We start from the raw sequence: 144,179 nt of genomic DNA, 5'->3' as shown, positions 1-144,179 counted from the left end.
TGGGAGGAAGAGAGATCCCCTAAAAGATTTTCCAATGCTAACCAAGGGGATCTTTCTTTGAAAAAAAACATAGTCATTGATGTATATTCCCCAATTAATTTTTAGCCAATATCTTGTGGTTTGGATGGAGATAAAACTATCAATACTTGGATAGGCCCCCCGCAGGAATCCTCTCAAAATAAATTTGAAGACCCATCATGAACATCCCAAGATAAATAATCAACCACTAAAGGTTTTCATTTGATTATGAAGTTACATATCCTTGATCCTTTAAGCGGATTAATAACTCTCATGAAATTTCTTGAATTCCCATAAGCAATGTATTTTGCATACATAAGTTTTACCCATCTTTTTGTTGGGTCTTTGACCATCTTCCACACTAGGTTTGTTCATAAGGCTTGATTTTGAAGTTGTTGATTACGAATTCCCAAGCCACCCAAGGACTTCGGTTTGAAAATTTTATCCCAAGCTATTAGGGAAATTTTATGTCTCTCCTCAGAGCTTTGCGAAAAAAAATTCTTAATTAGAAAAGCGTCCATCCCTACTGTAAGTGCAAGGTAAGAGAGGAGATAGATGGGAAAGGTTGAAATCACCACCTATAGCATAATCAATCTGCTCGCCCATGAGAGCCATTTTACTTTCCAAGAATTAATGCTATGCTCTATTTTCATCTTCAACGGATCCCAAATTTTTGAATTTCGTAAACCTCCATCAATTCGGATTTGAAGATAGACACAAGGAAGGCTTCCTTTCTTACAGCTGAAGATCTTCAAAATTCTAGTTTCTATAGATGATTCCCTTCTCTTGGATTAGTGTTTTGAAGATGATTTACTTCTCTTGGATTGGCTTCACCCATCAACAAATTGTTGATGAGTAGCTGAAAAGTCTCTAGCTATTTTGATACCTCTTATTAAACTTCTTCTACGCATGTCTTTAACTCGTCTACCCAAAGCCTCTACCAAATGATGAAAAGAAATGAAGAAAGGGGATCCCCTTGTCTAATGCCTTTGGAGGATGGAAAGTAACCTTCTGGATTCCCATTTATAAGAATAGAGAACCTTGGTGCTGAAATGCATTCAAAAGTCCGGTCGATCAATTTATTGTTGAAGCCAAAACCCTGCATAACTTTGCAAAGGAAGTGCCCATCAACATTGTCATAAGCCTTTGAAATGTCCAACTTTATAATCATTCCAGTGTTGTTGATGTTTTGAAGAGTGTGGATTTCTTCTTGGGCAATGAGTGCTCCATCAAGAATTCATCTACCTGGCACGAATCTTGTCTACTCCTTTGAGATTATGTTATTCATAAGAGGTTCGAGCCTGTTAGTGACCACCTTCGATAGAATTTTATATATATTGTGTTGCAAAGGGATATTGATCTGAAATATCCCAAACTAACAGTTTTCTCTCTCTTTGAGATAAGAGCAATGAATGTATTGTTGATTTCCTTGAGAATGTGGCCTGATTTCCTTGAAGATTCAAGTGCCTCTATTAATTCCAACCCTATGATTTACTAGCATTTTTTGAAGAAACTAGTAGGGAAGCCATTCGAACTAGAGGCTTTGTTAGATGGGAGTTGGCTTAAGGCTATTGACACTTCCTCTAAAGATATTCTTTAATTAAGCCTCTAATTTTGCTCATTTGAAATGACTTTTGAGATAATCGAAAGAAATTTGATTTGTTCCCTAACATCAGATCCTTCTTCCTTATTAAGCAAGATGGAATCAAACTGAGTAATTTTTGACCCAATGATCTTAGGCTCCTCTATTGTCTAGTTTCCTTGAGTTTATATTCTATCAATTTTGTTAATATACCTTCTATGCTTTGTGACATTATGAAAGAATTTTGTATTCTTGTCCCTAGCTTGTAGCCAACTTTCCCTTGATTTTTGCTTCCAAAATAATTCTTCTTTGGATAAGATATCTTCATATTCTGCTAACAACTCTTTCTCTCTAAGAAATTCTTCTTGAGACATGTCATTTTGAATAAATTTTTCTTTCAACTCTACCAATTGAGATTCTATGTTCCTCTTCGATACAAAAATGTTTTTAAAGTTCTCATTATTCCATTCTAAGAGTTTTCTTTTAACATACTTCAATTTTAGAAATAAAATAGTATAATTTAGAGCCCTCAAAGGTACCTTATTTCCACCATTGATTAATTAGGGACAAAAAATTAGGTTCCTTCATCCATATATTCTTAAATCTAAAAGGGGGTTTAAGAAAAGAAGATGAGCCCTGAAAACTTAGAAGTAGTGGGAAGTGATCTATTCCTAAACATGGGAGGATTTTTCACTCAAGAGAGTAAGGGAAGGAAGAAAAATCTCCCAACCAAAAAAATTTATCAATCTTTTTTGCAGTATTGTTGAACCCTAGCTTTCTATTATTCTAGATGAAGATGCTATCTCTGGACTCCACTTCAAGAAGTCCATTCCTGTCAACCCAATAATTAAACTCTAGTTGATATTTACCAAGTCTAAGTATACCGCCCCTCTTGTCTAACAAAATTCAAATTGCATTTAAGTCCCCTACAATAAACAAAATCTCATTTTGAAATTGGGAAATAATTCCATCCAAGTCGGACCAGAAAACCCATTTCAATGAAGAAGACACAGGATCGTAGGCATTAATCAAGAAGAAGGAGAAGTTGGAGGATAAGATTTTAATATCTTCCAGTAGCCAATGTTTGTCTGAAGTGATCCTCTCAATTTGAAGAATTGTTGGCTTCCATATTAAAAGAAGACCTACTAATTCCATTTTACAATCTCTATACTAATTGCCGAGATAATGACCAAAGAGCTCTACCTGTTGGGAATTAAACTTGGTTTCTTGAAGCATGATGATATCTGCATTAATCAAGATGAGCCTCCTTTTGATTAAGCATTTCTTGTTAGGAGCATTGAGGTCTCTAACATTCCAGGATAAGATTTTCATTTTTGTGCGGGAAGGGTAGAAACGTTCCTTACTTTCAAGATATCAGTGATTTTTATTTGACCATCATCCTCTCCAAATATCTATGCTCACTATGTGATTTTATTCCTCTCTTAGGGGAAGCAATGCCAGATTCAAGTTTAATATTACCATCAATAAGCTTCTCGATACCCAATTTTAATTTTTCTTTTACCTCGAAATACAAGGCAACTAGAGGAGTTTCCATGACTGTCTTAGAAACTTTTTCCTCCTCCATGTGGTTTCCCAATAGGATTTGAATATTTGAAGTAATTCCCAAATCCAGAGAAGCAAAGGGAATAATAAGAGATTTCTCCATAGAATCAGGGGCCTCCAAGGAAATATTTAGGCGATTTGGGTTGAGAGAGACAAATCTAGGTGAGGGACTGAAGGGCAGGGGGGAAGATGAGGAGGGGGTGGAGAGCTCTTGGAAGCCTCAATCACCCCACGCAAATGCAAGGTCTTTGGATATTGAGTGTGGATCTCAACTTATGGAGCCCTGGCCTCCTTGAACCCATTCATTTCTTGAATAATATCTTCCTTTAAAATTTATGTTTCTAAAAGGAGATCCAAGAGAGCTTGAGCTCTAGATTCCTTTTGAAGTATGATGCTTCCTAATGCTCCACCTTTGGCTTTCTCAGATAATTTCCTTTTTCTGGTGGGTTTTTAATATTTAGATAGGAAATCCTTACTAAATCCTCTTTTAAAGGATGTCTTCTTATAGATTTTTACTTTTTTATGATTAGCCAATGAAGACTTAGGAGGCAGGGGAGTTTTAGGATTAAGCTCATGAGTATATGCATTTAGCCCTTCTTCGGAAGGGGTGGAAATATCCTTTTCCATAAAAATATCTAATCCCTTTCCTTGCTGCAAACTTGCCTCCTCAACTTGAAATGACTTTGGGATGAGCCTATAGGGTTTTTGAAAGAGTGGGCCTAAAGTACCATCCATAGAAGTTCCTGAAATTATCTGATTTGTTTGCAACCATTTTCCTGGATACCTACATATTAATATTTTAAGTTTATGTTTCCATCTTCCAATTTTAGACACTATCTCAAGCTCACCCTAGAATCCTAAGTCTAAATCTATATCTACATAAATATTTCAACATCCACTTGGCTCCCATTGAGGAAGTCCTCTTCTATACTGATAAGAGAGACCAAAGCATTTCCAATTTTTAGGAGAGCTTCCATACACTTGAGCTCTGAAAGAAGACCAACCAAGCTGAGCTAGATTGGTGTCCTCCTAATACTTAATGGGTGAGGATCAAAACTAGGTTTCGAATCTATGAAATGAAAGGTGGATTCTAGATTAAAAAAATGGGGCTTCCATGAGCAATGCTTCTTTTCATACTAGAGTCTATGCATTTGAGTAGAAGGAAATCATTTTAAATTGAGCAGTTAGAGACCATACCAGGAAATGATTATTTCCACCATGCAATGATTTCTTTGATGTTGTTTCCAATACAACACCATTTAGAAAACAAATCTTTCTCTTTAAGAAGACCAGTGCAAGGATTGATAGCTTCAGATGGCATAACAAAAATTTTGCTTCCCAGGCCCTTCCTACTCCATTCTTTCGCTAAATGCTTTTGGGGAGGAGCTCTTCTATCCAACTCCTTGGTCTGCTTGGAATCCTTCGATAAGAAAATTCCTTCAATCTGTAGATATGGGCGACGTCGTCTAGTTGAGGATGGATCCATTTTTCCCTGCCAAGACTTTTGTCTCGAGAAGCCTTGCCCTTTGGAATTCATTTTGGCTTTTCTAGATCCTACCATGCCTATGGGAAGAAATTTTGTATTGGGGAATAAACCATTTTCCTTTTGAGCTTGAACAAATTGCTTGAAGTTCCCAAGAGGAATATGGTTTTCACCTGTCACCACCTTAAGCCTAGTCTGGGCTAAGGATTTGTCTACAAAGGGGACTTCAATAGCTCAACCACACTGTGAAGAGACATAGAAGGCTCACCCACCATGGGGAACATTATTTTCCTTTTGAGGGCTGTTAGTTTGTTAGTTTGTTAGTTTGTTAGCTTGGACAGTTGTTTGTCCATTTGCTAAATAATTAGTAAATAATTGTTTGCTAACAAATGCAGTTAGAGTTCAAACAATTCTTATTAATTATTTGACTCTTTTTAGAAACTTCTAGCAACCAATTTGGTTAGGATTGTTTAGTTGTTTTAATCTCAGCTGTTGATTGAGAATTAATCTCGGTCATTGGTTTTCCAACAAGAGTAGTATATAAGGGGGTCAGGGGCATTTGGAAAACAATGAATGAATGAATAGTGTGAAGAACTTGCAGTGTTAGCAAGGGCGCAGTGATAATGTTGGGATAGTAGTGGGGTGGAATCTCAGTAGGAGAAATTGGGAGGTCGTCAAAGCTCTGCCAGTAACAGGCAAGCAGTATTTGTATCTCTTGATTTGTTGTAGTTAATATATATTCCTCATCTGCAGTACTAGTTTTCCCTTCGGGGTTTTTCCAGGGACAATTGTCCAGAAATATTGTGTTCATTGTGTTGCGCATTCATATGAGTTTGTGAAATTACAGTTGTGTTATTTTCCAGTATTTGTTGCTCAAATAATCTATCAAAGATAGGAGGATAATAATCAGTAATTGTAATAGATTTTTCACATGGTATCAGAGCTAAGTTAAGGGTAGAAGAGATTTACCCTAGGCAAAGGAAACTGAGGGTTTATAAAACCTAGTTTAACCTCTTTAGAATTTTTATTTGCTTTAACCTTTGAGATAGCCTCAAGTTGTTTAAGAGATCAGGACAGATTGGATGGAGCCTCTAATTTTGGTGTCTGGAAAGCCAAAATTTCTTTATTGCTAGAAGAGAATGGTATCAATGAATATGTTACCACTGTTGTGACTGTACCTATAGATGCAACATAGCTTGCTGCATACAAGAAGGATGATTCCAAGGTGAGGAGGCTAATCCTTGATGGTGTCAAGGACCATATAGTTCCACATATTACAGAGTTAGATACTGCAAAGAAGATGTGGGACGCCATTCTGAATCTGTACCAGAATTCTACCACTAATCAGAAGTTGATTCTTAGAGAAAAGTTGAGGACTACCCGAATGAATAAGGGAGAAGACGTGATGAGTTACCTCACTAGACTCAGACTTGTCAAGGATGAGTTAGCGGCTATTGGAGATAAACCAAGTGATGATGAGCTAGTACGGATAGCCCTAAATGGATTTTCTAAGCAGTGGGATATCTTTGTTCAAGTTGTGAATGGACGAGACACCTTACCAAGTTGGAATCGAATTTGGAGTGACTTCACTCAGGAGGAGCTTAGACTAAGCCTTGTCAATGGAGCCAACAATAAGAGTCAAAAAAGTGAGGCAGAACAGGAGAACGTTGCCCTAGCAGGTAAAGGAAAAGCAAAGAAGGGGTCCAGCAAAGGATCAAATCCACAATGTGAGAAGAAGAAGAAAGACTTGTTGAAGATCAAGTGCTACGGCTGTCATGAGTTTGGCCACTATGTCAGCGATTGCCCAGAAAGGAAGAACAATGACAAGAAAGGCAAGAAGCAAGTTGCAGCTTCAACAAGTGCAGATGAGCTCTCAAATAGAATGGAAGATGAGTTTGCACTCATAGCATGTATGGTTAGCTCAACCTCACAGAGTGTTTGGTACATAGATAGTGGAGCGTCATTTCATATGATAGGAGTTAGAGAATACTTCTCCAGTTATAAGGAGGAGAGTACCAGAATCTAGATCTCTATGGGAAACATGTCCAAACTCAACTCAGTTGGGAAAGGGACTGTTCAGTTTCAGAGGGAGAATGGTAAGATGATTCCTCTTCATGATGTGTTGCATGTTCCAGGCTTAGGGATGAATTTGATTTATGTATCTGTCCTTCAGGACAAAGGGTACAATGTACTGTTTAGAGGGGCAAATGTATTGATTAAGCATAAGGATTGGAAATCACCCATAGCTATTGGAGTTAGGAGTGGTCAACTTTATAGGTTGCAGTTTGATACTCCTAAGGTACTCATGAGCAGTAGTAATCCTAGAGATCTTGGAGAGCTATGGCATAGGAGGATGGGCCATATACATCATGGAGCACTTAAATTGCTTCATGAGACTGTGGTAGGTGTTCCAGAGGTGAGCACAGAGCATGATGATGTATGTAAGGGATGTGTGTTGGGGAAGTTTGTGAAAGCAACTTTTCCAAGGAGTGACACTAGTTCCAAGGGTGTTCTTGATCTAGTACATCCAGATGTATGTGGACCAATGTCAACAAAATCTCTCAGAGGGTATGAGTACTTTAGTACTTTTATTAATAATTTCTCCAGGAAGACCTGGATATACTTCTTGAAGACCAAGGATGAGGTTTTCAATCGCTTCCAAGAGTTCAAGGCTCTTGTGGAGAACTCGACAGGAAGGAAGATAAAGGTTCTTCGGTCAGACAATGGAGGCGAGTACAAAGGGAATAAATTCCAAGATTTTTGTACCAGGGAAGGAATCAAGAGAGAGTGGACAATTCCTTACAACCCGCAATAGAATGGGGTTCCTGAGAGGAAGAATCGGTCCATATCGAAGGTAGCAAGGGCTATGCTACATGATCAGGACCTGCCCTGTTACTTATAGGCAAAAGCATGTAGTACGGCAGTATACATATAGAACAGAGTTCCACATAAGGTTCTAGCGAAGATGACACCAGAGGAAGAATTCACTGGGAAGAAGCCAGATGTTAGTCACTTCAGGATCTTTGGGAGTTTGGCATATTGTCACATTCCAAAGGATACACGTACCAAGTTAGATCAGACTACAGAAAGAGGGTACTTTGTGGGGTACAGTGAAACCTCAAAGGCATATAGGATATTCATTCCAGGGACCAGGCGGATTATTGTTCGACGTGATGTCAAGTTCATGGAAGACAAGGCATTTAGAAGGTCCAGAGATTTGCCAACAGATGATCAAAGTGAGCAGCCAACACAAGCTCCAAGGGTCACTCAACTGAATCAAGGTCAGCAAAGCTCTAGTATAGTTACTAGTACAAGCATAGGCTCAAGAGGTGAGAGTTCTCAGAGTATGGAGCAACAAGTGCAAGAAGAGATGTATCAAGAAGACATGGAGGTTGATATTTCATCTTCTACAATTGGCAGCAACAACTGTAAGGTTCAGCAAACACAAAGAAATACTCAGGAGTTAGTGGGTACTCCTAGGAGGAGTAGTAGACAACAGAAACAACCAGTCAAGTTTGATGACTATGTTGCATTAGTTAGTCAGTTGGTAAATAGTGAACCTGCTAGCTATCAGGAGGCTACACAACATCAAGTGTGGCAAGATGCTATGGTTGATGAGTATACTTCAATTATGTAGAATGATGTTTGGGATGTAGTGCCTTGACCAACAGAAAGGGCTGTGGTTGGATCACGTTGGATCTATAAGATCAAGCACGGTGCAGATGGTAGCATCAAGAAATACAAGGCAAGGTTTGTGGCAAAAGGGTTCTCTCAGAAGGAGGGAATAGACTATGAGGAGACATTTGCTCCAATTGCCAGGTATACTTCTATACGAGCTGTAATCTCAATTTCAGCACAAATGGGATGGCAAATCCATCAAATGGATGTCAAGACAACATTCCTCAATGGTGAGTTGAAAGAGGAGGTATACATAGAACAACTAGAAGGCTTTGTAGCACACAACAAAGAGACCCATGTGTGTAGATTAAAGAGAGCTTTGTAAGGACTCAAGCAGGCTCCCAAAGCGTGGTATGAACACATTGATAGTTACTTGCAGGAAATGGGATTTGTGAAGAGTAAGGCGGATGCTAATCTCTACTACTTGGTGGTTGGGGGTGAGATTCTCATTCTTGTTCTATATGTGGATGACTTGTTTCTAACAGGTTCACTAGGGCTCATAGAAGAGTGCAAGAGGGACCTTGCAGCAGAGTTCGAGATGAAGGATTTGGGACTTATGCACTACTTTCTAGGCATGGAGGTATGGCAAGAGAGATTTTCCTTGGACAAGGGAAATATTGCATTGAAATCTTGAAAAGGTTTAGGATGGAAGATTGCAAAGCCATGTCTACACCTATGATCATGAATTGGAGGAAGGTAGACACATCCAGGGAGAAGGATGTAGATCCCACCTTATACAGGCAATTGATTGGTTATCTCATGTATTTGGTCAACACCAGGCCAGATATAGCTTTTGTAGTTAACTCTCTTAGTCAGTTCATGGTTGAACCAAAGGGAGTGCATTGGACAACGGCAAAGCATGTGCTACGTTATTTGTGAGGTACAATCAAGTATGGGATTAGATATGCTTGAGGTGTAGGAATCAGGTTGATGGGCTATACTGACGCAGATTGGGCAGGCAGTACAATAGACAAGAGGAGCACTTCAGGGTGTTGTTTCAATCTGAGATCAGGAGTTGTGTCTTGGTTCAGTAGGAAGCAGAAGTCTGTGGCTCTGAGTTCTACAGAGTCAGAATACATAGCAGCTAGCATGGTGACATGTGAAGTTATATGGCTTCAGAAGTTGCTAGTAGCCTTGTTTGGTCAGAAGGTGGAGACTACAGTGATACACTACGACAATCAGAGTTGCATTAAGTTGACTAAGAATCTGGTGTTTCATGATAGGTCGAAACATATAGACATCAGGTATCACTTCATCAGAGATTGTGTACAGTGTGGAGTTGTTCAGCTACAGTTTATACCTACAGATCAGCAGGTAGCAGACATTCTGACAAAGGCATTGGGGAAGGCAAAATTCATCTTCTTCAAAGAGAAGTTGGGTGTCATGCAGAATAGCTTCCTCACTAAGAGGGAGTGTTAGTTTGTTATCTTGGATAGTTGTTTGTCCATTTGCTAAATAATTAGTAAATAATTGTTTGCTAACAAATGCAGTTAGAGTTCAAACAATTCTTATTAATTATTTGACTCTTTTTAGAAACTTCTAGCAACCAATTTGGTTAGGGTTGTTTAGTTGTTTTAATCTCAGCCGTTGATTGAGAATTAATCTCGACCGTTGGTTTTCCAACGAGAGTAGTATATAAGGGGGTCAGGGGGCATTTGGAAAACAATGAATGAATGAATGGTGTGAAGAACTTGCAGTGTTAGCAAGGGCGCAGTGATAGTGTTGGGATAGTAACAGGGTGGAATCTCAACAGGAGAAATTGGGAGGTCGTTGAAGCTCTGCCAGTAACAGGCAAGCAATATTTGTATCTCTTGATTTGTTGTAGTTAATATATATTCCTCATCTGCAGTACTAGTTTTCCCTTCGGGGTTTTTCTAGGGACAATTGTCCAGAAATATTGTGTTCATTGTGTTGCGTATTCATATGAGTTTGTGAAATTACAGTTGTGTTATTTTCCAACATTTGTTGCTCAAATAATCTATCAAAGATAGGAGGATAATAATCAATAATTGTAATAGATTTTTCACAAGGGCTTCTGAACCAAGTTCCATGAGGTCCTTTCCAAGAAAGGCTATTATGATTCCTTATTTTGAGACTATGCTTAATGTTTGCAAAAATCCTTTTGGAAAAACTCCATGAAGAAGGTTGAGAAAAACTTGAAGCCAACTTAGAGCTAGCAGAGTTTCGAAATGGTGGGTGCAAATGGGCAGAGTTGTCAAATGATGGGTGAAGGACACGAAAGGAGCCGAATCGATCATTCCTAAGAGAAAGTGTTTACCCAACCCACTGGTGAGACGATCGCCCATAGGTTGTAGAAGTTGCCACCATTTTTTTTTGGTAGGTAGACTTCACCTTTTTCACAATAATGTTATAATAGAATTCTCTTTGATACATTAGTTTAAAAAATATGTTATTTTACTATAAGACTATTTTATATCAAGAGTAATTTATTTTTCCATATAAAAATATATTAAATTAAGAGTTACAATATTTTACTTTAAATAAAAATTTAAGAAAAGATACAGATATATTAATTAAATTTTAAATAATAAAAACAAAAGAATCCAAGAGACTGACAAGACACCATATCCTAATAAATAAATATAAATTAGAATGATCAAACCAAATCATTGTGAAGGAGCTGAAAAAATTATAAAGATTGAACAAAGATACCAACTCTCAACTATTAAAATTAGAGACCCGTTTGACTAAACAATCCCAAACATAATTCCATTATCTAAAAATATAAATAAAAAATGTAAAATCCATTATCCTGAAATATAAATTAAAAATATAAAATCAAATTATAACAAAAGCAAAGAATCTACTTTTAAAAAATATAAACTTCAAACAAAAATCATAAAACTTTCCATTATTAAATACCAAAACCATAAAACTATTTCATTGATTTTAAAATTATTATTTTTTATATTTAAAAAATAAATATAAACTTTAAATAATCTATCTTCCTGACTTTTTTTCACGCAATACATCTTCCCTACTACATTCTTTCACCTAAAACTTCTCTCCTTTACTTTTAAAATTATGCTTCATATTCCCACCCGGGAAGTAAATAATGGATTCCATGTTATTATGCTAGCGACGTCTGCTGCCCCTGGTTTTTCACTGGATTTACTTCAGAAGACTCCGAAGTGGTGAACACTTTTTTTCTTTTTCATTGGATTAACATGGAGAATAGTTGCTGCACGACATTATTGCTTTGTAGACATGGATCTGATCTCAGATAAGACGCTGGGACCATCATGTCCTCCACTAACATTTAAACAATTATGCAAGTGTAGTCCCAATCAGTAGTTCCACTTACTACAACAAACACCACAATCAATCCATGAAAAATAGATATATATATATACGTAGGCTCCACACTAGGATAACGTCCTTCTTTAATCAGACTTCTTTGTCCACTGGCGTCACAGTGTGAAGAGTCCCTTGTATTTCCACTGGATTATGCATTATATAAACTCATAATCTAACCTAGCCCATAAGAGAGCCTGTGAAAAGTAGTGTAAGAGGAAGCTTCAATGATGAGAAATATTAATTCTCCTTCTAGTCCAGGCATGACCCATTCACTATGGAGGTCACCTGTTCCTTATCTGATGGGTGGGATTGGTACCATGCTTGTTCTCATATTCTTTGCTTTGTTTCTGTTGGTGTGCTCTGACTGCAGCAGAAAACAAGAAAATGAGCATCATGGGGGTGAGAAGGATGAGATGGATAAGGAGGAGAGACATGGTTGTGGGGAGATGGAGGAGAGAGTGATTGTGATAATGGCGGGGCATGAGAACCCCAGCTTTATTGCTAAACCATCGTCTCTTGAAGCTCCTGCACATTAGACAGCGATTGATTATGCTGCACATTTTGAGAGCTAATTGTTATGGTGTTCATAAAGAAAGGATAGAACAGCTACAATACACCAGCTGTTTTGTAGTAAATTGTACACACCCAGATGCTGATTGCAGATTAGTAACATTAGATGGGAGGTTTGTCCCATTCTACAACGAAGAGGAGACATTATCAGGGTTTGCATTGTTCTTGACCTGTACAGTCCTTATGTACTGAGCCCAATAATGGGTTGGCTAATAGTTGTCTGTTATCCCCATGACTAAATTAAAGCATGTGTGTATGCGTCTATCTGTTGAGGTAGTTTTGTTGCCAAGATAATTTAACGAAGGTAGAGAATGGCTTATCTGATAGATATTTTTTCCATCTCTGTTTTCATGTCTTTTATAGCTCGGTTCAATCAACATTTCCTTCTTTATGCTGACCCTATCTCTCTTCAGGGTACATATATATGAAAAACATTTAAAGGCATCATGATACATAGGATAATAAAGTTAAAGAATAAGAGTGTTTCGTTTGATATAAGGTATTTAGTTTGATGGTATTTAGTTAAAGAATAAAGTGAAGAAGATTTCGATAGGAATGTCTATGCTCAAACATGATGTCTAATTGTCTGCATTGGATCTATGTTTTGTTTGAGGACATGTTTATTGATCTAAGGATGAAGTCATAGTTTTGGGCCTATATTGTGAAGTCAGACATATTCAAAAATTAATGATATTTTTATCCTACAATTTTGTTTGATGAATAGATATCTACCCTCCTAAATATTTAGGGATTTGGTGTAAAGGTTATTGATTGATTGCAAACAAACAAGTTCTTTTAGATTAACTCTTAGAAAATGAGCAAGATCAAAAATAATAGTCAAGCATTCTATACATATACAAATTTGTTGTTTTTTTTATTGTACCAAATCAAAATGTGTTACTATTTATTGCTCTAATATTCTAAAATGAAATGATTTTGAATGATTCTTTGGTTATTAAATACAATAAATGTCTTTGAATTCTAACACATAACATCAAGTTATGACAAACATATATGTTTAATTGGTTCAAAGTTATATGGGCTCATAGCCAATTTTAAATTTTAAATTTTAAAATAAAAAAGGGAGAAATCAATGACTACACGGCCACCTTGCAACTATAGAATTATGATTCAACTAAACACCTTTGCGCACACAAGTTAGCACTAACAAAAGTCTAATGAACTAATTGTGTGTGTGTAAACTAAAAATGAAGATACTAGATCCATGATTTCTTAGAAAACATAGAAAAATAGATAAGAAAATAAAAATACATTCTAATTCACTTCTCTTAACAAAAATAAAAAATAAGAACTATTTACAAGAAATCTCAATGAAATTGTTCACCTCCTTTCACAACCCCTTCATATAAGCCAAAAATAGATCCCTAATTTCTTATAAAAGGAAGAAAGTTATGCCCGTCTTCACTAATTACACTACTAACACCACTAACTAACAACAAGTTGAAAGTGGTAACAACAAAATAGGAAAAAAAATATCTTGTAGGAATCTGATGGGGTGGTGGGAAAATGTCCCTTTAGTTGTGGGAATCATCCATTACATTATCTTCCCCATATATTTGAGCTATTCTAAACCTCCTACTTTCAAAGGAACCTAATCTAGAAAACTTCAAGAGATCTATTTCAGTGGCCCAAGAGCTATTGGAATTGGTTAAACTAGCCCATTTAAGCAAATGCATTTTACAATTATGGGAACTTGTAGAAACTACTTTAGTGTCCACTATTATCTCAATTTGTTCTCCTTCCCTTTGGGCTAAATGATAGTTTTAATCTCCTAGCACATTATCATCACAAACTTGTTCACTACCAGAATGTTGGGGGTAGAGATTTTCCATATTCAAAATCCAAATGACATCAAGACATTTAGGAAAATCTAACAAATAGGAAGTTTCATTATATTCTTATGTATTTTGCATGGTTGTAATTTCTTTCATTTTAAATTGTTGTACATGCTCTAAAGAAATATTCTTGTATGCAAATACTCCATAACATGACCAACTTCCTTATAAAATTTCCCTCTCTAATGCAAATAAACATTTATTTTATATTTCTCATTGGTTAGTTGTAGCTAATACCTCACTTGTTGTTGCACTTCTTGAATATGTCTTTTAAAGTCTCCTGCATATTGGCTCACTGACCTCCCATCGGGAAGATCTATAAGGTCAAGAATTCCCTTAGCATTGCTTCGTAAAATAACTTGGAAGGGAGACTTTCTGTTGGATCTATTAATGTTATAAATAAAATAAAATAAAATGTGTGCCAAAACTAGATTTCATTTTCTAGGATTCTCCCCAACTAAGTATAGAAGAAAATTGCCCAAATTTCTATTTACCAACTCTATTTGGCCATCTATCTGAGGTTGGTAAGTTGAACTGTATTTTAGTTTACTATCAATTTTTATCCATGAATTCCTCCAAAAGTAACTCAAAAACTTTGTATCCTAGTCACAAATAATAGACTTGGGTACTCCATGTGCAAGTGAACAATTTTTAAAGAAAAATTCAGCAACATTACTTACGTCTATAGTTTGTTTGCATGGAGTAAAGTGGACATTTTAGATAATTGGTCCACAAAGAAAGAAAGATGTATTCATTTCCTCACTAAGTATAAGGCAATCCCAACATAAAATCCATGGAGATTTCAATCTCAAGTCCCTCAATAAGTGGTAAGGGTTTGTACAAGCACATTTTGTATTGTCCTCTTTAGAAACTTGACAAACTCTACATGTAGTAGCAAAATTATTCACATGTTTCCTTATTTGAGACCAAAAATAATTCACTTATAATCATGTTGTATGTTTTTTTCCTTCTAAAGTGCCCCCCCACCCTCCCTCCAATCCATTTGAATACACTTAACAAATCAACTTTTACCTCTTAGATCCTTTGGGTATACAAAGTTGGATCCCTCTTAACAAAAACCTACTTGTCAATAAGTATTCTTTAGAGTGTTCACTTTTTGTAATAGTAGGAATATTGGAACAATAGAAACCTAAAAATGTCCTCAATTAATTAAATAAATATCTATTATTTATTTAATTATTATAATCCCACCTTTTTCAACTAATAATTAAGTAAATACTTTTATTTAATTAATTTTTGTTGTTTGTCTATGGTTTCAAGTTTTTACTGTCTATACACTTTATTTGTGCATCTAAAACCTTTGTCTATGCATCTAACACACAGAGTGGAGCATTTGCATTATGTTTCTATGCATCTAAGAGATATACCTACATTTTTCTTTTACACATTTGATCTAGAGTGTTTCTTTTTCATATTTTGATTTATTTTATATCTAAGCTTGTCTTGCTAACCAAGTGATGGATCTTTTCTTTTGTTTCTCCAAGGATAGATCATAAGACTACTAGCATTTTTTGGTTGTATCTTTCACTCATAAAATATTTTCTAATGTGTCTTTGATTTCTATATTAGCTAACATTTGGTTTTCTAAGGTTAATGAACTTTTTTGTCATGATTGTTGTACTTACACATTTTGTTTACCCAAGTTGTTGTGTGTGTATCCTCTACCCTTGTGTTCCTATGAAAACTTGGATGCAAGAGAAACACACAACAATCCCTTACTCTTTTTAGTAGGAGGCCTTCCTAGGGATTTCATCAACCTAGGGTTCAATCTTAACCATATTTATCGGTGTGATATATAAAGGGGGGAGAGTGAAAGATGTACCATTAAGGAATGGCTAGTAGCATTCAAAACCAAACTGCAAGACCCTCAATCCACTGAGATTTGTTTGGTCATGAGTAGGACGAAACCTCTTCAATCTCAGTCTATTATAGATGGGCTCTCTATTCATGGTTGTCTCCCACTAAGAACATTTTTTGTATAAGCCTAGAAGCCTTTGATATTTCTTAGTGTGGTGTAGGAGAGACAGATTGTAGCCTAAAATTACTCACAATGTATTTCCTTGAGTTGAGATAGAAAATCTTAGGATTTGGATTTCATTCGCTCCCAAGGAGAGAAGAAAGATGAGCCCTTGTGGGCACTAGACCTCTAGGTATTTTCTTTTGAAAGAAAAGATGTCTCACATCTATCTTGGAGTATTAGAACCTTTATTGCAGGCCTACACTAACTATACACTCCCATGTGAATAATTAGGTTGTCCTTTCTTATGAGTGTCTTCTATCTGTTCTATACCAGTGAAGCCATTGGTCTTTTTGGGGCCTTATTCTTATTACCCTTCAAGTAAAAAGTCAAAATAGTCATTGTGTCTTCAAGTGTTTGATGTGTCTTAAATTTCCAAACTAAAACAAATCACACTTAGGCATTTTCATGCAAAATAATAAGATTTTAGACCAAAAAATGAGCTAGAAACTTGGGTTTTAGCTTTTCTATACATCTAATTTTTAGTCTTGCACACTTGAACTCTATTTCTACATATTTGGTCTTTGTTCCTGAGCAATTGATTCATATTTCTATGTAATCGATCTATATTTCTACACAATTGATCCATCTTTTTGTGGACTTGGTGTTGACAATTGATTCATAGAACTACACAATTGATCTATCTTTCTACATAGTTGAGCTTTGTTCATGTGCATTTGATCTTCACATTTGATTCACAAAACTATGCATTAATAGATCTAGCATAGTATAGGTTGACTGGATTGTTTCTCATCAACAATATGGTTGTAATTGATTTGTTGAACAACTTTTAGGTAATCATTGCATCATATTTATAAAAGGTTCCAAACAATTTCAAAACATGGTCTTTTAATTGTTAATTTTTTTTTATTGGTCAACTCTTTTTAGGATAACATTTTGATGCAAAACGGCCTTATGACACTATTAAAACCTACTTACCAATTAATAGAATGGGATCTTGATACGATGATGTGTAATGATAATCTCAATGCTCTTCCATTCCAATCTACAACCACATAACCTTATTTTCCTTTGTCATATTGCAAGATCGTGATGTAAAATGATATTGGTCATCTAACAATCACTCCTAGTTGACTCCTTCAAAATAACACATTGATTTTTTTCTTTATCCTTGACTCACTCTAACTAGTTTCTCTCCATTTTGTCAATGTCTTTTCTCTGGTCATCTTAAATGGTTAGTGCAAGCGAAGGTGGGAGTAGGAGTGGAGGCAACATAGAGTTAGCAAACTTTAAGAGAAGTGAGAGTGAGGAAGGAACATATGAAGGGTAAGGAGAAGTTAACTTTATTAGTGGTGCAACCTAGAGGACGATGTTTCACTCAAAACACTATTGTTGGAGGCACAACATAATATCCTACAAAAGCATTCAACATTTGTGATGCATGATTTATTTAGTTCTCTCGATTGTTGGGAAAATGGTGTTGTACAACTTGCATAAATAATGTTATATTGTTGTATTATTTTATTATTGTGTGAGGTGGACATGGAATTATATTGTAATATCATATTGTATTGTTGCACCTAGGAGCACCTAGATGGACATGCAACATGTAGAGATTCCCTTGGAATATTCTTGTAACCACTTGATGAGTTGTATTGACACATTGGTATTATTGTATTGTATTTATTTAATATCAGGGAATGTAATTGTGATGAACTACCCAATATTAAATGTGGATCAAGGGTAGGTAGGAAAATATTATATTTTATTGTCACATGGTTTTGGGCACATGGTTTTGATGTAATGCCACTTGGTGGTTTTGTGGCTACTTGTCTCTATAAAAGCACCACAAGGATAGTTGTTTGGGTTAGCCAGGTTAGCATTTGTGAAGGAGGAATCATGGCATGGGATGTGTGGATTCATGCTTGGTCGCATGGAGTTCTTGGTTATGACTGGGTTTTCGAAGGCTTTCCATAGTTGTATTGTAATCGACACATTGTTGATAATACATGGTGGATGATGTTTTTGGAGGCTGGGTTTTTCCCTCATGAGGGTTTTCCTAGGATATATCTTGTGTCACATTTTCAAGGGTATGTTGTCTATTCTTTATATATGGCTTCTATGTGTTGATTTGATTGAAATCTTAAATGGGTTATGTGGAAATTGTCATAAGATGGTTGCAAGTTTCCTTGCAAGTGGTATCAGAGCTATTGGTTTAATGGTGTTTATAACCCTAGTTGGAATCCATGAATGCATGAAAGAATGAAAAGACAAGGCAAGATATATGGTTTTGTATGTTGTTTTTGCAGATCTATGTTATTTGGGTTTGTTGTTATGATGGGTTATTTGCAGATTTGGGGTTTCACGAAGTTGGTCAATCTAGGGAATCATTGAAAAATGTTGTGAATGAGAGTTTTGGGGGTGAGCTTTTAGATTTGGCCCCATGGCACAAAACGGACCTCATGGATGGATTTACGTTGGCTAGGAAACAAAAATTGATATAAAACTTGCCCTATTTTAGTCAATGTTGAAAAATTTCCCAACGACCATCAAATTCATGACAGTCTGCAGAAAATTAAAAATAAATAAATAAATAATTCCCGTCGGAATTCAAAAAGTTGAACCTGCAGAATAATTAAAAACAAAATTTTGTCGAGGGCATGTTTGAAAAAGTGATTTGAAAAAATATATATATTTGGGAGTCAGGGGGGATCATACCCCTGTATCTGACCTGCGTCAGTACTGCAGGTGGTACCGGCAAACAGTACCACTGCAGCAGCTGCAAGTGGTATCGGCTGTCAGGACACCCACAACCCATCATCGGTGAACGGGGCTCCCACCAACGGTGGGTACCAGCCATGTCAAACCACCACCGGTGGCCCACAAGCTCCGCCCTTTGAGCGTCAAAACAAAAAACCACCATGATAAATTAAAATGCCAATAAAAAATTTAAAATGTCAATGCCTATAAAATGTTTTTAAATGTTTTTTTGTGGCATGACAAAAATATTAAATTAATTGCTATAGCTGAGTTGGAGGATGTGTGGGGTCCGACCAGTGGGCCCCACTCAGGAAATATATATTTCAAAAATAGATTTTATTTGTCCAATCGGAAAATGTTTTTGGACTTTGCAAAATTGGCAAAAAATTTAAGTCCATGTGTTTCTATATAGCGAAATCGGACGTTTTCTTCCAACTGGCATAACTTTCACCCGAGGAGTTTGTTTTTCGACTTATTATACTCGTTGGAGAGGTGATTCTGAGTACTACTGTTTGGCATAGGTTTGGTTTAGTGAATTTTTTTTTCACATGTTTCAGGAGCCTATAATCTTGATATTTTCCTTGATACAGTTGTGGTCATATCTTTTGCATACGGAATCGGTTTTTCTATTTCGAATAGGCATTGGAGAGGGTGTTTAGTTTACTTAAGTTTGGTGTTGTTATAGTATTAATTTGATGAGTATGGAGAGGTTTAAAAGTGTGTTTCAAAGTTGGACTTTGATGGCTACAGGTGCACAATCTGTTCTTGGTTTGAGGACATGATTGGACTCGGTTTGAGACTTGGAGTTTTATGCACGGGTGACAGTTGGATGCAGGTAATGTTTATGGTGTCATGGGATTGCAGGTACATGTTTTGCATTGACACGACATAGTCATGATTGCGGTGATTTAGTTTGATATTAGGAGGTTCTTATCTCCTTGATGCTTATTTCATTCCTTTGACTATGGTACTAGTTTGTGGACACATTTGGCAAATCAGATCGGATGGTGATTTGGTGTTTGAGTCATGGTTGTCTACATGGACTATTCTCTTTGATATCTCATTTTATAGTTTACTAATGTGATGATGAGTTTGCATGTTCAATGATTGGACCAATGAGTTATGCAGGTTGTGGATTAGCTACCCATTGACTTGTAGTGGGATGACTTGGATGTGGACTGTCTATATACACCAAGTTTGATTCATTTTGGTGCATACTCCTTAGTTGACCTTGTATGTGGTCATTTGTGCATTGGTATGATTGTTTTGAGATGAGATGATGGATGATGTTTTTGGTACCTGGCTTATTGGATTTGGGACTTGTAGCATGTATTTGATCATGATATCATGATATCTTGGTTATTTATTTGATTACACTTTTAGTGGGAGCTTTTGACATTGATGAATTGGCAGTGTAGGATTTATTTCTGATTGGTGGTTTGTTGGTGGTGGTTGTATCTTCTTGATATGGAATTCATGGTTTACTTGTTATTATTGATATTTTAGTTGATGTGTGTAGACCTAGATGTGCTTCATTTAGGAGATGGTTTATCATGATTCTATGGAGAGCTTGGTATCACAGTTGAGTGGGAGCTTGTAGCAGTGATGTGTATTCACCATGTTGGTCGGTGGATGATCTTCTTTGTGTGTAGATGTTGAAGGATGCCTTAGATCCTATTGTTGCGGGAGGGTTTTCTTCCATTTGCGGGTACACTATTAAGAGATTGTTATCTTCGTGTTATTTAAGGATGTTTGCATATTGAGGACTCACAGAATTCTTGGTATAGATGTGGTTTTATGCTTTCATTTGACATGTTTATCCTTGTTGTTTGGATAGATTATATTATGTCATGGTACACTCTTGATGCGCATTTAGAGTTTTGGCATGATATCGTTTATTTGATATGTTCATATGAGGCATGTTATCTCTTTGAGATGGATTAGATCACGTTGTCATGTTTATGTTCCCGATTCGGCCATTGGAGCTTTGATATTGATCTTGGTAGTTCTTTTTATATTGGATACATGATCATTTGCTTGATACTTCATGACATTGTTGTGGTTGCATTTGGAGTTTGGCATGGATTGATCAATTATAGGTATTCATGGATACATGGAGATGTTGGTGATGCTAGCATTCTCTTGTGATCAGAGATATGTATTGGGATGGTTGGTTGTTTCAATAGAAAGTCTAAGGAAAATTCACCTGGTATGGACTTGAGATGAGATTGTTCTTAGTGTGAGTCATGATGACTTGGATAGCTTTATGATAATTCCCATTCCCCACTCTTGGTCTACTCGGTTGTTTACTACTTGAGAGTTATTGCCCATTTTTTCCTTTCAGGTGCATTATGTTTATGCTTATCTTTCATTGATATGGATCTTGAGCTATGGAGTTGGTTAGCTCTAGAGGATTCCATTTGAGAGATGTATGGCATTGGTTATCTCCTTATACATTTGAGTTATTATTATGATGGTGGTAGTCAATGATATTAGTTTGGGAGATGGTTTATTGGGTGTATTCTCTAGGCTTGGGAATGGATATTTAGTTTGATCTTCTTGGTTATGAGAGGCTTACATCCATTTTGATTACATGTTATATATGTTGGTTTATTCCAAGGGACTAAACAGTGTTTGGGTGTTGTTATGCTTTTCATGTGGGGTTTTATGAAGGAGATCATACTTGACATAGTTAGCATTTAGAGGTGTGTGTAGAAGGACATACTACAGAATTTGATTTACAGTATTTCTCTCTTTGTTTCAGTTATCTTCTTGGATGTTCGTATTCACATTACATTAGTTGGAGATTGTTTGGAGTTATGTATTCACTAGTTTTGTGTTCATGAGTTTTCATGTGGAAGATGACATAGAGGTTCCTTTATCTTTCTTTTTTTTTGGTGTGGAGAACATGGGAGAATGTTGGAGACATGGTGTGAGAGTGGTACTTACAGGTTATCAATTTACATGATGTTCATATTGATGTGGATGTTCTTGATACTACATGGTTACACTTCTATGATATGTTGTAAGTGGATTTATTTTTAATATTGACATTACCTATGTAGTGGGAGTTCCTTGGTATACATATGTGGCAAGTATTGCACTTGGGGCTTATGGTCCCATGTTGCAGGTTCCATATTGATAGGGAGAATGCTAGAGAAGTACTCCACAAGGTGAATTAGGTCTAATGGTTCAATTGGTTTACAAGAGTCTTGTTTGTGACTGCCATGTATGTTTTTAAAATCATCTTGAGGTTTTAATGCTAAGTACCTCATGCATAGCTTCTCCAACATCCATCCTTTAATGAAGGCTTATACCCTTACTCAACTCACTCCTCCTTGATTGTATACTCTTCTAACTTCAATACTCTTCTTCCTAGGAATTCATACCTACTGCACCAAGACTAGGAAAACTCCTCCAAAGGTTCTATGAAGCAAGCCAAAGGTCTTGTCTTTGATCATGTATTTTCTTATAGCTCTTAGGCAATTTTTGCTCTTCTACTCAACCCCCTTTGCTAGGTTGCAAACCCCAAAAGTTTTTTCCTTTGTCAAGAAGGTGGAGGGGTCTTTCTTAATGCTCCTGGACAGTTTACCAAAGGACTCACAAGCTCCAACAACCCCAAACCAATCGGGTCCTTAAAATTGCAGTTTTGAAGTCCAAAAAGGCTAGTAGCCCATGGAGGGCTAATTGGCACTTTTTTTGTTCACCGAGCACAACGATGGGAAATTACTCCAACAAAATTGTCTTGAATGATGTTTAGGAGGTCTATGCTCAAGGATTTTTTAGGTCCTAGGCTCCATGAAGAGGGTTTAGTGATTGTCCTCAATTTTGGGCATAAATGTAGGGTTTAGTGAGGGTTTTGAGCTTGCAATGTTAGATTTCACAACTCCTTCTCAAACCAAGGCCCTAGACTGATTGTTGGGCCCTTCCATGCCTTGGAAAACATTAACCAATAGTTACCACTTGTCATTTTGACAAACACTTATCACACTAGCTGTAGAAGATGACAAAAACAATCATTTTCACTGTTTCCACTGTCTTTCATTGTCTTTACTGCACAATAGAGGGTTAGAAATTCTAAAATTCCTGCACCATAGCATATATAAACCTTTTAACAACAAGTTAACTCTACATTGAACAAGTATGGTGCAGTCTTCATGCATGGAAGGTATCAAAGACAATCTTGATGCCAAAAACCAATATATATCCCAAAACAGGGAGTTCGTTGCCCTTCACAAACAGTGATACTTTATAATACAAAATGGATAAAGTTTGGTGCTCCAACTTGCTTCAAATCACTCATAGGGAAGGTGGAGACCTTTTTCCAATGTTGTTAGCTCAAATAGACTTTGAGAACAACATTTTGCTCATAATTTCAATCTACTAGCCAAGTTACCCACTCAACTTGCCTAGTAGGATCTCACACAAACTCCTTATGCATAACCCTGGCCAAACAAGAAGATATTTAAACTGTGCAATCTCTCATCAACTTGACCAAGTTCCTCTATGGGAGCCCAATGAGGTTTTCAGTCAAGTTGATCCATTATGGAGTACAAACCCTTGACGGGGTAGTGAAGTAACAAAACTGAAACAATTAACCACAACTCTCTTTTCAATGCAAAACAAAGAACCAATTACATTAAGTTCTTGGAATGAACATCAAAAACACTTCTCAACAAGTACAGTACAGACAAAAATAGTTTAGTACGGACTGTTGCATCCAAACAAGTTCAAATTGCCATAAAACCCAGAATTTTGCACTTCTTTTATTGAGAATGACTTTGTTTCCACATTTTCCAGCCCTAAAAAATTTTGAGGGTGGTCTATTTAAATATTTTGAGTTAGTTATGATTTCTTGTTCAGACATATAGCTGTAGGATTGTTTTTTCACATTTTTTACTTCAAAAATGACAACTTTTCAACAAGGTGAGCAACTTTTGTTGCATAGAATGGCATTTTTGACAACCAAACCTCATCAACTCATCTAAAAACCTAATACATGCTTAAAAAAACTTAGTAAACATGTTTCAATGCTTTGGAAATCATTTTGAGACCTTTTAGGCAATTTTACACATTTTTGCCAAAATTGTCAACTCAAGTCCTGAAAGGCAAAACTTGACCTCTTGAGCACAAAATGAGATCAAAACCACTAGAAAAGACACACAAAAACCTAAAACAACATCATAAACCTAACACAAGACATTACAAACATGAAAGCATGAAATACTCAAAAAGGAGAGTTTGTACTCAACTAGGTGCTCCTGCACCACATATGTTGATGAGATGTTATTCTCTTGGTTTGTATTTCTTGGAGGCATATATATTTGATGTATTAGAACTTGTTGTGGGTATTATTTCAGCTATTTAAACAACTACCTTTGCATTGGATACTTTTGGATTAGTGTTTGTGTTTGGATATCAGTTGGTGCAGGACTTATCATTTGTTGCGACAGAGTGTGTGGCTTTCTCCTTGTATGGCCTTTGCATGTCGAGTGGCAATGGAATGATGGAGGGTGGGAGAATTCATGTATGAGATGGTGATCACTTTATTTCTTGTTCCAGGTATCTTGATAGAGCACATAGATCACTTGGATTCCATGATGGTATATGTGTATGGAGAGATTATTCTCTTATTCGTGTGATGGATTACTTCTTGGCCCTTATACAATGTATGCAACAAGTGGGAGAATGTTGGGAAAATGGTGTTGTACACCTTTCATAATAATGTTTTATTTTATTATTTTATTATTGTGTGAGGTGGACATGGAATTATATTGTAATATCATATTGTATTGTTGCACCTAGGAGCACCTAGATGGGCGTGCAACATGTAGAGATTCCTTTGGAATATTCTTGTAACCACCTAATGAGTTGTATTAACACATTGGTATTATTATATTGTATTTATTTAATATATTGGAGAATGTAATTGTGATGAAGTACCCAATACTAAATGTGGGTTAAGGGTAGGTAGGAAAATTATTATATTTTATCATCACAAGGTTTTGATGTGATACCACTTGGTGGTTTTGTGGCTGATTGTCTATATAAAAGCACCACAAGGATAGTTTTTTGGGTTATCCAGGTTAGCATTTGTGAAGGAGGAAGCATGGCATGGGATGTGTGGATTCATGCTTGGTCACATGGAGTGCTTGGTTATGGTTGGGTTTTCAAAGGCTTTCCATAGTTGTATTGTAATGGACGAATTGTTGATAGTACATGGTGGATGATGCTTTTGGAGGCTGGGTTTTTCCCTCGTGAGGGTTTTCCCAAGATATATATTGTGTCACATTTCCATGGGTATGTTATCTATTCTTTGCATATGGCTTTTATGTGTTGATTTTATTGAAATCTTAAATAGGTTATGTGGAAATTGTCATAAGATGGCTGCAAGTTTCTTTACATTGATGAAGATGGTTCCCTCATGTCCTTATGGATAGAAGTGTAGAGGAATATTTCACAAGCACGCATGTATTTTGCAAAGCCACCTTTATCTATGTCTAGATAAAGTGATCTAGGGAATACTCTTAGGAGATTTTTCTTCTACCCTCTCCTAGGTACCCTATGGATCAATTCGAGTTGTCTTCCACTATTATTTTTTATTAAAATAGTAGCAAGAACAAGGGTGTTGATCCTTAATACAACAAACCTCGGGCTAAAGAGATACAACAAACAATGGAGAAATCCCCATACAAAATGAGGTCGGATAGGTGAAAAGGAAAAAAGCTTGTCAAACAGGAAACCACCCAAACCCACCTCAAAGAAGGGGAGAAACACCCGAACCTTGACAAAGGAGGGGTTTTGGGGGGAGGGGGGGAGGACTTCCCCTTCCACTTGCATCAAACTATAGTCCAAGTGATACTATCATTAGGAGCATCAAGAGAAAGGTCTAGCGGGGATGACTCTTTAGGGTTACAATCACTAGCGCCAGAAGAGTGCTACTACAGACCAACAACATATTGCTATAGAACCGCAATAGATTGTTGTAGAGGAACAACATTAGGAGAAAAAACAACAACAACATTAGTAGGAGAAGAATGAGGCAACAAAACTGGAGCAACAAGATTTGAATCCACAGGGACAGAAGAGGACACAACAATAACATCAACATCTCAACATCAATAGTAATAAGAGGCACATCATCATCATCTTGAGGGGAGACAATCGAGTCAAAATCAGAAGAAAAGATAGTCAAGTGATCAATTGTAGCATCCTTCCACCAAGTAGAAGCACCCTCGTGACGTTGAATAGTACAATCTAAAGCCAAATAACTCATAGAGAAGCACTTTTAGTAGTGGAAGGGGAGGCCCTCAAAATGCAACAGTTGAATTCAAGGCCTATCCTCAACCATAAGTGCCACATCCCTCGAGAGAGACAAAGGTTTCCACTATTGTTTCCCCTAGTAGGTCTCCTCAATTTTTTGAGGAATGTGGTTCTTTGTTGTGAGATGCTATTACTTTAAAGGATGTAGGTGGTCCGTGTTTGCATGTTGATTACTCCTCTGACATGGTTATTGAGAATAATTGCTAAGAGAAATGCCCTAGGATTTTCTATCTTGTTGATGGGCGTGATCATGTTGCTTCAATTGAGAATGTTGGAATTATTGTCATTGATGTCAATCAGTATTACAGGCATGTCAACAAGTTGTAGAGAAGCGGGCAGCAAGTAATGTGCATAACATGCAGGTTATGCTATACAACTACATAAATATTGTATATTTCAGACAAACATGGGTTACAGAGTACAAGTCAGCGTTGGTGTTGATCTATATATGTCACATTGTGCACTGGACCAATCGGGTTTGATTCATGGGGACTGTATATTCAAATATGTTGATTCATGGCAATTCGACCAGTATGGCGGTTCAACTCAATGACCTATGTCGCTCTTCAAACTATTGCATTTGACTAGTATGTTTGAGCTATATTCGAGTGGTCCCCATCCATCTAGGTGTACGCATATGTACATGTGTTGGTGTATCAGTGGCTTTCTCATGCTGAGAGTGTGTTTTGTGGGTCCCATGGTGTGTTCATGAGCAGGAGAGTGACTATGCAGGATAACTTCTATGTAAAGGAAATGGTATTTTTCCTTATCCCACAACATGTTGTTTGAGCATTGAAAGTTGCACGGAACAAGAGTTTTATGTCCCACTATCCTGCAGTGTAATGAACAAGGGATTATGGCCTTGCGGGATAACGATAGTCAAAGGAGGTTAAAGCAGAGATATTTTCTCTCTTATCCAGTGATGTCAAGAGTGACTAACAAAAGTTACGCGAGATAATGAACTTAAGGGAAGATTGTTATTTCCCTTATCCCGCATAGGCTAAGATGAACACAAATTGTTGTGCAATCTAACAAGCGAAGCATGCCACAAAAAAAACCTTATCCCGCAAGAGTTCAAAACAGTAATAAAATGGTTGTGAGATAATAGTATAAGGGAAAAATAAAGGCTTCCTTATCCCACGTGTCTTCATGGGGATAAGGAAAGAACCGCAGGATAACAAATTACTTGTTGAGGTGAAAGACAGTTTATCTCATGAGGTGAAAGCTAACAGGGAAATATGGTGCGGGATAAGAACAATCAAAGACAAAAGGGAGAAGTATTATCCTGTGTGTGTTGAGAGACCATGCAAATGAGGTGTGGGCTAACAAATAAGGAGGAAGGCTTCTTGATGCTTATCCCATGAGGCGTATAACACGAATATCTACCATAATATGAAGAGCTCTATTATACATGTGGTGGTCAACCAAGTGTGACCAGAAATGTTGCACAACAAATTTGATACCATGGATGCATGCTAATAGATGCAGAGGCTTATGTGGAAACTGACCGACATTGACCAAGTGATGTGGATGCAGATAATGAAGACAAGTGACCCCCAAGTGGTCAATAATGAAATCCGATATGCAAAAGCTGATGATGATAGAAGTTAGTGTCGATCTTCTTAGAGTAGGTCAATAGAGGACGAAGGACGCATTAATGGCAAACCTGTTTCAGTCTGTTGATAGGCTCGAGATGATCAACAATGGTTGGATCAGATCTGCTGGGTAGATCAAGTTTGCTAAAAATAGAAATCTAGTGTAGAATCTAAACAGTATAAAGAACAAAAAGAAGAAAACAGAGCAGGGTGATTCAATGCATGTGGTCGATTCAAGGAAGTAAATCCAATCTACTGCAGACCGTATCCTTGAAGAGAAGATTGAGATTACTAATTTTAGTTATCTATGTACTGATCGACCTGAAGATAGATGAAACACATTTAATGTATTCATCTAGTCTCAAATCATTTTGTAGACAAAGAATAAGATCTTGTTGAAAAAAGAGAGGTGACAGTAGGCAGAGAAATCTGATAATGATTCGATGGGAGTAGATGAGAAATAGATATTAGTGAAACTAAAGACTTTTCTTTTGTGGGTGTTAGAGAAGTTATGTGCTGAAGAAAAGTGCACTGTTGAATATCATAGACAGAGAGTTAGATTGCAGTTGTTGAAACAGAGGTGAGAAGGACAAAATGTGTGGCTGCCAAGAGTAGAGTGAGTATTGATAGAGAGAGAGTGTGTGTGTTTGTGTGTTGTTTCCAAGAGAAAATAGAGAAAGAACAGAGCATTCTGGAGAGTAATGTTGTAGTAGAGAGAAGAAGTTAACTAGACAGAGGAAGAAGGAGAAACAAAGGAAAACCTTCAGCAGGAAGAGAAAGTCATTTTCATGATATGAGAAACTTTTAAGTGTTACAAAACTCATTTGTAACAAGGCTTTTCCATTGTATTGTAAACTTGATCAATCATTGTAAATCTCTGAGTGGGTGCTCAGAGCAGGGGTAGATGCTCCTTTGAGTAGGTTCTCATAAAATCAAGGGTTGGTGCTCCTTGGGTTGGTGCCCTAAAGTTTCAGGGGTCGGTGCTCCTTGGGTTGGTGCCCTAAACATTGTAATTTGTTATTCATTGTGAGGTTGGATTGGAGCAATAGACTCCAACAGCTATTCTCACCAAGGTTTCTCCCAAATTGGGTTTTCCTCATACATTTGATGTTATGTGATGTCCTCTTGTGTGTGTGTGTGTTGTCAATTAATTTGTAGCAGTAGTATTAGCAAATACAATTAAAAATTTATTGAAATACACTAATTCACCCCCCCCTCTCAGTGTCCATTTGTGTTCTTCAATTGGTATTAGAGCCCTAGGTTCCCTCATAGTAAAATCTTTCTCTAGCTTAGGTAGATCTTGCTTAGTGAACACAATGGCTAGGAATGAATCCTCATCTTCTAAAGCACCTATTTTTGATGGCACCAACTATGCCTTCTGGAGTAGAAGAATGGAAACTTACTTGTCTTCCCTAAGATTTGATGTCTGGATGTAAGTAAAAAATGGATATATTGTCCCTCAAGTTCCTCCAACCAACCCTGATGCAAAAAGGGAATATGAGAACAATGTCAAAGCTAAGAACATAATATTAAGTGGTATGTCTGATACAAAGTCCGTCAAAGTCATGCATTGCACATCAACAAAATAAACTTGGGACAAACTACAAAATATGTATGAATGAGATACAAATGTGAAAGAAGTCAAACTGCAAAATCTAAGAATTCAATTTGAACGCCTAAAAATAAAAGAAGAAGAGAAGATAGTTGATTATCTACAAAGAGCGGATGAGACCGTAAGTGCTATAAGAGGACTCGAAGAAGAAGTTGAAGATGAAGTTACTGTCAAAAAGGTTTTGATATCATTAACCCCAAAGTATGATACAAAAGTCTTAGCTATTGAGGAAGCTAAAGACTTAAATATTTTCTTTATGGATGAATTGTTTGGCTCTCTGTCTGCCTATGAGATGAGAACAATAAGTGTTGAACCTTCAAAGAGAGAAGTTGCCTTCAATACGACACAAAAAGGAAAAGAACATGATACCAATGAGGATGAAAATGATTATGATGTTCTTGTAGCAAATTTTGTTAGGAAAATCAAAAGAGGCTCTAGAAAGTACAAAGGTGGGCTTCCTTTCAAATGTTTCAACTATGGCGAAATTGGACATTTTGCATCTAAATGCCCTTATGGAGAAAAGAATGAAGATGGAAAGAAAACCATGAAGTCTTTTGGCAAAGAAAAGATGAATAACTCTTATAAACCAAGGAGAAGAAGTTTTAAGAATATAGGAGAAGTCTTTACAATTTTGAAGATGATGCCTCTGATGAAGAAAGTTTCTCTGAAGATTTTTTGCAATGAAGGTGAAAGAGAAGTTAATCTCTTTATGGCACAAGAAGAGTTATCTGATGAATATATTATTTATGATGAAGAAGAGGAAATAAAAGTTGAAGTAGACCTTGAAGGTGAACTTATGAGTACACTAGAAGAAATTAGAAAAAGTAAGAAAAGAATATAAAAAATACAAGAATGGTGTTGCTGAAGAACAAGAGCTATTAAACAAATCTCTTGAAGAATCAAAGAAAACAATTTACTTTTGAATATTTTGTTGAAATAAGCAAAGAGGATGTATGAAGTGACGAAGTCGAATTTAGAAAGAAAGGATGAAGAGTATCAATAGTTAGAAGAAGAGATTGTGAGTCTTAGAAAAGAAATTGAAAAGAAGAAAGATGAACTAAACATGAGGATTAAATATGATGGCAGCATCGAAGCATTAGAAAAAATGTCAAGTAGAAGCACAACAATGACATCAATGGAGTTGGATTTGAAAATGGACAATGTTCTAATAGTAAAGATTCATCAAACAAGGAGATACTCTTCACCTCTTCAAGTGAAAGTGAAGTCAAATAAACCTTCACAATCAGCAACCCCAATGAAAAGAAGACATATATTGCTGCTACATAGAATTAGTCAAGGAACCAACATGTTGATCCTAAAAGACAAGCCAATGTTCATAATGGAGGCTTCACAAAGGTCGAGGATACACGAAGGGTGAGCTCAATAAGACCAAACTATGTTTCTCAAAGGAGACAAATGAGAAACAACTTCAATAATGATTGATATGTACCTCAATCCCATGGCTACTGCTATAAATGTAATACTTATGGTCATAGAATTGCAGAATGTAGGCTTATGCATAGGTCTCCTCCTAGTTTTGAAAGTAGAAATCAATTTGTTTCTCTTAGGGATATGAATTTTGTTTGTTATCAATGTAATGAGTATGGTCATAGGAGTTATAAATGTAAGAGAACTGTATCTTAGTCCTACAATAGATTTTCAAACTCATCATTCAATATAAATGTAAAATGCTATCATTATCAAAACTTGGGTCACATTGAAAAACATTGTAAGCTTAGGGTAACTGAGAAAAAGAAGATAGTGTCAATAGTGAACCTAATGCAAAATCAAAATAGAATGAGAAAGTAGAAAAGAAGAAAGAAACCAAACAAGTCTGGGCAGAAAAGGATAAAGATAAGGCTGAGTCAAGTTTGATTGTTCAAACTTCCCTACATGCTGAAGGAAAAATTTATGGGTAGTTGACAATGGGTGCCCCAACCACATAACTAGTGATAAGAATAAATTCATCAAATTAGAATATTGGAATGGTGGTTCAATGAGGTTTGGAGACAACTCATCAATAAAAATAAAAGGCAAAGGTACTCTAAACATTGATGGCAAACTGAAGGCTCATGATGTATATTATGTAGAACGTCTGAAACACAATCTACTCAGTGTGATTCAAATATGTGACAAAGGATATATGTTTACATTTGATTCAAAAGGATGTCAAATCAGGAAAGAAAGAAATGAATAGCTTGTTGCTAAATGAAAAAGGACAGATGGCAATGTATATAATCTTAAGGAATTCTTTGAGTCTCAATGTATGATGGAACAAGTTGATGAGTGTTGGCTATGGCATAGAAGACTAGGTCACATTAATTTTGATAATCTTGTTAAAGTAAGAAAGAGAGGGTATGTTAGGCACATACCTCATATTATCAAACCAGCAAATAATTTATGTGATGAGTGTCAAAGAGGAAATGTAACTAAAGTAAGCTTCAAGACTAAAGAATACTCAACTACAAGGCCACTAGATCTTGTGCATACTAATTTGTGTGGGCCTACAAGAACAAGATCCCTAAATGGAGAAAGATACTTTATGCTACTCATAGATGATTTCTCTAGGATGGCATGGGTCACCTTCTTGCAAGACAAGTCTCAAGCCTATAAAAGATTCAAAATCTTTAGGAAGATGGTTGAGAAGGAAATTGGATACAAGCTGAAATGTCTAAGATCAGACCATGGAGGTGAGTTCACATCAAATGAGTTTGAATATTACTATGACAGACATGGAATCAGAAGACAATATTTTGCCCCTGGGACACCACAACAAAATGGTGTTGTGGAAAGGAAGAATAGAATAGTCAAGGAGATGGCAAAGACAATGTTGAATGAAGCTAATTTGCCTGATGTATACTGGAAAGAAGCAGTCCATACTACTGTATACACATTAAATAGAGTTCAACTGAGAGTGAATAGAAAAATGACACCTTATGAGTTATGGTATGATAGGAAACCATCAGTCAAGTATTTCAAGGTGTTTGGTAGCAAGTGCTTCATCAAAAGAGATGAAGATGGATTAGAAAGTTTTGATTCAAGAAGTGATGAAGGAATATTTTTGGGCTACTCTACTCACAGCAAAGCCTACAAGTGTTTCAAAAAAAGACTAAAGAAGGTAATTGAGAGTGTACATGTGAAAGTAGATGAAGATATACATAAAGGAAATAAAAACTCAATTACACAGACTAAAGAACCATATGTTGAAGATGAAGATCAATCTAAGAGTGAACATGAAGAAGAAACACCTAACAAAGCCCTAAACAGATATGTGCAAAAGAATCATCCTAAGGATCAGATTGCTGGCAATAAGAATGATGGTGTACAAACTAGAAGGGGAGCTAGGAACACTGAGAAAGTAAATTTATGCCTTATGAAAGAGATGGAACCTAGGACATTTGATGAAGCTAGCAAGATTGAAGATTGGATGAAGGCAATGGAAGAAGAGTTGCATCAGATAGAAAAGAACAAAACATGGGAATTGGTTCCTAGGCCAGCAGACAAAAAATGCCATTGGAACTAAATGGGTTTATAGGAACAAGATGAATGAAGAAGGCAAGGTAATAAGGAAAAAGACAAGGCTGGTATGTAAGGGATATGCTCAAGTAGAGGGCATAGATTTTAAAGAAACCTTTGCACCAATTGTAAGACTTGAATCAATTAGAATGTTCTTGGCATTTTCAGCACATAAAGGATACAAAGTATATCAAATGGATATCAAATCTACATTCTTAAATTGTAATCTAGAAGAAGAGGTATACATAGAACAACCTGAAGGCTTTCAGCTACATGAAGATGAAAAATTTGTTTGGAAATTGAAAAAGGCATTATATGGTCTAAAGCAGGCACCTAGAGAATGATATTCTAGGTTGGATAAGTATCTCCATCAACAAGGTTTCAAAAAAGGAAATGCAGACAATAATTTATATATCAAAGTAGATGGAGACTACATGATAATAGTCATGGTTTATGTAGATGATATCATCTTTGAAGGTAACAAAGAAGTTTTATGCAAAGAATTTGTTGATCAGATGCAGTCAGAGTTTGAAATGTCCATGCATGGAGAGTTATCTTATTTTCTTGGTTTGCAAATATCACAACAGAATAAGGGCATATTAATTTATCAAACCAAGTATGCTAAGGACATACTAAATAAATTTCATATGGATGACATCAAACCATATAGTACCCCCATGGTGATAGGATGCAAGTTTAGAAAAGATGATGAGTCACCTAGTGTTGATCAGACCTTGTATAGATCCATGATTGGGAGCCTATTGTATCTCATAGCTTCCAGGCCTGATAGTGTTCAATTTGTGTGAATGGTTGCAAGATTATAAGCTACTCTAAAGCAATCACATGTAAATTATGTTAGAATAATTTTCAAGTATCTGCAGGGAACACTTACTTATGGCTTATGGTATCCAAAGAAAGGACATTTCACTTTGCAAGCCTATGTTCATGCTGATTGGGAAAGATGTGTAGATGATAGGAAGAGCACCAGTGGTGGAGATTTCTTCCTTGGATATAGATTGGTGTCATGGCACTGTAAGAAGCAAGAGTCCATTTCACTATCAACTGCTGAAGCTTAGTATATTGCAGTTGCCACATGTTGTTCTTAAGTTTTGTGGATGAAGCAAACTCTCAAGGATATTCAGGTAGAATTTTTTGATCCTATTCCCATCATGTGTGACCACTCAAGTTCAATCAATATATCAAAGAGCCTTGTCATGTATTCGAGGACAAAGCACATTGCAATCAAATATCATTTTCTTAGAGAAAAGGTTGCAGAGAAAGAACTGAAAGTTGAATATGTTTGTACTAGTGAGAAAATTGTTGATATCTTTACTAAGCCATTGCCTAAGGATATCTTTGAGTACTTGAGACAAAAATTGGGTGTTGTCTCTATTAGAATCAATGACAGTCCCAAAGACACTGAGAGGGGGGGTGAATCAGTGTCTAACTAGTTAGCAGAATATTTAAACTTATTAAGAACTTTGTATCCAAAAATAGTGTACCGGTAAATAAGAATTAATGCAGCAAATAAGAATAACAGAGACAACATAGAGAACACACCATAACACAAGATATTAATGAGGTAACCCGGTGTGAGAAAAATCTCGGTGGGATTTGTGACCCACAATATTCACTCACTAGCCAATGAATAAATATTACTTACAATGAGGGGCTTGCACATGCAGGAAGGCTAGCAGCCTAGAGCTCACTATTCAACTACAAAATAGAATTCTCACTGACTTACAAAATGGATTATCAAAATCCAATACAATGTACTGCTTTAGATCAGTATCAACTATACCAAGTTCAGTACCGGTTTAAGCTCAGTCTATAACCAAAACCTTCGTTGTCAACTATATCACCTTATACAAAATATTATCTATATTCTCTCTCTCACATCATCATATCCTCTCATGTCCAAATGATCTATAAGATCTCATACATATATATATGAATCTTTTACAATATTCCATGTTGACTTCTACAAGAGATAATTACATTATAAAACAATAAACAAAAGTTTATTCCATGTCGGCTTGAGTGTCGATATGCATTATTGTCGATGTCGATGAAGTGCCTGCCGGTGTATGTAGAAGTCTATTTTTGGTGCTGGTAACTGTCGATGGGTTGCCAAGTGATAGCCAGTTAGTTGCCATCAATGACAACATCAACTATTCTCATAAGAGTGTAGAATGCCAACAATCTCCCCCTTTGGCATTGATGGCAACACTCATGAGAAAAATCCAAAAACTATTCCAAAAACTGAAGTCCAAAAAGTTTCCAAAAAGATGTGCTCCCCCTGAGCAAATGATCTCCTCTGAATAAGCAATTTTTCTCTCCACTACTCCCCCTTTGACATCAATGACAAAGGTTGTCAAAATTAGTCAAATGAGTGCAAAAATTTCACCTCAAAGTTTGTAACCGGTTGGTTACAATCTAAAAGATATTTGCCAAAACTAGATTTAGACTCTACATAAACCTTTTATTGTCATTCAAGGTTGCCTCGGTCTGTTGGATCGTGTCGGTGAGATAATGCATGTGATCTTTCGGTGATCGCTCTCCTTGAAGTAATGCCTTAGATATTTCTATTCTCTAAGAAATAAGATTGTCCAACTTGGGACCAAGTTTATTTTTAAGTTCTCGGGCATTAGACCTTATCCTTGCCTTTTCTTTCTCAAGTTTCTCTATTTTTTCTTCAAAACCTGTCATTTCCTGCTCAAAAACTAATATGTGTCCAGATGAACCAATTATGTTATCAGCTATGTCATCAATTTCCTTTTGTGTTTTACTGATCTCTTTATCTATGTCTGCTGTCAGGAGGTGAGGTTTGCATGTTTCCCTGTATAGCTGATAACATAATTGTTTCCCTGTAATAATGTATTCAGGTGTTCTGTACACTTCTTTATGGTTTCATCAAAGAATTTGTCCTTCTCTTTTTCAACTCTCACCTTTATTGTATCATCATTCACTTTATTTATGGTTATTACATTGTCAGCAATAAATTTGGACAATGTCTCCAATTTACCTAAAGAATCCTTAATATGATATATGTTACAATTTGGTGCAATCAATTTAAGAATAGGTACAGTGTTATCAATTTCCTTGTAGGCCAATGCATTGCAATTCGTTATCTTTTTTATTGAATCCAAAAGTACCTCTGTAACATTGGTAGGTCTGAATTCACTTGCTGATGTGCCGGATGTCTGACCAATTGCTTTTATTACCTCTATGCTTCCATTAGTTGTAACCATTTTACTTGTGTTTTCCTCTAGTGGATCAGTCTGGGTTTGCATCTCAACTTGCAAGGGTTTCTCAGACTGTTTTGATATCTCAGTGATTGTTGGTTTCTCTGTTTCAGTGTGTACCTCTGGCTCAGATTATTTTTGTGAAAGTTCAATTGTTGGTATCACAATCTCTGGTGGCCCTGTGCCAGCATCTATACCTTTAGTAGTTTTTCCAGTATCTGACGATTTCTTTGTTTGGGTTGGGATCTCAACCTCAAGAGTTTCTACCAGTTTCTCTACCATGTTGCCACTGTCAACATTGTCATCCTTAGCCTTCCTGAGTATCCACATTCATGGTAAAAAGTATCTCAGATTCAGGACTTGTGTCATCATGTGTAACATCTTTAGTGTCAATAAACGGTGGATCATTTGTGTGTACCAGTGTAGTATCCAAAGGTGGCGGTAGATTGTCAGTGATCTTGATGTTTGGAATACCACCAATTTTTCCTTTTCCTTGTCCTTGTCCTTTTGATGCACTTTAAATGTCTTTTTCAGTCGGTTCATTTCCTCTTGTTTTTCCTTCTCCACAAAAAATATATCCTAATTATCAGCAGTCTCATCTGCAATCTCTTTTACTCTTCCTGCCATTAAACTTACTTGTCGGTGCCCACTAGCAAAACAGATCGGTTAGCCTCAAAAATTAATTCATCAATTTCCTCTTTTGAATTTACAGGATGTACAGCTAGAAGTTTTTTGACTTTCAATTTCTTATCTAATTCCATCACTGCTAGCCTTTTTTGCTTCCAATCTCCTATATATTTCATTAGGTAAGACATCCACAAATTCAATTAAAACCTTTTTATATATGTCCAAATGTAAAATTATACTATTCTCAATGCTTTCCCTGGCAGAATCATTAAATGTGTTATATAGTTTGTGTACATTAGCCAAATTTCCATCATCAGTTATCTCATTCAATAAATCTTTCAAAGAAGGAGTAACAGGTTGTTGTTTCTTCTTTGGAGTGAGTTTCTTGGGTGGTCTCCTTACTGCCTGTTGTTTCTTTCTCGGAGTCCTTGCTCTCTTACGTGAAGGAGAGGGTACCGGTGAAGGTTTTCTCTTCCTCCTTTCAACTCTTTTAAACTTTGTTGGCTTCTCACTGTCAATTCCAAAAGATGTGTCAACCGGTGAAATATGTGCCTCTGGTTGAAGTCCTTCAAGTTCACTAGCCGATATGCCACTAATATTCATTACATTTTCCTTGATTTCCTTAACTTGCTTACTAGCATCTCTAATGAAATTTTTCTCTTTTCTTCCTTTTCTTCAACAAATTTACATCTCCTTCAATAGTCTCAGCACTACCAAAGACTTTATCTTATGGTTCTCTAGGTGCTTCCAGTAAAGCTTTAGCTTCAACAAAATGGTAAGATCTACTTCATATCCCATTTCAGTCACCCAAATAGTCCTAGGGAGTACAACCTCCATCCATGTCTCATCTCTTTTGATAACAAAACAGATTTATTGGTTATATTTGTCCACTACACTCTATGGTAGCCTTTCTCTAGTTCTCATTTTAGCTTAGTTTTGAAGTATTCAAATATGTTGTTGTCTCTAGAAGTTCCCATGCCGGTAAAAGCTTCTTGTAGTTTCTTTCCTATCTGTATATCATAACCAAAGTCTTTAGGTCTAGTACCAGGGATCTCCTTAGTGAAATACAGCATCAAGCATACCAAAAGATTTCCAAAGCGGAATGTCCCTTTCTTATCTCCTTTGATATTTTTCAAATTGTCAATGAGTTCATCTTTTAGCCATTCACACACATCTATCATTGCATTGTTGTTAACCATCTCATAAGCATTGTTTATACAAAGACTAGAAACTGAATTTAGCATGTTAGCATGTGTAGTCTTGTACCCTAACACCATACTTACAAATCTCACATTGATGTCTTTGATATCATTCACTCTCAGTGATCTATTGTCATGTGTTGCTCTGGTTAGGCTCATCACTTTGTTGTTAGGAATCTTCTTAGTCTTATCAAGTTTGTTGCCGGTTGAGCGTAAACCAGTTACTACCCTAATTGCTTGTCGGGCTATTTTGCAGATAGAATCCAACCATAAGAATTCTCCATGTGCTCTACTCAATACAATTCTTACTGCTTCCTTTGGAAATTGGGGAATGTTCAGTATCTCCACAAAACCTAGAGTTTCTATAATTTTATGTTCGGGTTTAATAGCACCATTTTCATCACAAATTACCTTAGTAAACATTTTCATCAATTCTTCAGAACCTAGTTCTTCTATATTGCAATGAATATAAATCCTAGGGTCTTCTGTGAATGCTACACCTTTAGGAATTTTCAAAAATTCCCCTACAGAGTCATCTTGCTTAGAAATTTTGTGAATTATCTTAAACACGGGCCTAGGGTGTTTCACATTTTCTACAATGGTAGGGTTCGGAATAAACTCGGGAGCAGAAGAAGAAGCCATTGAAAAATACCTTTTACTTGCTTGAAAATATTCTAAATGCCTGAAGAAATCACTCTGCACCTTCGCCTTGAATACCTTCGCTCAGTTTTTGCGCTCTTTGCTAATTTGAATGCTCAGCGAGTCAAAAATGAGGGAAATCGGCTGATTTATAATAACATTTCTTCTAGCAACCGCATTAAATGCTTGTCGGTTAAGTGAAAACTTAACACATCTGTTGGTAAGGAAGAAATATATCTTCTCACCATCAACCAAGGGTAATCTGCATGATTTTCAACTTACTACAATACTCCCCAAAGGGTTACTTTTCAGTTGGATGAAGAATCTCCTGCCGGTGGAGGATTACTCTATTCTACCGGTATAGAGATAGTTTCATCAACTATCTGATCTCTCTTCCTAATCCATTGTTTTGAAAATTCTTGCTTTACCTCATCTACCTTTTCTTTGCCTTTCAAACTGGATCCTTTATTATTTGTCAGTGAAGTCTTGCTTCTACAAAATTTAGCAATATGTCCAATTTTGCTACAAGCATAACAAGTCACATTATTCCTCTGAATAGCCTTTCCATATCCTACGTCGGTTTGTGTTCTGCATTGATTAGATAAATGTCTATACCTTCCACAAACATAGCATTTCACATTCATTCTTATATAATTTTCTAAATTATGACCAACTTTGTTGCATTTAGAACATTGACCAGTGGGTGCATTAATATTCTGATTATTTCTGAATCTACACTAATTTTCTCTATGACCATATTTATTACAATTGAAACATTTTTCATTAAACTTATAAGCATTAGGCATTGGAGATTTAGGAGTATTATGACTAGATGTAAAAGATTGGTTATGATCATCTCAGATTTAGCATCAAATTTCAGATAATATAAAAAAGATAAGAACTAAAGAATAGAGAATGGAAATATAGATTAGTAAGTAGAGAAGAGAGAGTTCATGAGATAGAATAGAATAGAGGGAAAAAGCATTGGAATTTGGACGTATTGCAGACAGTTTTGGGAGAAGTTATCAGTGATCATAAAAAACTTGGATCGTATTTCAGAGGTAGGCTCTATTCTAGCATGTTTTGTTGTAGAGATCTAAAAGATAAAAGAATGTTCTATTTTGTTTAGATTTATACAATAATCGAATGAAGGAATTAGAATCACGATATTCGATTTCCTGATATGAAACCATTTTAAATTGCTTTAAAAATACGTTCATGTAAATAAAGATGAAATAATAAAATATTTTCTTAAGGTTTGTTGATAAACATAGTGTATTTCATAGATATTAGATCACAAAATCCTCTAGAAATAGAGAAAGGGAATAGAGAGATTTTGTGCTTTATAAACTTTGAATTTGAACCACAAAGATGGAATATTAGGATAATGAATTATTAGATATTGAAGCTTATTTTGATTTTGTGAAGAAAAGAGTTACACTCCCTAATTTGATCCTTGAATTAAAAGTTAAGATGATTATTGGGTATCTCATTTGAAAATCCATATAGATATGTGCATTATGAATTTAGATCCAGCAAAGGTCAAAGCAATCATGGACATGCCACCTCCTAAGAACATCAGTTAGTTAAGGACACTACAAGGGCGGCTACAATCCATCGGAAGATTCATTGCAGAACTAGCAGATTAGTGTCATCCCTTTACACACCTACTACACAAAAAAATCCGCTTTCAATGGGATGCCAGATGCCAGCAAGCATTCTAGATGATTAAGGACTATCTCATGAATACACCATTGCTGATCTCACCAGATCCAAGTAGACCTCTATTGCTCTATATTTCAGCTACCAATACAACATTGGGAGTACTGTTGACACAACACAATGCAGAAGGGAAAGAGTGTGTTGTATTTCGGTTCTCATTAATATTTTGGTTCTTCGTATGGTTTGTGTCTCATAAGCTCAGTTTTATCATGTTGCATGTGAATCAGATCTGTCTTCAGCATATGATTTTCATGACTAAGTCTTAGATTTTCATTTCTAGCACCATTGAGTCTCCTAGTCAAGTCTTCATTATTTTTCCTGTCTTCAATATCTTTACATAACCTCATAGTCATATCTTGCATTTCATTCTTCATATTACTATTGTCTTGTCTTAACTTGTTTGCAAGTTCTCTAAGAGTTTCCTTTTCATCATCATCTTTCTGCATCTTCTCAAGAAGTTCTTTTCTTTTATTTTGTGCTATAGCAAAATTCTCCTGAAGTCCTTTAATGAATTCTTGTGCAGTCCTTAGATCATCTTCAAGTTTGATATTCTTCAATTTCTCTACATCATAATCTACAAGAGCTCCTTCCAATTGTTTTCTTAAGTTCTCCATCTGTACAGGTGTCAGAATCTTCCTCTAGCTATTAGGCTTTTGAAAATAGAGGACCAAGCTCTGATACCAATTTTTAGAATCAATGACAGTTCCAAAGACACTGAGAGGGGGGGTGAATCAATGTCTATCTGGTTAGCAGAATATTTAAACTTATTAAGAACTTTGTATCCAAAAATAGTGTACCGGTAAATAAGAATTAATGCAGCAAATAAGAATAACAGAGATAGCATAGAGAACACACTATAAAACAAGAGATTAATGAGGAAACCTGGTGTGGGAAAAACCTCAATGGGATTTGTGACCCACAATATTCACTCACTGGCTAATGAATAAATATTACTTACAATGAGGGGCCTGCACATGCAGGAAGGCTAGCAGCCTAGAGCTCACTGCTCAACTACAAAACAGAAGTCTCACTGACTTACAAAATGGATTATCAAAATCCAATACAATGTACTGCTTCTAATCAACATCAACTATGCCAAGTTCAGTATCGGTTTAAGCTCAGTCTATAACCAAAACCTTCGTTGTCAACTATATCACCTTATACAAAATATTATCTATATTCTCCCTCTCACATCATCATATCCTATCATGTCCAAATGACATAAGATCTAATACATATATATGAATCTTTTACAATATGCCATGTCGGCTTATACAAGAGATAATTACATTATAAAACAATAAACAAAAGTTTATTCCATGTCGGCTTGATTGTCGGTATGCATTATTGCCACTTTCAGTGAAGTGCATGTCAATGTATGTAGAAGTCCATTGTCAGTGTCGGTAACTGCTGGTGGGTTACCAGGTGATTTCCAGTTGGTTGCCATCAATGACAACATCAACTATTCTCATAAGAGTGTAGAATGCCAATAGTCTCACCCTCCTTCTACACTTAAAGCATTGATCTGAGATATATGGTTCAAGGGGAGCATATTATTTCTATACTTACCACCTTGAACCTCATGTATAGTCTCGGGGGGAGATCTGAATTTTTGTAAGCAGTATTGGCACTACTTTTTATATTGTAGTAATGGTTCATCTAGCTTACAGGAAGAAGAGGTCAAGAAGTTGTAAAGGAAATTTCTAATGTGTTGCAAATGTGTCATGATCGAAATTGGAAATTCCATTCATTGCTATAGAAAATCAAAAGGGGTGTTCATGTACAATTGACAATCAGTTGCAAGTCCCTTTGCCATTGTTGTCAAAGGGGGAGAAAGAGATGCCTGTGTGTGTTGACATCAATGCCAAAGGGGGAGATTGTTGGCATTTTTGTTATTGATGTCAATCAGTATTACAGGGATGTCAAGAGGTTGTAGAGAAGCAGGAAGCAAGTAATATGCATAACACGCAGGTTATGCTATACAAAAAGAGATGCCTGTGTGTGTTGACATCAATACCAAAGGGGGAGATTGTTGGCATTATTGTCATTGATGTCAATCAGTGTTACACGGATGTCAAGAGGTTGTAGAGAAGCAGGCAGCAAGTAATGTGTATAACACATAGGTTATTCTATACAACTACATGAATATTGTACATTGTAGACAAACATGGGTTGCAGACTACAAGTCAGCATTGGTGCCTATCTATATATGCCACATTGTGTGCTAGACCAATCAGATTTAATTCATGGGGACTAGAGGTTCAAATATGTTGATTCATGGCAATTCGACCAGTATGGTGGTTCGACTCGATGACCTATGTCGCTCTTCAAACTATTTCATTTGACTAGTATGGCCGAGCTAGAATTGAGTGGTCCCCATCCGTCTAAGTGTACACTTATGTACACGTGTTGGAATTTAGTGGCTTTCTCATGCTAAGAGTGTGTTTTTGTGGGTCTCATGGTGTGTTCATGAGGAGGGGAGTGACCGTGTGGGATAAATCCTATGTAAAGGAAATGGTGTTTTTCCTTATTTTGCAACATGTTGGTTGAGCTTCAAAAATCGCACGGGACAAGAGTTTCATGGAGGTCGAAGACCCCCCGCTATCTCATGGCGTAGTGAACAAGGACTTATGGCCTTGCGGGATAATGACAGTCAAAGGAGGTCAAAGCAGAGAGATGCTCTCTCTTATCCCGCGATGTCAAGAGTGACTAACAAAAGTCACGCGGGATAAGGAACTTAAAGGAAGATTGTTGTTTCCCTTATCCTACATGGGCTAACAAGCAAAGCATGTCACGAAGAAAACCTTATCCCACTATCTCGCGGAGCTAAGTAGGACAAGAAAAAGCATAGAATACTAAGAAAACCCTTATCTCGAGAGGGTTCACAACAGTAAGAAAATGGTTGCGGGATAAGAGTATAAGGGAAAAAGAAAGGATTCCTTATCTCGAATGTCTCCACGAGGATAATGAAAGAGCCCAGGGATAACGAATTGCTTGTCTAGGTGAAAGACAAAGCTTATCCCACGAGGTGAAAGCTAACAAAGAAATATGGTACGAGATAAGAACAAGAAAAGACAAAAGGAAGAAGTGTTATCTTGTGTGTGTTAAGAGACCATGCAAATGAGTTGTGCCCTAACAAAGAAGGAGGAAGGCTTCTTGAAGCTTATCCTGCGGGGTGTATAACACAAAGATTAACCACAGTATGAAGAGCTCGATTATCCATGTGGGAGTCAACCAAGTGTGACCAGAAATATTGAACGACAAATTTGATGCCACAGATGCATGTTGATAGATGCAGAGGCTTATGTGGCAACTGATCGACGTTGACCAAGTGATGTGGATGCAGAAAATGAAGACAAGTGACCCCCAAGTGGTTGATAATAAAATCCGATATGCAGAAGTCAGTGATGATAGAAGTTGGTGTGGATATTTTTAGAGTAGGTCAATAGTAGACGAAGGATGCATTAATGGCGAACCTATTGCAGTCTGTTGATAGGCTCGAGATGATCAACAATGGTTGGGTCAAATCTTCTAAGCAGATCAAGTTTGATAAAACTAGAAACCTAGTACAGAAGATGAACAGTACATAGACCAAAAAGAAGAAAATAGAACAGGGTGATTCAATGCATGTGGTCAATTCAAGGAAGGAAATCCAATCTACAGCAGACTCTATCCTTGAAGAGAATATTGAGATTACTAAGTTTAGTAATCTATGTACTGGTCGACCTTAAGATAGATGAAACACATTTAATGTATGCAGCCAGTCTCAAATCATTTTGTAGACAGAGAATAAGATTTTGTTGAAAAAAGAGAGTTGATGGTAGGAAAAGCAATCTGATAACAATTCGATGGGACTAGATGAGAAATAGATATTAGTAAAACTAAAGACTTTTCTTTTGTGGGTGTTAGAGAAGCTATGTGTTGAAGAAAAGTGCACTGTTGAATAACATAGACAGAGAGAGTTAGATAGATTGCAATTGTTGAAACAGAGGTGAGAAGGACATAATGTGTGGCTTCCAAGAGTAGAATGAGTATTGATAGAGAGAAAGTGTGTGTGTGTTGCTACCAAGAGAAAACAGAGCAAGAATAGAGAATTCTGGAGAGTAATGTTGTAGTAGAGAGAAGAAGTTAACTAGACATTGGAAGAAGGAGAAATAGAGGAAAACCTTTAGTAGGCAGAGAAATTCATTCTCATGATATGAGAAACTTGCAAGTGTTACAAAAATCATTTGTAACAAGGCTTTGCCATTGTATTGTAAACTTGATCAATCATTGTAAATCACTAAGTGGGTGCTCAGAGCAGGGGTAGGTGCTCCTTTGAGTACGTGTTCATAAAATCAGGGGGTTGTGCTCTAAACAATGTAATCTGATATTCATTGTGCAGCTGGATTGGAGCAGTAGACTCTCACAACTATTCTCACCGAGGTTTTTCCCATGTTGGGTTTTCCTCGTACATCCGATGTTGTGTGTGTGTGTGTGTGTGTGTGTGTGTGTGTGTGTGTGTGTGTGTGTGTGTGTGTGTGTGTGTGTGTGTGTGTGTGTGTGTGTGTGTGTGTGTGTGTGTTCTCAATTAATTTGCAGTAGTAGTATTAGCACATACAGTTAAAAAGTTTTTGAAATACACTAATTCCCCCCCCCCCCCCTCAGTGTCCATTTGTGTTCTTCAGAGAAGGTTTCACACTCTTCCACTTCAAGGAAGCAGATTCTCATTGAAGTGGTTTTTAATGTTGTTATTCTTGTCTAGGATGAGGTGGAGGGTAAGATGCTTTCTATTCCTGACTCATTTATTGGTAAGTCAGTTGTTTTTTTCAAGAACTCACTTGTTGGGAAATTTTGTGATAATCCCCTCAACATGGGTAACTCAAAAATGGAAAATAAAAAGTTGGGTTGAGGTATTGTATATGCTAAATAATTTATTAAATTTCATTTCTCCAAGTTATCTGATTTATCAAGGACTCTTCAAAAAGTTCCTCAATTTATAGAGTTAAATGGTATTTGTCTTAAAAATTGGTATCTAGAATTTAACCTTATGAATGATGAAATCATCGTTTTTGTTTGGGTTTTCTTATCAAGGATTCCATTAGAATATTGATATGATGAGGTTGTTATTCTTATCTCCAATCACTTTGGGAAAAAATTAGTTGTAGATACTATCACAAAATTCTGGAAGAAATTTTTGTTTACTAGATTTTGTGTTCTTGTGGAGAAAAAAATGGTGCTCCAAACTAGGATTACCTTTGTAGACACCTAAAATTGTCCTAGCCTCACTTCTCCTACTTATTAAATAGATCTTTATTTATTTAATTCATTCATTATCTTTTTCCCTCCATGACACTTGTCATTCATCTCTTAATTTACTTTTAACCACCTCTCTAATATTTTCCCATTTTCTATACGTACCCCCTAATTTGAGCTGACCATTTGTCCCTCCACCTCTTAATCCTCGCCCTTCATTTTCTAAGGTACTCTCTATATAAGAGGATCCTTTCATCCCTAAGATCCCTAATCCTAACCTAATCACTCAATCAATCAATGTTTTTGCGACCTTTCATATCGATCACTCAAGCATTTACACAACCACAATTTGTTCTTTGTTGAGCTCTTGTGCACAATACACAATCTGAGAGCAACCATATCAAAGCAAGATCAATGGAGATAGGAAACAATGGAGATCAATACCTAATGAGCATGTGAATGGTATAATCTTTCATATTTTATGTTTTGCATGTTTTAGGTTCTTCATCTGTATTTCGTGGATTTCGTTGTAGAACTAGGGTTTCATGTGGTTGGATATTTGTTTGGTTTTACAATATTTAATTCTCAATTTCACTATATACAATGTTATCTTCCAAAATTAGTGTTTGGGTGTAGTAATTTAAATTCAAAGATTCTTCAAGAATTTTCTATTGTTGTTGTAAAGAGGGCCATGTTACTGTTGGTTTCCCTAACAATATACATTACCATTTTATTTAGAGGAAAAAGTAACAAAAACCTATTTTTATTGAGGAGTGCATGACCAACATTGAGGTGAATATGCAAAAGGAAGAAAGTAGGGGAAACGTCCCAATGGACTATACTAAGATGGATTCCTCTTTCAAGGATTTGAAGTTGAATGATAGATTAGATTATGAGAATTATTCTCCTTGTGCCATGAAAAGAAGTTTAGAACAAAAAGACTTGTGCACTATGAAGCAAAATTGTTGGAGTGATTTGGTTTCCAACCACCCTTACTTTGGGTTGGTAGATTGTGTAGAAACCTATAAATGACTAATGCGTTTTCATCTTATCATGTAATCATCTTCCCATTATTTCTTCTATACAAATTAATTAAATATTTTTTAATTATTTAATTAAGATAACATTTCCTCTATTAATTAAATATTATTTATTTAATTAATTTATCACTTTTCCCTCTCTCATAGATTAAATAATTTTATATTTTAATTAATTCAATATTTTTTCTCAAATAAAAATTTAAATGATTTTAATATTTAATTGACTTTCATATAAATAAATAATTTTTGCACTTCTTGCAAAAATTAAATCCCATAATAAATAAATAAATTAATATTTTATTTATTCCCTCTAACTTAAAATTAGGTCATAATCTACTTTATATTTTCTCATCTAGTGATCTTTCTAATTAATTTGATCAGATATCAAGCGAAGCATATAAATAAAACCCTTCACTCTTTCATTTCCCCTAGCTCCATCATCGACGAGCATTAATCTAGCACAATCATTATCCAAAGCTAACTATTATCAAATATCTTATCATTCATAAAGTATCAAGTATTAAGCTACCGTTGTATCATTGTATATTTATCATGGGTATGCTACTTTGAAGATCAACCCACATATCAAGAATTCAAGAAAATATCAAAGAAACACTGGAGCAATCTAAGGTCTTTCCAGTGCTATTATTGTTTATCATTTGATTTTATGCATAGATTTTAGACTTTATTGAGTTAACGTGAGCATGAATTTGGATCTTACATTGCATTATTTCATTTTATTTTGAGTCACATTTTCATCATTCATTGATTGTTAGCAGTTGTATCTATTTGTTGTTCTTTCATTGATTCTCTCAGTTGTCCTTTGTTTTTCAGTTATGCTTGATGCTTAATATTTCTTGTGTACAAGGGTTTGGGCCCTTGCATATCCCTACTTAATAAAAAATTTATTTGCTCTCAATCGATGAAGAGGAATAACATATGATGTTTGATTCCACATTATTTGGTTTGGTCTAATGCCCACATTAAGAATTGAAACTTACCATTTACTCATTTCCAAAATTTGAAACATTTTATGTGAAAACATCACATCAATCTCTTGTATTAATTTTAGTACAATCACACTCCATAATCAACCATAAAGATATAAACAACTTAAAAAACGTGATAATTATGATGATACCCCACTCAAACTATTATCCAAATAATTTAGTTAACCTCTTCTAAGCCACACCTATGAAACTCGGCCATGAGTGTAAGCTACTTTGTTCTTGAACATAGTCTTAGAAGATTTTAAGTGTGATGCTTTAGATTAGTTAAAAGAGAAAGATGGTATTAAAAAGGACAACAAAAGATTATTTAGACTTTTCAAAACTTAAGGATCCAAATTAAATAAGTTCGAAAAAAGATGAGTAAATTTAGTGAAGGAATCTAAAAGTTGTATTAAGAAATAAATTTGAAAGATTTTGTTAACCCCACTGTCAAGAAGTTCCCTGTGTGAAATTTTTGGTGGCATTGCATAGTGGAATATTAGAAAGGATTAGATTTTAAGACATTCAATTGAAATATCCCAGAAGTGCATAAACTCTAATAAAAGTGTACCATCATTTACACATTTTATATCATATAATATTTAATGTCATTTAAACAATATATCTATATTAGTTATAATTCATTATAATAGTTAAATGCATAAACAATTCAAATCTAATTATTACATCAATATGAAATTTTCAAAATAAGAAATAATATTATTTTAAATTTTAAAAATTTATACAAATATTTTTCTTATCAAAATTTGTTAGAGTTATCATGTATTAGCTAATAATTATTTATTTAATTATTAGCCTATTATCCTCTACGCTTAAGCTAAACTTAGGCATTTAATAATATGGTAGGTATTTAATAATTATTAAATACACTTTATCCCTTTAAGGTTGCACAACTTTAGGGTTGCATATTATCCTTTTATAAGGATTGTATTATACTTTTTCATTATTCCTCTCTGAATGATAATCTTCTTCTTCAGAGCCATTATTGCTTTTGTCCTTCATTCTTCTCTTGTGACAGGTATTTTGCTTGCAGGTGTTCTTAGGATCTCTAAAGTTGTATTTCTCAACTTCTTCATGGTATCAGAGCCTACATCTGTTGCTACTTGTTCTTGATTTTTCAGAAGAATTTTTTGGAGGCTAGGGTTTCAAGTTTTTCAAAGCTTTTTTTTTTTATCTAGGGTGCTTTTTGTTTCTAGGCATTTTGGGCTCACATGATCCTCACCATTGAACTCAAAACACCCAAAAACCCTCATTTTCATATAAGATTTGTCCAATTTGGACAAATTTGGCTGTGGGAATTTTTTTTGGTTTTATGCCCTTTTGGGTGCGGATTTCGAGGAATTTTTTAATGGCATGCTTTTCGAGGCATGAAAAAATTCATACGACCGTACTTGACTAGCACCAAAAATTTTTTGTCAAAAAAACAAATTAAGGGATTTTGATTTTTGACTGCTAACGTCAGCAGTACGGAAGCCTTTGCATGGCCCCTGAGACCCTCTTTGTGCCCTAAAAGAGGAGATTTTTTCTTTTGGCCATCACTTGGGCATACGATATCGTTTTTTGGCAAACGAGATATCGTCGGAAAGTTGGTTTCGTCTACTTTCCAGATTTGTGGGTTTCATTGCCTGGTTTTTTTGTTGGTAAATTCTACAGCCATTTGAAGTCAGAGGTACTATTTTCAGTCCCGAGCTTGTATCTTTTCACCTATTTCTCCGTTTTTCATGATTCCAGTAACGTTGGGATAGTGTTTCAGATCTCTTCACAAACATCCATGCACTTTTCCCAGATTTTCCTCCAAGTATATTTTATTCAGTTTTTTGTATTTTCACACTCAAATGAATTACTTGGACATTTGAGCTCCTGGAAACTTCTTGTTTGAGTAGAATGACTTGTTGTTGGCTGTTCTTCATGTATTTCCAGCCTTTTGTCTTTTTTGAGCATTGTATACATCATTTTGTAAGCATTTAATTTTTTGCAAATGTACTGAGATAAAGTGCCAATATGCCTTGCATGTTTGAGATTTTGCATGTCTTGTGCCTTATTGTACTCGCACTCCATTATAAAGTGTCATGGGGGGGTTTGATGTTTGCCTTGTTTTTCATCTACCTTTGTCACGTGAGTGTTCCTTCCACAACATTAGCCTCATGATGTGTGTCAAGTGAGTGTTCCTTCCACGACACTAGTCTTTATATGTGTTTGTACTTTCTACTACACTCTCGATGTTCTTGGTTCTTCATCATGCAATTCTTTTTGGCATTCAGTTTCAGTGTACCTGTCACCTCTCCCTTGTCAGCATTATGGGGGATTGTACTGTTGGTGCTAATGCTTCCTTAGTTCGTTGGAGTGAGCTATGTATTCAGTATGTGTTCCTATGTACTAAGTGGATGTAGTGGCTTGTTACTATGCATTTCGTGAGATGGATCATTTACCATATGGACACTCTTTCATTCCTATTTTTGAAGGCAACCTTCTGTCTTCGATTGATTTAGCTCTTCAGACTTTGGTGTTTTTTGCCATCTGTATCTTCGAGTTCAGTTGTTTGTCTTTGTTTGCCATCTGATTCGAGTAGTGTTATTTGAGGGCACTCGTGCAGATAGCAGTCTTCTCTACCTGATCATCTTCTATTTCAGTGGAGGTTTTTCAGATCGATAGTTATTCTTCGACGGTGTTTGCAAGTTCTTCATGCTTCAGTGATTCTTCTGCTCTTCTTTTGTTCCTATCTTTTGGAACATTCTAGTTTTGAGGCTTCTCCAATCCTTCACTAGCCTTCATCTCTTTTTGGAGTAAAGTTTTTTCCCATGAAGTTTTCTCTATTTCTCCACTTTACAAAGATCCTTTGTACTTAGATACCTCATCAGGCTTTGTTATCGAGACCCAAATTTGCTTTCATCATTTAGTTGCATTTTTTGTTTTATGCATTTAGTTTTTTTAGCTACTCCCTAAGTTCATCTTAAGGGGGAGTTACAGTTATCATGTATTAGCTAATAATTATTTATTTAATTATTAATCTATTATCCTCTACGCTTAAGCTAAACTTAAGCATTTAATAATATGGTAGGTATTTAATAGATTTTATCCCTTTAAGGTTTCTTTAGGGTTGTACAACTTTAGGGTTGCATATTATCCTTTTATAAGAATTGTATTATATTTTTTTATTATTACCTCTTTAAATGATAATCTTCTTCTTCAGAGCCATTATTACTTTTTGTCTCCATTCTTCTCTTATGATGAGTATTTTGCTTGCAGATCTCTGAAGTTGTATTTCTCAACTTCATCAAAATTAATAATATTTTTTAATAATTCTTAAAATATCCAAACTCATTCATATACTTTATTTAATTAAATTATTTATTATACTATAGAATTATTTCATTTTATTATATTATTCATTTTATTTTTATTTTAAAAATTTTTGAAATATGTAAAATAAAATTATTTTATATGCTAAAAAAAAGTAGTTTTATTTTAATTTCAAATTATTTTAAATTATTTACTTGAAAAAATATTTTTGTTTACATAAAAACTGTTTTATGTACTTTAAAGTTATTTTATTTATTTAAAAGTCATTTTACTCTAATTTAATATTACCTAAAAATTATTAAATTTATATTTTCATTTTTTACTCTTCTTTCTTTGGTTCTCAATTCATTCATTTATTTTTATTTGAAAAGTTATCAATTCATTTATGTCATATACGTGTTTCAATTATTAATGTTAAATTTATCAACTATATTTTTATATAATGTTTTGTCGTTATTATTTGAATATATCTCAAAAAACTTTCTTTCTCAATTGATTTTGTTAACTAGTCCACAAATTACGCTCCACCTTGCTAACACTATGGTTAATACACTTAGTAACATAAATATGTTTCATACTAGGTGTTTTCATTATTGTGTTGACAAGCCTTAATTCAAAAATTGAATTATTGCCAAAGAATAACAGAACCAAATTCAAAAATAATGAAAAATGTATCTGACAAATCGAGAAAAACTCTTAAAAATACAGAATTTGTTAAAATGCAAATAATAAAAAAGTTCCAAAATAATCTAAAATCGTAAAACCAAGAGAGAAAAATGCAAATGGAATAGAACAAAAACCAGACGAAGTTCGAATGCAAATTTTGCTATTGCCTCTGAAAAAAATAAAGACCAATATGGCCCCAGCACCTTCATTCCCTAAGGATACATAGCACAATGTCACCACCATTTATTTAAATCACTGGCTTATTCTAAATCTCACTGACAAATATCTAAAATGTACAGTGAGTAAATAATTTAATCAAAATTTACTTGGTGTAGATTAGAGTTCTAAATATATACAATTGGATGTCAAATTATTTCCTGCTGTAATTGCAGTGAAATACTAGATATGTAGATCAATACATGGAATCTTTCTCCTTCACATAGTATATTGTTTCTCCAACATATAATCCCTTTCCAAACAAGCACCCCTTTCCATGCTTGGTTTTGAATTCTAAAAAGTGTGCCATTGCAAACAACCTTGCAATTATACATGGACATTCCTTTTCCAAATGTCAAAGAACTAATCCGCCTCCATGTCTTCAGCAGTCTTCTTGTATTCAGGTTTTAGTTCATAAGTTCCTTGATTGGCACCCCTTTTGTTGTAATTGCCAAGATCCATTAGTATCTCCTTTATAAATTGCTGTAACAAACATCAAAACATTCATAACAGAAATCAACAACCAAAAAATTTTAAACAGCACACACTGTGTATAACCAGAGATTCGTACATTTTCCTTGGAGGATCATAAATAAATTTAGAATTCACTGAACTTCACACACCAATGACAAGGATCTCTGTTATCTATGATTTTGATTTAAGTTTTCAGTAATGAGGAGAAATAGTGACAAGCAGCTTACGCCATAGTAACATTTTTGTATTTACACAAAACCAGGCCATTAACGGATACCTCATAACTATGAACTAAACCTACAAACTTGGATACAGCCAAAAGTTTGTAATCACTATCCTCTTGGAAAAAGCATGCAAGTAGATGATCACCTGAGGCTGATCTGTCTCTGTTACAAGTTGTTTCAATGTCCAGTTAGATTGCCGCTCAAAAAGCTTGAATAGAATGTTCTCTAGCTCATTTCTATCCATTCTAGTTCTCTTCATTTCTTGGGTTTTAAGTGGTGCAGCAGCACCCTTTCTGTCCTGAACTCACATGACAGAACAACAGCACAAGTAAGTTTCCTGAGCTCTGGACACATAATGCCATTAAGCTTGCATTGACCTCTTTGGTTACTTTGCAAGTTCTAGCCAACTGGCATGAAATACAGGCCAAATTTCTTAAGTTTATACCTTCGAATTAAATGATGAAAAATCCATCATCCCTTGCATTGGATTGTAACCTCCTCCACGGTCACTGTCTATCATCTGAAATAGAAAGAGAACGGCAGAAAAGATGGATTTCAATAGCCCAATCACATAGCAAAATACTTATTTGGCAATTAACTTGCTAACTGTAATAAATTAACCATTTTGCAGATTTGTTTCAGTCAAGAATAAACAAGAAAATTAAACTCCGCACCTGAATTTGTCTTGTCTTGAAATTAGATTTGTTTGTTCTCTCACGACATAACTTGCGATAGTCTTCAATATTTTGATTGTGGGGCTTCATGTCGAACTTGTGTTCAACTTTCCCATCAATAGCTACCTTGCCTGTACGTGCATAAAATGATTTGTGGTATCAGTGCTTGCTTACACATTCTGAAGGAAATATACCTAACATTCAATTCAATTCCAGCTGTGAAAACAATTTAGCTTTACGACAGAAACTAATTTTACAAGGGAACATAACTTCCGGAACTTGTTTTACTTTAAAAGAGATTGTTTCAAAAATTACTTTGGTCTACAATAATTTTTACATATTTAAGACAAAAAATCCAACAATCTGACTCATTGAATACTCTGCTGCCGAATTGCCCCCAGATTTAGAATTTAAACCAAGGTTGCACTGAGATGGGGGTACTTGGAAGCTCAGGAAACTGGTACTGGTACCCGTACAGCTTTTTTTCAAAATAGGAGATGCGAGTACTTGGAGAAGCCAATTTTTTTTATATAATTTAATAATTTATAAAAAATCTGAAAATATAATGACAGAACTTTCAAAACAAGAATAGTGATAAAGTTTACTAAACATTAACTTTGAAGCTCAAGTACACAAACAAATGTCATACAATCATTGTGTCAATGTTTCAAATTGATTACATATTGAAATTAGCTTGATAAGCACCAAGCTGATACGCAAACAAAAATCAGAAATCTTAGATCTATAATCTGCACTTGTATGCCATGATCATCCATATAAAGGTCCTCGGGTATGATGCTTTCCAAATAGTCATCACTCTCAAACTCCCTCTGTTGGTAGAATAACAAGGGGTAAATCAGTAAGACCATCTGTTTCAACCACTTCATCCACACTGGCCGTAACTTCTCCATAAGGTGAAATTTGATCCCATTTTTCTTAAGGATGCTCATTGTTTCCAGGATCTACACAAGAGAGAAGATGAAGTGAGTTATGAATGTGCACTAGGTTCTCTGCTTTAATTGACCTTAATCGGTTCCTCTTTAATGAAAGAATGAAACCATAAGTACTCCAATTTCTCTCACAAGATGAAGAGATGGCTACCGGTGAAAGCAATCTTATTGCAAATGATTGCAATTTAGGGGTTTCACCTCCATAGTTCCACCACAACTTTATAAGTTCTTTTTTACTTCATATCATATAAAGCTTCCACAGAAGCAAAATCACCTAGCCCATGCGAAAATTTATTCCATTGACTCCTCAAAATTGAAGCATCCTCACCTCGGCCATAAATCTTTTTTATTGCAACCCAAAATCCCTTCATTACCTATCTATCTTGATGTGGAGCCCTCTTATTAGTCACTTGTATATCATATATAATCCGTGAATGGCTTACGCATGTTTGTTGGCTGGGGCAACCAAATCGAGTGGTAGGTTAAAAAAACAATTCCTTAAAATTATTGTTTAGGATTAAGAGCATAGGCCACACAATGAAGAGGTGTGTTACATTTGTTCCATCTTCCATTTAACTTTTCCTCTATCGAAGGATATAGAGAAAGATCATTTGCATCTATTATCTTCTTCACTCTTTCATACATAGAATCTATTGCTTCATAAACTTCTCCCAAACATGCCTTGTTTGTATCTACAAATTTGATCACCTCATATATGGGTTTAATAAAACCACACCAAATTTAACATCAACCCAAAAAGGTCATCAAGGACCATACCCCTCACCTCACTTCAGTATTTGATGTAGATTGCCTCCAAGCTGCCCATGCATCACTAAAAACCATGGAACACAAAGCTTCTTTGACTTCACAAAGGCGGTCAAAAAAAAGTAAGAAGCAAAATGTATATCAACAGGTTTGAGAAGTTCCACCTTGGCAAATTTACGATAAATGGCTTGTGTGTGGTGATGGTTACATATGAACATTTGTGTTTTTTTGGCCTTCTCTATGAGATCTGAAATCCATTGGAACTTGCCAATATCTTTGAGTTCATTATTCAACGAATGCACATGACATGGTGTCCAAAATATATGCTTGTACCATTTTTGCACACTATTTTACAAACACGGGCAACATCAATAACAACTTGGACATGTAATGCCCCCACCTCCTCAATGTCGTCACATAGTTGGTTATGAAGAAATTCTGCATTTTTTTCTTGCCCTAATCAATATATTGCCTTCAAAAAATAAGGCTCTACGTTGCATGTTACCATGATATTAAGTAGTGGACAATTTCTAACATCTATCAACCCATCCATCACAATGTTGCATCCTTCTATAGCTCACACTCTTTTCATTGATGCAATTTGTTCCTCTAATCGAGTTTTTTCTGTATTGATTAGTGAGAAACTTTTCATACCCAAGTGGTTCATAGTGATATAGCTTGTTGGTGCATCACTAATAGCTTGGACCATCTCTCCATAGAAAGGTGAGCGAGCAAGGTGTATTCCATTTGCATAAAAGAATCATGCAATCCCTACATTAACTGCTTCTCAACCTTGCACATCAAACAATCTTCCAATTGGGTTTGAACTGCCAATGTGTGGTCTCTTGAGAGCATATCCTGCTGCTAAATCTCTAGATAACACATCCACCTCTAATGCTCTATTTTGACTTAGAGCTACAATAGTTGCCCCTATTGTTGAAGCTTGAGAGCTCCAATTTGTAACTTTCCAATCATCCCTTTCTTGATCTTGTTGAACACATCCAAATGCTAAGAGGGGGGGGGCTGAATCAACATAAAAAAAAATTTTAACCATTCATTAACTTTAAAACCTTTAAATCAAAGCTGCAGAATAAAACATAACATGCACAACACAAGAACATCAAGATTTTTATGTGGAAAACCCAAGGAGGGAAAACCATGAAGAGGATCAACTCACAATATATGAAACAAGTTGTTACAAAGTTTGTTTTAAGCTCATTGCCAAGGAAGTTCATTGCACGCTGAATGGACTTGCAGGCTAAGGCAGACTGCCATAGGGCAAGATACAATACTTGCATTCTAAAGATTGCTTCTCCAGAGCAAGATACATTGAGATTACAAAAACATACATAATGTGAACTGATGTAGAAGAAGTATCTGACAAATGGTGGTAGTGCAGTCCTCTATGTAGCCCGAAATATGTTGTCATACAGATTCAGTACACTTCACACTTATTTGAGATATCACTGATATATTTCGCACATTATATGACTTCACATCAACTTCCACATCTCCACAAATGATTTGTTCTTCCTTATAAATATCCTTCGCGTTATCCACAAACATCACTTAGATTGGCTCAATTAGGACCTAGCAAATGAAACATGTGACCCAAAATACATCGGCTTCAAACATATACATCAACCACAAAAATTATGTTGTGGGTCAACCTAGCACATAATTGAACCTTAACCATATCATAACACAACCTTCAACACCAATGAAATAGGTCTAGATCAACTACAATTGAACGAACATACCCAGTTTGCAAAATATCAACACCACTGTCAAGATTGCTAGTTGTTAACCATTTTACCATTAGGGGGAGATTCAAAACATCATGCGGACCAAGATCAAGGCACTGGAGATCATCTACAACCTTTCTACAACATCTCCTGAATAGATCAAACATCTAAGTGATGGTGCAAAAGAACATCACCAGTGAACTGGCAAACAATGTCCAGACCAAGCCAACTACATGAAGTCATCATCAAGAATACCATACACCGAAGCACCAATAACCCTGAAACCCATGTCACTGATCCAAAATATTGTCCTCAACATCTTCCCAAAACCGTATAGCCAAAGCAATCATTGTGGCAGAATGGAAAGCATTCTAGTGAGCCAACTAAAACACCATATACTGACAAACTATGGTCCAGAGTTCCAACACTTTGTAACTTTTCTTGTACAAATGGTTGCATCTTGAAAATTGGTATAATGGTGCCCGACACACTTCATAGCATGAATCCAGAACCGCACATGCAAAACATGCAAGGCAGAAGAATGCGGAGAAAAATACTAATTGTTGTAGGAACATAGATTGTTCTATACTCAGATAAAATTCCTCAAGCAACCAAACATAAAACTGAACTCAAACACCATAGTACTAACTTCCTAGACATGTAGACCTCGACCAAGATGACTACAACGTATAATCAAATCAAGAATCAAGTAAACTAATACATACCATCTGTTCTAGACCAATATAATATCATCAAATGAATCTTTGAATTGTCTTCTAAGTCTCTAATCGATGGCATAGCTGCTCTCAAAACATCTTCAACACATACACATCATCAAATGTATCAATGCCCTCAACACATTCTCCAATTATCTCCTTAATGACAATACATATTGTCAAACATTGGGTTGACATCAATGACAAAACATGCTCTCCCTCATTTGGACAAGGATCAACACCTCTTCCAAGTATGTGAAGGAAATGAGCCTTCACCCTCATGTAAGTCCTTTGCCATGCCATTGGACAAAGCTTACATTTGGTTGTGGTTATTCCGCATGTACCTTTTTACCTTGAAACACAATCAATGTCACATCCAATTTGATTAGCCTGGTTTGATTATTGAATTATTATGTATTAACTGATAAGCAAATGGTTAGGAAAGATGATTAGAGTATGTTAAGTGAACTAATGGCACTATCTTAAGTTGACGAGAGAGAGCATCATCAACGAAAAGGTTTTAGCTGATGGAGGCAACTTGCCATGATAAAACCATGCACGCACACACACTTAGACTCATATGGCTAGTTGCATAATATTAGAATATTTTGTGTAAACCTAGAGAGCTTGTGTCGGTATTTGGGTATTGTTGATGTGTTTTTTATGCACATGTGAACACAGAATAAAATACCAAGGTATCTTATCCTCTCTTGAACAAAGTTATTCAAATGCTAAAGATTTGCCTAAGGATCAATCGAAATAACTCCAAGGTTCTTATATGTAGGTTCTCTATGTGTGGATAAGCTCAATTTAGTCTGATGTGATTATGCTGGAATCACAAGGGGACTTAGGTTTGATTGCCTAAGCGTTTAATCTGCTGGAACTTGAGTCCTATCTAATCACCGGGAAGAATAAAGAAATAGCAAAAGGTGAAAGGCTCAGAAAGTCTACTCTAAGACCTAGAATGCGAGAAGATAGATGAACGACTAGGTGGAGTCCTACTGGGCTAGGTCTCACCATCAAACTGAACAATTCAACACCAGCTCAGTGTGATCTTCTAGGGTAGTTCTGAAGATGTTCAAGTCATTACACCATCAGACACTGATCCCCATTCAAGTTAATGCATGAACAATAGATGCGTAACGACTCGAAATTAAGCTCATTTTATCCCAGTTGACCACGCAGGGCGCACTTACAGTCAGTAAGAGGCTAGTGGTTTGGACTAGGCGGATTCCACACAAGTGCATTCAGTAACTTCTTTCATTCAATCTAATTGTTTACCATCTAAAACGAAGATTCGACAAAAAACCATGCATATTGCAAAGAAACAACACACTTCACCATAACTTCAATGAAAATGGAGTTCATTTACAATCAAGGCAACAATTTCTTGCCTTCTCTTCCTAATCTACTCTAACTTCTATTCTATTTACTATTAATCATTAGCTATTCTAGCCTCTATGAACTAACTATTCACTATTAACCCTTACAAATGAAGAGCCAAAGCTTTAAATAGAGAGCTCTTTACATTTCAATGGCTCAAATTGATTTACAATCAATGGCTAGGATTACAAGATGAAAACCCTAATTAGGGTTTGTTACAACAAACTCCTTTAGCCAATGAGAAAATTACATTTCATGAGTGTGGACCAATAGATGTCAGGGGTAGGTGCCTCGAATTGTGTCATCACTGGTGAGTCGGGTACATTGAATCTGGACATGCTGATGTGGACCTATCTGACTGGAGGAACAATGATTGGGATGCCACCTTGTCTTGCGTTTGTGCTTGGTTAATCAAGGAAAGTTGTATTTTTTGATATTCAATGTGATGATGATGAGAAGCTAACTTTGATTAACTCTTCTAAAACTAACTGCTTCTTCAACGTACCCTTTCACTGACCTTGATTGATCCTCCTTTGTCTTTGATGTACTCGATGAATGATATATCTCCTTGACTCTCATGTGCTTGATGAAGCCTCCTTGATTTTGCATTATGGTGATAGGAAGTCATGGTCAAGTCACCTTCTCTAGTAGCTCATTTCGCCTTGAAGTGTTTATAAAATCCTTCTTCTGATATCCTATGGTTTCTCCATGTGGTAGAATGAGATCTTTGAGGATGGTTAGCTTTACTGTTTGCAACTCCTTGAACACTTGAAGCCTCCAACTTAGAAGCACCTTGAGTCGTCCTCCATGCATTTGAGGTGTCTTTAATGATGATGGAACTTGAATAGGTCCTCCATGCCCTTGCCTGTTCTTCCTTCTAGCCCGATTTGATTGACCTGCAAAACAAACAAAAGATGATTAAGAATACATGATATGTATATTCTAACATAGCATTTCTTACCTTAAATCATCAACAAGAAGGCATTAGGATTAATTTTGCTCTGGATCCTCTCCAAGGACAAACCCTATAATGAAATTTGCTCTGGATCCTTTCCAAGGACAAACCCTATAATGAAATTTGCTCTGGATCCTTTCCAAGGACAGGCCCTATAATGAAATTCGCTCTAGACCCTTTGGAAGGGTCAAGAGTGAAAATTGACAAAGTTGCTCAATTCTTCATATTTTCATCATTTCTTTGCCTTGAACTTAACCTTTCAAACGTCCTTCCATCATGATTATGCAACTAGCCTCCATCCTAGCTCGAAACAAGGTGAAATAGAGAGTCCTAAGGATTTCGCTTTGGACCCTTTGGAAGGATCAGGAGCGAAATTTGTGATTTAGTCTCAATTCTATCATTTCCTTTGCTCCAAATTACTTTTAAGGCAAGTATATATCAACCCTCTCTCAACCATGTCACAAGAACAAAGATCTTGGTCTTCAAACAAGGAATAAATAGAGGTTTAAAAAATTTCGCTCTGGACCCTTTGGAAGGGTCAGGAGTGAAATTGATGTTTAGGCTCAAATTTTCCATCATTGACTCAATTTTCAACCTTTCCTCATCAAAACAAGTGTTTTGCCTTCAAAAACACTTGGGAATGGATTAGTTCATAGGTTTGAGCAAGGTATAATGCTTTATGAAGAAATTCGCTCTCAACCCTTTGGAAGGGTCAGGACCGAATTTGCTCTTTTGGCTCAATTCTCATCCTTTTTCACTTAACTTTGTCTTAAACTTGATATTTGATCCTTTTCTCTCCATGATCTTGCAAATTTGCCCTTACTTTTACTCAAAATGACAACCATTCAATGACTTTGGTGAAGAATTAGGTCTTTTAGGGAATTTCGCTCTAGACCCTTTGGAAGGGTCAGGAGCTTGGATAAATTTCACTCTGGACCCTTTGGAAGGGTCAGGAGCGAAATTTGCAATTATGCCCAAATTATTGACCTTCTCATCACTTGACTTTGTTGCACACATCAATACTCTCTCAATAAAGTCCTAGGGACAAGGTTTATAATGCAAATTAGGACCAAGAAGAGAGATCCAAGGATATTCACTTTGGACCCTTTGGAAGGGTTAAGAGCGAAATTGGCCTAATTGCTCAAACTCTTAACGTTTAGTGAGCATGACCTACTCAAATGCATGTCTAAGGGAGCCTCTGAGTTCAATCAACCTCAATTAATGCCATGGAACCTAAGCTTGATGCAAATTAGGGAGATCCAAGGAAATTCGCTCTGGACCCTTTGGAAGGGTCAGGAGCGAAATTGAGGAATTAGCCTTAAATATCAATCAAACATTCAAACTTTACCCTCACTCATATTGTCCTGGCTTTAGATCATGCTAACAAATCACCCTAAAGAAGCGCCTAGCTCAAAATGCTGGATCACAAGCACATCCTGACAATTTCGCCCAGGTACCTGTTGATGTGTTTTTTATGCACATGCGAACACAGAATAAAATACCTAAAGGTACCTTATCCTCTCTTGAATAAAGTCTCTGAATGCTGAAGATGTCGCGAAAAGGATCAATCGGGATGACTTCAAGGTTCTTTGTATGTAGGATCTCTACGTGTGGATAAGCTCTCTGTGGTATGATGTGATTTGCTGGAATCACAAGGGGACTTACACTCAATGACCTGAACGTCTGATTTGCTAGAATCACAAGTCCTACTAACTAACTGGAAGACAAATAAATGGCAAAAGATACAAGGTTCAGGAAGTCTACTCTACTCCCTAGAATGCAAGAAGATGGATGAATGACTAGGTGGATTCCTACTGGGCTGGGTCTCACCATCAGGCTGAACAATTCAACACCAACTCAATGCGATCTTCTAAGGGATGCTTCTAATATGTTTAAATCGTACACCATCTGACAATGATCACCATTCAAGAAAATGCATGAAACAATAGACGTGTAATGACTTATGATTAAGCTCATTTGTTCCAGTTGACCACGCAAGGGGCACTTACCATCAACAAGAGGCTAGTGGTTTGGATTAGACGGATCCCACACAGGTGCATTCAACAATTTCCTTCATTCGATCTAATCATCTACCATCTAGAATTGAAGATTCAACAAGAAACCATGCATATTGCAAGAAACGACACACTTCACCATTACTTCAATGAAAATGGAGTTTGTTTACAATCAATGGCAACAATTTCTTGCCTTGTCCTCCTATTCTACTCTAATTGCTACTCTATCAACTGACTATTCACCTTCTAACTACTCTCTATCTATCTCTATTATTAGCCTTTCACAAATGAAGAGTCGGGGCTTATATAGTGCCCACAATACAATTCGATGGCTAAGATCAATTTGAGATCAATGGCCAAGATTCAATAATGAAAACCCTAATTAGGGTTTGTTACAACCATTACATAACATTTAATGCTTGACCAATGATAAAATTACATCTTTAGGACACATGTCTTCTCTGGAAAAATCGACCAATGGATAGCTGGGGTAGGTACATCGAAGTTTGTGCCACCTCCCATGAGTTAGGTACATTGAATCTGGACACGCTGAGGTGGACCTATCCGACTGGAGGAGTGATGACTAGGATGCCACCTCGTCTGACACCTGGTTGATGCCAATTTGATGTTGTTGAGAAGCTAGTTTTAATTAACTCTTCTGAGACTATCTGCTTCGTCAACGAACCCTTGCTCTAACTTCTTTTGTCTTTGATGTGCAGGATGATGATGTACCTCGCCTTGGACTGCTGGATTGGAAGAGGTTAGTCATGATGATGCTTGACCGAAGAAGGCCGTCCTTATCCTTGCTTGATCTTCTTTGATGAGAACCTGCCGACTTGTAGATCCTTCGGACTTTGGAGTCGCCATCTTGATACCTACACAACATTTCAAAATTAGTAATATATCTTGAAGTCTAGAAATTAAACTTAAAAGGAAGATTTAAGATTTTAATTAGGAAACTTCATGATAAATCTTGAGTTATCATTTCCTAATTAACCATGTAATACTTAGATTTTTCCAAAACAAATGTCCAAAAATCAAACCTTAAACAAGGGTGTCAAGATGATTTTGCCATACCTCCTCTTGAGTATTAAACTCTAAGAAATGATATAAAAATAGATGAATTTCGCTAGGCAAAGTTTAAATCATAGCCTCCTCTTGGATGAATCACGCCTCCATTAACCTCCAACACTTGGCAAACTTCACCTCCAATCTTCTGGATTTCGCTCCTCAAATTGCTCCTCAATTAGTAGAATTTCGCCTCCAACATGCTATATTTCGCTCCTCCAATTCGCACTTCAACTTTGCACTTGAAAAAGGATGAATGAATGATTAAAACTTGAACAAAGCATCTCCTATTATATAGAGCGCTCACCCCTTTGCTTCCTCTAGGCCGACTTGGCAAAAAAGGAGGTAAAAAATAAGTAAAATCTCAAAAAAGGGGGCCGACTTGGCTAATAAAAACAAAATAAGGCCTTGAGAGCTTTATTAAAAATTAATTTTAAATGCCTCCAAAATAAATTTCGATTTTCTAAGGCTTAAAATCAATTTATTAAATGCCAAAATGCTTTAATTTAATGCTAATTTAATTTTAATTTTCCAAATGCCTCAAAATTAGCAATTCTGGCGATCAAATGCAATTTGGAGAATATTAATTTTCAAAACAAGGCTTGATTAAACTCCATGATGATTTCGCCCTAGACCCTCTCTGAGGGTCAGGAGCGATTTTCTAATTTTACCCTTGAATACTTCACATCTTGACTTGAAAATCTCCTGGAGGGTAAATTGATATCCAGTTAATGTGTTGCACTTCAAATTTGACATTTTGCGTGAGGAAAAATAGGTGGAAATGTCAATTTCGCCTTGGACCCTCAGCAAGGGTCAGGAGCGATTTTTTGCAAATTGGACTTAATTCTCCATCATTTTTCATTAAAACTTTGTTCGCCACTAAGCAATGATCTTGCTTTAACCACTCCATCCAAATTTGCTTCGTTGTTGCCAGGTAAAATGAGGATTTCCAACATTTTCGCTTTGGACCCTCTCTGAGGATCAGGAGTGATTTTTCATTTTTGGCCTAATTGCCTCTTTTGTTGATCATCCAAATTATATTCAACGGGTAAAACATGCTTTCCTTCATCCATTCCAATTATAAAAATCACTTTGACCTTGTAAGAAAAATGCACATTTGAAAATTTCGCTCTGGACCCTCACTGAGGGTCAGGAGCGATTTTTGCTACCTGGACCAAAATGCTTCACTTTTCATCTCAAAATTTCTTTGCTAAGGAAGATGTCATCTTGTTTCATGCTATGAATAAGTTCTCATGTACAAGAAAAGTCAAAAAAATGTGCATACAAAGAATTTCGCTCTGGACCCTCAGCAAGGGTCAGGAGCGATTTTACCTTTCCTGGGCAAGACTCCTTCATCTCATCATCTTTAATCAAGTCTGGATACTTTATCATGCTCATTTCATCCTCCACCATGCCTTTGACATCTCGAATCGACCAAATAAGGCTAGCAATGACCTCTATAAGATTTTTCGCCCTGGGCCCTCTCTGAGGGTCAGGAGCAATTTTTGTGTTTTCAACAAGGTCCTTCATCATTTCAAGTTAAAACTCCTTCAGGTGGGTGGAGAAAGTCATTTGTTTCCCCTTCATACTCAAAACTTGGTCTCTTTTCACTGCAAAATGAAGGAAATCAAAATTTCGCCCTGGGCCCTCTCTGAGGGTCAGGAGCGATTTTTCCTTTAGTCTCCAAAATTCATCCTTTTTTTATGTCTTCAACCTTCAAAAAGCATCAAGTCACGTCCAATCATCCTTCCGGGAGACCCGGCACAAAACAAATTAGAAAAGTCAGTGACAAATATGACTTAAACAACATTTTCGCCCTGGACCTTTAGCAAGGGTCAGGAGCGATTTTACCCTTTTAGGCCAAACTGCTTCAAATTTAAGTCGCAAACCACTTCACAAGGCAAGTCAGGTCATTTTCAAGGCCAGAAACAAGGTTTCAAATTCAAGCGAGTTGGCATATGATGTCTACAATGAATTTCGCTCTGGACCCTCAGCAAGGGTCAGGAGCGAAATTTCTAATCTTGGATAAAATCCATCATCTCAAAGTTTTCAAACATTTCCAATTTTCCCTTCAAAATGCCTTGCAAGTCAACATTTGGTCAAATAAGGCAAGAAATGAGTCCTAGATTGATTTTCGCCTTGGACCCTTAGCAAGGGTCAGGAGCGAGATTCGCTTTGGACCTCCTGAGAGGGTCAGGAGCGAAATTCGCTTTGGACCTTCAGGAATGGGTCAGGAGCGAAATTTGACTTTTTGAACTCTCCGTCAGGATAATTTTATGGAATATAACATTTAAGTATAAGAAAGACTTATACTTTAAGTTATATTCCATACATACTTTCAGGATGTTTGAGAGTGGTTTCAGACCTCTAGGAGTTATATTGCAAAATCTAGTTTTTGGAGGTTTTTCAGTTTCTAGACTTAGTCAAATTTCAGGATCAGGACATTCCAGACTTAGCCAAATTTCAGGATCAGGACTTTCCAGACTTAGCCAAATTTCAGGATAAGGACATCACTCCAGCAGGACCTGCTATCCAGGTGATCCCCTTGGCGACACTCAAAATGCAAAGGCTAACAGACAAAACCCTAAAAGACCTAAAAACAAACCCCAGAAAAGCAAAAAGCAGGGGTCCCCATTTGCAATGGGGCGATGTGTGAAATGGTCACAACAGTACCCTTGGAAGGACAGGACCTACAGAGGAATTTCACTCTGGACCCTTTGGAAGGATCAAGAGCGAAATTTTGCTTTTTGGCTCAAATTCTCCAATTTTCTTCATCCCACTTGCTTGCAACTTGCTCACAAGGCATAGGTAGGTCATTTCTCACTCAGTCAAGGCATAGGAGTAAGGATTTTAACCCATGTTAGAAGCAAGAGAGGTTTTTAGAGAAATTCGCTCTGGACCCTTTGGAAGGGTCAGGAGCGAATTTTGTGATTCTGCTCAAATTCATGACCTTTTCTCCAAATTTCCATGTCTAAGTTTGTCCAAGGCATCTCCAAGGGTGGATTCAAGCTAATTTCCCCTCAAGTCATGCCTTAGGATGAAGGTTTTGTCCAAAATAGGAGTCAAAAGGGAACTAAGGAGGATTTTGCTCTTGTCCCTTTGGAAGGGTCAGGAGCAAAATTTAACAATCTAGCTCAAATTCTTCACCTTTTGCTCAAACTTTTAGTTTAGCCTTAATCCTTAGGGGTTTTCTAAGGGCAAAATAGGCCAATTTTATACCAATCAATGCCTAGAGGACAAGAACTCATCATCCATTGACTTGACCAACTCAAACCTTAAAAGGGAAAATCCTTGATGATACTCACTCACAAACCTTCATTCACTTCCTTAACTCAGAGACATAGGTCTCAAAAGGCAAGACTCCTAACATGACACAAAGACTTCCTTAATCTCAATCAAGACTCGACCCTCGAAGCAAGACCCAGGCCTAACCAAGAGAAAGCTTTCAACAGAGACCCTGACCTAGACCACATACTGACCAATTTGAGCCTAAGTAGACCATCCTATCCTAACAAGCCCTCTGGCAACCCTTCAATGCAAAGACTAATAGCCAAGAACCTAGAAGACTAAGTCGGGAAGACTAACCCTAGAAAGCAAAAAGTAGGGGTCCCCATTTGCAATGGGGCGATGTGTGAGTACGTCACAACAGGTATCTAGCCAAACTTAACACAAGAATGTGCTACTTGCCGATATGTATTTGTATATAGTCACTTCAGAAAATGGGTCCCGAATAAAATGAGAATTTGCATAGGAAGTAAAATTATACTTTTGTTTTAGGAAATGAAATTAATATTAAATAAACAATAAAATAGAAAGAAAATTTTCATTGAATGTTAATACTCTTATTCAAATTAAATGAGAAAGAATAAAATTACTTAAATATAATAAAATACAATATATACACATTAATATTCAATGATAAACTTAAAAGGAAACTCCTCTTCCCCTCACGTGTCTAGCCTTCCACTATTTGCATGCATGCCTCTTGTTGCTAAAGGCTGGCAAGGATTGTGAAACTTGGCTTCACTCTTGCGAGACGCATGTCTTAAAAAGAACAAGGAATGATTCCTTTGGGGGGGAAGTTTTTGTCCTTTAGTTTTGGAGGAGCCTCTTATGTAAGGGGAGTTTTTGGGAAAGGATATACTTATTTATTGGGGTTTTCTATATCCAAAACAAATGGTTTAGAGACAAGGGAGGGATGCAGTTGGTAGAAAATGATGAGATAAACTTATCACTCGAAGCCAAGGATTGGCATTTCTGTGGACTAGCACTATAAGTATATATAATAGTAGACTTCAAGAAGATACTATTTGCATAGAACATTTTGCAGCTTGTGGGTAACATCTAGCAATGAATTTATCCTCTTTCGGTTAGAATTAATCATCTACAAGAGGTGATAGGTGCACATAGAAACTTATTTATGCTATTCTTAAAACCTTGAGAGGTATTCGCAGTTCTATGGACAACAATTAATTGGCGAGCACAAACTGTTTTGTGAGATTATCTGCATAAGAGAGTGAACAAGTTCTAGTTTGGGCATATGGAAACAAATCTCTGAAACACCCGATTTATTCTGCAACCAAGACTTCAGCTTTAAATATACAAATATATTAACTATCGTTCAGTTTGTAAAATTCCTTGCAATTTTTATGCACAACAATTTATAACTGCACTTTCCTTTAGTAAGTTCATATGTGATTGCCACATTTCTGCAACAATGAGCACAAATAATTAGACTAATATGAAAACGTTTCCCCTCATAATACCAAACAATCGAATGACCATTAACAGTAATGTTCTTTGCAAAAGTTGACAAGTCTTAGTAAGGGTATTGTTGATGTGTTTTTTTAGACACGATCTAACACTAAATAAAATACCTTAAGAGTATCTTATCCTCTCTTGAACAAAGTCACTCAAATGCTTAAGATTCGCATAAGGATCACTTGAGATAACTCCAAGGTTTATAAGTGTCGGGTCACGATGTGTGGATAAGCATGAGTGGTCGTTGTGATTGTTGTTTCATCAAGGGGCCTTACGTATGAGAAGACGTCACGAAGTGCTTTACAGATGGTATGCAATGAAACTTACTTATTATTACTATTAAGGTTTATCAAAAAAATTGCAAAAGGTGAAGGTTTAGAGATACTTAGCTAAGCTGTTCCTAAGAATGGATAGATAAAGGACAGTTCAAGTGAAACTCTACTAATCTTAGTATTGCCATGCAACAAAAACTCCACTAAAATTAGAGCAATCTTCTAAGGGAATTCAGAGATTTTCAAATCGCTACTAAGCACAGACACCATCAATTGAATGCATATCCATGATTAAGCAACAATTGAACTTGAGAACTTTCAATGATTCCAATTGACCACGCATGGAACACTTACAATCAGTAAGAGGCTAGTGGTATGTGTTATCACAAAAGTTTGCACCCTTGTTGAGCTATCAACTCAACAACCTTGTGAAACACAAAAACAACCCCGAAGTATGGGACCTTGCGCAAGGGGGTTGAATCTCCGGAAAAGGTCGGCTTCCTTCTCAATCCAGGTGCAAGTGTTGAACCAACTCAACACTTCAAAACTTACTCCTAAGCCTATCCTAACAACTTGCAAAGGAAAAGAGAAAAGGAAAATGCTTAAAATGAAAGGAGGTGATGCACCAAGATAAGAGAGTGTTTCTCTGCCTACCCGAAATGACACAAAGAATCAACTGAAATACCCAGGAGATGCACAAACTTCAGTTGTATGAATGACCCCAATGCATGTATGGACGTTAGAATTCATTGAATGTCAAGAGGGGAGAAGGTTTCCCACAAGTCACACTCAAAAATAAAATTAACATAGCATATATGAGAGAAGAGCCACAAAACATACACCGATGAAGAAGGTAAGAAAACATACACAACATACATAACTTGAAGAAAGGCAAGAATAGCAATTTCAATTCATTTGAAGGCCAATGGCCAAACTTACAGTTGCAAAATGCAGAAAAATACAAGAGAAGTGAAAGAACATGGAATAGCTCAAGCCAGCATGGAGAGAGCCCTTTACAATGAGGCTTAACAGCCTTTATATAGAAAATTGGTTACAAGAGCGATCATGACCCCTATGTTTGCAGGGAAATGTCAATCTGGGAGTGCAGAGAAGTGCATGCACTTGACTTTTGTACATGCAAGCAACCTAGCCATACCCTGAAAATGCAACCCTGAGAAGGGTGGATTGACTGACCTTCCAAAGTCAGAGCATGCAGACATGACATAAGTTACCACAACAAGCATGGCCCTATACCTCTCCTGATTGGAAATCCTGCCAAAATCATTAAATGCACCCCTGTGGCTCCACAAAAGAAGGTGCACAAGTCACAAAAGTCATCAGAGCATTTAAAGCTTTGAGTGTTGATCACGCCATCCGGAAATGTTGCCAGCCGGAAAGAAGTCTGAGGACTTCGGAAACTCGAGTTTCCAAGGTGGGGAAGACAAGGAAAGAACTTCGGAACCTCAGGGTTCTGGGGAAGGGAAGAAGAAGAGAAAGGAGGGTTCTGAAGTTCTGGGGTACAAAAAAGGAGGGGAAAGAAAGGGAGGAACTTTGGAACCTAGGGGTTCCGGAGTTTTCGAAAAAGAAAGGAGAGGCAGCAAAGGGAAGGAACTTTGGAACCTCGGGGATCCGAAGTTCCGGGGAACTGAGAAGAAAACGAAGGGGGAACTTCGAAACCTCGGAGCTACGGAGTTCCGGAGAAGAAAAACAAGAGAAGGCAAAGAGAAGAAACTTCGGAACCTCAAGGTCCGGAGTTCCGGGGAAGTAAGAAAAGATTAAGGGAGGAACTTCCTCTGGGCAAGACAACACCTCACGCTTCATAATTCTTCTTATTTTCTCTTTGATCAACTGGGGCAGCGCTGGTCCATGGATCGTATCTCTGATCGGTTCTTACTGATGGACCAAGGGTGTCATAAAATGACAACATTTTTGGCGATTTTTGCAGGATGCGTGCCTGCTCAGCACGAAGTCCAGAAGCCTTGAGCATCCATTGGGCACTGAGTCATTGAAAAGACCCAAAACATGTGTGTGCCATCACTTGGAGGAAAACTGGAAACTAGAGTGCACACCCTCTTAAGGAGAATGCGGTAGGTGCACAAGCACTTATGAAAGCAAAACAACTTCTAGTCTAATATTTACATAGTGTTGATGTGTATTTTGTACACGACCAAACACAAAATAAAATACCCAGAGGTATCTAATCCTCTCTTGAGTAAAGTTACCGAATGCTGAAGATATCGCAAAGAAGGATCAATCGGTGAAACTTCAAGGTTCTTTTATGTAGGTTCTCTACTCATGGATAAGCACTAGTGGTCGTTGTGTTTACTATTTTTCAAGGGGCCTTACGTACTTTCAGAGAAAGCTTGTTCATGTGACTACTTTTCAAATGAGGGAACAGGATTTTCCTAACGCTCACTGGTTTCAAAAAAGATCAAAAGATAATGGGTTTCAAGGAGGCGAGACTAAATTAATCCTAAGAATGACTCAGTGATGATTGGTCTTGATAGGACCCTACCAATTCAGTATTGCCAAGAGGTCACAACTCCACTGGAATTGGCGCGATCTTCTATGGGGATTCAATGATTTTCAAATCACTAAAGGGGATAGATACTATCAGTAAGATACATATCAATGCCTCCAACAATGATTGAACTCTTAAACAATCTCGATGTTTCCAGTTGACCACACAGGGCGTTCTTACAATCAATAAGGAGCTACTAGTTTGGAATGTGAGTCTTATCAAAGATCAAGCACAACATTCGTCCTTCAAACTTAAAACTTAAATGCTATCTCTACTAAGAGTGATTCAAGAAGATAAACAACCATGAAAATAGCCACAAGGATTGCAATAAAACACCATAACTTCAATATTTTATTGATCTCATAGCCAAATAAAACAACAATTGTTCAAATTTCTCTCTTCACACCTTATTTCTCTCCTGCTGATATTAAACTTATTTCTCTCTAACTCTCTAACTTTTTTCTAACTTCTCAAAATGAAATGAGTGAGGGTTTATATAGCACTCTCAAATACAATGAATGGCCTGGATCAAAAGAAGATCGATGGCTGAGATTCTGACACCTAATCCCTAATTAGGGTGTTACAAAAAAGTCCCCATTTAGATAAACATTATCAGTCCATAGCCAATAAGAATTGGCACAAATAACGAGGAGACATAGACCAATAGGAATTAAGCTGCCACGTCATTTTATAACAACTTTTCATCTAGAACTTTGTTCCCCTTTCTATGCTCTTTTCTAGCATATTCAATGAATCTGGACATGACCACCTCAATCTCAGCAATGGGAATCTCAGGAAGATTCTTCATCCGTTCCTCCAAGTGAAGAACTTGATCAAAGGCAGTGAGAAGAGTTGTCTCCCATCCAAGCTCCACCTCTTTTGTTTTCTCAATCAGGAACATAGAAGCATGCATCTGATTTCGCTGCTCTTCAGTGATTGTGTTCTCCTCTTTGCAAAAGATGATCTTGATCTTGTCTTCCAATTCTTGGATGTCTACATCTGTCTCGATCTCAATTCTTCTACCAAGGATCGTACACAATACCTCAAATACCTTGTCTTGAATAGGGTGGATGGTTCCCTCAACTTGGCTGCACCTGGAACTGATATCTTCGAAAAGAACTTCCTTTATCTGGAGCAAAGTTGATGACTGCAGAAGACTATGGGATTCTCCACTCATTATCTTCTCTTGTGCTAGAATTTGTCTTGGTGTCCTTATCACTTGCAAGACCGGGATGACAACATCTCTAGTGTGAGCAAATGCATCCACAGTTACCAATAGATTATGGATGATCTCAAGAACTTGGATAGCACGGTGGACCGTCTTCATCATCCTTATTGCAAATTCCATGGCCACCTTGTAAGATTCATCAATCCAAGAACTCGTGAGTTGGACCAAGCTCTTTACCCTTTCCGCCTCATTTATTGATTCAAGAGGAAGTGCATGCAAAGGAGATATTGCTGGATCCTGTCGTCTCAAAGGTTGATTAAGATGGCTAAAATAATTCCTCCAAGCACTGACCTCCTTTTCTAGTTTCTTATTCTTTTCCATTTCTTCTTTGAGTTTGTCATTAAGTGCTTTCAGTGAATCAGTTGCTTCTTCCATGGCTTGCACAATGGTAAGTGGACCAAGATCAAATGTTTCCAAATCGTATTCTTCTGCTAGAATCTCATCCTCATACTTGTCCACCAATGGTGTAGCTATCTGCAATTTTCTGGATCCTGTCTCATCCCTAATTACCTTTGACATCTTTGTGGCCGCCTTCTTTTCTATTTCTTCATGAGAATTTCCTATGAGGCTTTCCAAGTCAAATACTTGTTCTTCCTCTTCGACCACAACTACCCTTGTCAACCTCTCTTTTAGCCAATCTGGAATGGTAGATTTCCTTTCCCTCAGTTGTATTTCTTTAGGCAGAGGTCTATCTTCCCTGAAAGGAGATGTTGCTTCATCATCATTCTTTTCTTCTTGTTGCTCATTAGCAGCAACCTGGGGAGATTGACTCGATGAATGCTGAGGTGTCTGTCCTTTTCCTTGTTTATCATTTTGTACCATGGATTCCATAGACTCATCAATTTCATACACTATCTACCTCTGATCTTCTCCTTGACTTGCTTCCTTTTCATGCCTAGAAGATGTGCTTGGTGGACGATCAGGATTCACTTTCTACTTCTTCTTGGAAGGCTCTCTCTTCTCAGGTCCTTTCCTCTTTGAACCTTTGGAATGAGAAGTATTCTCACTCACACTTGCCTCTCCTTCTTCTGGTCTTGTTTCCAAGGTGAATGTCATGGATACATTCTGCTCCTTCAACTTTTGATGTTGTACGTCCACCCATCTGCAAGTGCAAGATAAAACAGGAGCCATCAAAGCTCTAAGGTCTGAAACCTTGGGCTCATTCCAATCTACCTTCACTTCTTTATCTTCCTTCTCATAGGATGATTGAAGGTATCTACCACTGTCCTGGGCTTGATCAGCTACTCTGTAAACTTTACACTTTCTGATGAAATCCAAGGGTAATCTGGAATGCATCTTTCTTTTCACTTCTATATCATCCTGAATATTCATCCAGAAGTCTTCTACTTGAAACTCATGCTTGTACTTCTTCCCGACTGTCTCTTCTATATGCCCATGAGGATCGAAATTCTCCCTTGAGGCAAAGGATGTGAATGAATATAGAGATAACTCCTCCGCATCTTCCGCAGCTTGAGTATTAGGACACACTTCAATTGAATTTCCCAACAGGATAGGCGTGGGAATTCCATTTCCATGCTTGTGTCTTGATGCTCTAGCATAAGCTGCCAACTGCCTAGTCACCTCAAGTAATATTATCGTGTCTGTAGGATATCTCGGCAACATGAAGGGAGGTGAAGGACATCCATGAACTCTGATGTATGTGAATTTTGGAAACTGAATGAACCATGCACCATGCTTCTTCACGAGCTCCTACGCATCCAGAGACAGTCGATTGTGAATCCCTCCTTGCAATGTCCTGGTGACAAACATCGTGAAGGTGTCATTGACTAGCTTGTAGTCACTCCTTGGCGGATGATGCAGTTGAACATAAGAATCACAAACTCTTATTTCTCCGGGTCCTCTCCCAACAACTCCTCTGTGAGGTAGCCCTGCATATTCAAAACTTCTGATCAAGGCACATATAACATATGAACTCATGTGAAATGACTTGGTAGGAGTTAGCCTTCTCAATTGCACATCCAGGTTGTTGCTAATGATTCTAGCCCAATTAAGCATTCCCTTTCCTTGGACGATCACTTGTATGAAGAAGAACATCCACTTGTCAAAGAAGAAAGCTTGAGAAGCACCCGTAACCCGATTGAGCAAGGTTATCAAGTCCTTGAATTCTTCTTGGAAGTCGATTCTGTGCAGTGTATTGGGAATCTTGTTCAAGCGAGGTCGACTTTTGAGCAACCAGTTCTTGTTGATGAAGTTTAAACAGGAATCGGGATCATCCTCATAGATAGACCTAACTCCATCCAAACTCTTGTAGATCATGTCTCTATGCTTTGGGAGATGAAAGGCTTCACTTATAGCTTCCTCCGAAAGGTAGGCTAAGACAGTTCCATCCTCGGCTACGATCGTCCTTGAATGTGAATCCTAGTGTCGGGCACATTCGATCATCAACTCGTGACACTTGACTGCAGGAGGGAAACTCGCGGCCTTGATGATGCCACTCTCAATTATCTTCTTCGCAACAGGTGACAGCTTGCCGATGTAGGGCACTTCCCGAAACTTCTTCACATTGAAGTTTCCTAGATTGGTGTCTTCAATATTGCTCCACTTGGACACGATCCTGGTCTCCAATTCATCGTTCTTCTGATCCTCCTTGATGAGAGCATGCCGAGTAGTGGATCCACCGGTCCTGGGGGTCATCATTTGATATCTACACAAAAGCTTAAAGTTAGGGTTTGAGCATAATACCTTAAGGTATGGGATTTAAATCTTTTCAAGGAATTAACTAAATATTAATTTGAAAATAATGTGATAAATCCTAGAATTACGAATTTTCAAATTAATATTAAATGAGAATTGAAATCAGATTGTACTTAGACTTTCAAAAGATTGCTATGGAAAATCAAACTAAATTTTGAATAAACTTTCAAAATCTGATTATACATACCTCTTCCTTGACTTTAAGCTATCAACCTTTGAAAAATGAATAAAGGAAAATGATAATTTGCTAGACAAAGATGTTTGATCTTAATTTTAGACTCCTCCTTTGGATGAATTAACCTCCAATCAGCCTTCAAGCCTCCTTCAAATCTGGAAATTCGCCTTCAATCAGCTTCTCAATCAGAAATTCGCCTTCAACTAGTCTTCAAATATCTTCCAAAATCTGGAAATTATCTTTCAATCTGCTCAATTTCGCCTTCTTAATCAGAAATTCGCTTTCAATTAACCTTCAAGATCTGGAAATTTGCCTTCAACTAGTAAGAAATTCGCCTTATAGGTCTGCTCTTCAAGTTCGCATGAGAGAAAGTGAATGAATGATTTAAAATTTCAAAAGAACACCTTCCCTTTATAGGGCGCTCACCCTATTTTGCCTCTAGGCCAACTTTGTAAAGGCTTAAATAAAATAAAATAAAACTCCTCTATAAGCATGGCCGACTTGTTTGCAAAGGGAAAATAATGAATTTTGAGCGCTCAAGTGTGATTTTTTAATTTTTTTAAATTAATTTCAAAGCTAAGGTGGATTCTTCATTTATTTCAAGGCTTAGAAAAAATTAATTAATCCATTTATAAGTGCCTCAATTTATGCGAATTTGTCTTAATCTCCCAAATGTGTTTTAATTGGCAAATTTAATGAAAAGCTATAAGCTAGCTTAGTGAATGCTAAAGCTTGACCAAGGTTTGATGAATTTTCATTTTCCTTAGGCACTAGAATGTTCATAGTTTAGGTCTCTCCAAGGAGGTTTGTTTGAACTTTTTATCTAGGTTTTGTTCACTTCATTAATCAAAATCCTTACAACCTAGATTTGCCATGACTCCATGTTCTTGTCATCATGATTTTGCAATTTGCTTTTGGAAAGGTGAATAATAGGTGTCTTCAAGGATTTTCGCCCTAGACCCTTTGGAAGGGTCAGGAGCGATTTTTTTGATTAGGCCTTAAATACCCCATTTTTCTCTCCAAAATCCTCCGGAAGGTGAACATACGCTTGTTTTGGCTTAACAAAACCTAGGATTTCAACCTTTTAGCCTTTCACATGGGTAAATTAGGTGAGAATGGGAATTTTGCTCTAGACCCTTTGGAAGGGTCAGGAGCGAAATTCACCCTTTAGGTCACAACTCACCTTTGTTTGATCAAAAACCTTCTCTAAGGCAATCTCCAGGGTCCATTCTCAACTTGGTAATCTCAACTTGGCAGTATTGGTTTGATCCTCACAAGGCCAAAAAGGTCAAATTTGCTCAAAACCTAGCCAGGGATAGGACGCATCCAGAATTTCGCTCTGGACCCTTTGGAAGGGTCAAGAGCGAAATTCCAATTTTAGCTCAAACTATGCATCTTTAATGGTCAAGAGTCTATCCCAGGCAATCCAAATGGTATCTCTCACCCTTGTTTAGGCCTGACTTCACTCAAATCTTGAGGAAAAAGGTGGTTTTAGGGTTTTTCGCTCTAGACCCTTTGGAAGGGTCAGAAGCGAATTTCCTGTTTGTAGCTCACTTCTCCATCATTTCCACTTCAAATCACTTCACAAGGCAAGGAAACACTTCTCTTCTCTCATCCAACTCCAGTTTGACTTGATTTTGCAAGGAGAAAAAGGTGATTGAAGAATTTTCGCCCTGGACCCTTTGGAAGGGTCAGGAGCGAATTTCTTCCTCTTAGCCCAAAATCATCATTTTGGAGACAACAATCAACTCAAAAGCAATCTCAAGGGCATCTTTGACCTTAGACTAAGCATGGTTTAGCACAAATTTGAAAGGAATATGGAGATTTTAGGATTTTCGCTCTGGACCCTTTTGAAGGGTCAAGAGCGAAAATCTTGTTTTAGGGTTATTTCTCCATCCTTTCAACTTCAAATCACCTCCAAGACTTAGAACACCTTGCCTCACTCCTCTCTAGGCCATAAAAATCAAAATTTTAACTTGCCTTGCAAAGAAAATAGGTGGAATTGGGATTTCGCTCTGGACCCTTTGGAAGGGTCAAGAGCGAAAATCTTGACTTGAGCTTACTCCATCATTTGTCCTCAATCAACTTCAACAGGGCAAGAACACCTCTCCTCACACTCATCCACACCATAAAGAGTCCAAGTTGACTTGATTTTGTAAGGAAAACAAGGTGATTTTAAGATTTTCGCTCTGGACCCTTTGGAAGGGTCAGGAGCGAAAATCTTGTTTTGATTCAATTCCTTTAGATTCAATGATTTCTAGCAACTTGAAATCACTCTTAGGGACATCTCCTTGATTTTACCTTAGCCCACACTTGATCTAGCACAAAGTTGATAGCAAAGAGAGGTTTTGAGAAAATTCGCTCTGGACCCTTTGGAAGGGTTAGGAGCGAAAATCTCATCTTTGACCAAAAATCATCATTCTCTCAACTTGAAACTTCATTGCAAGGTAGAATCTCATCTTTCTTCACCCTAGGAACAAGGTTTTAAGCCTAAGAAAGGTCAAAAAGTAGGCTTGTAAGGAATTTCGCTCTGGACCCTTTGGAAGGGTCAGGAGCGAAATTTCCTTTCTTGGCTAAAATCCTTCAGTTTCATAGCTACCAAACACTCTTAAAGGCAAGATCATGTTCATTCTCCTTCTCATCATGTCTTGGACATCAAGTTTTAGTCAAATAAGGGAGGAAATGCATCTTACAGAGATTTTCGCTCTGGACCCTTTGGAAGGGTCAGGAGCGAAAATCAAGATTTTGGGCTAAATTCTTCATTTCTCCAATTCAAAACAACCTCAAGAGGCAATGACATGTTATCTCACTTCCATTCACACCATAGAAAACCAAGGACTAAACCTCCTTCAATGGAAAAATATGTGTTTTTAGGAATTTCGCTTTGGACCCTTTGGAAGGGTCAGGAGCGAAATTCATCTTTTGGTCCAAAATCCTTCACATTCCAATGCTTCCAAACATTTCCAAAGGCTACAAGATGTCCATCCTTCCTTTCAAGATACCCTGCAAATCAAAACTTAGTCAAACTAGGGAGGAAATGAGCTTTAAGAGGATTTTCGCTCTGGACCCTTTGGAAGGGTTAGGAGCGAAAATCTCATTCTAGGCTTGATCACTCACTTTTCCAACTTCAAATCTCATCACGAAGCAAACTTAGATCATTTTCCACCTAAGGACAAGGTCTCAAGCTCAAACAAGGTAGCAAATGAAGTTTATGATGAATTCCGCTCTAGACCTTTTGGAAGGGTCAGGGGCGAAATTCTCCTTTAGGCCAAAATCTTGCTCTTCAAAATCAACCAATTCCATCTCAAGGCAAGAACATACCAATTCATCCTCAAACAAGTCCTAGAAACCAACACTTAGCCAAAATTGGGAAGGAAAGCCAAAATTGGGAAGGAAATGTGGGCTACAAAGATTTTCGCTTTGGACCCTTTGGAAGGGTCGGGAGCGAAAATCAAGATTTGAGCTTGGCTCTTGACCTTTTCAACTCCAATTCTCTTTGAGAGGCAAACATAGATCCTTCCTCATGCATCTCCTTCAAGATCCTAACTTTAGCCAAGGGAAAAATGAGAGTTTTCAAGAATTTCGCTCTAGACCCTTTGGAAGGGTTAGGAGCGAAATTCATCTTCTTGACTAAAATCCTTCATCTTCCACTCTTTACAAGGCTAAAACATTCAAAAACATCACCAAGCATGCCTTAGAAACCAAAAACTTGTCCTGAATAATGAAGAAATTGAGGTCTCCAAGGATTTTCGCTCAGGACCCTTTGGAAGGGTCAAGAGCAAAATCCCTATTCTTGGCTAATTTCTCACCTTGGTTCATCTCATTTTCCTCCAAATTTGATCAAATCATCTTCCTCCTTTCATAATGAAGACAATTCCTCATCCAACTTGGTCTAAGCAAGGTCCAACTAGGTTTTCAAGGCCAAAGGAAGACAAGAAAGGAAGATTTTCGCTCCTGACCCTTTCCTTTCATAATGAAGACAATTCCTCATCCAACTTGGTCTAAGCAAGGTCCAACTAGGTTTTCAAGGCCAAAGGAAGACAAGAAAGGAAGATTTCGCTCTGGACCCTTTGGAAGGGTCAGGAGCGAAAATCACCTCCCAGGCTAGCTTTCATCATTTCAAAGTCTAAAAACTCTTCTTTTAAGGCAAAGAATGTATCAACTTCCCCAATTATGCCTCAAAAGTTAACAACCTTAATCATATCTTTTCAAAACTCCTTCAATCATCATCAAGTGCATTGTTCATCAGTTTCTGAAATCGCCACTTCCATCTCTCTCTGACCACCGACTCTGCTCAATCGACTCGGACCTGGAGGAAATCAGGACTTTGACAAGAAAACTATTAATCCAGACCTATCCTGACCTGAGACCTATCCACCCTTTCGATCCACCTATCCATCTTCATTTCTCCTGAAAAGAAAAGCTTCACTAAGGCAAACCTAGGGTTCCAAGCCAACAACTAATGACCTCCCAAAACCAAGCTAGACTCAGGCTTGAAAGAAACCCTAATACGAGCTCTCAAAGGGAAACCCTAATCTACCCATCCCAGGCGACCACTCACTTCACTCCAACACCTAACAAGCAGAGAGAAAACCTAACCAAGGAAAGCAAAAAAACCTAAGAAAAAGAGGGGGTCCCCATTCTGATGGGGCGATGTGTGAAATGGTCACAACACATAGTCATCAACACCCTCTTCAGAAGCAGGGCTTGAGATGAATCCCATTCACTGGGATTGGAAGAACTTCGCCATCAAGCCTGAAGAGATGAAATACATTGGCCTCCTTGCAACTAGTGATGACATATGGACCACTCCAGATAGCATCAAATTTGGAGTGTCGCCCTGCTTTGGCTTTGTCTGCATCTCACTTGAGAACTAGATCTCCCTCTTTGAAGACCCTTTTAGTTGTTTTTTTGTCAAAAACTTTCTTCACCTGCTCTTGATGAGTCTCAAGTGTATACATAGCCTGACTTCTAACCTCCTCCAGCTCCATCAGCTCAGCCAGCCTTACTGTCATCGCATCATTCTCTGTTAACTCCAGCTGATGTGCTAGTTCAAGAGAGGGTCACTCCAGGGAAGTTGGGAGTCTTGCTTCCTTCCCATATACTAGCATGAAAGGGGAGTTATCAATCGCCCTCTTGGGTGTGATCCTATCAGCCATAAGGCTGTCCTCAACTTAGTATGCCATGCCCTCTGATTGTCTTCAATCGTCCTTTTAATTATCCTGATGAGGTTCTTGTTGGAAGATTCAGCTAAGCCATTACCCTGAGGGTAATAGTTGGATGACATCTTCAAGTATACACCATGCTTAACTACCCAAAAACTGATTTGGGTTCCAACAAATGCCTTGGCATTGTCTGATATGATGGTGGAGGGGAAACCGAATCTTGTCACAATTCCATCAAGGAATTCCAACACTGAGGCCTCAGTGGCATCCCTCAATGAAATTGCCTTTGTCCACCTAGTGAAGTAATTTGTTGCAGCCAAGATCCACTTATGGCCAGCACTAGAAGGTGGATTTATCATGCCAATGAAGTCTAAACCCCATTGTGTGAATGGTTGATCTACTGGGATGGGGTGAAGAGGTAGGGCAGCTAGTCTTTGTTTTCCAAAGAAGAGAGCACATTTCTTGCAAATCTTCACCCATCTATGTGAGTCACTGAATAAGGATGGCCAGTAAAAACCAGCCCTCATTATTTTGATAGTCATAGTCCTTGCAGAGAAGTGGCCCCCTGAAGAGCCATCATGAAATTCTTCTAAGAATCTGCTGACTTGGTTTTGCTCAATACATCTTAGTAAGACTCCATTAGAGTCTCTTCGAAAAAGAGTGCCATTCACTAAGACATAGGGAATGGACTGCAACCTAAAATGCCTTCTTTTGGTCCTGTCCAGACCTTGGGGGTATCTACCTTCCATTAAGAAGGTGGTCATGTCACCTATCCAACTGAATTGAGTGTCGTTGCTAGTTGGTTGATCCTCTTGTAACACAAGGGCGACCTTTTTAGTAGTCTCAGAAGATGAGACAAGCTGTTCACATAGGCCCCTACCTCTTACAAGCTTGGTGATCTCGATGTTGATGTCGTACTCCATGACCTTGGTTATCCACCAAGCCCTCTTCTCACTGATGTCCTTGTTTAGAAGGAAATCCTTGACACTTGCATGTGGAACTAAGAGTTGGATCATGTTGTTAGACAACATGTGTCTGAACTTTTTTAATGCCCTTACAACAGTGAGGACCTGCTTCTCTACATAGCTATACTTAAGCTCATAGTCCTTTAGCCCCTCACTAAAGAAAGCAATAGGTTGCTCCAAATTATCATCGTTCAGCTGTGTTAGGACAACTGAGATGCTGGATTCTCCTTCGAAGGTATAGAGGATAAAATCCCTTTCATAGTTAGGATTGACGAGGGTAGGGGCCTGAGCAATTGCTTGTTTTATCTCTTCGAAACCGGCCCTCTCCTCCTTGGTCCAACTAAAAACCAAGTTTTTCTTCAACATGGAAGTGAGGGGTTTTACCATGGTGGCAAGGTTGTGAATGAACCTCCTCACAAAGTTGATCCTACCAAGGAAAATTTGCAATCCTTTCTTGTGACTGGGGAGTGGAAGAGAAAGAATAGCCTCCACTCGCTCTGGATCAATGGTCAAGCCCTCCTTGGATACAATGTGTCCTAGCAATCTTCCTTGATCAGTAGCAAATACACACTCACTAGGGTTGAAGGACACACCATACTCCTTGCATTTCATGAACACCTGCTCAAGATGACCAAGATGGTCAGCTGCATGCTTTGAATAAACAGTTATGTCGTCAAGGTATTGTTAATGCTTAAAATTTGCACCCTGCTGAACTAATGAGTTCAACAACTTTGCATAACATTGGAACTCATCTCTGCGTGTGGGAAATGCATCAATTGAAATGAGACCTCCGGATTCTAGGTCGGTTCCTATTTGATTAATCGCCTATTTGCTCTTCTAACAACTGAAAACTTGGTAGGAAAAGGGAAGAGAAAAGAAAAATAAAAAAATAAAAATAAACTAAGTAACTAGGTGATTCACCAAACTTTGAGGGAAACTAAAATGATAATGACAGGTTTCTAATTTGCAAAAAACTCTATTTCAGTGGGTAAACACTTCTGTTCTATATAGGCCTGCATAAATGTTTCACAGAAAGGTCCTAAACTGAGCAATAAAGGAAAAGATATTTTCACATAAAAGCTTTGTGTTCTTGTGGACACAACCTGCAACCTGCAAACAAAATACACTTCTGCAACTAGGCTCTTGATGAGACAAAATAACAAGGAATAATACAATTCACTAGTTACCTTTATCAATCATGCTATGAACACAAAGATACAGAAAGAAAAGAAGGCTTTAAAAAAAAAAAAACTTAATAAAACCTTGCTCCAAAAGATGTTGTCATCATATATTCAGTCTCCAGGATTGAGTTACAGAAAATATACAAGAAAATATGCTAAGGACAAAATGTTGTCACAAGAGCCTTCTCTGCATAATCAGAACTGAGCCCTTCCAAAAGAAGTGATTGCAATATTTATGCTTTTATCTCAAAGAAATGCATGACAATAGGAACTGAATCCTTGGGTCGGATTCAACTGAAAAGCCTATTTTTCAAGCACTAGAAATGCTCCAAAAAGCCATGTGTGGAATGAAAAAGTCCTTCCCAGTCATAAACAACTGGACAACTCATCAAAACCTCCCTTAAAACACTCAAAATGCTCATAAAAGGCCCTCAACAACCTGGAAAAAGTCCAAATCCGAGTTCCTAAAGTTTTGCGAAGAAAAAGTCCTCCTTTCCCCAAAAATAGCTCTCAACACTTACTTGATAACTAAGTCTTTAAGACTTAGTCATTTCTTCATTTAAGTCTTTAACTAAGTCCTCAAGACTTAGTCATTTCAACTTGCTTTTCTAGAATATTAATGTTCAGTTATGATTTATAATGCTATCATAGCTAAAATTAATTTACATGAATATATAAAGCAAGAAAATAAAAGTAATTCTGGAAATTTTGTTAGCATTTTGCTTCTTAACTAAATTTAAACATGTGTAAATGGCGACATCTGCTGATTGTCTGCCTGCTAGACATAGGGAAAACCAGTAGCCTTTTATAGTTCATTGGGCATAAGGGTCACTGAGAAACGTTACAGTAACTTTCAAAGCCATGGCTGAAATATATCAGTTTCTGATATCAGTTTGAATGCAGATTTATGGCTGATGTTAGTGGAGAATATCAGCTCCCCTATCATGAGTGATAGCTGTGCAATCAAATGATGACTTCATATGGATCTGTTATACATGAAACTCAACTCTTGAAACAGCAATTTGAAACTTGGAGACTCTGAAACAACAACTTGTGATTTGAAAACCACTTAGGGAAAACTGGAAAACTGACTAACACAGCAGGAACACTAATAACAACAGGCTTGTATGCACTAGGGTAACTATATGTGGAGATTGTGCATCATGTATGGCAGTTTGAGTCTATCTCCTGCACATCTGGTGTAGAATTTTGATATGTAGCTATCCTAGTGCATATGAATTGCTGTTAGGAGTGTATACTGCTGAAAACTAACTCTCACTGTGCAACAGCACTTAGGAAAAGGAAACTTCAAAAACAAATAGTGCAACAGCACTTTATTCAGCAACTAATCTAGCATTTACAAGGTAGGACATATCTAAAAACAAGGTTTGAGGTGGATACCATTGACTGGTATCGGCAAGCGTTTTCCTTCAAGTGTTGATAGCTGGAAAGCATTGTGCTCCTTGCACTCTGTTATCACAAACGGGCCTCCCCAAAATGAGTCAAATTTAGTATTCTTGCCCGGTCTGCTCTTAAGCTCATCCCACTTGAGTACAATGTCCCCCACATTAAAATTTCTTAATTTCACTTTTCTGTCAAAGCTTTTCTTGACTTGCATCTGCTGAAACTCCATAGTTTGCATTGCCTTGTTTCTACTTTCTTCCAACTCCATTAACTAAGCATAACGCACCTGCATAGGATCTCCTTCTTCAAATAAAATCAACTGGCTAGCAAGATCAAGCGCTGGCAGCCCTGTTGTAATGGACAACAGAGCTTCTTTCCCATAGACTAGCATATAAGGTGAATTCCCAATGATCTGCTTTGGAGTTATTCTATCCACCCACAGGGCAGCCTTCAATTTAGAGTGCCACTCACGTTGATTCTCCTGCAGAGTCCTTTTTATAATTCTAATCAGATTCTTGTTTGTGGACTCTGCTAGTCCATTACCCTGAGGATAGTAGTTTGAAGTAGTACTGAGATATATTCCATGCTTGACCGCCCAATCAGTCACTCTTAATCCAACAAAAGCAAGTGCATTATCAGAGATTATGGAGCCAGGAACTCCAAATCTGTTAATAATATCATCATAAAAGTTCAGAGCAGTAGTTTCATTTGCATCCTTTAGTGTTGTTGCTTCTGTCCAGCGAGTGAAATAATCAGTTGCGGTGATTATCCATTTATGTCCCGCACTAGATGGAGGGTTGATAGGACCAATGAAGTCAACACCCCATATATTAAAAGGCTGTTTTGTTTTAACTGGCTGCAAAGGTAATGCTGGCAGCCTTTCTTTCCCTACAAACATGGCACATTTCACACACTTTCTAACATATGTATGACTATCTTTAAAAATATCAGGCCAATAATAACCAGCCCTTAAAATTTTATATGCAGTAGTCCTAGGAGAGAAATGACCTCCTGAATGACCATCATGGAACTCATGCAAAACTTCTGCAATCTGATCTGAATCAATACACCGAAGGACACCATTGTGATCCTTTCCATACAACACCTCATTAACTAAGACAAACGGGATGGATTGCAACCTATAGTACCTCCTTTTTGCCTTGTCCAAATTTGTCAGACACTCACTGGTTTTCAAAAAGTGAACCATATTCTGCAACCAGCTTGCTGCCCTGTCATCATCAGCTGGTATATTCAACACCAAAGCTGTTTCTGCTTCTTGTTCACTATCAGAATCTTCATTAGCAGCAATCTGCTCACACAAGCCCTTTGCCCTAACAGCCCATTTTTCATTTAAATCTTTGCTAAGTAGAAACTCCTTAACACTTGGGTGAGCAACTTTCAAAAGTATTTTATTGTGGGACAGCAAGTGTCGAAATTTCTTGAGGCTTTTAACAACAGCGAGGACATGTTTTTCAACAAAATTGTACCTTTGCTCATAATCTTCTAAGCTTTTGCTAAAAAACGCGATTGGCTGTTCCAATCCTTCCGCATTTTGTTGGACCAGTATTGCAGAGATGGCTTCAAATCCACCATATGCATACAAAATGAAATCCTTGCTGAAATCAGGATTCACTAAAGCAGGAGCTACTGCTAAGGCTTCCTTAACGGATTGAAAATCGCTCTTTGCTTCTTTAGTCCAGCTGAACATAATATTCTTCTTAAGCATGGCTGTCAAGGGCTTCAATAAATCTGCAATATTAGGCAGAAAACGCCTAACAAAATTAATCCTTCCAATAAAAGACTGCAACCCTTTCTTATGATGTGGCAAAGGTAACTCCAGGATTGCTGCTATCCTTTCTAGATCCATTGTGACTCCTTGCTTGGAAACAATATAACCCAACAACTTACCTTCGTGAACAGAAAACACACATTTTTTGGGGTTCAGTGAGACACCAAACTCTCTACAACGCTCAAAAATCTGCCTGAGATGACCAAGGTGATCTGCTGCCTTCTTAGAGTAGACTGTGATATCATCAAGATAAACCAAGACAAATTTATATATTAAATTGCTAAAAGCCATATCCATAGCTTTTTGGAATGTTGCCCCTGCATTGGACAACCCAAAAGGCATTCTTTTGTACGCCATTGTACCCCACTTAGTGGTAAAAGCGGTTTTGTATTGATCCTCTTGCTTGACCAAAATTTGGTTATACCCTGAATAACCATCTAGGAGTGAAAAGCGTTTTGAACCAGCAACACACTGAAGTATTTGCTCCATAGAAGAAAGGGGATGCCTATCTTTCAAGGAAGCCCTATTCACATCCCTGAAATCAACACAAAGACGCAACTCTCCATTTTTCTTTCTAACAGGGACAAGGCTAGACACCCAACTAATATGCTTGATGGGATAAATAATTCCACTCTCTATCAGCCTAAAAACCTCTTTTTGCATTAAAGGTTCTAGTTTGGGGTCAACTGGTCTCTGTTTTTGCCTCACGGACTTTGCATTGGGTTCTAACTCTATAGTGTGTTGTGATAGTTCAGGGTCAAACCCTTTTAAATCACCATATTCCCAAGCAAATATATTTGCAAATTCTTGAAACAGCTGAACATAAGACTGCTTTTCAGATGTAGTACTCACCTTACCAAATTTTAGGCTCTTTCCGGGTGCAACCTCCAAATTTTCGTAATGTTCTTGCGGAACTTGCAAGCTGGTTTTGTTCTTCTTTGCTTGATCATCAGAATTAAAAATTGATTCCAAGGTAACCAATCCTTTTGGCAGCTTATTTGTCTTTAATTGAATAATTTGATCTTCATATTTCTGCTGGATTCTATCCTGATTGGAAACAGCGAACACATCTTCTTCTAGAAGAAATTGTAAGATCTATTCGTCACTTTCGAACACCTGCCAATTGACATTATTATCAGGTATAGAAGGTCTGGTAATGACCTTAATATGCTGCTGGTCACAACTCTTCTTTATGCTATCAGGAATGTCAAACTATGCTCCAACAACAGCTAAGCGATCAGCATGCTGGTTTTTACTCCTCGGTATGGCAATAATGTTGAATGCATTGAAATTTTCTATTGAATCCCAAACTCTGTGTTTATATGCTTTCAATGCATCATTTTTAACTACATTCAGTCCTCTAACTTGATTAACTATCAGCTCACTATCACCATACACTTTCAACTACTTAATTCCACACTTCGTAGCCCATTCTAGGCCTTGGATCAGACCTTCGTACTCTGCTGTGTTATTAGTGCATGCAAAACTAAAACGGAAAGCTGCATAATATTTCTCACCCTTAGGTAAAATCAGCATTGCACCACCTCCAGCACCATGTTTATTCCTTGAACCATCGAAAAACATCTCCCAGACATTATTTTGCTGTTCACAAACAATTTCTTCCCTTTTCACCAGATTTGGCATTACCAAACTACCTTCCTGAAACATGTAATTTCCAAATCCAGCATCTACAAGGACACTAGCTTCATTATTTAAGGTATTTTCTGCTGACCATTCATCTAACAGAATATCTGGAATTTCGTTAACCTGAGCTTTGGATTCTGAAACAACCGCACCTTCATCTTGTTCAAACACTAGACAATTTGCATTAATAACACTTGGCGTATAGGGTTCAATGTGATCTTTTGATAGTATTTCAGATTTAATAGTCACTTTGGTGCCATATCTAGTGCGGAACAGCATATGAGACCAATCTGACGAAAGATAACCTCCTATTTTGGCAGTAAACTCTCTTGACAGACATAAGGCAAAGTAGGGAGGCAAATCTATTACATATATGTCCTGGGGAGGTCGATGATTGATACGTCTTGCAAGACAATCCAACCAGGGCGTGCATGCAAGGTTAACTTCAAATTTTTAACAACCCTGACTGTCTTAATAGAAGTGCCATCCAATTGGACCACCCCTTTAGTCACAGGTTCATATTCTATGCCAAGAAGATCAACTACCTTCTTAGGCATGACTAAGCTACTAGCTCCTGAATCTATCATGCAATTGTGAAATAAGTTATCTCCTATGATTAAGGAGAGATAGAAGGGGGGAGGCTTGCTGATCTTGCTTTAATCTTCTTCCTCCTTGGGTTGCACCAAACTAGTGGAGACTGCCTTTCCACTGACTGCTGCCTCGTCACCTGACTGATCAACGTCCTTCAATGCCTATTTAAGCAAATCTCTTTGAGATGGGATTGAAAGGGCCTCCCACATAGTGACATTGAGGTTGGCCTTCTTCATCTGATCAACTATGTTGAAATGAACACCAGCTGATTTTAGAGGCCCCTTTGAGGCTATAAGGTCTACTTTTGCTCTTTGGACGACTTGGGCCTCATCCTGCCCCTTGCTCCCTTGCAAGGTACTTTGGCTTGTATCATGGGCGACTACATTGGGTGTTGGAGCTTGGGCTGATGTTCAAGGTGAGGCCGCCTCCATGGGTCTCTTCTTTGACTTTGTATATTGTAGCACAGACTCACCATTTGTTTGAAACTCGCCAAACTCGGCGAGTCCCGAGCCCCAAACTCAGCTACTGCCTGGGTCAAGTAAAATGACAAAAAAAAACATTATAAAAAGTTTTTTAAAATGAATGGTCTCGTCTTTGTTCACTACAACCTCCACCTAAGAATGAGAAAAATTAGGGTTACAACATGTCAGCCAATAGAAAAATAACACTCGATGCCTTTATTAAATAATAAGTTTTTTTGGCCTCGCGAGGCGCTGCCCCTCGACCCTGCCCTGTATCGCGACAGGGAGCGTGCAAGGTGCGCTGCCCCTTGACCCCACCTTGGGGGCGTTGCCCCCAAACCCCCATCGAAAAATATGGGGGGAAACTGCATCGATAGAAGTAGGGAAAATTTAACCTCCGAGTCTAACACTGATTGGATCGACCAGGTAGATATAGAAGCTGAGACTGTATCCATGGCAGAGGAGGAACTGAGAGCACAAGCACAGACAAGAGATTCAGAGGCAGATAGTGACACGGATGTTCCTGATGTTGGTGAGCATGGCATAGTGTCACAGGGAGCAGCTATGGTTGTCGAATCATCCAGGACCTACCTTAGACGCCTTCACAAGGGGCCAGGGCCGGAGGGTGCTACCGTGCAGGCTCCTTTGAGCCATAGGCTTGTAGTTGTATTTACCTTTGGTATTTGTAAGAAACATTTGATGATGATCATATGATGACATGGATTTTTTATTCCATGAGTTTTGTAATATTGTATACATTTGACAATATTTATATATCTATGTTTGTTATTTCCTTCAGCTACAATTTGCGTTTATGCTTATGTGATTGATGTATACTTGTGTATGTAATCAAATGAGCCGAGTTTGATGATGTTATTGTGTCTTTAAGGTGTATTCAAAAAAGGGTGCCTAAAACAAGTTTTAAATCTTTAAAAATCTCTAAATTTCTTGAGTTTTTCACTTTTTCGAGTCCAACCAAGCCTGATGCAAAGTCCCGAGTCCGAGTCCGATTTGGCCTTGCCGAGTCCGAGTCCCGTTTCTTTGGTTCAAACCACAAAATTCTGCCTCCTGCCAATTGAAAAAGGTAGAATCCCCTTACAAGTAAGCCTGAGTGCCAACACTAGGCTAATTCGGGTCATATTGTTGGCCAAAAGTGGTCGGCTCATCCTGCACCACTAAGGCTTGGACAAACCCTCCATGTTGGCATGCGTCTTGGTTGCGTGGCTGATTGCATGGTTGACACCAATCCTGCTCTTGGGCGAGGTTATTTTGCATTGGAACTATCACTTTTGAGTTGCTTGTAGCTGTGGGGTTCACACTATTCAAAGGCCTGGCATTGCTCCATTGGTTTTTCCCTCAAAAGGGTGGCCTAAACTACTAATAGCTCTGATCTTGTGCTTGATAAGGTCTACTATGCTAGGCGTGTTGCCTCTTTAGTGTCACCAACTCATTGCTAAAATTTTGCAATAGAGCCTTGACCTCATGGAGCTCATTGGAGGATGTAGAGGATGTGGATGATTGTCTTGCGGGCGCCATGGAGATAGGAGCCGAGGTGGATTGTTGAGTAGGAGCTTCTGGGAAGAGAGGCATTGGAAGCCTTGTAGCTATCTTCCCAACCTAAATCAAACAATTTTCTGCCCTTATGGCTGTCATATGCACCCAGTAAAGAGGCTCCACCCATTGATTGGATCATAACAGCTATATTGTTGTTGAGAGCTCTAAGATAATACAAGAAGGCATGATTTGGGGATGGCTTCACTAGAGCAAGAATTCTATTCCATGTCTTATGGAATCTGAAATTGAAATCTCCCATGGACTCATGAGGTGCCCTCTTGATCGTAGTCAAGTGCTCCACAAGTGATAGGTGATCACTTTTGTCTTCAAAATGGTTGCACAACCTCTCCCCCAATTCATCCCAATTGCGAATGGAGATAGACGGCAACCCTCTATACCACTACAAAGCTTTGTCGTTCAAAGATGTGGCTATGAGTCTGACAGCAATATCATCCTGAGTGATATTATGGACGGAGCAGATGTTTGCAATGTCTTGAATGTGCTCAATGGGCGTAGTAGTTGTTTCACCAATGAAGTATGGTATACTCTTTAACGCAGCCACTGATATATCATTCCATTGAGTCAAAATAAGGGGACTCCCCCCATTGAAGGTAACAAAAACGTGATTTCTTGCCATGTGAAACAATGGTCTATTGATATGAGTGGTGGGAGCCCTTGACAGTAATGGTCTTGTAAATGGAGGGGTAGAATGTGACCTGGGAGATGGAGTGTTTACAACCCTAACTTCCCTAACTGGTGATAATGAAGGTCTACCTCTCCGCCTTCTAGAGCCTAAAGATGAGAGTTCTTCGAACTGGAAACTACCTCTAGAAGACGCCCTTGTATGAATTTTAGGCATGAAATCCGGAACTGCAACAAGTAATGAGCAAGCAGTGGACCTGTTGAGCAAAGACTTTGAAACCTCGGGGTTTCGGGGCTTCAGGGTTCCGAACTTCGATGACTTGGGAACCTGGGCATTCCGTGGTCCCAAAGTTAGGAACTAGTCACGAACAGAAACTGGGCTTGTTGAGCAGAGTCACCAAGTGCTTGAGAAATAACTGCCTCTAAATGCTGAGACACTAAGAACAGCACTGAATCCTTAGCGTGTATGTCGAAATGTGTGTCCCATCGGGCATGCCAAAAACTATTATCACAAAAGCTTGCACCCTTGCTGAGCTATCAACTCAGCAACCTTGTGAAACATAGAAACAACCCCGAAGTGTGGGACCTTGCGCAAAGGGGTTGAATCTCCAGAGAAGGTCAGCTTCCTTCTCAATCCACGTGCAGGTGTTGAACCAACTCAACACTTCAAAACTTACGCCTAAGCCTATCCTAACAACTTGCAAAGGAAAAGGGAAGAGAGAAATGCTTAAAATGAAAGGAGGTGATGCACCAAGATAAGAGATTGTTTCTCTCCCTACCCGAAATGACACAAAGAATCAACTGAAATACCCAGGAGATGCACAAACTTCAGTTGTATGAATGACCCCAATGCATGTATGGAGGTTAGAATTCGCTGAATGTCAAGAGGGGAGAAGGTTTCCCACAAGTCACACTCAGAAATAAATTAACAAAGCATATATGAGAGAAGAGCCACAAAACATACACCTATGATGAAGGTAAGAAAACATACACAGCATACATAAGTTGAAGAAAGGCAAGAATAGCAATTTCAATTCATTCGAAGGCCAATGGCCAAACTTACAGTTGCGAAATGCAGAAAAATACAAGAGAAGTGAAAGAGCATGGAATAGCTCAAGCCAATAGGGAGAGAACCCTTTACAATGAGGCTTAACAACCTTTATATAGAAAATTGGTTACAAGATTGATCACGACCCCTGTGTGTGTAAGGAAGTGCATGCACTTGACTTCTGTACATGCAAGCAACCTAGCCACACCCTGAAAATGCAACCCTGAGAAGGGTGGATTGACTGACCTTCCAAAGTCAAAGCATGCAGACATGACATAAGTTATCACAACAAGCATGGCCCTGTACCTCTCTTGATGGAAATCCTGCCAAAATCATTAAATGCACCCCTGCGGCTCCACAAAAGAAGGTGCACAAGTCACAAAAGTCGTTGGAGCATTTAAAGCTAAGTGTTGATCACGCCATCTGCAAGTGTTGTCAGTCGGAAAGAAGTCCAAGGACTTCGAAAAGTCGGGTTCCCGAAGTCGGGAAGAAAAGGAAAGAACTTTGGAACCTCAGGGTTTCGAAGTTCCAAGAAGGAGAAAGGAGAGCAGCAAGGAACTTCGGAACCTCGGGGTTCTGGAGTTCCGGGAAAGAAGAAGGGAAGCAAAGGAACTTCGGGGTTCCGAAGTTCCGGAGAAAGAAAGGAAGAAAGGCTAGGAAGGAACTTCGGAACCTCAGGGTTCCGGAGTTCCAGAGAAGGCAAGGGAAAGGAATTTCAAAACCTCGGGGTTCCGGAGTTCCGGGGAACTGAGAAAGAGGCAAGGAAAAGGCGAGACTTAGCAAAGGAACTTCGGAACCTCGGGGCTCTGGAGTTCCAGGGAAGGGAAGAAGAAGAGAAAGGAACTTTGGAACCTCAGGGTTCCGAAGTTCCGGGGAACAAAAGAGGAGGGGAAAGAAAGGGAGGAACTTTGGAACCTCGGGGTTCAGGAGTTCCCGGAAAAGAAAGGAGAGGCAGCAAAGGGAAGGAACTTCAAAACCTTGGGGTTCCGAAGTTCCAGGAACTGAGAAGAAAACGAAGAGGGAACTTCGAAACCTCAGGGTTACGGAGTTCTGGAGAAGAAAAACAAGAGAAAGCAAAGAGAAGGAACTTCGAGGTTCCGGGGAAGGAAGAAAAGGCTAAGGGAGGAATTTCCTCCGCCAAGGCAACACCTCACACTTCATAATTCTTCTATTTTTCTACTTGATCAACTAGGGCAGCGCTAGTCCATGGATTGTATCTCTGATCGGTTCTTACTGATGGACCAAGGGTGTCATAAAATGACAACAGTATGGATTATGAGTTTCACAATAAATCAGACACAATGTTCCACCATTTAATCTAAACACTTAAAACAATATCAAGATTAACTTGAGAAGATAAAAAAAAAAACATGCAAGAAGCTTCAAGGATTGAATAAGAACACCATAACTTCAATGCTTTTATTAATCCAATGGCAAAGTAGCAAAAATTCTTCAAATCTTTCTCTTATCCCTCTTGAAATACTCTCTCTAATTCTTCTAGCTTTTCTACTTTCTAAGTTTCAATTTTATAACTCTCTCTCTAACTATTACAAATGAAATGAGTTGGAGTTTATATAACACACCCCAAGTACAATGAAGGGCCGAGATCTAATGGAGATCAAGGGCCAAGATTCAGCCACCTAAACCCTAATTAGGGTTTGATACAAATAAAACCCTATCAAGATAAACATTATCATGAAATCAACCAATGAGAAAATGATATGAGCTGGCACAGAAATCAAGGAAGCATCCTCCAATGAGAAAGAGCTGTCAAGTAGGATCATAACAAACAATCTTCTAGAATCTTGTTCCCTTTCTCTTCCATTTTGGTATATTCAATGAATCTAGTCGTTATACCCTCTATCTCAGTCATTGGAACTTCTGGTAGAGTCTTCAACTGTTCTTCCATGTGCATGACTTCCTCAAAGGCTTTGACGATAGCATTCTCCCATTCAGGTTCAAGATCTTTTGTTTTGCTAGCAAATATTATGAGTGCGAGCATATCATCCAAATGTTTTTTGGTGATCATTCCATCAATTCCATGAAAAATAACTTTTATTCTTTCCTCCAATTCTTTGGCTTCTATAATCATTCCAGGGTCGATCTTCTTCTCCAAGACGATTTGTGCTACTTCCACTATCTTATCATGAATAAGATGCATATCATCTTGAACTTGACTACATCGATTAACAATATCCTCAAAAACGATCTTCTTTGTGCGAAGTAGACTACTCCAATGTAGAGAGCTAGGCGTAGGTCCTTTTCTTCTTATTTTCTCTCTTGTTAAGACTTCCCTCGGTGTTTTCCTTATTACTTGCAAAACTGGGATGACAAAATCTCTGGTATGAGCAAATGCCTCAAAAGTTTCTATGAGGACATGAGTCCTTCCAAGGACTTTATCACTGTATCAAGTGTCTTCATCATATCCCTCATAAACTTGCTAACTTTTGCATAAGAGTCTTCTATCCATGTGTCCAGCTATGCTGAATTCCTCATCTCCTCCATATGATCAACTGATTCCAAAGGAAGCAAAGGTAGTGGTGTACTGTGTAACTGCTAGATCATGTTGTCTCAATGGTTCTTTGAACTGTTGGAAGTAGTTTCTCCACACACTTATCTCCTTTTCTAGCCTTTTATTCTTCTCTACTTCCATTCTAAGAATATCATTAACTACCTTTAATGAATCATTCACATCACCTATGGCTTGCTCGGAGGTGAGTGGACCCAAATCATTAGTCTCTATATCATATTCATTCGTTGTGATTCCATCTTCATACTTGTCAACCATCGGAGTAGCTATTTGTATCTTCCAAGAACCTGAATCATCTCTTATCACCTTAGACATCTTCATAGCTTTCTTCTTCTTTTCAGTAATCCCTTGAGTCTGACTTAGGAGGCTATCTAAGTCGTATGTTGGTTCTTTATCAACTGCTATCACCTCCTTCGCAAGCTGCTCTCTAGGCCATGTAGGGATAGACAATCTTGCCTCATCTACTTGCATTTCTTCAAGCAATTGTTCATCTCTACGTGGGGACGTGGTCTTGTCACCGTCTTCTTCTTCATCTACATCATTCTCTTGAATGTGAGGAGTGAGATCCTTTTGTTCTTATGATAGCTTTTCTTTGCCTTTATCATTCTGAACAGTAGATTCCATTAATTCATCTACTCCTTGACTCAATTCTTTATCTATCCTTTGTTCTTCATGTCTTTCATTCTGATTCACCTCTTCTTCATGCCTAGCGGAAATACTGGAAGGGTGATCGGAATTTGATTTATGCTTCTTCCTTGATGACTCCTTTTCTCTTTGAACCTCTTGAGTGAGTTGATTGGGAAGCACTTCCACTCGCACTTGCATCATCTTCATTGTCTATCCTTGCTTCTAAGTTGAATGTCATTGTTATATTCTGCTCTTTCAATTTCTGATGCTAGATGCCTATCCATTTGTGGGTGTAACCTAGCACTTGTTTCATCAGCTCCTTCAAATCTGTAACTTCCATCTCAACCCAATATATCTTGATCTCCTTGTTTTCCTTCTCATAGGTGGGTTGAAGATACTTGCCACCATCCTGTGCTTGATTGGCAACACGCTTGCATTTCCAGATGAAATCAAGGGGTAGTTTGGAATGCATCTTCTTCTTCACTTCTAAATCATCTTGAACATTCGTCCAAAAGTCTTCTAGTTGCCATTCATGTTTATACTTCTTTCCCACAATTCCTCTCACATTGTCATATGGATCAAAGTAATCTCTAGGAGTGAATGGCGCGAGTGAATCGAGAGATAACTCCTCTTCAGCGTTCTCAGCTACTTGAAGGGAAGGACACACTTCAATAGAGTCTCCAAGTGAAATAGGAAAAGAGATACCAGTTCCATGTTTGTACCTATGTGCCTTGACATATGCTGCTAACTGTCTTACCACCTCAAGTAGCACTATTATGTCTGTCGAATAGCGTGGCAACATGTAGGGAGGAGAAGGACATCCTTGAACTCTAATATAGGTGAACTTTGGGAATTGAATGAACCATGCACCATATTGTTGAACCAATGCTTGTGCTCCTCGAGAGAGTCTTTGTTGAATTCCACCTTGAAGCAACCTTGTGATGTGCATAGTGAATGCATCGTTCACTCTCCTATAATGGCGCTTAGTCGGATGATGAAGTTGTGTATAACACTCATACACTTTTAGTTCTTCTGGTCCTCCTCCAATTACGCCTCTATACACCAGTCCAACATACTCGTAGTTCCTTGCAAGCGAGTATATAACATAGGAACTCATGTAGAATGTCCTAGTGCGCATTAGTCTTCTCAGCTGCACATCGATATTGTTGCTAATGAGTCTCGCCCAATTGATTGCATTTTTAACACGGTGACTGTCTCTATGAAGAAAAACATCCATTCCTCGAAGTATGAAGCCTTAGGTGCACCCACCACATGATGAACTAGAGTGATGAAGTCTCTGAATTCATCCTTGAAGTCTACTCTGTGTAATCTATCAGGCATTTTGCTCTTACCACCTCTACTCTTTGATAACCAAAACTTGTTGATGATCCTTAAACAAGCATCTGGATCATCATCATAGGCTGACTTAACTCTGTCTACACTCACGTAGATCATGTCTTTAGGCTCACGTAGATGAAATGCTTCACTAATGGCTGACTCTGAAAGGTAAGCAAGTACTCTTCCATCTTTCACCACTATCCTTCTTGAGTGAGAATCATAGTGTTGAGCGCATTCAACAATCAGCTCATAGCATTGCACCGCAGGAGGGAAGCCAGCTGCATTTACAATCCCGCTATCCACCATCTTTTTCGCTGTAGCCGTAGGTTCGTTGTATACAACGAGCTCCGGAACTTCTTGATGTTAAATTTTCCAAGATTGGTATCTCCTATATTGCTCCATTGAGATGTGATCTCGGTTTCCAATGCATCGCTCCTTGAATCTTCTTTGATGAGTGCTTGACGATTTGCAGCTCCACTAGGCTTAGGTGCCACCATTCTTCACCTATAAGGTAAGTATAAGTTACGGATATGGTGAAGAGTGTCTCAAATGTTAATTTTAAACCTATTAGACGTTTAGAATTATAGTACAATATTGATTCAAATCAATCTTTAATTCTAATGAATCTGAAATTAAATGCTCAATAAGACTGATTTTCCTCCCTATCTGCACTTAATGAATAAAAGAGGTCTAAATTAATCACTATTTGCTTCTAATCAGACCTACTTTAATTTCCTATTAGTCAAAATATAACACTCACCTCTGATTTTTTTAAATCAACCTGGAATTTGATCAAAAGGTGACTGATAAAATCAAGGAGTTCACTGTAACTGGACAATTTCGCCTTGTGAAGGATAAATTTGCTACAAGTTGAGATGTATTTTGCTGCTCAATGATGGAATTCGCTCCTCTAAATCACTGGGTCTGCACCTCGAATGCTGATTGACTTCTATGATCTGCTGTTGAAGTTCGCTACCTTTCACTTATGACAACTCAAACACACTAACTCGCATTCATTCAAGGCTTTAAAGACAAATTCGATCCAAGGGAAGAGCACATGAAGTAGATTTCGCTCCAAAGGAGGAGCACTTGAAGTGATCTTCAAACTTGAAATTAAACTTGCTCTTATTCACTTCCCTTTGTTCAATGGGCTCAGACCTTAAGTCTTTTAACCATTGATTTATGAAAACATGTCAAACTAACCTTAAGAAAGGCTTTTAGGAGAATTTCGCTCTGAGACTTGAGCACATGAAGTAGAATTCGCTCCTACTGGGGAGCACTTGAAGTGGATTGAAATTTGTCATTTAGCACTTTCTTGTTTACTCTCCTCCATTCCATTCATTCAAGTTTGTTGAAACTAGGCTTAATGTGCATTCTATGAACAATTTCGCTCCAAGAGGGGAGCACTTGAAGTGATTTTCACTCCAACTAGGGAGCACTTGAAGTGACTAGAGAATGCATCTTTGAGTTTAATGATTAAAGATAATCTCATCACTTTATGCCTTAGTTTATGCTTCCGTACACCAAAAGACCTCAGCACTTGCCTCGAATGTAATTTCGCTCTCAACCCAAGGCAATGGAAGGAATTTCACTCTGAGAAAGGAGCATTTGAAGTTTTTCGCTCCTAGAGAGGAGCACTTGAATGTGGCCCTCACTAACAATCTCTCTTTGTTCCTTAGTTGAATCCATGATAAACTTGAGTTCTTCTATGATCAAAATGTTGTTAAAGGCTCATAAACTCACTCACTTTCCTCAAATATAGCTCAAGAAGTCCACATCGCTCCCAACTATGGGCAATGGAAGCAAATTTCGCTCCAACCAAGGAGCACTTGAAGTTGAAATTGCTCCAAAGAAGGAGCACTTGAATTTGCTTACATGCCTGACTTAATTCAAGGTTATGGATCCTGCAATGCATTCCCTGTTCAAATTGAAACATTAGACGTATGTTGAGCGACTTAGAGAGTTTGGAAAGGATTTCGCTCCTAATGAGGAGCAATAGAAGCAAAATTCACTCCTACTAGAGAGCAATTGAAATTTTCATATACTTAATCAAAATTTGCTCCCAAAAGTCACCTTTCACCGAGATGCATATGAGTCACTCAGATGACAAAAGGAACACTTGCATTGCTGATTAGATTTAGACTTTTAAGGATTCCTCCATCAAACCTCTTCCTCTGTATGCTCAATTTGACTTCTCCATTTTACCATTTTGCTATTGCAGACCTTGAGCAATTGAGCTGACAACCACCCTCACCACTCACTCAAGCATGCAAGAGAAACAATAGACCAAGAGGGACTAGGACATAAAAAAAAAGGGGGGTCCCCATTTTGATGGGGCGATGTGTGAAATGGTCACAACAGGTATTACTTGTACTAGTTTGGAACTATTAATCTGCTGTTCTAGGAACAAGCAACCTCGGGAAAAGAACAAGACAACTTGCATTCAAAGTGTTTGACAAAATGTCAACACACTAAAATCAGAAATTTAGGGATATTAAGGTTAATTTAGATGGGGATTATTACAATAAGTTCAGAGAGGCAATTGTGGGATTATAAAAAGAATTCTATTCCACAAAATTCAGCATTGATCTAACTAAAGAGGGTTTTTGTATATATGTGAGTAAAGACATATAATACCAACTTTAAAATAGATGTGTAAAAAAAACATGATAGCTACAATATATGATTTATATATACCATTATGTGAGTTGTAAACTTTCCATATCAAGATCTTATCTTGAATTGTTACTAAGTAAACTAGTGACTGTTTGGCTAGGATTTGTTTCCCTATATCTTATGCATTCCAGCGGGCATGACATTACTTTGCTGCCGACAAAGAGATAGATGCCACTGTTGAATTTTGTGGCTTCCTGACCCTGTTTCTACTAACAAATAATGACATTTCAAGTCTACCTCTTTCTAAGAATATGATGCTAGAGAAGAAAATGTGTGCTAAGGATTAGAGACTATTGCACTTTTGTTGGTTAGTGATTTAAACAATAGATACAAGAGAAAATGGTGAACCTTGTTAAATTTTCTTTGAAGTATGATCAGCTTGACCATTTTATTAAACAAACCAGCAAACTGATCATAATTTCTCTATTGAAGGATAAAGCTCAAATGAGGGATCCTGTCTCAAATCTCAAAATGCACCTTGCCTTGGAGACCTTAGGATTTCCTTGAGAAGCCCCATTGAAATTCGATTCTAGTCTTCCACACCGTGAACCATCCATTTTCCATTCTTTCTTTTCTCCAAAGAGCGAGCCAACTTCATATTCAAGCTTCATGGGCACCTGAGTAAAGTCCATACTTTACTTGCCTTATGCTCCCAAAGAGTGAAGCATCACCTCCTTTTATTCCAGACTTTGACATATAGAACTTCACATATGCCTTCTTCTATCCTTTTTATGATTAATCCCACTGAGGAGCATTTCTCTTTGAAAATTCTACTGTTTTATTCTTTCCAGATCTGCCAGATGGCCATTGCAGGGCTTGCAGTCCACAAACCAGACCACATAGAACCATGAAAGAGCTTTAGCCAACCACAAAAAACATCCAGGATATGCTTTGGAAAGCCCCTATCCAGAATCCACATAACACACAAACACACATATATATCGGGAATTGAGTTATAGAGTAAAATTTATATACACAGATTATGGAATCTCAACTTTTCCCAGCCAGCATAACTTCTGCATAACTCATCTGTAAACCAGAAAGAAAAGTACTTCCTGATAATATACATACATGGTAAGTTGTCAGTTCTGGTAGGGAGCACAACCTGGACATTCCTGGGCACTCTCGTGCACACATCCAAACTGTAGCACTCCTGGAACAGGCACAGGACCATATAGAATGTGCTTGATGTGATTTATATATATATACATATCACATAAGGTAGCAAGCACTCATCAAGCACATTTTACGCCTCAAATTCAACCTCCTGAGTTATTTCTTTGAAAGGAATTACTTTGACTACACACTATTCTTTCCTTTTTAATGAAAGCACTTAAAATATTCAATTAAAAAATGCCCTGCTCAACCTCTCAAAACATCTACTTTTGGCCTAAAATAATAAAAAGCTCAATAATAAGCACTTGTTGCATTAAATGGTGACTCTCCTAAATCTTGCACATACAGTTGTTAAAGAAAGATGACTCTTAAGAGGCATTTGATATGATATACATATGTTTCGAAAAAGAAACATCAAATGTTCAACCTTGTTACAAATATGCTTGCTTCTTTTCACTCTCTTCAAGAGAAACAATCCATATTCTAGATGAGCAATGGATAGAAGGTAGAATCAAATATTTACTTCTGGGTCAGTATAGATGATTGCTGTGTGGGAGAGAGTAAAGAGAATGAATGTTTGCTAAGGCATTCTTCTCTATTCCCCTAAAGGCTTCCTTTGGAATGTGCCAGCTATCTTAATATAATTATATCAACTACAAAATTACTTCAGCAACCAGAATAAAAACTTAGAAGACATAATGTTTGAAAACAAGAACTAGACCTTACCTTGACTTGTCTCTGTTAAAATACACATAGGGACAATATCAGCAGACATGTTTAAGGAATAGCTCTTTGGTGCAGTTACAGATCCATTTGCCATCAACTCCATCATAAACTGCATACATAAACAATTCAACACATAAAGACAGTGAGCATCAAGAAGAATACAAAATGAAAATGTTACAAAATATATACTAAAAACACATCTTAATTTATTTTACTAGTTCCCACCCATCAGACTTTTTATACATTCTTACTGTTGGTATTTTGGTATGGTTTTGTCATTGATGTCAACACCTACTGAAGCACTAGCACTTTGGAGATCCAGCAACATTCACCGGCAAGCGAGTAACTATTGCACAGTTACTGGTATATGGTTCACCGGCAGGATATAATGTTCACCGGTACCTGGAATGATATGGGAGACACTTGATAATGTCGAAGACATCGTATGGACACTTTGTTTTGAAGAATTGATCATTGGTATATTCATATTTACATATTTGCTTTTACCGGCAAATAGGTCCAGGGTTATCTAGGGTTACACCGGCAGGTTTATCTTTTCCAGATCAGCATGGCACGCTATGGAGATGATTTATTATTGTTGTAAATGCATTAAGCCAACATGTTTAATCGGTTATTGCATCGGATATTATATTGTATGTAAAATGTTTTTATTGTAATATCTTGTAGAGCTGACCTACTAAAATTGGTCTTAGGTTATGGTATAAATGTAAGATCTTATTTGTAAGATCGAATGTGGAATGCGAAGAAGAGTTGTGTGAAGGTATATGCGAGATTAAGCAGAGGTATACACGAAGACATCATTTCAAGGTGAAGTTAGGTTTTTGTAGAAGCATATCAGCATTACACCGGTACTGAATCCAACATATGAAGATGCTATTTTGTGCAATACATTCTTATTGGATTTAACCATCCAACTGCAGTCAGTGTGACTCCCATTTTGTGACTGAGCAGTGAGCTCTAGGCTGTTGGCCTTTCTGCATGTGCAGACCCCATTTATGTACACTTACTATCTACAGTAGTATCATCTGATTGTGGGTAAGGTTTCCCACCGTGGTTTTTCCCCTTACAGGGTTTCCACGTACAAAATATTGGTGTTATGTGTTGTGGATGACTCTATGTTTATGTTTCATGCATTAATCTTTACCGATATAGCAATTTACTGTTAACACTGTCTACCGGCACACTTAACTGGTTTACCGATATTAAGCATTCAGTTGGTTAATTGGTTTTTGGTTTAAATTTATTAGACAACTGATTCACCCCCCCACCCCTCTCAGTTGTCTCCAGGACCTAACACTTACCATAACATGGACCTAAGAAACAAAATGAAATTTAGTCTCCTTTGGTCATATGTAGAATTTATGCACACCTATAGCACCAGATTTGCTGTATTTTGCTTTAAAAGTCAGAAATTGCAAAAATTATGTCATCTCATTCCCACAGAACAACTTTACAGAATTGAAGTCTCATGATTTTATCTAGAGCCCACCATGTAAAATTCAGTTTCAATAATACTGATAAATCCTCTCATTCAAAATATAAATAGAACAATGTTTCACTTTATAAAGTAAACACTGGATGAAAGAACCCAACATCACTGGAACGATTGGAGACGAAATTTTTCAAATCTGTCTATCTAAGCTATGGTAATGATTGACAATGGCTTACTTAGCAGGAAGATTGCAAAAGTTTTGACACCTCTATCGTATCCCCACTGTATTATAGAAAAGGTTCCATGGAAATTTGGAAGTTCCAGCAGCAGTCAGAAGGCAACTTTTGCATTTGGTCCTAAGATGTACCAAGAACTTCACCTAGAATCCAATGAGTCCTTAATATTATTATTGTGCCTATTAAACCTCCAAAATGGACAATAGGCAACATTACTTATATTTTATGGTGATGCAAAAAAACAAAGCCATTAATTATAAACAGGATATTTATTGAAAAAATCAATAGAACACAATATTTTAATATTCTACTTAAAACAGGATACAATCGCAAAGAGGTTCATCTCCTTACATAGAGATTGGAGAATGAAACCTTCCAAATGGATAAACACTACATGACTCAAAGTTTAAAATAGAAAAACTTGTCTTCGGACATGTAGTGTCGCAGTTAAAACACTTTGTTGGCAAAGCGGCCACCAAGGTTCAAACCCCTGCTGGGCCATTGTGCTCGCAGGCCTTGTGACTTCGCTGGGCCATTGTGCTCACGGGTTTGAACAAGTGAAGTGTGGGAATGAGGTCCCCCATTTGTGGCCTCACCAGTTCATAACTCCGGATCAAAATCATGTGGAGCTCGAGGGCGTGTCATGCCAGCATAGCCGTTCACGTTAAAAAGTTTACCAGGCATTAAATTTAAAAAGAAAAAAGAAAAAAAAAAAAAACTAAAATAATAGAAATAAAACTTGACACTAAGGTGAATTTCTTACAGCTGTAAGCTTGTCTTTTTAATAATTTAATATTATTCTGATAATAGTTTCCAAGCATTACTTATAGAGACAAATTGAAAATGTTTCTTTTGAAGCATCTAAGACTAAGGCTGAAGTCCCATGGAGGGAGGCTTCCTAAAAAAATTCAGTTGGTGCTGCTGAAATTTTTTAGAATTATTTAAAGTGGGTGGTCTCATGAATTTTGTAATATAATTCAGGGTTAAGAGTTTAAGTTCCAAAATTTATGGAAGCTGGTGGTCTCATGACTTTTGTAATTTAACATACTCAATTCACGTGAGTAAATAAACATTAAAAAATAGGGAAGTTGGTGGGGCAATTTTTAGCCCCTCACCTTTTCCACCCGCTCAAATCTGCAGCCCTAAAAAGTAGGGGCTGCTATTTTTAAGGAGAAGATTTCAATTAAACCTGTAGCAATTTTTTTCTGACTTCATGGGATCTCCCCCTCTTTAAAAATAGATTCTAATGCCCCCCTCATGTTATACCAGCCTTATTAGAATATTTAATTATATTTTAGTCACCTATATTTAGTTCCTTGTTTAATGGTCATTTAACTTTTTAGTTATTTAGCTTTTAAGTTTTATTTAGCATTTAGCTATTTCTTTTTAGTTAATTAGCTTTTAAGCTTTTTAGTAGTTCACTTTAAACGACTTGTTCTTAATTTAGAACGTCATCCTTGTAATCTCTTTATATACGCTTGTATATTGTTGAATAGATTATCCGATTATTGAATCATTCATTCAATTTATTTTTCATGGTATCAGAGCGGGTCGATGGGATCCTTTAAAGTTTGGCAAAATTTTTAATAAAAATTCATGGCCTTCTTTCTGGAATATTTTCCAGATTTTTTAAATTGTTTTTTAATAAAAAAACGGTTTTGCTTTTTTGAAGGCTTTTTGAGGGTTTCTGGTTCGTGGGCGAATTTCTTTGTGCTGGGCAGTAGTTAATGTTTTTTTAGGGTTCTAGAGATTTTCGGCCTTGGAACCTGGAGGTTTTTTTTGCAGATTGAAAATTTTCTTAGGGTTTCTGCAATTTTCGACCAGGATTTTGACCCTTCAGTTCAAGTTGAAATTTTACTCTGGTTGCAGATTCTTGGTGGGTTTTTCGAGACCTCAACTGGGTCATCATCAGATTTTTTTGGGTGCATCGTTTTCTATGCCTCGATTTTTTAGCCATCGGATCTGAATTTTGATTTTAGATTCTTGGTGGGTTTTTCGAGAGCTTTTCTAGGTTGATCTCAGATTTTTCTGGTTGCCTCGTTTTCTGTGCCTCAAATTTTGTGCCAACGAATTTGCCTTGGAATTTAAAAACAGTCAACAATTTCTTCTAATTCTGTGGGCGCTTGAATGAATAATTCAATAATCGGATAATACCCAAGTGTTGTTTTTCAGAAAACTATGTTGCTCCACTACCATAGCCTTTTCCCATTCAGGTACACCTTTAGCCTCTGTATATGTTTGAGGCTCATAAATACTGTGAATGTTGGCCATAAGAGCAAAATTAACTGTGTTGCTTGCTCTTACCTCTAACTAATCTACCCTCAATGAGCTCATCATCATGAAGATCACCAATGGTCTTGGCCCACCACTTATGCCGGAGAGTAGAAGTACCAACATTTGCTGCAGGATAAAGAGTGCCTATAATATCTGAAGCAAGCTCCTCTGGATGTGGATCGAGAAGATCTTGAGGAAAGTCAGGGGGTGCAATGTCATGCCTGGGAGACCCCACAACTTCAAAGTCAACTAAATCCCTCCCATCAGGTGGAGCTAAGGGAAGACGAACACCCATACTTACAACCTTTGGAGGGTGATCCTCAATGCTCAAATGAGGAGAGGAAGGCTGAAAAGGCCCTCTTTCTTCATCAAATACTACATCTCGACTAAATATGAGGTGATTAGTGTCTATATCAACCAACCGATATGCCTTGTGGTTGTCACTGTAGCCGATGAACATCAATTTCTGACTCTTTGGATCCAGTTTGGTGCACGTGGCATCTGGAATCCAAACATAAGCTGTAGAGCCAAAAACTTTCAAATGACTAATTTTGGGCTTCCTGCCAGACCAAGCTTCCTCTGGAGTCATCTTCTTAACGGCCTTTGTGGGAGACCAGTTCAGAAGGTAGACTGCAATGAAGACCACTTCCGCCCAAAAGTGTTTTGGAACATTTCTATGCTCCAACATAGACCGAGCCATCTCAGTGACTGTACGGTTCCTACGCTCAACAACACTGTTCTACTGTGGGGTGTAAGGTGTGGCAAGCTGATGCTTAATGCCATGTGATGCACAAAACTTGGTGAACTCTGTAGAACAAAATTCCACTCCATTGTCGAACCGAAGAGTGACTATCTGACAGCTAGACTCTTTTTCCACTAAGACCTTAAACGTTTGAAACATGGTGAACACCTCTGATTTCTGCTTAAGAAAATAAACCCACATGCGTCTGCTAAAATCATCAACAAATAATAGAAGATACCTGCATCCAGTGACTGATGGAGTGTTCATGGGACCACAAATGTCTGCATGAACGAGTTGCAAGACCTTGGATGCTCTCCAAGCATCTCCATTTGAAAACGGAGTCCTTTGTTGCTTTCTAGCTTGACACGCTCCGCAAACTCCATGATTCCAAGTTTGAATCTCAGGTAATCCTACGACTAGATCCTCTCGAACCAACTGAGAGAGATAGTGGACATTGAGATGCCCATATCACTGATGCCAAAGAGTGCTGATGGAAGTACTCCTAGCTGCCATGGTGAGCTCTTGAGAACCAATAGAATCAACAAGTCTATAAAGACCATGATCCTCAATACCAACTGCAACTGTAGTGCGAGTCTCCCTGTCAACAATGTTGCACTTGTGCAACCCAAAGACGACATCCAGCTGTGGTGAATGCTGCATAATCTGACTGACTGACAGTAGATTGAGCTTCATACCAAGTACAAAGTATACATTGAGGAATATTAAATCCCTCCCACCAGATGAAATCTGAACGTTGCCCTTGCTGACAACAGTATACTCTTCGCCTCCACCAAAGATCACCAAATCAGTGAAACGCATGTACTCTGTAAACCAATCCCGACAATGTGTGAAATGTCGAGAGGCTCCAAAGTCAATGTACCAGGCTGATGATTGAACATCACCAGAGGAGGTTTGGGCCATGAACGCATAGAAGGCAGATTCCTTCTAATCAGGATGCGTGGCAGAATTGGCTTTCTGCTTGGACCCTCCCTGTTTGGATTGTTGGGATGCTATCAATTTTCGACAATCTTTCACCAAATGGCCATATATATGACAGTAAGAACACTGTAAGCTCTTCTTTTTGGAAGACTGTTGAGGTTGACCTTGACCTTGTCCTTTCTGCTGGAAGGACGAAGCTTTACCCTTGTACTTATGCGAAGCTGAGGCTGTGAAAGCCTCTTCAGTGGATGAACTAGCGTTGCTTCCAAACTGCTGCTTCCATCGACCCTATTGTAGCAGCTTATTGCAAAGATCAGGAAACTTCAAATCAACACTAGTAGAGGAGATATTGAGCGTATCAATGAAATGCTCGTAGGATCTGGGAAGGCTTTTCAGCGTGATCACTACCATATCCTCTTCCACCATGGTTCGGCCTATAGCTTCTAACTAATCACGGATGTCCTTGATCTTCGTAAGATGTGCCTGGATAGATGACTTCTCATCCATCATGATAGAAAACAACATATTCTTCAGAAAGAAAGCTCGACTCTTGTCGAACGTTTCATGAAGATCCTTTAAAAGATCCCAGATCTCTTTTGCTGTTTTACCTAAAGGCACCTGTGGGAGTTGATAATCTGTGACGGAGAGTTTGATAAGCATGACAGCCTCTCGATTCTTCACATCATCTTTGTCTTGATCTTCACCTGCTGTTGTAGGACACGATTCCTTGCCCAAAACAAGCTGATCAAGGCAACGAAACTCAAAGATGGTAAGCATACGTTGTTTCCAAGTGTTGTAGTTATGGCCTAGGGTTTCTGCCCTATTTTTTTGCCTTTTTTGGGGAAAAAAAATCGTCAATATTTTTCTGGTTTTTTTTTTACAAAAAAAAAAACAAATCATGGGTATTTTTTTATTTTCTGCAAATTATTATTTTTTTTAATTATTTTCAGGTTTTAAGTTTGCAGAAAATTTTAATTTATGGGTTTCTTCCAAACCTCGAAATTCACACCTTACAATTCGTGCCAGAATTCTCCTCCAGGGTTTCAGATTTTTTGTGCAGCTGCTTCTATTTTGATTTTTGAATCAGATTCTTCTGTCTCATGCTTTCACTAGGTTGACCTCGTTCAACCTCCATTTTTGTGATGGCATCTTTGACCAACATTATGTTGCAACACAATCAAAAGTTCAACAACAGCCACAACACTTGGAAACAGTGCATGTTCACGATATCTAAATATCGTTGCCTTGATCAGATTGATTTAGGCCAGACCTCGTCTTACAAGTCCCAAGGTTTTCGCGAATTTTTTCCTGAAAAATTGTCTATCGATTTCTGATTTTTTCCACAAAAAAATCATGGGAGGGTTTTCACGATTTTTTCCTCAAAAATTGTTCATGGGGTTTATAATTTTTCCTTAAAAATCATCTCATCTGTAATCCGCGATATTCGCGTAAGATTTTAGTTATCTGGGTTTTATCGTTTTTTTCCACAAAAACGATGATTTGTAACCTCAGATTTCTTGGTTTTTTTATTTTCTCTTCAAAATCGTAAATTCTCTTTTCAAGGGTTCCCATTTCAAGGTTTGACGGTTTTTTCCTCAAAAATCATGCTTTGTTGCAGTCAGTTTGGGTCGCCCCTGCCAAGGCGAACATTTGCAACCGTGGTATCTTGCAGTTAGTTTTGGAGTTGGTACTTTTCTGCAAAAGGGTTTGCTGATTTTTTCCTCAAAATCATTGTTTCAGGCTTCAATAATTCGTGTGTGCCAGATGTCTAATTCGCGTGTGAAGGCTACATTAGCTTGGATGGCTTTTGGTATTCTTGGTCATTAACACTTTTCCGTTCCAAGGAGGGTCTCCACCACAGCAGAGTGTTCTTTTCATTTGTGATCAAAAGACCTGCAGTGTCTTCTGTAGGGTAGTTAGTAGATAGAATATTTAATGGTCATTTAGCTTTTTAGTTATTTAGCTTTTAAGCTTTATTTAGCATTTAGCTTTTTCTTTTTATTTAATTAGCTTTTAAGCTTTATTTAGCGTTTAGCTTTTTAGTAGTTCACTTTAAACGACTTGTTCTTAATTTAGAATGTCGTCCTTGTAATCTCTTTATATATGCTTGTATATTGTTGAATAGATTATCCGATTATTGAATCATTCATTCAATTTATTTTTCAAGCCTAAGAGCCTTGATGGCCTTATTGCTGCTTCAGAATGACACACCTGACAAGAGGTCAAAGATGCCAACTCTGTGCTGCACAGAGACAGCTCTCAGAGAGGTAAACGTGAAACCTGCATCTCAGACAAGCATGGAGGTTCGACTTACCAAGCATAGGAACAAGTCCAAAGTTCCACTCGACAAACCCAACTGAGAATATTACCTGTGGTTGTAATGGTTCTAAGAAACACCCAACAGTATAGAAACCTGCATGACTACAGCTTTATCAATTCATGCAGGAATCTCCAAAAAAGTTCAGCTTCCTCTTCTGATTCTGCTACTGAACTATTGCAGAAATCAAAGGCTAGTTTGATCACTAATCTACCTCCTTTCTACAGCCTGTGTGGTCAAAGGGAGAGGAATTGAAAGAATAAAAACAGAGGAAGGGGTCAGAGAAAGACAACACACAGGGTGATGCACCAAAAAGACTCATGTACCAGATAGCCCTCTCTATACCATTCAACCATCCATTAACTTTATATGTAGATTATGGCTGGAATAATTCAACCCACAATTATAAAAAATGAAACACATACAATAACACTTTCAAGTCAGAGAACACTCTCCAGGACAAGATGTTAGGGAACAAAATAAAAGAGCACTTCTATTCATCAAAAAGCTAAATATATTTACAACAGGGTAAAGCCCATTATTAATGCGTACAAGTTGGTTCTGAATCATCACAAACGCAGCAATCGGAGCCCAAAATGAAAAACAAGAAGAAAGAAGAAAGGAACATGCCACGTGATGCAGAGCACCTGATTGATGATCTGGGAACATGCCAAATCCATAGTTTGAAAGAAGCAGACACGAATGGTTGATGATTTACAATCTCCTTCCCATTAGAATACGGCAGTCATGGCTCTAGGTGAGACTATCAGCAAAGATGGTGCATAGTGGTGCCTTGGCAATTGTAAGATACAAAGTTACAAACCGTCATTGAGAATCTGCAAATCTAGTGCATCAAATGGAGCTCACAAATGAAACTTCAGTAATGATGGACACTTAGAGCCATTACTAAGCATGATAGCATGTGAGGAGCACACTCTAAGAACCATCTGCAGTTGGGCAAATAAGTATCCGTTTGTGATGTGAAGATAGATGGGGTGGGCTTTTACCACTAGAGGGAAGGAAAGTTGCAAACATGGAAAAACTGCTCAATGGTTTTTATTGTTGAAGAGATCTCCTAAAGTATGGAGGAGAAAAGTTGAAATAGGTCCTGCAACATGGGCCGCTTAGCTGAAGTGAAGATTCACACCATCTGATCATGCAAACAAACGGCCAGCAAGAGCCAACTCTGCCAGACTGTCAAATAGGTTGAAAGATCTGTGCCATAGAAGAGAGGAAAGCAGCATACTAACATGCAAGACAATCCCACCAGAAAAGAGAGAAGTGGTATTTCAAAGCAAAGGCCAACCATCTGACAAATGTATGGTGATCTTGAGGTTGAAGAACTTTGTAAAGGGAGTGCAGCTGAAATGCACTACAGACCCATCAGGGCAAATCACGTTTTTAATTTGAACTAAACGGAATGGAGGAATGGATATGGAAGTGGCAGAAGTCATCAAAAGGCTAAGAATATCATAAGCAAAAAAAAATCTGAAATTCTCTATTCACCAAACTCTGTGATTAAATATCAAATTTCAAAATTATTGTAATTTTAGATTTGTTCCAGAGCAACATTAATATTCAGTAAATCCAAATCTGTCTCTCACACATCACATGGAATCTATTTTTATTACTTATTTTTATAGGGCTGTGATTTGAACTGTTATAAAATAAACTGAACAATCCACGACTGTTGTCTGTCATTTACTGATCTATTAGGGCACACATTGGAAATCTTCTGCATGAGTAAGAAAAAGTAAATTTATTTGTTGCATGCCAGTACATGTTCATTAAAAGACACTAAGAAAGGTAATTTGGGCAAGTCAATAAATAAATTCTGCATGAGAATCATACCTGACCTCATAAGTAGTAGATAATTACCTCTGATTTATTGTTCCGAGTTGACTTTTTTGGGTTAGCAGTAGAAGATGTCTCATGTGCTTCAGCCTGCAGCCAATCATGATAAGCCTTTATACAGTATCAAGCTCCTCATGCCAAAGGGTAGACAGATTGATTACTATGAGTCAGTATAAAATATTCTTCTCTGCTCAAGATTTAGTCTGCTCATTTTGATGATTAGAATTAACTTGTACATTGTCTTGTAATAATCGAATACCTTTTTACGTATGTTAGCAGGTGCTGTTGGATCTACAACCTGCAAAAAAATGACAATCTTCACTGTAGATAATTAAGGCATGTATGGGGGGAGTAATTTCAAATTATTCTTATAATCAAAAATCACATTAAGCTAGTAATGACATTTTGTGTTGGTCTTGTAGCAAAAAAGTTGCCACAAAAACAGTAGGGACTTTAAAAAAAATTATTGTAGGTGAGATGGTAGGATTCCGGGAAATTACATTTTCTTGAAGGTGTAAACTAATTATTCTTATTTATAAAACTTTAATAACGATTCTGTAAAGTGGAATACTATAAAACTTAGTCATTAAGTATAAAACATTGAACAGCAATGGGTGCAATGGGAAAGCTAGATATAAATTGCAAAATTAATTAGCAATTGTGAAATATAATAGTACAAAATTCAACAACAAACCTTTACTTCAGCCGATTGATCATTTGTCTTTAGTGGATCAACAGAGACAGTTATTTTGGCTAATGGTTGACCTGCATCACCATATTCTTTCCAAGCCCGAGCAACAACCTGAGGACACTTCATAAGCCATACTGAACGCTCCGCCTTTGAAGTATCAAGTATTGAGGAGATATCATCCAAATTCCCTGACATCTTCTCAGAATCCTACCAAAAAAATGAATTATGTGAATGAGAATTCTCACATGCAAGCAGAGAACTCCTATTAGAGGTAGTTTCTTAGGTCATCGCCATGCAAAACACCAATTCGGTATATGTAACTCCTCATATGCATGCATTTAACCAAGAAAGCGTTTTTTTATTTTTCCATTCACCTTATATTGTTTTAAGGTATACAATCCTTCATCCCTCCAAATTCAAACTCAGAGTATCCATGCTGTTGACATATTCTATAAGGTTTCTTTTCCAAAAAAAATCTACAGCAATCAAAAACATCATTTGTGCAGGCCAAATGTAAAACTGATCATTCAAATTCTTGTAAGGGGAAAGGATCCATGAACACCTTTTTATCATTCAAGAGGCAAAATAGATGTCATCATGTCAAACAAGATGCACTAAAGTGATGAATCATCATGGCTTTTATAATGGAGATTCATGTTCAAATCTCTAGGAGGCTATCATATGCTTTATAAAGAAGATTCATCTTTACATGTCCAGATAACACATTACATGCTAATCAATATAGATGCTGAGAGTTGAAATTGGGTAAACTATCATATCTAATACTGGAGGTGACACCCTGAACTAATGAGGCCAGGTGCAAGTAATGTATGGTTAAGCTTAACAGAAGATATACCCTTAGGGTTTCCAGAAAAAACAATGGGTGTCAGGAGAGAAAATTCCCTTAAGATTTGCAGTTACAGAGATGGGAGGTAGGAGAAAAGAGAGAATTCACCAAATCAAAAACCAAAACTGTTGAAGTATTCCAATTTAAAGGGTTTCTCTCGATTCACAGTACACTGGAATTTCAAACTGAAATTTATGATCAGAAAAGGTTTAAGAACATAAAATACCGAAAGCAAAAACGGAAATCATAATACCCTAAAAACAGGTAATAGATCAAATAATGGCGGATATATTATTTCTATGAACACACAGCAGTTTATAACGTAAATTCAAGGACAGATTTAGAGGGATTTCAGCTGCTTACAGTATGAATATTAGTACATATATCTAGCAAAAATTGTGGCGCTGCGATCCGCCCTGCTCCTGTGTAACGTTTTCGAAAAGAGCCAACTGCTTAAATCGTAAAGTTTTAATATTCTTTACGTCAACACTTACTGCTTAAATCATTAAAGGTTTATTATTCCTGACATTAACAATTACTGCTTAAATCGGAACAACTAATTTACAAATGTGATTTAAAATTTTAAGTTAAGAATTAGTATTATTTATTTAATTGTACTTGCATTAAAAGGTTATGCCTATTGTAATTTATATAGAATATCTTATAATTTTCACAATTTAGTTTATAATTGAATTTATAAACACTTTAATAAAAATTTGATAGTATGATTAGAGCTATAATTTGAGGAAGAGGGGTTTGACAAGCGATAAATTGACAAGGGGTATTAAATTTGTATTGTTGAACTACTACTCTTGGTTTCTGAGAATGTGTTTAATGTTTATAATGCTCATTATGATTCCTATCTCAAATGCAAGTTGTTGATGTTATTTGCACGTCTTCAATTTCCTTTTAGAATTGTCTAGTTGCAAGTAGTGTTTAAATCTAACTATTCATCGGATTCAGCAAAATTATTAACATCTCTAATTCTTTGTTGACATAGTTCTACTACTTTATTGGTAGCATAAGATAGATAAGGTCTAATGCAAGGTAAAGATTTAATTGAATCTAATTCTATGGGTTTTCCTTACTTATATCTAATAGTGTGTATGAGTCAAAATGTACAACATACACCATTTGTTTATAGAATTGTAATTAGATGATTCAATCTGTATGATCTACTTGGATTTATGTATATATATTTTATATCTAGACATGATGAGTTACTAGAAAAGGTAGAATATATTTGTCATTAGCATGATTGGAGTAGTTCTAGTTATTTCAAGCTATCCAATTGTCCTTGCCTTAGAACTCTTCATACATGGAAGTGTTATCATTGAGATTAGTCTCGATATTCCAATCATCATCTTCGTCTTAATTTTTCGGCTTCATCACATGTCTAAAATTGGATTAAATAGAGTTGAGACTACAAAATATTTAAACTATCATTTTAAATTTGAATATGGTAGATTGAAAGCAACCAAGTTGTTTTGATTTATGTAAGCTAGAATTTATTGAATACTATTCAACCTGTAAAAGTGGGCAAATATGCTTCTCAATATCATTAATGGTAAGGCAAGTTAGAAATAAATTGCATTCATCTTGAAGTCTTTAGTCTCACAAATTTTATAAATCCTCTTTCTCTAAGCATTTTCCACTTAGTAAGAGTACGTAAACTATATGTTTAACAAATTTTCTTTCTAAGCTCACATTGATTGGTCAAATTAGGATTAATAATAAATATGGTCTTTGAACTACCTTAATGATTTCCAGCATTATAGGAATATATGACTCAAGATTCTACCAAACATTATAAGAATATTTTTAAAAGGGAAAGAATATTGGTGGGGACATGGACAAGTGGTTCATGGCACACAAAGTGCCTACTAACATCAAAACTAAAATTATTCTATTGTGCACTTTAATAAAATGTTTCCCTTATGACTTTGCCTTAGCTATCACCCTGTCAGGAACACTATGGAAGCCTACAAATTAAATCTATTATAGTTTAAGAAGGAAATAAATTATTTTGTTGCATACACATTGCAAGTATGAAGGGGAAGATTGTGTTTGTACATCCCATTTGGAAAATACAAGGACCAACTTCTATTGTCACATCCTTAAACTCTCTATGTCCATTCCATGTGTGGAGTTGCAATCTAAAATAAGGCCCAACTTGCATGTATGAATGGGGTGAGAAGGAGATTGCAAGGCAAATATTATTCACAAATTATAATTGCATACCAAAAAACTTGTAGTTAAGGTATTGTCATAAGTAAAAAAAAAATTGGTTTTGTTGGCTATGCTTTCTTTTCTTTCTAGTTGTTAGCATAGTGTGGTACTGGTGTTCACATGGATTAGGATACGACTTAAATCACATACACTAAGCTTAAACTTCTAGGCTTAGAAGTGTTAAACACTGAGTTGATTGACATTTTCTAGGCTTAATATGTTGCTTAAGGTGTGTGGTCACACTAAGAATACACTTCTAGGCTTAAAAGTATTAAACACTGAGTTGACTGACATTTTATAAGCTTAATATGTTGCTTAAGGTGTGTGGTCACACTAAGAATACACTTCTAGACTTAAAAGTGTTAAACACTCTGAGTTGACTGACATTCTCTAGGCTTAATATGTTGCTTTAGTGTGTGTGGTTTAAGACTAGCTGCAGATTAACAACACACAAATGGAAAGATTCTTTATGTTTGTTAATATATTTCAAAGATGTGAAATTTATGATTTCTAGAGAAATTTAGTTGATTTTCATGGTTATACAAATTTGATGATTGAAATATGCGTAGGGAATACATTTGTTGTTTTGAGTTGAAAACGGTTCACAGTCTCTTATTATATAGAGAACATATGTATCTTGATTGTGCGTTATTCTTTATTATTTGGCTCTTTACCTCTTCGTATGAATAGGTGTATTGGGAATTGAATTGCAATGATCTTTTGTTAAAGAGCATGGGCTAGTTGTTTTACCAAATATGTACTGCAGCAAAAATTAATAGTAACCAGTGTTAATTAAAAGGGTGATTACATTGATTTTTTTGTTTAACAATTTATCTAAAAATTACCTTCACAAATTTTCTAAAAATATTAGCACGAACTTTTTGTTTAAATATGGTTTCTAGAGTGATTTTGAGGCAGAGATATTTCTTGAGAAATTTAGGTGATTACATTAAAAAAAAATTTAACAAATTATCTCTACCTTATCATGTGACAAATTAGATAAAATTATTGTCAAATATTTTTCTATTTTGGATCTACAGAATTTGCTGGAGGAGAAGGAAGCAACATATGAAAAAGTTGCAATTAGTCAATATGAATTGTGTTTAGATCAAGAGGATAATCATGAAACTGAAGAGGGGGTTGGAGAAAAAGTAGCAGCTTCCTCCATTAGAGATTTAGATTGTTAGGATTCTTAAAATGAGTATAGGTTTTAGTTAATAATATGTCAATTCTACAAAGTTTATGATTTGAGAGATTGATGTCCACAATTTAACTTATGGAACTTAAGAATTCCACAAGCATGTTGTTAAGGAATTTGGATCAGAGATAGAGAATACAATAGTCTGGTAATATGTAGTGAGGATAGACTTTAATAAGATCACCATAATGAATATGTTTTACCTCTGATGTGTGTGTGTGTGTGTGTGTGTGTGTGTGTGTGTGTGTCTGTCGATATATATATATATATATATATATATATATATATATATATATATATATATATATATATATATATAACTCTAACTATTAATCTTCTATGATAATATCGACAACTTGTTGGTTCGTGAAATTGCCACAGTTATTGGTTTCGGTTCACAGCAAGTGTCGATGCCTATAAATAAAAGGATGAAGAGTCATGTCCACGTAGGGGCATGACTTCTACGTGGCTTGTGCCACGTAGAGTCATGACCCTACGGGAACATGACCCTTCATTCAATGTCATTATTTATTACTTGCTTTAATCCGAATGAAGCTATATCCTTAACACTCCCTCTTAGCAAAAGAGGATTGAATTTCATAATTAAGTTTTAAGGAACAACATTCTAGATATACACATTTATTTGACATGATCATTCACTTAGTAACACTTACTAGTAAAATACTTCATATCCCAGAGAGATATGGATTATCTAATATCCAATACTCTAGGACAACAACTACTTGAAGTCTTATCAGATTACAACCTTGATTCTAGTGACAATTGTAACATTGTCATTATCAAAGGTGAAATAATTTTAGTATCATGATATCCGACACATTCCAGGACAACAAATTAATGTAGTCAATCATGATATGATTGTTATCATAATTTCTGACATATTTCAGAACAATCATTTAATGATAACAATTCAATAACTCATCATAGCAAATTTAGTATAAAGATTTCCGGCACATTCTGGGACAACAACTTAATGTAGTCAATCTTGATAACAGATCAGGCTATTGTGAAAGTCGTCACCTTACAATAGCGATCTTACACTTACATCACATGAAAGATCGTCAACATACATGCAATATTGCATTCAAGATATTCATGAATATATCAATTACATATGATTAAGATTAATATCATGAATTTCCATTCTAATTTAGTCATACCAAGTTTACCTATAAAGTACTCCACTTTCAACTTTGCAAGAGGTTTGGTGAATATGTCGGCACTTTGCTCTTCAATGCTAATGTAGGTCAATTTGATGGCATCTCTGTCTACCATATCTCTTATGTAATGGTATGGGATTTTTATATCCTTGGATCGATTATGAAAAACTAGATTTACAGAAAGTTTGATGTAGCTTTAATTATCACAGTGAATCATCGTGGGGTTTAGGGGCTTCCCAAATAGTCCAACTAGCAATTTCTTTAACCATACTACCTCACGTGCTCCCATGGAGGCAGCCATATATTCGGCTTGAGTGGAACTCCGAGCAACTGTTGATTGTTTTTTGCTAAACCAGGATATCATAGTTGATCCAAGACTAAAGCAGCACCCCATTGTACTTTTACGATCAATGGAACTTCCTGCCCAATTGGAATCAGAATACCCTTGGAGTTGTATCTCAACATTTTTATACTTCAGTCCAAGTCCAATAGTGCCACACAAGTATCTCAAAATATGCTTAGCAACCATTAGGTGAATCTTCTTAGGTTCGCACATGAAATGACTTAACACATTGGTAGCGTAACAAATATTAGGGCGAGTGTTTACCAGGTACATAAGAGATCCAATAATTTGTCTATAGTATGTTGGATCTGTAGGTTTTGAATCTACTGCTTCACTTTTGAGCTTATGAAGATTTGTTTCCATTGGAATGGATAGGGGCTTACAATCTATCATACCAAATCTAGTAGGATATCGGTGGTGTATTTTCCTTGATTTAGGAAAATATAATTCTCTTTTTGCCATACTTCTAGGCCCAGAAAATAGTGCAATAGACCTAGATCCTTCATATCGAATTCAGCCACAAGATCTTGTTTCCATTTTGCAATGAGGTGATCGTCTCTTGTTATCAACAAGTCATCAACATAGAGAACAAGTATTAACATGTCACCATCTGATATTTTGAAGTATATGTTAGAGTTTGCTTCATTTTTGGAATATCCTAGTTTGGAGAGATAACTATCTATCCTTTCATGCCATGCCTTGGGAGCTTGCTTAAGGTTGTAGAGAGCTTTTTTTAGTCTACACACATAGAGATTTATATCATATGTAGCAAATCCTTTAGGTTGTTCTATATATACTTCTTCCTCAATATCACCATTCAAAAATGTGGTCTTCATGTCCATTTGGTGTATCTTCCACCCTTTGGAAGCTGCAATGGCAATGATGGTTCTTACAGAAGTATATTGGGTAACTGGAGCAAATGTCTCTTCGTAATCAATTCTAGCCTTTTGAGAGAACCCCCTAGCAACAAATCTAGCTTTGTGTTTTTCAATACTACCATCTGGTGCATATTTGATTTTGAATAACCAATTTGATGAGACAATTGATTTGTCTTTTGGTCTAGGTATAATGTCCCAGACATCAATTTTTAAGATAGATTGATATTCCTCAATCATTGCATCTTTCCAAGCTTGACATGTTAAAGCCTCTTCAACATTTCATGGTTCAGATTTTGTAAGTTTGGTCATGAGGGCAACATAGCATGATTGACTTCTTGTTTTCTTATTCTCTTTGAAGATTTCATCGGGTTCCACATTATTTTATTCAATCATCTTTCTTGCCCATAGTGGTCTTTTCTTGTTGTTAGGATTTTCAGTATTCTCGAAATTAGGTGATTAAAGTTCATGATTTTCTATGCTATTCTCCCTCTGATTTTCAATTGTAGGATTTTCATCTGATTCTGCAGTTAGATCATCTTTTGCACTTAGAGATAGTTTATAAGCAGCATCTTCGTCAAATTTGACATCTCTACTGATTTCAATAGATCTTCGTCCTGGAATATAGACTATGTATCCTTTAGTGGTTTCACTGTAGCCAATAAATATGCCTTTCTTCCCGGAGGGTTCTAGTATGGTTCTCTTTTCTTTAGGAACATGAATATACACGTGGCAACCAAAGATTCATAGATGGCTTAAATCTGGTTTATTTCTTGTAAAGGCTTCTTCAGGTGTTATATTATCTAGGATTGAATGAGGGTATCTATTTTGAATGTACACAGTTGTATTTGAGGCTTCAACCCAAAATGAGATATGTAGATTTTGATCATGCATCATGGCTTTAGCAACTTCGATGATGGTTCTGTTTTTACTTTCTACAACTCCATTTTTTTAGGATTATAAGGTACAGTACACTCCCTCTTAATCCCAATAGAAATGCAAAATTCTTTAAATTTTTTAGATATATATTCACCCCCATTATCTGATCTTAGAGTCTTTATTTTCTTCCCAGTTTGATTTTCCACTAGGGCCTTAAATTCTTTAAATTTCAATAACACTTCATTTGATTCTTTGAGTTTTATGAAATAGATCCAAGTTTTCCTAGAGTAATCATCAACAAATATCACGTAATACAAGAATCCCTCTAGTGATGGTAATTGTTCAACCCAACAATAAGAATAATAACTCTAGTTGAAGTCTCAACCTGAAGTTTGGACATTCACTTGGTAAAGTCACTATTTCCATAGATAGTGTTCATTTGATTGTCAACCCAAGGACGTAATACTTGAAATGGGTCTGCACTATATATGCACTAAGTTCCTGCAATAGCTACACTACATTACTGTAGCAACTAACATCTATGCAGAAAAGATAAGCAAGAATTGAAACTATTGAAAGGCTACAGGAAAACTTATGCATTAACATAAATGCATTCAAGCAATAATGGCTAAGTTCAATGTTGCTAAACAGAAATTACTCTATTTTGGTTTGGCTGCAGAAACAGTCAATGGATCTGTTTCCAATGGCTGCAGGAACAGTCAATGCAAGAATGTCTACTGCAACTAAAGAAGAAAACTAATTTTAACAAAGGCACAGGAACACTCACCAAGTGGGCCCCCTTTGATGAGTGATTCCAGGCTTCCCAAAAACAACTCTAAGTGCTTAGAATAACATATTTTTATTCATTGTTCTTCAGAAGTCATTACATGATTCAACATCAAAAGAAACTCAAAACAATTGTAACTTTATTTCTAAAATCCTCTGCTCTGCTTTTTCTCCTTTCTATATAACCTTTGAAAACAGATAAAGACCTTTATTTAAAAGAAAGCAATGATTTCATATTACACAAATCATGTCGAAAAGAAGAGGCGGATAACTAATCAAGAAAGGAAACCACCAGAGTTAAGTCGTTGATATTGTGGATCTAAACCGAACCACAATCATAACACATCATGGCGGTATTTTCAACACTAATGTCTACTTGAGTAAGGCATCAATAAACATTGCGCAATTACTTTTCCTCTGTCGTTCCTTATGCTCATCAGCATTTCTACTGATTCGATCTTTAAGTCTCCTCCTTGAATATCTCCTACTGCAACTGGCGCGACAGGAGAGCCTTCCCAACAACATCAATTTATTCCTGCAATCTCAAAAAGAAAGAACATACAAGAACATACACATCTTTTTTAATTAATCAAAACATCTATTAATTTCACACATTATATTGCCTAAACAATCCGCATGGCAACAGGAATGAATAACATGGTTGCAGGAATAAACTGGCAAAGACAAAACATTTTTTAATAGGTTTAGGCTAACATCTGAAATACATATAGTAAACTTTTGATACATCATTACTATTATGTAAATCAAAATATGAGAAAACTTAAGAGTTCTGAGGATAAAAATATGCTAATGTCTCAACTCATCATGCCCCCCAACTTTAAGGTCTTGTTGATCCTCTAGCAAGAGGAAAATTCCTGATTCTGGCACTAACTCTTAAGTCACCAACGGTTCCTTGACCTGTTCCTCCTGAAGGCAAATTCCAATAAAACCCCTTCATCTTTTCTAATCTAGACCATCTGGCCTCCTCTGTAGCTGCGTCATAGGGGTGATATGTAACCTTAAATCCCAACAATGGCCACATAAGTATAGGGGGCTGAAAGATCAAAGGTAACCAATTATTGGTTTTCATCCTGCCCAGTTGGATATATTTAGGGGCTCTTTTCATAGCTGCATGCAAATTTGGCAGTGAATGAGGTTCTCCTTGTTTCAATTCTTCTAGCAAATTATTCCAACACTGAGTTAGGCCTTCAATTGTAGCTGCACTTTCATTTTGAACTAAATGCTCATATGCTTGGAATATTTCTTCCCTCATTGGCAACACTTGATTCCTCACATCTTGCCTTACCAATAGATTTTACCATTCATAATAGAGAACTCTCGGCTCTTTTGCTTCTTTCCTCAATGGTAATGGACAATCAAATTCAACAACCCTATGTGTTCTGGCCTATGCTCCCATGTTGATCTCATTCTGAATCCATGACATTAAGGCTTTTATGTGGATATCCTAAATGTATAACAAGGGATTCCACTCACTATCAAAATTTACAACATAGTTATGCAAGTAAAGCTCACACAATAATTTTTTCATAGCCGCTGGGGAAGTCTGATAGGCATCATAAAATTCCTCAGGGGTTTCTAAAGAAGGGCTAAGGTCCCTGACAATGCGGTTTAATTTAAAATTTAAATACCGCTCTTTCAAATGCAGAGCATAAACTCTTGGCGGTGCCCTACATTGCATTAACTCTAGGACCATACTAGTGATTGTATCAACTTTGGCTTCTAATTCTTCAATTTAATTATCCCTTTTTTCAATTTCCTTCTATTGTTTGTCAATAATCCCTTGTAATCTAGCCCTTTCTATCTCCCACTACCTATAAAATGTTAATGCAATATATAAACTGCTGAGAGATGATGGAGGTCTAATAGCTGTTACCTTTGGACGTGGAATTTCTTCAACAGGTTCCTCAAGTCGTCCTGCCACATATGCCAGGCTTGAAAGTTTGTCTACATCATCCTCCTTCTAAATTTCAACCTCTGCTGCGCTCTCTTCTTATGATGCTTCTACTAAAATAACCTCTGTTGCATCACTTACTGGACATACTTTTTGGGTAGTACTCCTAGTTCTTCTTGCATAAACCTTTGGAGTGGCTGCAGGAACGGTTTCTACCTGTGGCTTTGCTACAGGAGTATTTCTCTTCAGTTTACGCCTCTTGGCTACAGGAGAAACTTGAGTTTCCTGCAGTTGAACCATAGGTTCATCTTTTGCATTAATTCCTTCTAATTCCTTCCCTTTTCTTTTAGAAGATGCTAATTCTCTTTGAAAAGAAGTGGAGGGTTGCTCCATGTTTGTCTCAATCATCTCTTCCTCTGTAATAGTCACAGCTCCTTCAACGATGAGAAATTCATTCTCTATAGAAATTATGGGAGAAGAGGGTTCTCCCATTTCCTCCTTTTCAACTGCTAACTCATCTGCAACAGGAGCATCTTCAACCCTAAACTACAATATGACTTCAAATACCCCCCATTCCATCTGTGAAACATCCCTAAGAGAATGTTCTACCAACAATTTTATCAAACCATGATGGCTGATAGAATGATTTCCATTCTTTCGTGTTTCTTTAGCACTTGTGGAAATAAGGTGATATAAAAAATTAGGAACATTCACTCTCCGGCCATGTCGTAAATGACTAAGCAATTTGAAATGGGGTGAATCTAAATTTGAATACCTCCCTTTGCAAGTAATGTACTTCATTACATATAAAGCCACCTGGGGCCACTCTGCTAGAAGGGAAACCCTCCTGGTTCCTTTCTTGTCCACTATTAGTGTTCCATCTGTGGGGAGTGTAAGTTCTGCTCTGGCGCTTCTAGCATTTTTGATTCTAGAAACAATTCTCCTTCCTGCAGCAACCCTGTAACTTCAGCTATCCACTGCTCTGTAGCAATGACCTTTAATCCTTTAACATTAGCCTCACCTTCGTTGAATGAATGCATAAACTCAGAGGCAATTTCTTCATTATAATCCCTTATTTTCATAAAGTAGACAATCCAACCATGCTACCAGAAATAATGCTCACAAAGAGCATCCTGTAGAAACGCATCATGGATTATTGGTTCATGGCAGATTGGATCTCTACCCATTTCTTAATATGTTAATGTAGCAAACTCTGTAGTTGAGAAACAAAGAACCAAAATACTCTACAGACTGAAGATTGAAACTTCCTTACCTGTTTCCAAATTTGGTGGCAGAGTTCATTACTTTCTTATGCCAAAGAATATCTCATTAAAGGAATGATGGCAAGCAATCAAATCAAGGTACCAAAAAGGACGAGTAATTACTAATTTTGGAAAACTTAACCATAAAACACCCCCCCAAACTTACTTTGGCACGTTTCCACATAGGCTCAAAGGATTTAGGGAAGTGTATGCGGATTTAGCAAAGACAATAATTATAATGAAATCATAAATGCCTAATTAAAATAAAATAAAATATGGACATACCTGCAGTCATGCGAAAAGAATGGCGAAATGAAATGAAATGACAGATAAGGAAATGAGATGGGATGACGAGGATGGAAAAATTTATTTATGGAGAATAATATTTCCATAAGACATGGAAATATTGTTGTGAAATGACGTGTGGAGAATTATGAAGTGGCAAGCATGTTCAATGCAGTGGATGAAGGAACCTTACCTCCAATACTTTGCTCAATTGCAGAAGGAACTTGATTAGTTGCTGCAAGAACTTGTGTTTGATCCTTTTTAGCAAATTACTGCAGGAACTCCTCTTTACTAGCAGGCTTATGATAAAGATGTAATCTGTGACCATTTACCAAAAGCTTGAACCGAACCGGGTCAATTGTGGTCAAACGAACAACTCCATTGTTGAAAACTTCCTCTATCTCATATGGACCTAACCATCTGGTTTGCAGCTTTCCCATAGTATCTTTATATCTTGAGTCATACAATAGTGCCCAATCACCTGCTTTGAACTTTTTTCTCTTTGATGTATTTATCATGCCACTTTGCTCTCTGATTTTGTATCAGTTATGTCTGTTGGACAACCATTTTTCTATGTTCATCCAAAGCATTCAATTGTTGAATATGTTCTTTTTGTGCTTTAGAAAGTGTCACATATAATTGCAAAGTTGTCCTTAGAGTTTTATGCTCAAACTCAATAGGCATCATTGCTGCTTTTCCATGCACCATCTCAAAAGGTGTAAAACAAATTGGTGTCTTCCAAGTTGTTCTGTATGCCCAAATTGCTTCTGAAAGTCTATGAGACCAGTCTTTTTTATGAACAGCTATTGCCTTGGTAAGAATAGCCTCAAGCTCCCTATTTGTAACCTCTACTTGTCCATTAGCTTGTGGATGATATGGGGTAGATTTTTTGTGCCTTTTATTGTATTCATTGGCTAAGGCTGCAATCAATGTTGAAGTAAATTGTGGGCCTTGGTCTAATACAATTTCCCTTAGTACTCCATATCTTGTAAATATCTCCTCATAAAGGAACTCAACCACCTTATTATCTCTTGCATGTGTCATGGCACAAGCTTCCACCCATTTGGTTACATAATCAGTACATACTAAAATGTAAGATTTTCCATTAGAAGGGGGATCGATTGGGCCAACAAAATCTAATCCCCATTTATCAAATGGTGCAACCAATATTTGTGGATACAATGGCATCTCATCATATTTAGTAGGTCTCCCCATGCATTGGCATCTGTCACATTTTCTTGTATACTGTGTTGCATCCTTATATAATGTGGGCCAATAATATCTTGTATTCAGTATCTTGAGTGTTGTTCTTTTAGCAGCAAAATGTCCTCCACATGGTTCATCATGACATGTATGCAAGATATCATATGTTTCATCCTCTCTTACACATCTTCTCATGACTTGGTCAAGTCCAGTATTAAAAAAACAATCAATAATCCATGAGAAGTTAAAGCTTTTCTCAACTAATAACCTTCTTTCTTTAGGAGAGAAATGAAGTGGCATTTTAGCAATAGTTAAATAATTGGCAATATCAACATACCAGGGAGTGTGGGCTTGTATAAGGAATAGATGTTCATCCGAAAAAAAATCATCTATGGCTGTAGGATCTTCCCATAACTGAAGTCTTGAAAGATAATCTACAACCACATTGGACTTTCCTGGTTTATCAATAACTGTGATATCAAATTCATGCATCAATAATAACCAGTGAGCTAATCTACCGGTAATTGAAGGCTTATTCATGAGATATCTAATTGCAGTATGATCAATAATCACAAATATGGGATACCCTGTTACATAGTGTCTGAATTTGTTGAGTGCATATATAACTACTAATATTTCTTTTTCAGTGACTGTGTAATTTAACTCAGGCCCCTGCAAGTTCTTGCTAATATAATATATTGAACTCTCCAAGTTATCAATCTTCTGTCCTAAGACTGCTCCTATTGCATAATCAGATGCATCTGTATGAATTTGAAATGGTAAAGACCAATTTAGACCTTTAAGAACTGGTGCTTGGGTCAAAGTGTGCTTAAGCTTCAAGAAAGCTTCATTGCATGAAGAAGTCCATTTAAATTCCATATCCTTGGTAAGTAGAGAATATAAGGGACTTGCAATTTTGCTGAAATCTTTGATAAACCTTCTATAATATCCAACATGACCAAGGAAAATTCTAACATCTTTTTGCTTTATCGGTGCATTGATATTTTGAATAACTTCAATTTTTGCTGGGTCAACCTGTATTCCTTTTATAGAGATATGATGACCAAGGACTATTCCTTCCTGCATCATTATGAAGCACTTCTCATTGTTTAATGACAAACTATAGTCTTCACACCGTTGCAAAACTTTCTTCAGGTTCCCTAATGCTTCTTCAAATTCAGAACCATAAGTTTTAAAGTCATCCATATAAATTTCCATGATGTCTTGGGAAATATCTGAAAATATGCTTATCATTGCTCTTTGAAAAGTGGCTGGAGCATTATACAATCCAAAAGGAAGAACAAAATTTGCATATGTTCCCCAAGGACAAGTAAATGTAGTCTTCTGTTGGTCCTCTGGGGCTATCTGAATCTAGTTGTAGCCACTGAATCCATCAAGAAACGAAAAGTATCTCTTCCTAGCCAAAGAGTCTAATACGCGATCCACAAATGGCAATGGAAAATGATCTTTTCTTGTTGCTAAGTTCAAAGCTCTATAATCAACACATACCCTCTATTTTCCTCCTTTCTTAAGAACTATTACCAAAGGTGATACCCATTGACTATCAAAGATAGGATAGATAAACCCAGCCTTTAACAACTTCTGCAATTCCTCTTTAACTATTTCTTTTAGTGCAAGATTGATTCTTCTTTGCGGTTGTCTGAGTGGGCAACAATCTTCTTTTATATAGATACGGTGGGTACAAACTGTTGGATCTATTCCATGCATGTCCTTGTAATCCCATGCAAAGGCATGTCTATGACATTTAAGCAAGTCCATGAGTGCTACTTTTTGAGTATCTGCAAGATCACTATTGATATTCAAATATTTATTCAAATCAACCTCTATTTTGATAGTAAGATCAATCTGGGATATATCAAAAAAATGAGAAGTACAGACTTCCTACAGCAACAGAGTATGCAATATACTAGTGGCTACAGGAAAGTCTAAATTTGCAATATTTGGTACCAACTCCTGCAATTGTTGTTCTTGTTTTAACTCATTTGTCAGATTTTTATAAAGTATTGAGTCTTCATCATGGAATTGCATGAATGGTCCTCTATTAATCATCATAAGGTGATTAATAGAGTCAACTCCCTCAGATTCTTCTCCCAAAGTAGGCCAAATGACTTGTTGTTGATCAAACTGGGGCTGAATAGGAGAATAGAAAGCTAATGTTTTTGTAGAGTTCCCATCTGAAAGTCATATCCCCTGATCTACATCCAATATATGCATCAGCCGTGATAAGCCAAGGTCTTCCCAAAATCACCGGATATCCTCCCAATGTCACCTTTGGAGACAAAATCATAAAGTCTGCAGGGTATTCCCAGGAATCCAAAGTAATAACGACATCTTCAATCATACCATCAGGTTGAACTGTAGAGTTGTCAGCAAGCTATAAGACTGTAGGTGTAGGTATGAGACTATTGATTTCAAGCCGCTGCATTACTTCTCTTGTCATCACATTAATTGCTGCCCCTAAATCAACCAAAACATTCCTTATCCGAGTGCCATTAATGACTATATTCACAACAGGACTACAATGATCAAAATATTTAGGAATTGAAACCTTTCCTAGCATAATATCTGCTAGTTGACCCATCACATGCACTGTTTGCGGATCCTTCTTCTTCCTGCCAGGTTTTTTTAGACATGCCTCCCTAAGTGCCTTACTGTATATAGGAACATATTTTATTACTTGCAACAATGGGATTTTAATACATACATGTTTTAGTTGATCTATGATAAAAACCTTGCTCCTGTTCTGCAAGAACTTCCTTTTCTTGCAATCTCTAGGGAAATGGGGGTAATCCCTGTTTTTGAGGTATTGTGGCTATTGGATTAGAGGTTTCTTGTTCTTCTTGCACCTCAGTTATAACAGGAGGAGATGGATTAGGCAGAGTTGTCCTGGATCTGAGGTGAATATCACTTATAGATAGAGAATAGGTTGGGTATTGATTAGGATCAACTGAATAAACTTGTTGTTCTTGCTAAGATTTAATATTAGGATTTGGCAGTGGCTGAGTGGGCAACTGTGCTGGTTTAGGTGGAACAACAGTGGCTGCATGGGGAGGCATTATTGTAGGCAGTTGTGGCTATTGAATAGGCTGTTGATATCCAGAAGATTGGGTACTCCATGGTTGACTCCCCCTCCATTAAGGAGTAGGCTGCCAATTCCCTTGAAACTGGTTCCCTTGTGCCTGAGGTGGATACCAATTTCCCTGTGGCTGCTGCCACTGTGGAATTTGAATAGAAAAATGTTGCCCTTGGCCTTGAGGACCATACAAGTTTGGATAATTACCAAAATTTTGAGCATATGGTGATTGCCATTGATTATTTGGTACATAAGAATTTCCACTATAACCAGAAAAAGAAAGTGGATCCGGAGGCATACCTTGTCTTTGGAAATTTGGCCTTCTTTGAGCAACATAGAAAACTTGTTCATCCTCACCTTGTATTGGCTTGAAGTCAGGAACCTCAAGATTTGCAACCATTTTACATCTGTAGTCCTTTTTTCTTTGTCTACAATGAGGGCAAAATTCTACAAGAAATGCATTAGCTTCTTCATGCTTCTTCTTAGCTGAGAGTATATCCAACTGAGTAGCCATATTGTTTATGATGTCCTCCTTAAAGTCCTTCAACAAATGGCTAAGTTCCATTCTAGAAACTCCAATACTAGATGTTGATGAAGGAACTCCTGGCTTGAAACGCCTATTTTTTTTTAAAGCTAATCTAGAATACTTCTTACAAATTTGTCCTATTTCATTCCATGTAGATTGTGTAATGTCACCTCTTCCCATAAGATCCAAAGCATCAATGCATTCATCACTGATTCCTCTTAAAAATATTAGCTTGAGGGAATATTCATTTAGAGTGCCATGCTTGGACTTTTTGACACTAAACATAAACCTTTCCAGGTAATCTTCAAGACTTTCATCTTCTTTCCATGTCATTCTAAAAATATCATCCCCATGGAGATCAATGCCTCTACAATAGTCTTTATACTTTGTAAGAAACAATCGTTTCATCTTGTCCCATGTATTGATTATTCTACTACCCAAACTCATAAACCATTTTAAAGATGATTCTTTCAAACTGGCAGAAAATATTTTGAGTCTATGGGCATCTGTAGTATAATCAAAACTCCTACAAAGAACATCAAACTCAAACATAAATGTGTTTGGATCCTCTGTCACTAATCCATAGAATTTAGGGAGGGAAGAAGCTGGAATGTTCTTGAGATTAACATTATCTGCTGATCTGATATGGGAAACTCAAATGTTGGGTCCAAAGGTAGATTATTCCCACCAGGAGGTGGATTTCCTTGCATTGAACTTGTAGGGGGAGTTACCAAATGAAATTCTTCTTCTGGTGGTCCAAAAAGGAAATTAAGGCTGCCTTTAGGAAATTCAGATTCAGGGTGGTTCAAGTTCTCTAGGGTTTGATAAAGTTCAGCAAAAGGATTTATATCTCGGGAATTAATTTCTGCATGATTAGGATGACTGGGTAGAAATCTACCTAGAACATCTCTTCTTCACCTATGTATGCAGGCTCATAAATTTTTTCGAATAATTAGGTATGCCAGAAAAAATAATTAACTAAAAAATGAAGAGACAATAACCATAACAGGTTCTTAGTTTGACACCATCCCCAGCAATGGTGCCAAAAATGCTCAACCCAACAATAAGAATAATAACTCTAGTTGAAGTCTCAACCCGAAGTTTGGACATTCACTTGGTAAAGTCACTATTTCCATAGCTAGTGTTCATTTGATTGTCAACCTAGGGACGTAATACTTGAAATGGGTCTACACTATATATGCACTAAGTTCCTACAATAGCTACCTTGCATTACTGCAGCAACTAACATCTATGCAAAAAAGATAAGAAAGAATTGAAACTATTGAAAGGCTGCAAGAAAACTTCTGCATTAACATAAATTCATTCAAGCAATACTGGCTAAGTTCAATGTTGCTAAACAAAAATTACTCTGTTTTGGTTTGGCTGGAGGAACAATCAATGGATCTGTTTCCAATGGCTGTAGGAACAGTCAATGCAAGAATGTCTACTGTAGCTAAAGAAGAAAACTAATTTTAACAAAGGCACAGGAACACTCACCAAGTGGGCCCCCTTGGATGAGTGATTCCAGGCTTCCCAAAAACAACTCTAAGTGCTTAGAATAACATATTTTTATTTTATTGTTCTTCGGAAGTCATTACATGATTCAACATCAAAAGAAACTCAAAACACTTGTAACTTTATTTCTAAAATCCTCTGCTCTGCTTTTTCTCCTTTCTATCTAACCTCTGAAAAGAGATAAAGATCTTTGTTTAAAAGAAAACAATTATTTCCTAGTACATAGATCATGTCGAAAAGAAGAGGCGGATAACTAATCAAGAAAGGAAACAACCGGAGTTAAGTCACTGATAATGTGAATCTAAACCGAACCACAATCATAACACATCGTGGCGGTATTTTCAACACTAATGTCTACTTGAGTAAGACATCAGTAAACATTGTGCAATTACTTTTCCTCTGTCATTCCTTATGCTCATTAGCATTTCTACTGATTCGATCTTTCAGTCTCCTCCTTGAATATCTCCTACTACAACTGGCGTGACAAGAGAGCCTTCCCAACAAAATCAATTTATTCCTGCAATTTCAAAAAGAAAGAACATACAAGAACATACACATCTATTTTAATTAATCAAAACATCTATTAATTTCACACATGATATTGCTTAAACAATCCGCATGATAGGAATGAATAACATGGCTGTAGGAATGAATAACATGGCAACAGTAATGAAATACATATAGTAAACTTCCAATACATCATTACTATTATGTAAATCACAATATGAGAAAACTTAAGAGTTCTGAGGATAAAAATATGCTAATGTCTCAACTCATCAGTAATGACATTTGACCACACAAATCAGTGTGGACAAGTTCTAGTACAACTTTTGATTTGTGTTCACTTGAGGGAAAGAACCCTTTTGAGTTCTTCCCTAGAGCACATCCTTTACAAGTTCCAACATGATTAGATTTTAGATTGGGTAATCCTGTGGTAATTTTTCCTATAGAAGGTAGGGCACTAAATCAAAGATGTCCTAATCTTCTATGCCAAATTTCATTAGAGTTTGATACTTCATGATTTAGTGCTTGTTTTTGAATATTAGATAATTTGTATAAATTACCATCTCTAGATCCTATAGGAATAGCATTCTTTGTGTTAGAGTTTTTAGGCTAGAGTAAAACTTTATCTTCATGGAAGGTGACACGATATCCTTGATCAGCTAGTCCTGAAATAGAGACCAAATTCCTTTTGATACCTAGTACAAAGAGAACATCTTTCAATTGTAATGTAACTCCTGTTCTTAATTGAATTGAGCAGGTCCCAATTCCTTTCATTGGATAGGTAGGATTGTCTCCTATTGTAAATTCTTCAGTTGAGTGGCCTTCAAAGGTTTCAAATTGATCTCTAAAACCGGTTATGTGTCGAGATGCTCCACTGTCGATTATCCACATATGTTTGTTTGAGTTTAGTTCGCTTGAGAAGGCTAAAAAAAATAGAGGATTCTCTACTTCCTTGACTTCAGCTATGGTTGCTTGAGCTTTCTTTCTTTCTGGGGAGAACCTGTGAGTGTGTCCAAATTTATCACACTTGTAGCATTGAATCTTGGAGAAGTCTTTTCTTTTGTGATTATTTCCTCTCTTCCGTTTGAACTTCGTTTTCTTCCCTTTGTTGCTTGTGTTCGTATGTAGTGCTTGAATTTCTCCCCCTTTGTTTGGACCCAATCCTCTTGTGATTAGTTGAGATTCTTCTTGAGTACAATCATTTTTGAGTTGATCAAATTTTGGTAGTATCAGACGAGCACTCGCCTTGAATAAAGGATTCCTAACTCGATGGTAATCCCTTAAGTGCTATTAGAGATAGCTCCATATCATCTATATTATTCCCAATAGTTGACAATTAGTCTTTTAATTCTGAAATCCTCATGAAATAGGATGTGATTGTTTCTCCTTTGTTCATGTAGATATACATTAATTGTTGTTTTAAAGTGAGCAATCTGCTTGCATTATTTATTTCATATGAGTTTTGAATGGTCTTGAACATATCATAAGCTATAGTTAGTTTTGAGATGGTTGGGAGAATGTGATCTTTAACAACATCAATTATGATTTTCTTAGCCTTGTTGTTGTGTATTTTCTAAGTTGTTTTCTTTGGCTCATCTTCGGGCATCTTAGTATCTTCTTCTATGTATGCATCTAGTTTGAGTTCTTGAAGAATTGTTGTTATTCAAATTCTCCATGAGACAAAGTTGGATGCACCTTCGAGTTTATCCTCCACTCTAACACTATTCACCATGATTGATTTTCCTTTGTTTCCAAGTGTTGTAGTTATGGCCTAGGGTTTCTGCCCTATTTTTTTGCCTTTTTTGGGGAAAAAAAATCGTCAATATTTTTCTGGTTTTTTTTTTACAAAAAAAAAAACAAATCATGGGTATTTTTTTATTTTCTGCAAATTATTATTTTTTTTAATTATTTTCAGGTTTTAAGTTTGCAGAAAATTTTAATTTATGGGTTTCTTCCAAACCTCGAAATTCACACCTTACAATTCGTGCCAGAATTCTCCTCCAGGGTTTCAGATTTTTTGTGCAGCTGCTTCTATTTTGATTTTTGAATCAGATTCTTCTGTCTCATGCTTTCACTAGGTTGACCTCGTTCAACCTCCATTTTTGTGATGGCATCTTTGACCAACATTATGTTGCAACACAATCAAAAGTTCAACAACAGCCACAACACTTGGAAACAGTGCATGTTCACGATATCTAAATATCGTTGCCTTGATCAGATTGATTTAGGCCAGACCTCGTCTTACAAGTCCCAAGGTTTTCGCGAATTTTTTCCTGAAAAATTGTCTATCGATTTCTGATTTTTTCCACAAAAAAATCATGGGAGGGTTTTCACGATTTTTTCCTCAAAAATTGTTCATGGGGTTTATAATTTTTCCTTAAAAATCATCTCATCTGTAATCCGCGATATTCGCGTAAGATTTTAGTTATCTGGGTTTTATCGTTTTTTTCCACAAAAACGATGATTTGTAACCTCAGATTTCTTGGTTTTTTTATTTTCTCTTCAAAATCGTAAATTCTCTTTTCAAGGGTTCCCATTTCAAGGTTTGACGGTTTTTTCCTCAAAAATCATGCTTTGTTGCAGTCAGTTTGGGTCGCCCCTGCCAAGGCGAACATTTGCAACCGTGGTATCTTGCAGTTAGTTTTGGAGTTGGTACTTTTCTGCAAAAGGGTTTGCTGATTTTTTCCTCAAAATCATTGTTTCAGGCTTCAATAATTCGTGTGTGCCAGATGTCTAATTCGCGTGTGAAGGCTACATTAGCTTGGATGGCTTTTGGTATTCTTGGTCATTAACACTTTTCCGTTCCAAGGAGGGTCTCCACCACAGCAGAGTGTTCTTTTCATTTGTGATCAAAAGACCTGCAGTGTCTTCTGTAGGGTAGTTAGTAGATAGAATATTTAATGGTCATTTAGCTTTTTAGTTATTTAGCTTTTAAGCTTTATTTAGCATTTAGCTTTTTCTTTTTATTTAATTAGCTTTTAAGCTTTATTTAGCGTTTAGCTTTTTAGTAGTTCACTTTAAACGACTTGTTCTTAATTTAGAATGTCGTCCTTGTAATCTCTTTATATATGCTTGTATATTGTTGAATAGATTATCCGATTATTGAATCATTCATTCAATTTATTTTTCAAGCCTAAGAGCCTTGATGGCCTTATTGCTGCTTCAGAATGACACACCTGACAAGAGGTCAAAGATGCCAACTCTGTGCTGCACAGAGACAGCTCTCAGAGAGGTAAACGTGAAACCTGCATCTCAGACAAGCATGGAGGTTCGACTTACCAAGCATAGGAACAAGTCCAAAGTTCCACTCGACAAACCCAACTGAGAATATTACCTGTGGTTGTAATGGTTCTAAGAAACACCCAACAGTATAGAAACCTGCATGACTACAGCTTTATCAATTCATGCAGGAATCTCCAAAAAAGTTCAGCTTCCTCTTCTGATTCTGCTACTGAACTATTGCAGAAATCAAAGGCTAGTTTGATCACTAATCTACCTCCTTTCTACAGCCTGTGTGGTCAAAGGGAGAGGAATTGAAAGAATAAAAACAGAGGAAGGGGTCAGAGAAAGACAACACACAGGGTGATGCACCAAAAAGACTCATGTACCAGATAGCCCTCTCTATACCATTCAACCATCCATTAACTTTATATGTAGATTATGGCTGGAATAATTCAACCCACAATTATAAAAAATGAAACACATACAATAACACTTTCAAGTCAGAGAACACTCTCCAGGACAAGATGTTAGGGAACAAAATAAAAGAGCACTTCTATTCATCAAAAAGCTAAATATATTTACAACAGGGTAAAGCCCATTATTAATGCGTACAAGTTGGTTCTGAATCATCACAAACGCAGCAATCGGAGCCCAAAATGAAAAACAAGAAGAAAGAAGAAAGGAACATGCCACGTGATGCAGAGCACCTGATTGATGATCTGGGAACATGCCAAATCCATAGTTTGAAAGAAGCAGACACGAATGGTTGATGATTTACAATCTCCTTCCCATTAGAATACGGCAGTCATGGCTCTAGGTGAGACTATCAGCAAAGATGGTGCATAGTGGTGCCTTGGCAATTGTAAGATACAAAGTTACAAACCGTCATTGAGAATCTGCAAATCTAGTGCATCAAATGGAGCTCACAAATGAAACTTCAGTAATGATGGACACTTAGAGCCATTACTAAGCATGATAGCATGTGAGGAGCACACTCTAAGAACCATCTGCAGTTGGGCAAATAAGTATCCGTTTGTGATGTGAAGATAGATGGGGTGGGCTTTTACCACTAGAGGGAAGGAAAGTTGCAAACATGGAAAAACTGCTCAATGGTTTTTATTGTTGAAGAGATCTCCTAAAGTATGGAGGAGAAAAGTTGAAATAGGTCCTGCAACATGGGCCGCTTAGCTGAAGTGAAGATTCACACCATCTGATCATGCAAACAAACGGCCAGCAAGAGCCAACTCTGCCAGACTGTCAAATAGGTTGAAAGATCTGTGCCATAGAAGAGAGGAAAGCAGCATACTAACATGCAAGACAATCCCACCAGAAAAGAGAGAAGTGGTATTTCAAAGCAAAGGCCAACCATCTGACAAATGTATGGTGATCTTGAGGTTGAAGAACTTTGTAAAGGGAGTGCAGCTGAAATGCACTACAGACCCATCAGGGCAAATCACGTTTTTAATTTGAACTAAACGGAATGGAGGAATGGATATGGAAGTGGCAGAAGTCATCAAAAGGCTAAGAATATCATAAGCAAAAAAAAATCTGAAATTCTCTATTCACCAAACTCTGTGATTAAATATCAAATTTCAAAATTATTGTAATTTTAGATTTGTTCCAGAGCAACATTAATATTCAGTAAATCCAAATCTGTCTCTCACACATCACATGGAATCTATTTTTATTACTTATTTTTATAGGGCTGTGATTTGAACTGTTATAAAATAAACTGAACAATCCACGACTGTTGTCTGTCATTTACTGATCTATTAGGGCACACATTGGAAATCTTCTGCATGAGTAAGAAAAAGTAAATTTATTTGTTGCATGCCAGTACATGTTCATTAAAAGACACTAAGAAAGGTAATTTGGGCAAGTCAATAAATAAATTCTGCATGAGAATCATACCTGACCTCATAAGTAGTAGATAATTACCTCTGATTTATTGTTCCGAGTTGACTTTTTTGGGTTAGCAGTAGAAGATGTCTCATGTGCTTCAGCCTGCAGCCAATCATGATAAGCCTTTATACAGTATCAAGCTCCTCATGCCAAAGGGTAGACAGATTGATTACTATGAGTCAGTATAAAATATTCTTCTCTGCTCAAGATTTAGTCTGCTCATTTTGATGATTAGAATTAACTTGTACATTGTCTTGTAATAATCGAATACCTTTTTACGTATGTTAGCAGGTGCTGTTGGATCTACAACCTGCAAAAAAATGACAATCTTCACTGTAGATAATTAAGGCATGTATGGGGGGAGTAATTTCAAATTATTCTTATAATCAAAAATCACATTAAGCTAGTAATGACATTTTGTGTTGGTCTTGTAGCAAAAAAGTTGCCACAAAAACAGTAGGGACTTTAAAAAAAATTATTGTAGGTGAGATGGTAGGATTCCGGGAAATTACATTTTCTTGAAGGTGTAAACTAATTATTCTTATTTATAAAACTTTAATAACGATTCTGTAAAGTGGAATACTATAAAACTTAGTCATTAAGTATAAAACATTGAACAGCAATGGGTGCAATGGGAAAGCTAGATATAAATTGCAAAATTAATTAGCAATTGTGAAATATAATAGTACAAAATTCAACAACAAACCTTTACTTCAGCCGATTGATCATTTGTCTTTAGTGGATCAACAGAGACAGTTATTTTGGCTAATGGTTGACCTGCATCACCATATTCTTTCCAAGCCCGAGCAACAACCTGAGGACACTTCATAAGCCATACTGAACGCTCCGCCTTTGAAGTATCAAGTATTGAGGAGATATCATCCAAATTCCCTGACATCTTCTCAGAATCCTACCAAAAAAATGAATTATGTGAATGAGAATTCTCACATGCAAGCAGAGAACTCCTATTAGAGGTAGTTTCTTAGGTCATCGCCATGCAAAACACCAATTCGGTATATGTAACTCCTCATATGCATGCATTTAACCAAGAAAGCGTTTTTTTATTTTTCCATTCACCTTATATTGTTTTAAGGTATACAATCCTTCATCCCTCCAAATTCAAACTCAGAGTATCCATGCTGTTGACATATTCTATAAGGTTTCTTTTCCAAAAAAAATCTACAGCAATCAAAAACATCATTTGTGCAGGCCAAATGTAAAACTGATCATTCAAATTCTTGTAAGGGGAAAGGATCCATGAACACCTTTTTATCATTCAAGAGGCAAAATAGATGTCATCATGTCAAACAAGATGCACTAAAGTGATGAATCATCATGGCTTTTATAATGGAGATTCATGTTCAAATCTCTAGGAGGCTATCATATGCTTTATAAAGAAGATTCATCTTTACATGTCCAGATAACACATTACATGCTAATCAATATAGATGCTGAGAGTTGAAATTGGGTAAACTATCATATCTAATACTGGAGGTGACACCCTGAACTAATGAGGCCAGGTGCAAGTAATGTATGGTTAAGCTTAACAGAAGATATACCCTTAGGGTTTCCAGAAAAAACAATGGGTGTCAGGAGAGAAAATTCCCTTAAGATTTGCAGTTACAGAGATGGGAGGTAGGAGAAAAGAGAGAATTCACCAAATCAAAAACCAAAACTGTTGAAGTATTCCAATTTAAAGGGTTTCTCTCGATTCACAGTACACTGGAATTTCAAACTGAAATTTATGATCAGAAAAGGTTTAAGAACATAAAATACCGAAAGCAAAAACGGAAATCATAATACCCTAAAAACAGGTAATAGATCAAATAATGGCGGATATATTATTTCTATGAACACACAGCAGTTTATAACGTAAATTCAAGGACAGATTTAGAGGGATTTCAGCTGCTTACAGTATGAATATTAGTACATATATCTAGCAAAAATTGTGGCGCTGCGATCCGCCCTGCTCCTGTGTAACGTTTTCGAAAAGAGCCAACTGCTTAAATCGTAAAGTTTTAATATTCTTTACGTCAACACTTACTGCTTAAATCATTAAAGGTTTATTATTCCTGACATTAACAATTACTGCTTAAATCGGAACAACTAATTTACAAATGTGATTTAAAATTTTAAGTTAAGAATTAGTATTATTTATTTAATTGTACTTGCATTAAAAGGTTATGCCTATTGTAATTTATATAGAATATCTTATAATTTTCACAATTTAGTTTATAATTGAATTTATAAACACTTTAATAAAAATTTGATAGTATGATTAGAGCTATAATTTGAGGAAGAGGGGTTTGACAAGCGATAAATTGACAAGGGGTATTAAATTTGTATTGTTGAACTACTACTCTTGGTTTCTGAGAATGTGTTTAATGTTTATAATGCTCATTATGATTCCTATCTCAAATGCAAGTTGTTGATGTTATTTGCACGTCTTCAATTTCCTTTTAGAATTGTCTAGTTGCAAGTAGTGTTTAAATCTAACTATTCATCGGATTCAGCAAAATTATTAACATCTCTAATTCTTTGTTGACATAGTTCTACTACTTTATTGGTAGCATAAGATAGATAAGGTCTAATGCAAGGTAAAGATTTAATTGAATCTAATTCTATGGGTTTTCCTTACTTATATCTAATAGTGTGTATGAGTCAAAATGTACAACATACACCATTTGTTTATAGAATTGTAATTAGATGATTCAATCTGTATGATCTACTTGGATTTATGTATATATATTTTATATCTAGACATGATGAGTTACTAGAAAAGGTAGAATATATTTGTCATTAGCATGATTGGAGTAGTTCTAGTTATTTCAAGCTATCCAATTGTCCTTGCCTTAGAACTCTTCATACATGGAAGTGTTATCATTGAGATTAGTCTCGATATTCCAATCATCATCTTCGTCTTAATTTTTCGGCTTCATCACATGTCTAAAATTGGATTAAATAGAGTTGAGACTACAAAATATTTAAACTATCATTTTAAATTTGAATATGGTAGATTGAAAGCAACCAAGTTGTTTTGATTTATGTAAGCTAGAATTTATTGAATACTATTCAACCTGTAAAAGTGGGCAAATATGCTTCTCAATATCATTAATGGTAAGGCAAGTTAGAAATAAATTGCATTCATCTTGAAGTCTTTAGTCTCACAAATTTTATAAATCCTCTTTCTCTAAGCATTTTCCACTTAGTAAGAGTACGTAAACTATATGTTTAACAAATTTTCTTTCTAAGCTCACATTGATTGGTCAAATTAGGATTAATAATAAATATGGTCTTTGAACTACCTTAATGATTTCCAGCATTATAGGAATATATGACTCAAGATTCTACCAAACATTATAAGAATATTTTTAAAAGGGAAAGAATATTGGTGGGGACATGGACAAGTGGTTCATGGCACACAAAGTGCCTACTAACATCAAAACTAAAATTATTCTATTGTGCACTTTAATAAAATGTTTCCCTTATGACTTTGCCTTAGCTATCACCCTGTCAGGAACACTATGGAAGCCTACAAATTAAATCTATTATAGTTTAAGAAGGAAATAAATTATTTTGTTGCATACACATTGCAAGTATGAAGGGGAAGATTGTGTTTGTACATCCCATTTGGAAAATACAAGGACCAACTTCTATTGTCACATCCTTAAACTCTCTATGTCCATTCCATGTGTGGAGTTGCAATCTAAAATAAGGCCCAACTTGCATGTATGAATGGGGTGAGAAGGAGATTGCAAGGCAAATATTATTCACAAATTATAATTGCATACCAAAAAACTTGTAGTTAAGGTATTGTCATAAGTAAAAAAAAAATTGGTTTTGTTGGCTATGCTTTCTTTTCTTTCTAGTTGTTAGCATAGTGTGGTACTGGTGTTCACATGGATTAGGATACGACTTAAATCACATACACTAAGCTTAAACTTCTAGGCTTAGAAGTGTTAAACACTGAGTTGATTGACATTTTCTAGGCTTAATATGTTGCTTAAGGTGTGTGGTCACACTAAGAATACACTTCTAGGCTTAAAAGTATTAAACACTGAGTTGACTGACATTTTATAAGCTTAATATGTTGCTTAAGGTGTGTGGTCACACTAAGAATACACTTCTAGACTTAAAAGTGTTAAACACTCTGAGTTGACTGACATTCTCTAGGCTTAATATGTTGCTTTAGTGTGTGTGGTTTAAGACTAGCTGCAGATTAACAACACACAAATGGAAAGATTCTTTATGTTTGTTAATATATTTCAAAGATGTGAAATTTATGATTTCTAGAGAAATTTAGTTGATTTTCATGGTTATACAAATTTGATGATTGAAATATGCGTAGGGAATACATTTGTTGTTTTGAGTTGAAAACGGTTCACAGTCTCTTATTATATAGAGAACATATGTATCTTGATTGTGCGTTATTCTTTATTATTTGGCTCTTTACCTCTTCGTATGAATAGGTGTATTGGGAATTGAATTGCAATGATCTTTTGTTAAAGAGCATGGGCTAGTTGTTTTACCAAATATGTACTGCAGCAAAAATTAATAGTAACCAGTGTTAATTAAAAGGGTGATTACATTGATTTTTTTGTTTAACAATTTATCTAAAAATTACCTTCACAAATTTTCTAAAAATATTAGCACGAACTTTTTGTTTAAATATGGTTTCTAGAGTGATTTTGAGGCAGAGATATTTCTTGAGAAATTTAGGTGATTACATTAAAAAAAAATTTAACAAATTATCTCTACCTTATCATGTGACAAATTAGATAAAATTATTGTCAAATATTTTTCTATTTTGGATCTACAGAATTTGCTGGAGGAGAAGGAAGCAACATATGAAAAAGTTGCAATTAGTCAATATGAATTGTGTTTAGATCAAGAGGATAATCATGAAACTGAAGAGGGGGTTGGAGAAAAAGTAGCAGCTTCCTCCATTAGAGATTTAGATTGTTAGGATTCTTAAAATGAGTATAGGTTTTAGTTAATAATATGTCAATTCTACAAAGTTTATGATTTGAGAGATTGATGTCCACAATTTAACTTATGGAACTTAAGAATTCCACAAGCATGTTGTTAAGGAATTTGGATCAGAGATAGAGAATACAATAGTCTGGTAATATGTAGTGAGGATAGACTTTAATAAGATCACCATAATGAATATGTTTTACCTCTGATGTGTGTGTGTGTGTGTGTGTGTGTGTGTGTGTGTGTGTCTGTCGATATATATATATATATATATATATATATATATATATATATATATATATATATATATATATATATAACTCTAACTATTAATCTTCTATGATAATATCGACAACTTGTTGGTTCGTGAAATTGCCACAGTTATTGGTTTCGGTTCACAGCAAGTGTCGATGCCTATAAATAAAAGGATGAAGAGTCATGTCCACGTAGGGGCATGACTTCTACGTGGCTTGTGCCACGTAGAGTCATGACCCTACGGGAACATGACCCTTCATTCAATGTCATTATTTATTACTTGCTTTAATCCGAATGAAGCTATATCCTTAACACTCCCTCTTAGCAAAAGAGGATTGAATTTCATAATTAAGTTTTAAGGAACAACATTCTAGATATACACATTTATTTGACATGATCATTCACTTAGTAACACTTACTAGTAAAATACTTCATATCCCAGAGAGATATGGATTATCTAATATCCAATACTCTAGGACAACAACTACTTGAAGTCTTATCAGATTACAACCTTGATTCTAGTGACAATTGTAACATTGTCATTATCAAAGGTGAAATAATTTTAGTATCATGATATCCGACACATTCCAGGACAACAAATTAATGTAGTCAATCATGATATGATTGTTATCATAATTTCTGACATATTTCAGAACAATCATTTAATGATAACAATTCAATAACTCATCATAGCAAATTTAGTATAAAGATTTCCGGCACATTCTGGGACAACAACTTAATGTAGTCAATCTTGATAACAGATCAGGCTATTGTGAAAGTCGTCACCTTACAATAGCGATCTTACACTTACATCACATGAAAGATCGTCAACATACATGCAATATTGCATTCAAGATATTCATGAATATATCAATTACATATGATTAAGATTAATATCATGAATTTCCATTCTAATTTAGTCATACCAAGTTTACCTATAAAGTACTCCACTTTCAACTTTGCAAGAGGTTTGGTGAATATGTCGGCACTTTGCTCTTCAATGCTAATGTAGGTCAATTTGATGGCATCTCTGTCTACCATATCTCTTATGTAATGGTATGGGATTTTTATATCCTTGGATCGATTATGAAAAACTAGATTTACAGAAAGTTTGATGTAGCTTTAATTATCACAGTGAATCATCGTGGGGTTTAGGGGCTTCCCAAATAGTCCAACTAGCAATTTCTTTAACCATACTACCTCACGTGCTCCCATGGAGGCAGCCATATATTCGGCTTGAGTGGAACTCCGAGCAACTGTTGATTGTTTTTTGCTAAACCAGGATATCATAGTTGATCCAAGACTAAAGCAGCACCCCATTGTACTTTTACGATCAATGGAACTTCCTGCCCAATTGGAATCAGAATACCCTTGGAGTTGTATCTCAACATTTTTATACTTCAGTCCAAGTCCAATAGTGCCACACAAGTATCTCAAAATATGCTTAGCAACCATTAGGTGAATCTTCTTAGGTTCGCACATGAAATGACTTAACACATTGGTAGCGTAACAAATATTAGGGCGAGTGTTTACCAGGTACATAAGAGATCCAATAATTTGTCTATAGTATGTTGGATCTGTAGGTTTTGAATCTACTGCTTCACTTTTGAGCTTATGAAGATTTGTTTCCATTGGAATGGATAGGGGCTTACAATCTATCATACCAAATCTAGTAGGATATCGGTGGTGTATTTTCCTTGATTTAGGAAAATATAATTCTCTTTTTGCCATACTTCTAGGCCCAGAAAATAGTGCAATAGACCTAGATCCTTCATATCGAATTCAGCCACAAGATCTTGTTTCCATTTTGCAATGAGGTGATCGTCTCTTGTTATCAACAAGTCATCAACATAGAGAACAAGTATTAACATGTCACCATCTGATATTTTGAAGTATATGTTAGAGTTTGCTTCATTTTTGGAATATCCTAGTTTGGAGAGATAACTATCTATCCTTTCATGCCATGCCTTGGGAGCTTGCTTAAGGTTGTAGAGAGCTTTTTTTAGTCTACACACATAGAGATTTATATCATATGTAGCAAATCCTTTAGGTTGTTCTATATATACTTCTTCCTCAATATCACCATTCAAAAATGTGGTCTTCATGTCCATTTGGTGTATCTTCCACCCTTTGGAAGCTGCAATGGCAATGATGGTTCTTACAGAAGTATATTGGGTAACTGGAGCAAATGTCTCTTCGTAATCAATTCTAGCCTTTTGAGAGAACCCCCTAGCAACAAATCTAGCTTTGTGTTTTTCAATACTACCATCTGGTGCATATTTGATTTTGAATAACCAATTTGATGAGACAATTGATTTGTCTTTTGGTCTAGGTATAATGTCCCAGACATCAATTTTTAAGATAGATTGATATTCCTCAATCATTGCATCTTTCCAAGCTTGACATGTTAAAGCCTCTTCAACATTTCATGGTTCAGATTTTGTAAGTTTGGTCATGAGGGCAACATAGCATGATTGACTTCTTGTTTTCTTATTCTCTTTGAAGATTTCATCGGGTTCCACATTATTTTATTCAATCATCTTTCTTGCCCATAGTGGTCTTTTCTTGTTGTTAGGATTTTCAGTATTCTCGAAATTAGGTGATTAAAGTTCATGATTTTCTATGCTATTCTCCCTCTGATTTTCAATTGTAGGATTTTCATCTGATTCTGCAGTTAGATCATCTTTTGCACTTAGAGATAGTTTATAAGCAGCATCTTCGTCAAATTTGACATCTCTACTGATTTCAATAGATCTTCGTCCTGGAATATAGACTATGTATCCTTTAGTGGTTTCACTGTAGCCAATAAATATGCCTTTCTTCCCGGAGGGTTCTAGTATGGTTCTCTTTTCTTTAGGAACATGAATATACACGTGGCAACCAAAGATTCATAGATGGCTTAAATCTGGTTTATTTCTTGTAAAGGCTTCTTCAGGTGTTATATTATCTAGGATTGAATGAGGGTATCTATTTTGAATGTACACAGTTGTATTTGAGGCTTCAACCCAAAATGAGATATGTAGATTTTGATCATGCATCATGGCTTTAGCAACTTCGATGATGGTTCTGTTTTTACTTTCTACAACTCCATTTTTTTAGGATTATAAGGTACAGTACACTCCCTCTTAATCCCAATAGAAATGCAAAATTCTTTAAATTTTTTAGATATATATTCACCCCCATTATCTGATCTTAGAGTCTTTATTTTCTTCCCAGTTTGATTTTCCACTAGGGCCTTAAATTCTTTAAATTTCAATAACACTTCATTTGATTCTTTGAGTTTTATGAAATAGATCCAAGTTTTCCTAGAGTAATCATCAACAAATATCACGTAATACAAGAATCCCTCTAGTGATGGTAATTGTTCAACCCAACAATAAGAATAATAACTCTAGTTGAAGTCTCAACCTGAAGTTTGGACATTCACTTGGTAAAGTCACTATTTCCATAGATAGTGTTCATTTGATTGTCAACCCAAGGACGTAATACTTGAAATGGGTCTGCACTATATATGCACTAAGTTCCTGCAATAGCTACACTACATTACTGTAGCAACTAACATCTATGCAGAAAAGATAAGCAAGAATTGAAACTATTGAAAGGCTACAGGAAAACTTATGCATTAACATAAATGCATTCAAGCAATAATGGCTAAGTTCAATGTTGCTAAACAGAAATTACTCTATTTTGGTTTGGCTGCAGAAACAGTCAATGGATCTGTTTCCAATGGCTGCAGGAACAGTCAATGCAAGAATGTCTACTGCAACTAAAGAAGAAAACTAATTTTAACAAAGGCACAGGAACACTCACCAAGTGGGCCCCCTTTGATGAGTGATTCCAGGCTTCCCAAAAACAACTCTAAGTGCTTAGAATAACATATTTTTATTCATTGTTCTTCAGAAGTCATTACATGATTCAACATCAAAAGAAACTCAAAACAATTGTAACTTTATTTCTAAAATCCTCTGCTCTGCTTTTTCTCCTTTCTATATAACCTTTGAAAACAGATAAAGACCTTTATTTAAAAGAAAGCAATGATTTCATATTACACAAATCATGTCGAAAAGAAGAGGCGGATAACTAATCAAGAAAGGAAACCACCAGAGTTAAGTCGTTGATATTGTGGATCTAAACCGAACCACAATCATAACACATCATGGCGGTATTTTCAACACTAATGTCTACTTGAGTAAGGCATCAATAAACATTGCGCAATTACTTTTCCTCTGTCGTTCCTTATGCTCATCAGCATTTCTACTGATTCGATCTTTAAGTCTCCTCCTTGAATATCTCCTACTGCAACTGGCGCGACAGGAGAGCCTTCCCAACAACATCAATTTATTCCTGCAATCTCAAAAAGAAAGAACATACAAGAACATACACATCTTTTTTAATTAATCAAAACATCTATTAATTTCACACATTATATTGCCTAAACAATCCGCATGGCAACAGGAATGAATAACATGGTTGCAGGAATAAACTGGCAAAGACAAAACATTTTTTAATAGGTTTAGGCTAACATCTGAAATACATATAGTAAACTTTTGATACATCATTACTATTATGTAAATCAAAATATGAGAAAACTTAAGAGTTCTGAGGATAAAAATATGCTAATGTCTCAACTCATCATGCCCCCCAACTTTAAGGTCTTGTTGATCCTCTAGCAAGAGGAAAATTCCTGATTCTGGCACTAACTCTTAAGTCACCAACGGTTCCTTGACCTGTTCCTCCTGAAGGCAAATTCCAATAAAACCCCTTCATCTTTTCTAATCTAGACCATCTGGCCTCCTCTGTAGCTGCGT

The 144,179-nt window shown here is 36.8% G+C and overlaps 2 protein-coding genes across 3 annotated transcripts; both read right to left on the bottom strand.

The window, feature by feature from the left end:
- Positions 1-51,696: 51,696 nt before the first annotated feature.
- Positions 51,697-111,737, bottom strand: LOC131041116 (uncharacterized). 2 transcript variants are annotated; one of them, XM_057974092.1, is made up of 9 exons: positions 111,587-111,737; positions 110,380-110,583; positions 109,945-110,001; positions 109,710-109,775; positions 99,871-99,979; positions 53,145-53,275; positions 52,916-52,990; positions 52,616-52,768; positions 51,697-52,255 (listed from the first exon to the last, which is right to left on the bottom strand). In XM_057974092.1, exons 2-9 carry the CDS (start codon positions 110,569-110,571, stop codon positions 52,136-52,138), a joined length of 903 nt encoding a protein of 300 aa, XP_057830075.1. In that variant the 5' UTR covers positions 110,572-110,583; positions 111,587-111,737; the 3' UTR covers positions 51,697-52,135. The 2 variants fall into 2 exon arrangements, with proteins under 2 accessions (XP_057830075.1, XP_057830076.1); XM_057974093.1 differs by having other exon boundaries at positions 109,945-109,983.
- A 22,417-nt stretch (positions 111,738-134,154) lies between these two features.
- On the bottom strand, positions 134,155-136,203 carry LOC131858282 (uncharacterized). Its single transcript, XM_059211473.1, has 4 exons — positions 136,053-136,203; positions 134,846-135,049; positions 134,411-134,449; positions 134,155-134,241 (listed from the first exon to the last, which is right to left on the bottom strand). Exons 2-4 carry the CDS (start codon positions 135,035-135,037, stop codon positions 134,155-134,157), a joined length of 318 nt encoding a protein of 105 aa, XP_059067456.1. The 5' UTR covers positions 135,038-135,049; positions 136,053-136,203.
- Positions 136,204-144,179: the final 7,976 nt, after the last annotated feature.

This window comes from Cryptomeria japonica, chromosome 9 (genome assembly GCF_030272615.1).
Source record: "Cryptomeria japonica chromosome 9, Sugi_1.0, whole genome shotgun sequence".
NCBI lineage: Eukaryota > Viridiplantae > Streptophyta > Pinopsida > Cupressales > Cupressaceae > Cryptomeria > Cryptomeria japonica.
Note: the sequence above shows the minus strand (reverse complement) of the source record. Positions and strands in the feature narration are given on the sequence as shown.

Excerpts from the sequence above, each read along its gene's own strand:
- LOC131041116 (XM_057974092.1), bottom strand. The coding sequence starts at position 110,571 with ATGTCAGGGAATTTGGATGATATCTCCTCAATACTTGATACTTCAAAG. Across the intron at positions 110,002-110,379 it reads ATCAATCGGCTGAAGTAAAG|ATTGTCATTTTTTTGCAGGT; the intron begins GTTTGTTGTTGA and ends TCTACAGTGAAG. Across the intron at positions 53,276-99,870 it reads TTTAACAGAGACAAGTCAAG|GCAAGGTAGCTATTGATGGG; the intron begins GTAAGGTCTAGT and ends ATGCACGTACAG.
- LOC131858282 (XM_059211473.1), bottom strand. The coding sequence starts at position 135,037 with ATGTCAGGGAATTTGGATGATATCTCCTCAATACTTGATACTTCAAAG. Across the intron at positions 134,450-134,845 it reads ATCAATCGGCTGAAGTAAAG|GTTGTAGATCCAACAGCACC; the intron begins GTTTGTTGTTGA and ends ATTTTTTTGCAG. Across the intron at positions 134,242-134,410 it reads CTGCTAACATACGTAAAAAG|GCTGAAGCACATGAGACATC; the intron begins GTATTCGATTAT and ends GATTGGCTGCAG.